We start from the raw sequence: 144,179 nt of genomic DNA, 5'->3' as shown, positions 1-144,179 counted from the left end.
TTTTATTCACAGCAAAAAATAATTAATTACACACATTTAATTAAATTAAATGGATTCTTTTAAAATATTATTTCCACAATAAGTGTGAAAAAAGATATTCCTTGATTGAGCTAAGTTATTATCTCTTAACTTGATAAAATATTTTTATTGGGTAGATTTTAGGTCTTATTCACTTACAATAATTTTATTGATGTTTGTTATTTACTTTTATGAATATTTTCTAATAAAATATTAGGTAAAGTTTATCTCTTTCAACTTATATGTGTTTATATGCACACGAAACGCATATCAAACTCATGATCTGGCCAGGAGCGCCAGGAACTCATATGAAGCGACATAAGTAATCTAATTTTAAAATTATATTTTTAAGCGCAGATCATTTTATCTCAGGTATTTGGAGAGTCATTGTGTATGTGAAATGTGTTTGAAGGCGGTAGTACCCTCTGTGGCTCGACTCCGGCAGCACTACCGTCACAGCTATTTCTGCCTTCAAAACAGAACTCAGCAACGTTGTGTGCTGAGTTCTGTTTTTGGTGTGGTAAGGAGGACATACTTTTCCGACGCGTTTCAAATTAGTCCTCAGGAGTAGCAGCGCATCTGTGGCCAATCTCAGGTTATATTTAATCCTTTATGGGGTAGGCAGTAGTCACTTACTATCAAGTGGACTGCATGCTCGTCTGCTACTCCTACATCATAAAAATGTGGTTTCTTTCAGTAAATCCTCGTATTACCCAGCCAAGTAAAGTGAAGAACTATTTACAAACCTGACATCCTTAATTATATGAATCATCTCCAGTCCCAAATCAACGCAGTTCTTCGCATGTTGCACTGTTGGCTTGGGCACGCCGCTGACGCAGTAGTAACAGTCGCCTAAGAACTTTATCCTTAGTACATCGTGTTCCTGATAAGAAAGTAATCGGGCCCTTTGTTAACAGGAAGTAAAGTCACTTGAAACTTTCAACTAGGTATTATTATATTTGCCTTCACATGTTTAGTTTTTTTTTCAGATCTCCGCATCGGTAATATTTTTAAGCGTATGTTTGTGAGGCGTCGGATTCGTCTTAAATGATCAAGTTTTTTCTTTATATTGAAAGGATAAAACTATTTCTTCGACCAATCTACCACTTTTATTATTCCCGCGCAAAATACAACTCAAACTTCAAAAGCTTTCTTTTTCTTTTTTATATTAATTCTTAAAATTGTACCAGCCAAACACTATGTAAATGAGAACTTATTATTATTAAAATAACACTTCACGAAAATAACACAAAATAATTAATTAAAATAATACTATCATAATATTATTTGAATAGATTTAACAATAACGAACACTAATGACTACTAATTACTGTTATAGAGAGAAAGTCAAAAAATAACCGTCTTGTTTTTTAAAATGCTGTTGTTCATGAATTCGTATAAATATTGCACAAAAGTAATTGAATTTTCTTGATTTCTAATCCCCTACGAAATGTTATTTTTGTTCTGCTAGTAATTAAAATATAATTATAACGTTGATTATTAATTTAATTTGAAAATCGAATAAGCTATTTATTGCTTCGCATCAAATTGTTTTTAGTATATTATTTTATTCAAAGAAATATACATTTAAAACAAACGCCATGTCATTATTGTCATAAATCATTAAAATTTACGAATAATTTAAAAATGCTAAATTATGATTTAGCTAATGTAGCTAATTATTCACTGGGTTATAATGCAGGTAGGGATCAAAGAATTCATTTTTATTAGTTTCCGTTAACTTGCTCTAATAAATCGGTTTCATCAAAGCATAACATAATGATAAGAACTCAATAATAATGATCACTTCACATTTTATGATTTCGGAATAACATGAATTCATAGTTCATATTAACTCATTCAGTGTATGTATGTCAAGTACATGTATAAGGTACTTGACATGATTCGTACGGTATTAAAAAACAAGGCAATTTTCCTACGTGCAGGAAAAACTTTTAGAAAATGCTTTTGGGATAAAATTTCGACGTAAACTCAAAATTGCTCGGATGGTTTTATTTTAAATACGATCTCGTTAAAAGACATTTTAACATTTAATTTCATTGTAAGTAAATGTCCATTAATTTTGCGATCGATTTAAGTAACAGTGTATGGTAATTCTTAACTCTGTATGCAAAAGAACGATGTTTTATTTTTTTTACACTTAGAACACTGTTTTTTCTGCAGTACTGTAATTAAGCGAATTTACCATGTTAAATGAATTCTTTAATTTCTATACACATATCTCTCTTTTTATTATGTAAAAATATCCGAGTTTAGTCGCGATTTCCATAAAAACATTGTTCATTAAAAATCGTAATTTATGATTATTTTCAAAAGTTTAGTTTAGTTTAAGTTTTGTAGTTGCCCTTAGCCCATGCTCTTAGAGTGAGAGCCATTTAGGCCTTAAATAGACCTTTACCTTTAAGAACACTTTTTAAAAGAAATTACAATTTATTTAAAATTTGTTTGTAAGACGAACATACCTATGCAACATCAGCGGTATATAGTCGGTGAAATTTGTAAAAACTTACTTCAGAGGCCTCGTCGAACCTGCCAAAAAGCTCATTGAGTAGCTCCACCATCCGCATGGGAGAAAGGGTCGTGGATATCTTCGTATAGTTCACCACATCAGCGTATAAGATGCTCACGTTTTCATGCTCCTCCACATACAGTTGACTGAAATAGAAATATTAATATAACATCTTTTATGAAACCTGAAGACTGTTAACGAAACACATATACAGAACTTAAGTGGTCATTGCTACCTACGAATATCTGTAATTGATCTCAAATAGGATTGAAGGACCTGAGACCGGTGGTGACTATGGCCGGCAGTAGATACCACTTATAATATTTTTTAAGTTCATTATTTTAAATTTTAATTCGTGATAGTTGGTCACTATGACAGATTTTATGAAAATAAGAGAAAATTATAAATAATTAAAGTTTACAAATTTTTAATCTATTACATATGTAAATTAAGAAATCATTAATAATATTTAATCTTGTATTATATCTAGAAATTGTTTCAATAATCACAGTTTATTGAGAAGTCCTGAGTCCGATAAATATAATCCGCGTATCAAGATTAATGACTTTAACTATATCATTATAATACATATACATAATATCTAATATCATTAACCTCTTTAATAGTAAAGTCAAAATTGCTCCTTATAATTAAAGCTTTTTTTACGGCTTATGCTGACTTCAATCTCAAATGCTACGAAGATTACTACAGCTAAGATTTGGCCCTCTCCTCCCCCTTGTCTACACTAATATTATAAAGAGTAAAACTTTGTTTGTTTGTTTGGTGGTAATGAATAGGCTCAAAAAGTACTGGACCGATTTTAAAAATTCTTTCACCATACGAAAGCTACATTATCTACGAGTAACATAGGCTATATTTTATATGAAATATATTTCATAAATGGATTGCGGTACAAAGTTTGCCGGGTCAGCTAGTCTTTAATAAAAATTGTGACTTTCCTCAAAATATAATAGTAAATCCAAGACACGATTTATATGTGAACAAAATTCTATGCAAATCAATTCAACCGTTTTCACGTAATGGAATGATATCTTTGAAATAGAGGAACTCAGGCACTTATAATATCAATAGGACTAATAGGAAATTATATGATACTAGCTGACACGGCAAACGTTGTGTTGCTATATAAATAAAAAAATGTTAAGGGTGAAAAACCCTTAAGACTTAGGGGTATGGGAAATAGAGAGTAACCAATTCTCATACCAACTGAATATGCATATAAAATTTGGTGAAAATCGGTAAAGCCGTTTCGGAGGAGTACGGTAACTAACATTGTGACGCGAGAATTTTATATATAAGATAATACACTCACTTGAAAGACTTGATATCGTGGCTGTGACTATGTGTTTGGATGTCTAGAAACATAGCTCGAATGTCTTGTCTGACCCTGGAGACGATGTGCTCGGGAAGTATACTCAACATAAGACGTTCCTAAAAATAATGATTATTACCTAAGTATTTAAACATATATGTTTTTTTAGGGTTCCGCCCCTCAAAAGGAAACTTTTTACGGTCATAATGTTGTTACAGTACCCTTAGCATGAGTTTTTACGTTTAGACAAATATGACTGTTTTGGTATTTGTTTACGTATTTGCCCATACAATTTCCAATCAACGTCCCTAGCGGACTGTATCAGAACTGTAGTGTCAGTAACGTAACATAAAATGGCTAAATTGACAAAATGGCGCTTTATGTTTTGTCTCTCTTTTTTGCGAACATATGAGGCAGACAGAAAGACTGCTCTACGTTTACTCAGTCTACTGAAGCTAACGGAACAGAATATTGGATTAAGTAAATGTAACGTAAAATTGTGGGATGTTTTGAAAACTCATGGTAAGGGTACAGATGTAGAGTGTGTTAGTCCAACTCGCCGTTTTGGCCAAAGCCCCTAAAGCATGTGATAATTAGTTTCTTATGTTAAGACTTCGAAATATTTGATATGCGCGATTCGAATCCGCAAATCTGATTAAGAAAGCTTAATAATATTATATTATATTCTAATAAATTCCACACCAATATATTATCACTGTATTAGCGTTTACTATCACGAATCATAAAAATAGCATTGTCATGATTACATTCTAAATTAATTGCTGAATTTTGAGCCGCTATATCTAATTCACGAATTTCATTGATAGTATGATTGTTTTATTATAATAATAATAACTTTATTAACACAAAAACTTACTCTACATTATTCTAAATGTCATTTAAAAAATAAATGTCAAATTAAGAATAATCGCCAAGTACGAGTCGAACTCGAACATGGAGGTTTCCGTACCACCATTCATTATTTTTTACTTTATGACACGTAAACAATGTATAACAAAATTAAAATAACTATTTTAACGCTAATTGGAATGTGTATGGGCAAATACGTAAACAAATACCAAAACAGTCATATTTGTCAAAACGTAAAAACTCATGGTAAGTGTACTGTTGCCACTCTTGAGAACTAATTAGTCATTATATTTTTTGTAACTCAGTCATAATAATGAACTAGAACTAGAAATGGTTATGGCGCGGGTATGTTATCTGTCGAAACATAATAGCTCTACCACCCTTCGGTTGCTTAAACATACACAACACTATTGCAATATCAATGACCGCGTTATAACAGAAGTATAAAACTGCACCGATCCATTTGGTTTAGAAAGACATATTCATTTTTTGAGGCTTTGCAACTTAGTTATTACCACCAACCGAGTTATCGACTTTGTGAACTACCGCACATAACTACATGAAATTGAAGTTATCGACTACATGTTTGTTAATATCGAATGCACGAGTGCAGACGCTCAAGAGCTCTAATTGCTGTTAAGCTACTCCTTTACTAGTTCAAGCTTTTATAAAAATACATCGTCTTACCTCTTGATCCTTCACAAACTTCAGCCTCAATGTACTTTCGACGCAAGCTCTTCTGTCCAGAAACGATCTCCGCGTAACTATTTCGTTCATCAGTCTAAAATATATGCCCATAAGATTTACGCCGATTAGGTAAATGACGTCAGACGCCACCTGCAATAATATTTTCTATTTTCTTTATTTATTAGGTAAATGATAAGTGATAAAGCTGTGTAGTAAGATTGTGAAAAGGGCGTAAGCGACGTATAATGGAGAGTATTGTAAAATGGAACAAATATATTTTTGAAAGATTGATGGAGCAAGCTGTCCAACTGATGTTAAGTAGTTCTTGCTGATGGCCATCTGTGACTAACAATATCTTATATATACAATTCTCGTGTCACAATGTTAGTTGTCGTACTCCTCCGAAACGCCTTCACCGATTTTCACCAAATTACGGCTACTATCTATTTTTCATACCCCTAAGTGATAAGGGTTGTTCATCCTTAACGTTTTTTTATTTATATGGCAACACAACGTTTGCCGGGTCAGCTTGTATACATATAGAACTAACTATTCATACAGAACAGAAGTTCTACTTGAAGCCGATTATAGATGGCACTTCTGAGTCCTAATACGGTCGCCCCTTACGTAAGTCGTTCAAATATACATTTCATGTCATATATAATAATATAATAATAATTAGCTGGTGAGAATAAAATATATAATAATATAGTTTTTTTCCAAAATATGATGTTTTATTTAAAGGCCAGCGAATCATAATCCATTATCAACATTTCGTCCTGAATGCTAACGGTCGTGGTAAAAGTTCAAACTTACTGCAGCATGCACGTAATATCAGGGGGTTATTACGATCTCTTAAAACAATATTATTTTAATCATACATTGAAATTTCGTAACACGACCTTGTTAAAGTAAGACTATTTTTGTAATATTACAGTAATCAGTTTTGTATTATGTCGGACGAAATTATTTTTTCTATTTTTGCAAGAAATTTTACATTTTAAGCAAAATATGACAATTTCAGTTGGTTTTTTCAGTTGGTTAGTTGGTTGGTTACAATGGATAAACGCAAAAAAATAATAAGGGTTTAAGTTTGTTCAACTGCGTATGACGGAATATTTAACTGTTTTGAGGAGCTCGTGCTACGAAAAAAAAAAATGTTGATGCAGTATTGAAATAAAATTTTCCTGAACTATGATGGTTTTTAAAAGATTTATGGTAAATGTTCTGATTGAAGTAAACTCTTTGTCTTTTCTTCTTTTATTATGATTGGTCACTGTGCTTTAGGTTTAGGTGATATGCTCGGGCAGTACCCGCACAGAATTATACAAAGAAAAGGTGCTATCATATAAGTGTGCTTTATTGCCTTATCTCATAATTACTTTCATTGTTTCCATATGTCATTTATGATTGATAGTAATCGGTTTAAACGATTTGGATTCTTGGATTAAACTTTGATTCTGATTAGCGTTGTATACAAATATAGCTATATTTATAATATCCGTATTTAGTTGATGTAATTAATGAGGATAATTATACATGGACGCGCGTATTTCTTGTTCGATGACACGTGTTTTTTATCGAAGTCATATACAGGGTGCATTTAAAGATTAAAAAATGCATAATATAAAATCAAAATAATTGCATCCATATATTTACAAATACTTAAATATTTCTACTTGACTTCAATCATGCACGCACAGATGCATCATGCAGTGACTATTTTAAATAAGGTGAACGCAAATTTGCTACTTAAGTGGCCATGTATATCTAAAGCCAACTTCCTATAGTAAATGAAGCTGATTACGTAAGAATATGACAGACTAGAGTAGACCTCGCATGAAAATTTACATCCATTCCCTTCACCGAAAGTTGAGAACTTCACGCTAAAAATAGATACGGTGGTGTTACCTCCGCGGTGTTACTCTTAGAACTGCCTAAGTGAATTATTTTCACTTACTTCACTTACCACTACTTCGATTTGGGGGTCGTCAATGTAAGTGACGAAGGCGAACACAAAAATATAAACCAAACTGACAATAACGCCCAGAATGATCGCCAGGAAGTTGTTTCTCATCGGCAGGAAAATGTACGTGGACAAGAGCGCCATCGTGGCGTAAGCTGGTCGCAGCGACATGCCCTCGGTTGAGCTGTAGATCGCTACTGCAATGTCTGAAAAGTAACAAGTTGTTATTCCAAGGTTTGACACGCAGAGGGTTCCAGGTCCCTGGAACCCTCTGCATCACCAGCAAGACGGATATCTAAATCATGACTTTATATTTCTGTTGTGGGTCTGGGTGTTCATGTATTCGTCCGTTATCTGTGTCCATGGCACCTACGACGCAGAGAATCCTGAACGTCAAGAAACGATTTTATTTAATCAGAACGGACCGACTGACGAAAATGTCAAACAAATGGTATCATATGTGTAGTATATTTATTAGTATTACCCATATCAAATAATTTTGTACTAGGTATGATATTTGTTTTACTCCAAATTGAATATTTTTAAATTTAAAGGAAAATAAAATAGAAAAAAATCTATATGAGACTTTGATAATTTTTTATCCGACTGTGTAGGGCAATGTTTTTAGATCGCATTATGTTTGACGTGTCATTCTTTAGCGGAATACAGCCATACAGCTAGACGGGTTTTATATATATTATGGGGGTGTTTTTACGTCTTAATTATGGAAGTGACATAGGTTATCTTTTTTAAACTTAAAGTTTTTAATTTACTTATGTTTTATATGTATAAAAGTATATTTTTTATACGACAATACGTTATATCATTAATCCTTCTACTTACCGTACAATAAACTTATATGATTAATACCTTTGAATCGGAATGACAAGATAATTTTATAGATAAATAATACTCTTATAATTATTATAATGTAATATCAGATATTAAAAGAAAAAAGAGTAAAATAAAAATTCCTAGCCACACTGGGTTAATTGTTTGTAATATAAACTAAAAACAGGCAGACATACAAAAGCGCGGAGTCGTAAACACGGAAAAAATAGCCCAAAAGAAGTTTCGAAAGTTTAAAAGTAAACTATATACATAAATGATGGCAATTTTATTTTCACATACCAGTTAGTACAAGGTCTGCAGTTATGATAAAGCTGGCTAGTATCGGTATCCAGAACCATCGTTTCTTCAAGGGTTCGTAGAAACATTTCCAGAGAGACAGGGCTGGGACAGCTATCCTCAGAACGTACATCCCCATTGACAAGTAGGTAGATGTCCATTGTATTTCCTGAAAACAAATCATTTTATATAGGTATATCATAGATATATCGTGGAATAAACTATTTCGTCATATAGTGTCCTGAAGTTGGTAACACTATTCCTTTATTTTTCATAAGCTGTAACTCATAAGCTTGCTTTCCATCTCAGTAGAGATTGCCTGACGTAGTGTCAGTGCTGCCGAGATATATTTTACCTTCATATCTGAGTAAGATTAATGTCCTATCTGAGGTCGGTTAAAAATAGCACATACTTAATATAATATGCGTTGTTGTTTCTGACTAAGTTGGGCTATCTGTCATAGGAGACGACGAAAAATCCAGGAGATGTGCAGAATTTTTCCTGAGAAGCTACTTATACAATTGGCTACCAACACGCACAGCCGTGTGCGACAAGTACACACATGTGCGTTATTTTTGTTTAGATAATAATTATATGTGTGTTACGAATTACACATACAATAACGAAAATCGAATTGTTTCAATTTGTTGTACCTCCTTCTGAATTAATTAATTTCCTGCTAAATAGAAACTATAAATTCCAAACATACCAAGTAGGTTCCTTAATTACAAAGTCACGTGGATTTCATTATTATTAACTGATAAAGTTATTTACGCTTATTATTAAGAGTTATTAAAATCCGTTATTTTATCAATACTTCGTTATTATTTTGTTTCTCATCAACGCATTACTTTCCCATTGCTGGGCACGGGTTTCCTCTCATAATGAGAAGGATTAGGCCATAGTCCACCGCTGTGGCCAAGTGCGTATTGGTAGACTTCACATACCTTTGAGATTTTTATTATATAAATCTCCCAGGTATGCAGGTTTCCTCACGATGCTTTCCTTCACCGTTTAGCAAGTGATAATTAATTTCTAATACGCACATAATTTTGAAAAATCAGAGGTGCGTGCCTGGGATTTGAACCTCGGACCTCTCGATCGAGAGGCCGAGTTTACCACTAGGCTATTACTGCTTTATTTTGTTCACGAAATAATAAACAGTAGTAACACATTTCAAAATAATTGTAATGAATAATGTCGCTAACATCAAAGAAAATACATTATTACATTTGATAACATGAATTTAGAACATAACTCGTTTCCTACATCCGACCGCATACTTCTTACTTACTGATATCAAATTTCTATTTAATTCCTTTCGTTTAAAGAAGTGTTTATCAATTCCAGTGATAATTAGTGTAGATGATTCATAAAAATGCTGTTATCAACATATTCCTTAAGGCCCGGCCAAACAGAACACGTATTTTAGCGCCGCGCTAGGCGTCAGCGCTAGAACAAAATCCTTACGCCGCGCTCTAGCGCCGAGTTGTGTTGTATTGTCAGTCAGTCAGTCAGCTGGGACGTCATACCCTCCGGGTCTCTCATATGTTAAGGCAATGTTAACATAAGGGCGGTGGGCATGGAATTTCGGGTCTCGAGGATACCCCCTTTGCTCGGGCAGATTCTCAGGTGGTAAATACCACCCGGATTTTTTATATTTATTCATGATAATATAATGTTATTTAAAACATAATAGAATAATGAAAAAATATATAAATATAAAAGATATATCATCCCACTGTTGAGTGGGTGATTCGGTACTTATGCGTCGTTACCGAACGGATGGTCGGAGGTCGCCAGTCCAGGGAGTTCCCGCGGGAGCGGGTGCCCCCAGGTGGTCGATCGTGTAGGGGCGCGAACCCCTTTAAATGGGAGTATGGTCCGGCCTCCGCCCGCTTATACAATGAGCGTGCGAGGCGGACCACAAACTCCTCGACCGTCTTGTGTTGTACTGAGTTACTACTGAGCGGTCACACAGAGCGCGTACGCGTACGCTTGTCGCGGCGCTCGGCGTTCTTGTCGCCGGGTGGTGTATTTTTTACAGATTTGCGTACAAGCGTCATTGTAAAAGCGGAAAAATTACGCGCGGGCGTACGAGTACGCGCGTACGCGTACGCCCTCTGTGTGACCACTTACTAATAACTCAGTACAATACAACTCAGCGGCGTCAGGATTTACTATTACGTTAACGCCCTAGCGCCATACGCGCTCTGTGTGGCCAAGCCTTTATTGTCAAGTGGCTTCCATACTCGCTTCTATTTCTTCTACTAGCTTCCATGCTCTCTATTACTTACTTTTTATTAAGTTGTAGAAGCAAACGAGAATGCAGTCAACCTGATGCAAAATAGGTATGAACATTTGTAATCAACTCCTTATAGAACAAGGGTTTTACTTGAAGCCGATTACCGGCATGTTTGCCTCTCCTGTGGACTTTCTTGAGAATTGTTCGCCTCATATGTAAGTCAGCCGTTACTATAACATAATTATAGGGTATATGACCCTACCATAATGCACGTAAATATAACTTGGTCACTGAACTTCACTTATAGTGATATTCTCAAATCACTCGTATATTCAATAATATTGATTTTACTGTGTTTGTTAGTACTCCTCAACCAGCTGAAATACAATCCAGCCTTTTCAATGCCTTAAAGAGCGATATCAGTTGCTATTTACCTATCTTACTAGTAATCCTTTCACGTTCGGAAGCGCTTAAGATTATTATAATCAGCAAAGCAAGAAAATATTGTATAAATCTCACCTCATGGTAAGTGCTGGCTATAACAATAGTGATGTGAATTGTTGAGAACGCGATCAGAAGGGAAACATAAATATAAATGAGAGTTTCCCTCAGCTTGTCGTCGTATTTCCGATACAGGCCTTCCAGATCTTTTTGATAGAACTGATCCTGTAAATGTATTTAATCAATTAGATTACATTATAGATGTAAAAGATAAGGTCGTGGGTATTTCGGTTGAAATGTAAGCACTTTTTAATAACGATAAGCTTATCTTACATGAATCATGAATTAATTTAGAAATAACTCATTTTATTCGGAGCTCTTAAAATACATATAAATTGCAAGTAAATATCTGTAACGTTTGTCACACGGCTGCCATGTAGTCTTGTGGCTTTTTCGTACCATTGAAATAATACATAAGAAAAATATACATTCATAACAAACAAAATCTATGTTTGGACTTTTAGTATAAAGAGTTTAGTAAAAAAATTGACAAAAGGCATATCGGATCACGGATCATCGTTATCGGAAGGTACCTATATTATTGTATCATTCGCAAGATTCAATAGAAAAATCTAAAACCGACTGTAAGACAATTTCATATCCGATGAGTGATAATTTAATTCACATCAAGGCTGGTCGTTTTCTAGCAAAATCTTTGTCTTTAATTATAACAGATATTACGTTCATTCATTGAAATCAAAACGGCATATCTTTGCCGCAATGCGACTGCATCATCATTGTATAAAATATATCTATCATAAGTAGGTACCATAATGACGCGATTTTATATTACTTCGCAAAATATTATAGGGCATAAAAACGTATATATGAACAATCCCAGCAGAAATACATAATTTATCAGCGTCATTCTAATCTAACCAGCTACAACCCAATTACAAGTGTTGAAACGCACAGAACGGATTCCAAAATATATTCTTCCATAGTCGTCATCAACAATAATAATAAAAAAAAACTCAAAGACATAACATAACTCAAAGAAAGACTGAATATTCCAAAAATATAAAATGGAATCAGTATTCTAAACTTACATAAATTATTAATAACCACCAAATTTGTGACCTATACAAGAATCAATGTGATGTGACTATAACACTAATTAGAACTACAAACCCTCAAATACTTCCAGTTCCACTGCTTCCCACCAGCTTGCTCGACCTCCGCGCTCCTGAACTCGTGCAACGAAGACAGCATGCTGGTCGCTCGGTTGGAGTTCATGGAGTACCGTGCAAGCAGCTCCAAGGCCCCAACTTGCAGCACCACGGAACCAGTTGTACGCGATAGAGCGCGTTCGTCCTGTGAATTAAGATAAACATAATTTTGACCATGTGGCCTAGAGGTAATGTTGACTTGCAGAAGATTCTAGATAAAGCTTAAAGGCAAATAACTAAATTATTGCTATATTCGGTTCTATAATAAGTTTTGGAGTTACTGGACTTGTCATTGTGTCCATGACACAGTCTGGGGCTATTCGTGTATAGAAAGTATATTAATGGCAATCAACCCTATATCCAGCAGTCGAATATAAAACGAATTGTAAGAAATTCTAATTTGGTATCCACTCTATTAACCTGAAACATACATGTCGGCGAATTATCCATAATCTTTTAACTCTTCTTTCCGTGAAGGCACCTGCACTCACAAGTGGGACAAGAATTTGTTGATGATGTTTGAGAATGAGCTAAGGTACCCTCATAGAGAATAAAAATCTGGTCAAATATATCACAATGTATGAAGAAAGTAACTTTCCTCACCTCGATTGTTGTCATTTAGAAAAGTTTGCAGGAATTACAATAATAAATGGATAGATTCTGTAAGCTTTACATTTTAACTCTGTTCCTGTCAAAAATGCCAAAAATTACAGTCATGATAGCATAATGTCAATTTTCATACGATTCTGTAAAGAAATCGTTTAGAATTAGAAAGAGGATGTATGTAAAATAACTATCTTTATTATTATACGTTTTTTTGTAACATTTTTTTATATCAAAATTTCCATCACGCATGGATTGGTTTATTCCTTCTTATATTCTGAAATAAAAATATACAATGTAATGATATTTTATCCTAGTGTGGTCATCGGTTTTGATAAGGCTCTTCGAACGAATATTTTCTGACTGATCGACATTTCGATATTCCTTATAATTTTGGATTTAGCCATTCGGGCTTCCTTAAAACTTCGACGGTTAATATAGATCATAAAGTTATTCATTAATATCAAACCTTTTTCACACAGTTATAGATATGTTTGTGATAAATAAGTGAGTGGGTATATTAAGTGTAAATTTGACATGCCCCATATGATTAATTGCTTATGTAGTAAGCTTCACCAGATCTTAATCATTTCGTTAAAAATATCGTCTACGATCATGCGATTGGATCTTATCTGCACAAAATGTATGTCATTTATAGAATCATCAGCATGAAATTTATAAAGAACACTCGAAAGCAGTTATAATAAATACGAGTATTGTTTTTGTTATGACTAGCTCCTTATAATTGAGTCATCGTTATAAAATCCGTTTATCATAGGGACTTTCCCTGACAGTTTGTTATTTCGATTCTTCGACTTTCAGCAAATGGATGCAACTGTAAGTTAAGTTCTTTTTTTCTTTTTTTTATAATATAGGAGTAGCAGACGAGTATGCAGTCTATCTGATGGTAATTAGCTACTGCCGCCCATAGACATCTGTAATTAACCCCAGATAGAATTAGATATTCCTACCTGAGATCTTTAAAGGATCTTTAATTTTTTTTCCCCAAAAATACCTGGAAAATACTCTCTATACAGCAAAGGAGATTAAACGGTCAAAATACTAAAATCAAAATGCCATTTTATAAGAGAAATTGAGAAAAATAATGTTTAGTTATACAAATATTCTATTTGGATAGCTGAACATATTTTTGTCATCGTTACACATCATATTTCCATTGTTATTAAAAAACTCAAACATTTAAATTCCAAAGATAATAAAGGAATGTATTATCCGGTATGAATCAAATTCTATTTGTTATCAAATTCCATGGAATACATTGATTAATTTTATATGTACAAAATTTTATATGTAACAGTCAAAACCGCCTGTTAAAAAATCATTGTTTGTTTATATTTGTTAATCTTACACAAATACTCGGTTTGCTGGCTTACATAAATATTATTCTAAATAGAATTCGTATGCAGGTAAAGTCGTATCGAGAGCTTAGGAAAATATTAGGCGCCAAATGAGGCGCCTGCGATAACATTTTAATTAATATAATCGGACTAGCAAATAGATTTGCATCGTTATAAAAATGCGGAATGATAATTATAATAACAATACTTACAAATTCGTTTGCAACATCGATAAAATAATGTCCTGTTTGGGGCCTTACGTGTTGATTTCGACATTTCTGTTTCTGCCCTACCTACCATCAAATTACATACAACAGCGGCTGATATAAGTCGAAAATCACTATTTGATAATCATATCAAAACAATAATATTTTGCAAGTTTTCAAACTACTTAAGGAAAATAACAATAAATACATTATCATCATTGTATATCTATTTCAAATGCTTTATCGGGGACTAACTACGTTATAAGTTTTCTTTCAAATACACTTTCATTTAAGAGAAAAATCACTTGTTCAATATTCATTGTATCATTCTCAGTACAGGACAGTACAGTTGATACTTTTGACTAAAACATACTATTGTAAAGCATAAACACACGTATAAATAATTAATAATAACACGGAAGTGTACAGTGTACACAGTAAATTTCCGGGGAAACTCAATCTCGGAATCAGAAGCCGATAAATATTACGAAATGTTATCAGGAAACACGATCAATGTTATGAAATCGATTAGGCACTTACCATCACTATCAGATGTACATAATTCAGGGGTAAGGTACAAAACACAACACTATCGTAGGTACGAGTTGTAGCGAGTGTGGTGGCTGACTGAGGTAGCCTGGTTGTTTTGTCCTTTCGATAATGTACCGATAAGCGGCAATCGTCGGACGTAGGTATTAGTAGATTGTGATAACGATTACCGAATTCAGGAACGATCAATCAGTGGCTTTGATGAATTACTGAATTAGCAATGAAGCATTTAATGTTAACGAGATAAAATTGATACAACGGACGTGATAGTTACGCAAATTTATTTTCTGTTTCTTTCGAAATTTTCATCGATGATGTTGTATCATATTTCTAAAGGTTTACTTAGGGTTATTGACACGAAAATATACTTAACCAAGTACTAACTACTTACAATTATTACAACTTTGAAAAACCATCTATTTCAAGATAAATGAACATTGTCAATACATTAGAATGTGAAATTATTTGAAATATAATTCTGTTGAAAATGTAATGATATAGTTTTGTCATTAAGATAATTTTTCATTATATTTAATTTATAACGTCAAAAAGGTGTAGGTGGTATTTGGTATCATTTTTATCCATACTTAAGTTACGTTTTGAATCGTAGTTGTTTCTAACCAACTGTGCCACTTCTTGTGGTTCGATTCGAGTGTGGATGCTGGCTAATTTGCATATAAGGTGACCATGGAACAGAACTTGCTTTTCTCTTCTAGGAGGTCACCATCTAATTCGTAGCATTTTTTTATTTGGCTCATATAGAGCGTCTGTTATATATGGAGTATAAGAAAAGTTACCATATTATTTTTACTCGGAACATACATTTACTACATTTACTCGAAACTGAATTTTGTGTTAAACAATTTTATTACATTGTACAAGTAAAGTTATTTTAATATATTTATACCATGATGTACATGGGATTAAATGTCGATTAACCGATTACATTCACGTGCATATTTTATGCACATCATAATCTTTTCATAAAGATATACAAGCGATAAAAACAAATTATGTGTATAAATTTATTACTTATACGGCAATATATTATGTGTGTCTACGTCATCGTACATCATAATGTCATTTTCTACCAGTTTCTAAATTTGATATAGGAAATAATTGTTACAAAAATTTAAAACCCGACTAAAATACGAGTACCTACAGCATATATCACTCACACGATTTAGACGAATACAATCACATCTCATATGTTAAAATCATACATACGGAAATACATTACGCTCCGCAGAGGGGTAAAAAGATACAAAGACATTAAAATTTATATCATACTACCGAACAAATTCGTACCAAAACCATATATTAGTAAAGATTACTCACCCCTAACAAGAAAATGTAACCAGTTGTAACAATTGAAATTGTCACTATCATCTATTTTCGTGTTTGAAAAATATTAAAAAATATACCTTTTAGATGATTTACGAATGAAACAATATTTCTCCGCACTTTTTCTTCGATTTCGTGTCTTAACTGCGCATGTCGGCATTGTTCCGCGTTAATTATATCATGACAGTCATTAAATGGCTGACAGAATTGTCAGCCGTTTAAGCCATTTAATAGCTTCCTTCAATTACAAGGCGGTGAGATATCTATACTTACTATGACCAAAACTGAGAAGTTGCAAAATATTCTCATACATTTTAACTTCTTTTGTTTACACTTAATTTATGTGCGTGTGAACTGGTTACTTACAAATTATACCGTTCATCCTAATTTGTTTTGCGATTCATTTACCGTCTACCATTTAGGAGAAGGCGGTCACAGTACGTATATGGAAATGGCTCATTAAACGTAAAGTTACTCGTTGGTAGTTGTTCATAAATAATTCGTGTGGTGAAATTGCATCTGTGAAAATGAAGTTATGTATTTGTATGGCTAACTCACGGTTATTTTGTCTGTTTGGAAGTAATAGGTACTATGTCTGGTCGGTAAGAATTATGAAGTATTTATTGGTGGGTGTAGATGACAAACAATATAGATAATTATGTTTTTTACCTTATAACAAATAAATATAGAGCCCGAGTTACATACAATAAATATATTAGAGGCAAACAACCGTGCATTAGATAACTAAAAATGTCAAACCTTGGTACCTTCTGCCCATAATAGCGATGTAATAAAAGATTATTAGAAATTTTCTTGCATAATGAAGCTCTGCACGTTTCGAACAAATCATAGCACATTCATACCTATTTAATTTTCTGCTAACCTAAATATTTCAAGTAAGTCTTCGAGATTATCAATAAAATTGTCCTAAATAAATTTATAAACGTCATGCTTATGTACTTAAAAATTTATTCTTCTTGAAACCTACAAAATATTACTAAAATGTATATGCTAAGTAATAGGCCCTCTGTTGAAAATTAAGAGAACTAGTACAAATATCTTTCCAGTGGATGATGAGATAGTTCCCATAATAGTCTATAGATGGCGTAAGTTTGTGACGTAATGTTAATAGATGGCGATAGGCGTAGTGAACAAGTACTTGCAACAGATAAATGAAGTGGGTACGACTGAAGTGATTTCATTATAAATTATAATATAGAAGTAGAAAATGAGCATGCAATACACCTAAGCTGCTACTATCGACTACAAATAGGTGTGGCGGTGGTGCCTCCAAATCGAACATGGTTCTATCTCGTTCAAAGAAATAGAATAAATAAATGCAAGCTTTTGTTTTCAAACAAATAAAAAAGCGTACTATATACCATTTTCATTAACATTTATCTTACACTTGCAATGAAGCCATCATTCATTAGATCAAAGTTTGTCGAACTTATTTCATCTACCGCCCTCTTTCGACAAATTCAATCAATTATTTAAGCCCCGAAAAAATTTCAAATATTTTAGACCAGGGATAGGAAGAAGAACAATATAACCGTTGTATTAGGTAGATAGGGTTTAATAAAAAGTACAGGACTCCGGGGGCATTGTTGCCTACTTTGAGAGAACCTGCGTTAGACAATACGTAATAATATTTTATAGAGAAACAATGGTACAGCATTATTTAAAATTCCTTCACTTCAAGTATGATGCATTGGTGGCGGCAACGTGGCGCGCCAACTTTTTATTCGCTAGTTCCTATGGTCGCGCTATGAATGACAATATGTCCGCAGATTAAACTTAAATGGCAGAATATGAATACACTTACAATAATATAAACAGTGATGGCAAGAATGTGTTAAAATAATGTATGCAGGAGCTGGTGGCAAAGAAAAAGGTAATATACTTACGTCCTAATTGATATAAATTAAGAACGTTGATATTAACTCTATGTTTTATTGCATTGTAATCAGAGTTACTCATATTTTTTAAATACCTATATCAGCATTTTTCTGCTGTAGTGTTCCACTTTACAGATGTGATTAAAATATACTTATTTACTTATCATATGCTTGTAAGTACAAGTAAAGTGAAACATTTTTTTTTTCAATACCTTTGATAGATTTGAGTGGATGACTTCCTAGAGGCCGCCTAAACGGTCAATTATTTGATATATTGCGAATTGTGCAATATTATTGAGTTGTAGTTGTATTTAGGGTTAACAATTAGAAAATTGCGCAAGTGAACGAAAGTTTAGCGAGTTTAATTTTATTGCACCATATTTTTATTGCATCGTGTAGGATCAATATTGCACAATATTTTTATTCAAATTAAATCAAATCATTTTTTTTTACAAAAAATTGGTTCTTTACAGAGTATTTTTTGAATGTCAATACATCTACGGCCATTTCACAAGGTGTTTTGTTATGGAGAGAAATATTCTCCATCAATTTGTACCATTCTCCGACTGAACACGAAAACATTGTGCAGTTTGGAGTCAGAGCGCCTTTCAATCTTATTGTACATTAAAAATTATTGTACAATGTTATTGTAGGTCTAGAAGCAGGTGAAAACTTACATGTGACACACCACCACTCGAAAACAAAAGAATGAAGTTACTTGGTAAATATCGTACGTAATTGTAGGTATACCTATTTGATTTGAATTTTTCCGTAATATGCAGAAAATACATTTTTGTTATATCCCTTTTTTTGGTTTAATGGAATTATAAGTTTCCATTAAGGGCATTTATGCCACTTTTTGTTTTAACATAAAAATATTTAACGAATAATTATGTACCCATCATTACAATAGTAATACTTATACTCATTTTATTTCGATAGGTATAAGAGTTACAAAATCGGTTTGTATGTCGAAATAAAACGAAATAATTGTTCTTTATCAAAGTTTTAGGGGTTTGATTCCAATCTAACTTTGTGATAGTTTTCTGCTATCCAGTTTTGCTGACTTTTATATAAAATGCGACGCTTCGCAAATTACGCCGCACGGTTCCAGTTATTGGATAGAAACTTCTTATATTAAAAACAAATTGACAACAAGGCTATTTACTGCCATTTTCCATGGGTTCAAGTAAAATAAAATCAACGGAACTTGAGTAGAATTCGCGCACTGAAGATTACAGAATCCTCAGTGCGCAGTAATACAGAATTAATTATAAACTTATTTATTGCCTATTTTTTTGCTTTGTCAGTTCGTATGTATGTACCCATGTGAGTGCCAAATTTTATAATAAAACTAGCTGACCCGGCAAACTGTGTTGCCATATAAATAAAAAAATGTTAAGGGTGAATAATCTTATCACTTAGGAGTAAGAAAAATAGATAGAAGCCGATTCTCAGACCTATTGAATATGCATATAAAATTTGGTGAAAATCGGTAAAGTCGTTTCGGAGGAGTACCTACGGTAACTAACATTGTGACACGAGAATTTTGTATATAAGATTATAGAACTTAATTTTAACCTATCGAGGTGAAATATATCTACAAACGATGGATTTTATGTCAATCAAGGATTAGTTTAGAGACGGCCTTCCAAATTAAATATTACGGACGCATTTAATTCTTTGTGCACCCTTTTTTAAAAAGAAGAGCACAAAATATAAAATGACGTTACTAAAAACTTTATGTTTAATTTTATTAATGTATACATTTATGTGGGACAGACAATGTTTTTATATTACAAGAAAAATATTTACTCATAAATTACGCATTATAGTTTTGCAGTGATTTCCCTAGTCTGCGAGCACCACTTTTTTTAATTTGGAAAAAAACTGCTAGCAGTTACAAAAATAAAACGGTAGTTTTTCATTGTTATAATGACAGTTGGAAAAACAAAAAAATGTGTTAAGACGTAATGGGCCTGGTATAGCTGCGGTCTGTCTGGACTAAACAAATAGTTATCTAGAACTTTCCCGCCACTATTTTCGTTATCTAAACGCTCAGTCGGACAACCTTCAGTACACATTATTAGTTGGCTCATTGCGTTTGTCCCTATATTAATCATTGTCCAAAGAAATTGTTTTCGAAAAATAAATATTAATACAGAATTATTGAAAATAGTACATGCTAAGTAATTGTTAAGTAATTATATATATTGTTTCGAAAAGTGTCGTAAATTATCGTAAAATGACTGTTTTTGCATTTGTGTACGTATTTGCCCATTCATTTCCAATCAGCGCCCTTAACGGACTGTATCAGAACTGATTGAAAATTTATGGGAATACGTAAACAAATAAAAATAAACAGTCATTTTTGTACAAACTTAAAAACTCATACTGTTACGGTTCCAGAGATAGAGCCATGTGACAGTCGGACAGCTGGTATCGTTATAGGGTTCCGTATTAACCCTTTGGGTGTGGAACCCTAAATAATAAAGATTTTAAATATTAATTCGGTCATTGTAAAATCTTAGCTGTCAGCTTATTAATTACGAAAAAAAAATATAACTTTGATGGATAGATGCTCATCGGAGGTAGTTAGGTACTAAATAACCAACCAAATCGTTTTATATGCATATATCTTGCTAATGTTTATGTTCTAGACTGAGGCCTTTTGATAGTTTTGTTTTACGGGATCTAGAACTTTCCCGCCACTACTTTAGATTAGGCAGATAACCTTCAGTAGACATTATTTTTTGGCTGTCCGGGTAATTAATAATTGTCCAAAGAAATTGTTTTTGAAAATGCCTATAAGATTAGTCTGTGCTCAATAAAATAATAAATGTTACTAGATATTTATTATAACTTAATTTATTTATTTTTATTGCGACGATAAATTGACCCCTCCTACGTATAATATCGTAACTGCAAATGACAACTTTACAGATGAGCGTTTCAAAGTTTCGAACATAAAATGCGAATAAAATCTGCATTTCTGCAGGTATCTCTATTACATTTACTATATATATATTTTATTTTACACGCTTTATAACGTTACTTGTGTCGATAAAACACATTAAAATAAGGCAATTTATGCAATAAAAACGAAAAGGTACTTTTGTGGATTACGATATTTTACGTAGGAGGAATCGAAATCTGCTGGGCATGGGTCTATCTAAGAGTGATAAGGCCATGGTGTATCGCGCTTGTCAAATACGGATTAGTAAGGTATGTTTTAAGGTAATAGTTGTGGGGATAGACAAGGTGAGACATAGAAAGGATAGCGTATATTCCCTTTAACATTAATACAAGGATAGCGAGTGGAAAAAAAATAATAAATTGAAATGATAATAGAACTATGTAGCGATCCCATTTGGACATTGTATACACTGCTTCTTATTGCTACGACGCGAAATATACTTGTCGCTTTCCGCTCCTCAATAAAGAAACCTACGTTATATAGGTTTCTGGAATCCAATAGGGTTAACTTAACTTTCTAGATTTTTACCGCATGTAGCACGACGTGTATTTTTTGCTGTTAAAACGCTCAGAAGGGATACCAAAAATCAACGTTTCATAATAACCAACATTTATAATAATTTATACATATTTATCCACTAATTTATCACACTTCCATTACAAACTGTGGTAGAACCCTTTGTGGTTTGACTCCGGTCCGGCGGCACCACCGCCACACCTATTTCTACTAATAACTGTAGTGTTAAGCGCTGCAGTGTTCTGATTTGAAGGGTGTGGTAAGGGAGACATACTGTTCCGAGTCGTTCCGCTCAGTCCTAGGGGTAGCTGTAGGTACATCAGGAAGCATCTGTAGACATACTCGGGTAGGAATATCTAATCCTATCTGCTGGACTGGTAGCCTATCTGGTGGGTTGCATGTTCTTCTGCTACTCCTGTATTATAAAGAGGTGTTATACTAATTAAAATAATCTTAAAACGAATACGCATGCGTTGCCTCTCCTGTGGGGATATGTACGTAGGCCTGTCAGCTATCCACCGAAATGTAAGAATTGCTTCGACTTAGAAATAAGTAGATACATTTCAGAGATAAATTCTACAACCTTTAACACGCATAAAAACTTTTATAGCGTAAAATATTTGAATTACAACTAATAATATAATATAATTCTAATTTACAACTTTATTTTTACAGCAAATAAATAGAGCTTTACGTATGTCCAGCTTTCGAGCTTCCGTAAAGCACTAAGCGTGCTAGTGTTCGACGGCGTGTAAACAGTACTTCTGCTTTTGTGCTTTGTGTAATGAAATGGTTGGGACGTGTGTAAACACTGTCTTTGTAGTGTCGCCATATTTAGTGTGGGTAGCAGGAATCTATTTATTCGTATGTGTTTTTTTTTTACTTGAGCAAATGAGCTTATCCAGCTGATGGTAAGTTTTTCATGATTTAATGAGTATTTAATTGAATTAATAATTTTTTTTATTTTTAAAAGTGCAAAAATTAAATTAATTATTACTGTAAAATGTTGAAGTTGTATTTTATTTTTATTATTTATTTTTTTATATACTTTGTGTGTTTCGGTCTCTTTATAAATATAAAGCATTTTCTTGGAAGCACTTAAAATGATTAAATTGTACTGTTCAATCATACAGGGATTAACAAGAATAGTACATGTGTAATTGTGTACACTGAACATACACCGTTTATATTAAACTTGTGTTCTCTTTTTAAAGTTGCATAGAGTTATAGTACAACTCTTCAGAGACAGGAATATCCCAAGTAATGCATGAAACGTGGACATACTATTTCTAAGCTAGAGATTAAGCGCTCGTTAGTCTGTCAAACAATTTATTGCACTCGCAAGATTAATGAGGAATTCAGCTCATAATTTGGTACAAAAGACACACAAGATAAACAAATGTAATGTAAAAGTAGAACAGGGTAATTATAATGCAATAGCAATTAATTATCGGTAATACAACAAACAACCAATATTAAAATTTTGGGCAGAGACAAATTACACTGCTTAAATATTATTAACCGAATAAAATACATAGGATATGTCAATTCCAAAGTTTAGGCAAATCCTAAGATACCTCATGTTAAAATCAGTCACGTCATTTGGGCTGTAGGGAATGTTAAGGAATGAGACATACATACGTACAATGTACATATGCTTGAACACCATTACCCTCCGCTGACGGGTAAAAATATGTAAGAAGGCATTGAAAGCATGATCAAAAATATAATAAACTAGCTGTGCCCCGCGTTAAAAAGAAACAGGGGCACAGCTAAAATATAAATAGCCTAAGTTACTCCTTATTACATCAGCTACCTGCCAATAAAAGTCCTTACCTATATTCATATGAATGTAGTAAAAAGCGATTATTTCAATATTAAAAACAGACACTCCAATTTTATTTATATGTATAGATGTAAAGAAAACAGTACTTACATATTTATTAAAACGAAACTCGCTTGAATTCGGATGCACATTTCTAAAACTCCGTATTTTAACCGACTTACCTACGGGAGGTTTTTACCTAAACTATTATGCAGACGGTGTTTCAGAGCTTATTTGCAGGTTAATCCTTTTCTCTGCTTTGCTCTTGTTTGTATAAACATTCTGGTGAGATGATTTCAAAATGTTTACCTTGTTTTTGGCTTTTAGCTTTTTATGGTTAAGGTTTGAAAGGTAGAACTGTATACCAGTCGACATCACACCGATATCTAACGTGAAATAGTTCTTGCGTTTTGGTGGAAAGGTTTCACCTTCACTTGCATGTGATTTATTTATGATTTGAAGGTGGCAGACCCCTTTGTGGATCGACTCCGGCGGCACCACCGCCACACCTATTTCTGCCTAATAACAGCAGTGTTAGGCGCTGCTGTGTTCCGTTTTGAAGGGTGTGGTAAGGGAGACAGATTTTTCGGAGGTGTTCCAGCTTAGTCCTCAGGGGTAACGGCGCATCTGTGGCCGACCTCAGGTAGGAATATCTGGGTGGTTGGTTATTACAGATGTCCATGTGCGGCAGTAGCCATTTACCATCAAGTGGACTGCATGCTCGTCTGCTACTCCTATATTGTATAAAAAAAACAAAGATTATATCTATCTCAGTCTTCAGGAGTAACAACGGATCAGCTTCAGGTAGAACCCCTGTTCCATTTGATTACAGATGTCTATCATGATGTAGTCACTTTTCATCAGACGCTCTTTCTCTACTTCAATCTTCTAGGAAAGGTTTGTGAAGGTGTTACTGATTTTCTCAAGTGCTTATTGCACGACTCATGATGCGAAGCATCAGAGAGTGCTTTACGATCGAAAAATTATTTTCGCTTCATTTTGGCGGCTATTTTTATTATTATAGCCTTGATAGTTCACGGAATCAAGATATTTTGCATACTATTGTCGAGGTAATTTAATGGAGATTAATTCCATACTTTTTAAAAATTGATTTACTGCAATAGAATTGGAAAAAAACACCAAAATAGGTCAAAAAATTTTCCTGTCCGTCATGTGTGAAACCTGAAAACACTGTAACTTGTGAAAAAATCCATCATTTGAGTTAATTTTTTTTTTTAAAAATTCTAATCGACGATTGTAGGTCACTGAATGCGAATGATTAATTAATTCAGTGTCGTTTAATTGCAATTAATAAAAAACGAAAACTACAAGACTGTATATCTATAGATATTATGTACATTTATTCCACCAGGGGCGCTTGTGCAGTACCTTCTTCCTACTACAGCTGTTTTTTCGGCAATTAATTTTGAACGACTTAATTTTTTTTTTTATATATTTCATAATTAAATGAGCATTATGAGTCGTGCACTTTTGGATTTTCCAAACTTTTTAGAAATTCGTTATCACTTACTTCAAAAGTTGAAGAAAAGCTCTCAAACTCTACTTTTCTATTCAACTATTTGTTGGTTGATAAAACATTCCATTTATACATACATATTTATTTATTTAAAATTTATTGTATCTCCTCTAAAAATAAATGTACAAAAGGACCATAATGCGTAATGCCTGATGGCATTATCTACCAATCAACCCTGGGTGGATGTAGAGAATTTGCAGCAGGTGTTACAAAGCAACAAAAGACAAATATATATCATATATAAGAAACATATATAAAAAAACTAAAGGTCATGTTAAAACTTCCATGTAATGTTTAACTACTTGTAAAGATTCCAAAAAGTCATAAAAAGTATAAATATTTTAAGGTTTTCTTATTTACAATAGCAATAATTAAAATATATTTGAAAACTGCTGTAAGGATTAGGTCTTATGCTATAGTTTTATACTGATTTCAATAGAAACTAAGCACTTAAACTAAAACTAAAGTAACATTGTTAAAAGCTCAAAAGTATTTCTTATACAAAAACATTGTCAAAAGCTCTAAAGTTTCGAAAACAATTTCAATACTTAAGCGGTCTAAGTTAAACATCGCTCAGAAGTTGCAAATACATTTGAAAATCATTTCATATTTGGAATTAGGGGCAGGTAATTCAATTATAGCAAACGCACCCGTCCCACGGCTGAGCTCCAACAAAAACAGCTTTTGACAGCGTGGCTTTGGAGCTTATGCGAAAATTTATAGAAAATTGCATGGAACACGCGTTGCGCTCGTAGGGTGCGCGGGAAATGACGGGGGGTGTATATTTAGAAAAGCTCAAGCCGCACATCGTCAGTCTACGCTAAGCTCGCGAAGAGAGTGCGTGTCTGTCGTCTCGCTCACGCTGCCGCGATCTCGTAATTTTTGAGTTAAAAATTAAAAACTTAAAATTTATTTTTATTGTGTTGTGCGACAAGACCTGGATTTATCCGTGCCTGTGCTTCGCTTGGACGTCGTCTGAACTGTTCAGTGACCGTTTAATGATAATTTAATAACGACTACCGGCTCTTCTCTGAATGGACTCTTATTGAAAATTGACGCTACTTATATATGAATAACAGGTACGTACTAGCGTAAATAAATGCTACTAATTTTGTTATTAGAAACTAGTAAGTTTATGATTTTGTTATAGTTTGTTTTGGTACTAATGTAGTACGTACCTTTATTTATAGGGGCATTAATCAAATTAACGTCTGTAACGGGGGTCAATGTATAATGTTATCAACCCATCCCACAACATTATCACGTGGTGTGGTTGATAAATTTTAACGAAACAAGCGCCTTTTGATTATCAATTATGAATAATAGAAGTTCGATAAAAGCCACTTCAAGTTTTGTTTGACTTATCAAATCTCCACTTACTCGCGTCTCGCTAAGTACTGTTATTGTTTGACTTGGCTCTTTGTTTTGAGTTGAAGTAAAAGCATGGTTCAACTTTTAACAATGACTGACCGCTGGACGACCGCGTACATAAATTAGTGGTGCGACAGACGCGTCATACGATACGTGGAAATAAACCCATTATTAGTCAAATAAAATACTCCAAGAGAATTCTACTTTACGAGCATTTCGTCATTTACTAACATTGCCCTGTAGTGAATTGGAACGTAGAAAATACAGAAGGCACGTTCAATTAATTTTACTCTGATCGTCTATTACGCCTATAGCGAGTTTGAAATTATATGAAACGGAGGTAAGATAATAATAATTTTTATTTCTTACTGCTGACACAGATCTCACAGAATAAGATATCTGCTATATTGATTACATTTAATTAAACGAATATCCGTCCGATCAGTCATAGCTCCTTAAATTTTAAAACTTAAAAACACCGACTCGACATCCAAAAACCAACATATCCTATGCGTGCTGCATTTTATTCCACGCGCGTAGGTTCGTATCGCAAATGTGACGGATGAAATATTTATCGGTGTATCTTTTTCATGTTGAAACATTAGATTCCCGGTCAGTGAGCGCGTTCGCTGGAGCGGAGCATGCGAGGAATTTCCACTTTACGGACATCGTCGGACGGAAAAATCTTGAGATACCTATATAACTGGGGTGACGAGGGTTAACAGTGGAACTGGTTAAACAAACGCATGAAAGGCAAAAGTCGGGACGGATTGACAGTTATATTCAATCTTGTAGCCGAGTCGGCATATATTTTCGTGCATAAACATCTGTATTTTAAGGTGTCTGTGTTTTTATCGTGTTTTCCATGGTATTGCAAATTTAAAAAGTTTCATTACCATATAAATTAGTTAATACCTACTATAACTACAGTGCTACGTTCACACGTCCACGTTAGTAGTACGACTAATTTACATAGTAGTAATTTATAGACGTACATACAGAGGGCTAGCTAACATGTCAAACGATAGTATCACTGAATACTTGAGAGATTAGGGCGACTGTTTAATTAAGTAAGTATCCATTGACTTACGTATCTACTTGAATCTAAATGATAAAGGCGATATGTAGAGCCACGTGATGAAATTCTAATTTCTTAGAAGTGTTAGGGATGTTCTAGGCTACGATATAATTTTCATCGACAATCTTTTGTAGTCCCATTGCTGGGAACGGGGCAAGCTATAGTTCACCATGATGGCTAATTGAGGTTTTATAGACTTCACGCTTTTGACATTTTTTGTGATTTAAATGTTTCTTTGGAAGGTCTCACTATTCAAGTAAATAGTTAATTTGTAATACACACATAATTTCCAAAAATCAGTCTAGTAGTTAAACTCCGGTCTCTTCAACCCGAAATTCATACGACCAGGCAATCAGTCTTACGAACGCCACTTACCATTGGCTCTTATTGGTGCTCAGTTCATGCCACTATTGTTCGACCGGATGCCAACCATCTTCCTTGTATGCAGACAATGTTGCTCGTGTCGCACCAATTTCTGTGATTGATCAATCACAGCGTGTATAGTGCCTACCTTATAATGCTATGATACTCCTTGCTCTATATTTTTCACTCACCAATTTTAATGTATGTTACCGCTAAGAATTTCCTCTTATATTCATTCACTCATTATTATTTACTTTAGTATTTTAATTTTTGATCATATATAATTAATTATATCATTTTAATACTACTGTGGTGCTTGTGTAAGTAGTATGTATAAACCTATATATGATTTACTACTAAAATATTTTTTATCCCGTAAATTACATTTTTGATATTTTACTAATAAATTTTACTTAATATAGTAATACGAGGATCATTAATAGAAGTACCCTTAACATAATACCCATAACCATATATTAATAGCTTTTATATTAATTGTTATCATGAAAAAATTGTCATTTCCTGGTTTTCGTTTATGGAGTTAATGTAACAAAATTCGTAATATGTGCCCATCTGTTGATGACATGCTTGTATTAAATTTTTACAAGCAATTTCACAATTTTAATACGTAACAATATTATTAAATTTAATGCTCGCATGACTTATTTTTCGTCATATTACCTGTTAAGTATATGAAGAGTCGGTACGTTATAAAGATAAAAAAGAGTCCATATATAATTTTCTGAATAATGTATTAACATTAATTTTGGATCCTTATTTCGTTAAATTACATTAATAACGTACAGTGTTCTGACAAAGTATTATTTTCGCGAAGAGTTTTACAGCAGCATAATAATTATATTTTAAATATAATAGCTCCGTAATAAATGAATGAAATTTAAAAGTGGTACACCAATCAATATGAAATGATGACCAATAAAATGAAGTTATTTCATTATACTTTCGATAGACGCACAGAGGTCGGTCTGCTATTACCACCAATTAGTCCAAGTCGGTTTCTTTGATGGCCGGCGGTTGTAAACAGTAAATTGATACCAGACCGCCCCGAAGACTCGCCACTCACCGCACACAGTTTGTGAACGACAAAACTATATTGTTTCAATGTTCGGCTCATTGGTAAGAACCCATTTAAAAATAATTAAATTTAATTATTCTACTTCACTATTGACTGCGATGTTATTTGTTGATTGGCAAACAAATAAAAAACAATTCTTTGAAAGGTGACATAAATTGTGTATAACTGTGTACATTAATGAAAATATTATTTTAAGTTTGTAAGATACTTCGATCTTTCAGTTACTGGTTTTCAGAATAAAAAAATATAATAGTCTTTCTTTAAATAATTTATATCACGTTAAATATACATAATAAAATGCAAGCACAATTACATTACACTTCTAAAATAAACCTCATTTAAAATTGTAAAATATTCATAATATTTTTAATAAAAAACTCGATAGACAAAACAGTTTGTACCACACGTTGTAGACAATCTGACCGCAACCTTATTGTATAAGGAATGTACCTTATATGAATAGACATGATTGAATCCGTAATTTAGTCGCGCATAATCGACTGCACCTTAATATTAGATGAACCAATTAGACGACCCAAGCTGAATGTAAAGGGCGTATTATATAACGGCAGAATCCGCCTGCGGCTCGTTTCTCAATTTCTGAACTAACACAGAATTTTTATTAAAATTCTAAATTAAATTTTATATTACAGACTCACAATAGTTTTAATAGTCTTCATAAAGATCTAACAATGGCTGCCTGATGCTTAAGCTTAACTAGAGGGTGTGCAATCTTTCCTTATATAACTTTAATGAGCCATTTTATTATGTAACGGGTACTCACGATATGCGTTTTTATTGCCGATATTTTGCATTAAAATGGGTTTAAGAAACTTCAATCTCAGGGGTTACATATGGCATGAAAGCTTGTAATTTTTTTATAAGATTGAAGTAAGCAAACACTCCCGCACATGGACATCTGTAACCAACTCAATATAGGACCAAGTTTCTAACTGAAGCCAATCATAGACTCCTGAAGATTAAAATGTCGGCTTACTTAGAAATTTAAGTCAGCGGGCATTCATAACTTTCCACTGAAACTTAAGAGCTGTTCCAGTACGTACTTTGAAGTTCCAGCCAGTCATACTGATTGAAGGTAACCTTTCAATGAAGGGGCGACTATAGGTACAATAGTTCTCCTTTTGAGAGGAAGGTTGTGCGCAGCTGTGTAATGTTTAAATTCCACTATGCCCAGAGTTCTTAGAAAAAAATGTTTAGCTATTTAAAAGCTCCCTACAAAAATATTCTTTACTATAGCTATACTTATATAATACGTATTTATTTATCACTGTTAAATTAACCAACAGATAAAAAGTAAACAGACCAAAGCTCGAATGGAGCTTTTGTTTTAGCACTTTATTTGTACGAAACTATTTTCATTAAATGTTTGCAAGAACTTTTTGCTGTTTCTTTTTTTCTTGAATCAAGAGGTATTGGAACTAAAAAGATACTTTGCTTGTTGGTTTAAAAGTGCCGCAAAGTATTACGAGACGAACCCATGTGGCACAGTGGGTACATTCCAGCTTGTTGTGTAGAGGGTCCCAGGTTCACGCAAGTTTCAAGGTGATAGAACCCTTTGTTGTTCGACTCCGGCGGCACCACCGGCATACCTATTTCTGCCTAATAACAGCAGTGTTAGGCGCTGCTGTGTTTTGTTTTGAAGGGTGTGGTAAGAGAGACATACTTTTCCGAGTCGTTCCAGCTTAGTCCTCAGGGGTAGTGGCGCATCTGTAGCCGACCTCAGGTAGGAACATCTAATCCTATCTGGGGTTGATTACAGATGTCCATGGGCGGCAGTAGCCACTTACCATCAGGCGGACTGCATGCTCGTCTACTACTCCTATATTATAAAAAAGTGACACATTAAAATTATGATTTTAGTTATTCTCAATTAATGTTTTAAATTATGTACGTATTATATTTTTACACAAATGTGAAGGGTATCATTTTTTGAGCACATCTACATCATGTATGTCTCATTATTTCGTACACTCTATAGCCCGAACGGCTTGACGAGCTGTCATAGGATCCGCGTAATATGTGGAAGTGTTACATCGGCCATATTTTAAGTAATTGAGTTATTTTGTTAAAATAATAATTCTCTAGTTATTTAATATATAAACAGTAAAAGAGTATGCAGTCCACCTGTTGTAGTGTAATAGTAACCATAAAAAATCGTTTTAAATGTTACTCGTAACTATTCGAAGTACATATACAACAAATAATTGGTTTATTTGCATATTTGGTGAAAACAACAAACAAACATAAACCACCTGTTGTAAGTATTAATCGATTTTTGTAGAGCCATTCCTAGATGGACGATAAATTCAAATAGGAAATTAGTATTAACGTTTCACCGAAAGCAATTCATAACGAACGCTGCGACTAATCGTATACTTAAAAAGCAAACTCTATAATTCCCATATCGAAAGAACGTGAAAGAATCACAATTTTATTCCATTATCGGCAGCGCGGTTGACCTAACGCAGTTCCCGTGTAATCCTCATTCCACGAAAAGACGTTAAAAGTTTTTCGAACTCCCAACTTTCTTCTTACATTCATAAACATTTTCTTGCGAACTTCGAATGCCGCGCACTTAATATTTCACACTTAAACATTGTCGGTGCTTCTTCGATGTTTTATTTATGAATCCCAATGTTATTATTTGAGTTAAAGTTTCAAAGCCCGTTTTATGACCTGATATCACTTATTGACTAATTTTACAACCACTTAACTCGTGTAAGTTGAGGTGGCCATAAAATAGATGTTTCCGGAATATTTCAAATGTTTGCGTTTATGATTCGTTTCTCTTTTTAATGTGTGTTATTTTTGAATAATGACCTGAATATAACAAATATTTTATTACATTTTGGTAACAAATTAGTATGCATTCCTTTTGATGGTAAGTCACTACCGACGGACATCTGCAACTAACTTAATATGAAACTAGGGTTATACTTGAAGCCGATCGCGAATGTCTTACAATTACTTAGGACTAAGATTATTATATTTTATGTAAGTCGTTGCCTCATAATTATGTCGCCAGCATCCATAGCCTTGCACTTATCCAACCTACATTTAATTAAATAAATTTCCATTCAAAACGAAATCTAGTTTTCTGTGCGTTACGTAATAATATTTGCAATAAAAGAAATTGCAGTTTTAATAAAACTTTATGCTAATGAAAATCGAATTGAACGATTGAACTGCTACAACTATAAAATGTTATGAAAATGAAGATACATTTCATTTGGCCTATAATGAACTATCCATGAATAAATAAAGCAATATCGTACGCTCTACAATTCCCGGCTATTATGTTGTGAAGGCAATAAAATCGTTTGATTTCACGCTTATGTAGGCTATGTAGGTCCGAGGCGTCGTTGAAATTGTATTTTCCAGCAATTTTCTTTCCAAGTGACAGGTAGACGTTAAAGGCTTTATGCAATTGGTTGCTTCGATTCTTGGAAATTATATTTAAATAGGTTGTAACTATTAAACAATTGCCTAGTTTAATATCATATCGATTTTTTGTAGTTTGATATATTTCTTTGTCTTTTTGTCTAAAAACAGCAGATAAGCTGCTGCTGCTATGTGATTTGAAGAGTGTGGTACGGGTGATAGATTTATAAAAATCGTTTCAATTTATTCCTCATGAGTAGCATCTGTGATTGCCCTCAAGTAGGATTATAATCCTATCTCGATGGACACCTATGTATATCCATGGGCAACAATTGCCATTCGAGCCTGAAATCCGCTGCGTGACATACTAGTTTGGTAACTGCGCTACGCCGGTAAAATTTATATTTTCTTCAATAAATGTTCAAAATCACTTAAATTTCCCATTATATTTTAATCTGTTGGCCGTCGCCTTTTGCTCCGCCAGTAATAATGTACATTCCAGCTTGTAACTGGTGTACAAAGGGCAAAGCTTTCAAGGCGTGTGTAGCCGTGGGCTACGTCTTTCATATTAGTGTCTAATACAAGTCAGACGTTTAGCACTAAAGGGATTATTGTTATGAACTTTTAGGTTCATGCAATGTGGTTTTATATAAATGTGTAGGTAATGAAATTTTCCTACTAAACTATTAAGCGTTATGAGTATGAATCAAGAGGTAAGTCTTGGGTTCAAAACCCATGCAAGCATCTCCGATTATAATTATGATGTTTGTTTAACTTTCATCTTAAGTGTAAGCCTCTGTGTCTTTTATTGAAGAATTGTTAAGGCGATATACTAATATAACATATTCTAGTTTATTTCTCTGGACTAGCAGTCATTAAAAAAATGTTAAAACCATTGTCGTTTGATCTGAAAGGAACTATTGCTGTACCTACTTTTAGCATAAAGCAGTGCTTGGGTTTTTGTTGAAGGGTGTGGGTTCTGGCAGATACATGAGATGACCATCATTATCTTCAGGAGGCAATGCGGCAACGTCTCTATGATGTACCTTATGTAGAACTATTTTCCTATCTTGGGATTACAAATCTCCATGGCCCATTCTCGGTTACTTCGGTTACATAAAAAAAGCATTGCCCTACATTAGCTAATATTAAGTACCCCACTGCCCTAAATTACTTCAAGCTAACGAATCGTCTAATCCCTTATTTTCACCACAACAATGTTTTTCCTAAACACAATTGAATAATCGCCGAGTATCCCTTTATCGTCAGTAGAGGGCCGGTAACGACGGCGATACATCAGGGTTAAGGGTGTGCGATCAATATTCAATATCCGGCTAGAATTCGCCTCTTCCGATCTCCGGGTTTGCCGGATATACTAACTTCTTTACCCGGTTATCTGTATTGTTCCTTCTGCTTATTTTCGTTGTTCAACTTAATTTAGATTCTGGTGTATGTAACTACTAATGTTGTGTTTTAATTTTCAAATTCTGCACTGCTTCACGGCGTAGCACAGTCCTTCTGACTGAATGAAAAAATGAGTTCTACACTTATACTAGTATCTCTAGGATGCCTTGTATAGTAGATGCAATACACGTAGATGTCACACAATCAGAACAGATATCAAATTAATTATTAAGATATTTGCTGGAGTATCAGTAATCAGAGTCGTTAAAATGAGAAAGATTGAAGCCACAATAATCTCAAAGGTTGGAACCAATTCAATACCAATCTGCGTTTTAGCCATCAACCTAGACTCGTCCCTAAATATAAATCACAAGTCAATAACAATATTAAAAACCGCAAGCAATTATGTATTTTACGGTTACAGAAAATAGTAATTTCAGATAAACCCGACAATAATAAAATGATCACTTGTATGAGGTGCCGAACCTGACCTCCCACTTAGCTTACGTATCATTTACTTGGCCTATTTCATATATCAGACAACGTTTCGCAAATAAGTTTCGGGTTAACGAGTAACCTTATCAGCACTATTTGATTAAAACAAAATTGACTGGCATTTACGGCCGCGGGTAGACCGTATTCTAAACACTTTAGATGAAAATTTCCGAAGCGCATAACACGAAACCTAAATAAATTACGGTCTGATGGAGTATCTGTGTATTTACATATGCTCGGATTAAGGGAATGGTTTATGTTTGAACTATGTAACAGACACGTTTTGACTTGGAAATGAAATTTTATTGCCTGAAAATGTTTAACTGTTTCAAAGGGAGCGCACATTTATGAATTCACATACTATGTTTTTTTCATGGGTTTTTTTAATTATTGTGCAGGCTACGATCTAAATGATCAGGTTAGATATCTGATCCTAATTGTGTCCGTGGCAACCACAACCTCCTGATATGGGCCAATTAGTTTTAAAACGTTTTTTACCCCTGTATTGCTGGGGATCGAACTCGTAATCTTGCTTGTTAGGCCGATATAGTGACTGCTACGCCATCAACAAAATAGAACAAATACTGCGTTTAATAATTTGTTATAATAAATCACTAAGTTATACCAACAACCCACAAAAATAATTAAAAATAATCCGTAACATAAACTCGTATGAAGTCGCGGGCAGATTAGACTAGTTAAATATGCGCTCCGCATATTTAACTAGTTGCTTATGTTTGTTAAACCATAATTAAAATTATCTTTCTGGTATATGAAGAGACATGATAGTAATATTTAAATAACTAAATCACAGCTTATTCTTACGCATATTTGCTTCACATCTCAATGTATTTGTAGTTAACTTAGCTTTTAGATTGCTTTAACTTTGACACCTTATCAAACTAAGCTAATCTTAAAAGCTTCGCGATATTATCATTTGAAAAGTAAATATTCATAGTTTTAGTGCAGGATAAACCAATGGTATTATGAGTTGTTTGAACTAAATAACGATGAATACTAAATTGACAACAGACAGTATATTTAATTGTTTAAACAGTGAAATCGAGACGAAATTTTTGAAGACACCTTTGCATATAGTTCTCGAAAATCTCTGAAGTTTACTAACCAACTACATATACCAATTCCTTAAAATCAGAACACAGTAGCTCTTGAAACCATTGTTATACGGTAGAATATTTGGTCTACGGTCGCCCCGGGGTGACTGGCAGAGAATGCCATTGGGCATTAAGTCTTGTTTGTTAAGGTAAGGGTTAGTTTAAGGTGTTTCAAAATAAATAAATATTATGATGATGAACTCACAGGGATAAATGATAAAATACGCAAATGAAGTAAACATTTAAAATACGTAAGAATTATAAAAATAATCCCCATAGTAGCAAAGTAGAAAATAATCCTTTCAAAATTAATGTTGAACTTTCGGGTTGACATTAAGTAGGTACACAGTACACACGCTCCGAAGTTCACGAACACTATTTTCAGGAAATTTTCATCGCGTTGTCTATTAAACAATGTTACAAGTTCAAGAACAAAAGAAACTTTATTTGTTCAGACAAAGGTTGGAGGTGAAACTCAATTACGAAACTTATTACGCTACAGTTAAGTTGATACTTTGGTAAATGTGAAGAAAATTTTAATTAATTTTAGTGACACTTACCTAGATTAATTTAGAAGGTAAACATTAAGTATATGAGTAGAAAATGCCAGCAGATTCTGTGAAAAAATTAAGTAACTAAGTCTGAGAAATTTCAAAAAAGTTTTTAAAGGTTTGTGAAGTGGTATCTAATCTATCACACTAGACTAACTGACTAGCATTATGGACTATGGCCATTCTAAAAGCCGACTAGTGCCTAGCAGCGGGATAATGGGTTAATAATGGTAAATGCTCTACATAAACAGGTGTATATTCATAGCAATTGTTCGTATAAAGTTGTTACATATTGCATAAAGCCATTTTCTCGGAACAGCAACTGTCCTACAAACATTTCCTATTGAATACAACTAGCCATTTGTATCATATTTTTTCATTGGATGGTATTATCCATTAGTCATTAATCTCCCCTTTATAAGTAACCGCATATCATTAGAGCGAGCAACGATCTAGAATACGTTGTTTGTATCTTACGGCTCTTATGTTCATGTTTCGCATATCATTAACTAATTTATGTTGCGTTTGCTCCAGAATTGCGAACGTGTGTGTTATCTATTCGCGGAAACTCGTTAGTACGCTTCGCCGCTGAATCTCAATCGAATTCTGAGTTCGATTCCTACACCGATTCGACCGATTGAGACCGATTGAGACCGAGAAACGTTGACTAGGCCTTAATTACTTCAAATGTGGTTTCCTTTACAGACTCTTAGGCGAGAGTTATAATGTATTTAATGTTTAGTTTAGATATAAATATTTGTCTGTCCATAATTTGTAAATAAAAAAACATCAATATTTTAAGTCAAATCTTTAAATTTTACATTAAAATAAATTTTAAAATTATGTTCCTCATTCGTCTGAGTACATTATCTTGTTTTGGATATATTTCAAATGATATAACGAAAATAGTCATAGGCGTAATTAAAGCCTAATAATATTTTCAACCATGCAGATTAAAAAACCGCGTTATTGCGTCGCCACGCGTGTAAGCACATAAATGCTTTAATAATTTCATATTACATCTCGTACCCGACTGTCGGGTTTATGATACATCGGTGACGAGTTCGTTGTCCTTCGATCGCATCTCGCAGCTCGTCCGACCGCGTCGCAGGTGCACCGCGTACACCTGCCGATGCGGGCCCGCCAACTTACCATAAAATGCGATACGAACTACCCTGACTGAAACAATATCCCTCTTGCTCGTTTCCCCGCAATAGACAGAGATGCAACCACAATCACGACCGACATTAACTCAATATACGGACGGAACGCGGCCGATGGAATATCAGTTTTTACCGGCGCAAAAACTATCGGAATTCCAAGTCTGGGTTAGCTGCCGTAATCACCCGCCCGGGACTTACTTTTAAAACAATATCTCCGCTTTATTTCATCGAGGCAGGTGTAATTTATGGCGTGTTCCCATCTCTTTCGCCGTGGATTTTGATTTTTCGCTCGCCTGCCGTGCCGGTCGCATTAATCGTGTTCCCGCTTTTGTTTTTCTTCCGTCTAGGCTTGTCTTAAGCGTCTGTGGAGGTGTTTACTTAGCGTTTCGGATTGGATTTTGCTGGCGTGTTTCGTTTTTTTTTCGAACATAGAAGATGTAATCGAATGCTTCCCAGCTAATCGTGTTCTAGCAAAAAGTTTGTTTACAACAATACAGAATGTGATGGGAATACGCGCTATTTCGCATTGCTATTGTTGTATGGTATTAACGAGTCGAACGGATCGCGATATCAAAACATCAAATCAATATAAAAGCGTATCTGACTTTTCCATTCACGGTTAACGGTTTTGATCGATTGTAGATTATTTTGTTGGATGTCTATGTATAATGGAATATTTATTATTATTGTACTGCTAAAGCTTTTTTCTGGGAAAATAAACATTACATTAACTATGTATATACTCTAATATTAACACAAGATTCATCAACTCTTCCGCTTATGGATGAGAATGCGGAAGTCAAGACGCGTATTAAATGAAAGGATTTCAAACGCGCTGAGACGAACTTTTTAAAAGTCACGCCCCGTTCCGTTGAACAATACGTCTTAATTAAAACCTTTGCCGTCAGTCATGTACGTGTACCTACCGGCGTGTATGACGTATATAATTATTTAATTATAAGCTGCCCTGCAAAGCATTAAATCAATATCGAACGGTTGGGTTTGCTTCGATGAAGATACTGGAATGGAACTTTGCAGGTGCAAATAAATAAATAAGGATTAAAGCCCAGTTTGCCGACTTTATGTCTCCGTAAAGAGAGCGTGTAGATTAAAATAAATGTCACCAAAGGGACAACCTCAGAGCCTGTCGCAACGTTAACGTTCCGGCCACAAAAACTATTTTACCCATTTTTGCTTCATAGCAGTAGTTTTAAGCGCATGTGTTTTGATTTGGTGGGTGTGGTGAGGAAGAAACACTTATAAAAGGCTATTTCAGTGGTAGCAACGCATCTATTGAAACCTTAGGTATCCATGAGTGGTACCGTCGTAAACACCAGACGGTGTGGCGAGTCCTGGAGCTTACCTGGGTGGAGCCCGAAGGGGCGACGCGTTCAGAGGACTCCGGTTGCGTTCCGTAGGAGATCCCGGAGTCCTCTTGGCAACGTAGAGGAAGGCCACCGGGGGGGTTTTAGTGCGGTAAAAATCCCACATAACCCTGTGTCGCTCCCACGGCACCGGGTACCTTTTGAAGGTTTCCCCCTCGTAAACAAAAAAAAAAAAAAAGGTATCCATGAGTGGTAGAGGGTATCAGGTGGATTGTAGGCTTATTTGCTCCTTCAATTTATAAAATAATACCTGTACGTCACGAAGGTGTAGTCACGAGCGTGGCAGTTGCAATTTTGAGCATCGATAAACTGATACGGGGCGATAAAGACCCCTTACTACAGTGTCCCTACACGTAAACTCGATAACGACCGGTCAGAAATCACAATTAGTTCTGGTGGCATTATTTCATTCGATTGTGAAGGTTCGCAGATATTTATAGGATAATTATATCTGGTAATTATAGAGATAAATGAGCCGGTAGTTTGGAGTGAATTTACACAGGCATATCACGCTAACAATAGGCCGGCCGGAGCGTTGCATTGCGAAGATCTCGGACGACGCTCGTTTTGCTCCCACCACGTTCTTGTCGGTCTAGACGTAATATTTCCATGAGAACAATAATAGTCACAAATGTATCACACAATTTCGAGTTCCTACTTCGTGATTCGATTTATTGCCATGTGGCAAGATTCATATTTCTGGCTGGAGGACATGATTTCGAAGTGATTGCAGACTGCCGGTTGTTTATGATCCCACACGAGTCACGGTAAGCTCTCAGGGCATCGAAAGCGACTCTCGATTGACTTATCTCGTGACTGGTATCCCAGATCTCTGCACGCTTTCCGACATTTATGGTTTCGATTAAAATTATCTTTGACGACAAATAGTAAAGCAGGACACGAAACGTATTAAGGTGCCTTTTAAGCCAGAGTTTAAACGCACTGATTTCGCTTTAAGCTACCATGTAACAAAGTTACGACCCTGATAGGCGGTTAGCTGGAACTCGGAAACCTCGCGAACAAATCAAATAAAAGCCTTTTACTTTGAAGGCAAATATGTGAGTTTATTAAAACAAAACATCAACCGCGCTCATTTCCAATTCCAGAGAGAAGAGGGAGTGCAGCGCTTCTTAACATTCAAGGGGCGGTTGCGCGCGGTAGGTGTATTTAATTTGAATTATACCGAACTGACTGACAGAATGTCTAAGCGACACTCCGAAAAAAAAAACAATACGTACGTACCGAAAGGGAAAAGTTTCGAATAAAAAGGAACGCTTTGTTTCGCGAGGAATATTAAAATGATTTCGCGTTTGTACGCAGCGGCACCGCGAATGTAGACTCCTTGAGTCACTTTTGATTAAAAGAAGCGATTTGGACAGGATGACTGATGCGCACGTGATATTGTGGAATAATGTTGTTTATTAATACGAACGGATATTGTAAATTCGTGATGGGAAGGGTCCGCGTACTTGACGCATACAAATTAGGTTGATCATTTAAAATCAAATAAAATATCTATTTAATCGAGAATGTGTACTAGCGGGTGATTTATACTGGCATAATGAATGTAATCGCCTACACTTTGTAGCTTTGAGTAAGAACAAGAACGGAACAAATATCTCGGTTGGGTTTAGTCGAGGCGCGTTCACGTCTCGATAAATTTCCCTGGCCCACGTTTGCGTTTGCTGGGAGCGTAATTATCTCGAATTAAGCGAGTCATTACAGCAGTAGCTAACGAAGTAGCTTAGCCTGACGAGCCTCATAACTGGAAGGTTCAGTTTCGCCGAAAACGGCTCAGAACATCGCCATCATTAACGCTACACTGTCGTTAACAGAAGACGATTTGGTGGCTACATTTAATTACGACCTCTTCGGTAACGAACACTTCAGACGTAGTCCGCTAATCGTCCGTAAATTTTCCGAGTACCCAACGATCCTTCCTCGAAGTAGTAATTTGTGTACATTGAAATGGATCTGACTATGGTTCGTATGAGCTTAATGCATTGTCACCGGCGCGTGTCGCTACTCTACTGACAATCTGCACCTTGCACCGTCACTAATCCAGTCCGGAGCGCTCATCTAAATATAGCACGGCATCTAGTGAGATGATTGTACTGCAAACGAGTTTGCGGTCTGTTTGGAGTTTGTGCGGTTACTACTTTTTTGGATCGCACCTGCGGTTAGCACCAGTTATCGGGCCCGCATCGCCTCAGACTTCCATAAATTATTTTGTTTGTTTTTGCTCCACTTCTTGTTGTACTAGCCTGATCCGCCTCCTAGCTGCGATGATAACATCGTGTCATCTATTGTGGCGCGGACAACTAATGAAAACGTTATTTCTTTTCGCTCGAAAAAGGAATCTCGGAACATTTATCTTTCTTAACATTAACGCGCTAAAATCGCGTCGTTATTCTGTCGCCATAAATCATTATCATCAAACGGCTCCTCCTGGCGACGTCGGCTTTCATCGGACGCTTTCAATCTGGCAGCCTTTATTTCATTACAATAATTCACTCACCTACCATTCACTCACTTTTCGGTAAACAGTATGAGAAATTGGCAATAAATTTCGTTTGAAATGTATCGAGGAATTCAACGCAACAATGGAAAACTGAGATGTCATTTTATGAAGATGTTCACTTGGATGTTTTGTTAGGCACAACAATACTTTTATTTAGCTACGAGCCCACGCTGCCCACACGCCCCGGCTAATGGTCAGGATTGTATAAAGATGTACAAAAATGAATGGCTCACTTTATAAAGGGCCAATAATAAGTTCTCATGCGGCTGCGTACGGGCCATTGTTAGATTTTTTTCATGTTATAGTATATTATGGGGTAGGTGTCAATCGCGGTGGGCCGGCAGGTGTACGGTCCGGCCTTCGAGCGAGAAATAAAAATGCTCATAATTTTATTCTGCAGCTGCCCGTCAAGCAACGGATTCGAACCGATCGGACCGCGTCGTCCTTTTGTGGTGCTGGATTCCAGAAAAGTTTTAACCGACCGTCATTATTTTTAATTCGTGCCCGGCTACGCTCCACGTGAGTTGTAATTAGATGGTATTTCTGACGCAACGTCGTATTAGCTCACTTGTATCTATGATGCGTCTGAAGACGCAAGATGATGAGCATACACAATGGATAATAATGTGGCTTGTAACGTGGTTGCTTTCAACGGCCTAACATTATGTTGAAATGTGCCTATTGACACGATACTTAATGAAATAAGAGAAATGATGCCGATAATATATAATTATACCTACTTCTAAATATTCATACAAAATACAGGTACACGTCGTAAGGGAATCTAATATCGTAGTGACAACCGACGAGCGGTCCCGTAATCAATTCCACGTACAATTAATCAAAAGCAGACACTCCGATAATATTAATTTCAACGCGGTACCGAAAGCTAACGGCACTAAGCGCCCGCTGTGCTTAATTCGAGTCGATTTTCATATTGAAATCGTTGCGTTCAATATTAACATTAAGAAAAATCCTTAGAGGCACGTTCGACGCCCATCGCTAATCTCCTTTGAATAAAACATAAGATGCTCGATAGCGTACTATTAGGGTTAAGGCACATAATACAGCTTTCTATTATGGAACAATACGGATTGAGTTTCGCTAAGTCGTGCCGGTTACGTTGTAATCTCCCCGCACGCGCGCCTAATGTTCGGAGCTTCCGCCGCGCACTTAATTAAATCCTAATAAAAAGATTCCGTGCACGACAGTGTGTACTCACGTCTAGGGGAATGGATAATGTAGCTTTTTGTTGTATCAAGAAGTGTACGAACACCCAGTACGCTTAAAGTATGCGGATATCGCAACCCATCCATGTCTGAATGACGCTGAATTGAATTCTTCGAAGGTTTAACAACAGTTAAATAGCTGTAATGTTTTAATGAGGTCTCGTTTGTAGCATGTACATTGCAATCGCAAAATAATGAAATTATTAAAGAAATTTATTTAAATCTAGCACACAAAAAGAAACATCAAATGTTCAATTGGGTAGATATTGTCCTACTTTAATTTATGAAGATCTTATCAAAGTGGGAAACAGAAATATACCTCATTATTAATGTGTACAAAACTCATAGAGTCTTAATACTATAATTGGTTTAGAGTCTTATATAAATCCTGTTATAGGTGTTGCTATCCCTAAGGACTTAGTAAAAACTTCACTCATGATGACAATCCGTCCCTCCACATCTATAGCATCTATCTATAAGTGTGAGTACCTACGTAGCTAACCCCTGTCAAATTTAACGTTTTTAAACTACTTATTTCTGTAATAAAACTGTAACATAATGACTAAAGGCTTTTGTACAAGTAGATCGTTAAATGTGTGTAGTCGTTACATAACCGGCTATAGCTGAGTAATATGAAGGAAAATAGGGTGAAATTACGTTCAATCCCTCCTAGTCTCGTGATTATATTGATCTTGCAGCTTTACGCTTCTATTACACGTTTAAAACAATATTGGATACATAATGTTGTTTGTTCGGGCGTATCCCGAATTAATGGAATACGCCAAGACGCATATTAAACAGAATAATTTGAAAAGAATGTTTTTACATTTTATTGTATGAGAACAAAATGTTGTGAGTTACATTTAAATGATGAACTGTTTATTTGTTCTAGGTAAACAAGACCACGATACAACGAATACATCTAGCTACCAGAGTGACACATTAAGAACGTAGACATAAGTAAGTGTATATTATAAAATTCGTAGAAATAAATGTAAGGTTTAAATATGAATCATTCTAGAATTACACATGTGTGATTTGTTACAAGCAACAATTAATTTACAACAATATATTATTTAAGTTACTTACTAAAGATTCGATTTGTTGCGGATAAAGCTATCGTTTCAACACAAATGAAACGATTGCTTTATATAAAACTTTATACAGTACGACATTTTGGTCGTTAACTCATTTATAAGTCGCCTTGGTCGTGACCGTGTCATATAAACAAAACCTCAACGCAGAGACCCCAGCTCTGGCCTACAACGATCAATTTGCTTTATCTTCCAATGGCTCTTATCACGGAATAAAATATTTACAGCACAATAAAACTCTTCCCCCAAAATAATAACCCTATAAGTTGATAATGAAAGTGGGGACATCGGTGCGATAAGATTGATACTTTTAGCCTTACAAAATTAGTAATTTAATTTGGTTGTGATATCAGGTAATTCTAAAACACAGGTTTGCTATTAGAGCTAGTGGCCTTTTGATTTTATTGCCTAGTTTTTATCTTTGTTGCTTTTTGTATCTAATACAATAACTAAATCATGATTTAGAGAAGAAAATGGTGTAATTTAATGTGACTTTTTAATTAGTGACTTTTTAATTAGTTGTTATCATTTTCGTGATTTCTCATTCTTTAGTCTTATTGCTACATTATTTCATTGTATATCAGAATAGCGTTACTAAACAAGGCGTAGTACATGGCGCCTCAAACTAGTCTATGCAGGTAAAATTATTTACAAAAGTTTTCTGAACACAAAAAATCATACATTCGATGTTGTATTAAGAACTAAGAGTATTTTTTGAAAAAAAAAACATAACTATTCAAAACCATTCGTATAATAACAAATGCATGAGCTTCATTGCAAATAAAAATATGAAGTTAATTTTACGGAAGTTTTCTTCACAAGAATCGTTCCAATAGTCATTAAACACGCCATATCGTCTCTTATTTATATTCTCGGAGCATCGAGCGAGGCATCAGCGGTATAAAATACAGAAACTGAAGCCTCTGCTATAGTGACGATAATTTAATAAGAGTTCATACAAGCGTGCTTGCTGCTACACTTTAAAGTTTTTGTGCAGTTTTTGAGAACAAAATATAGTCCGGAGATATTCGTTTGAAATAATATAGCTAATAGTGTTGTAAATAAGTAAATATTATAATCTTAATTTAAGTAGAAAATAATAGTAATCTAGATTATCGAAAAAGTATGGTCATAGAATACTAAACTCTTTGGTAATGTTTTCTGAGTTATTACTTCTTGTCAAATATTTAGTGAAATAAAGATGTGCCTGAGCTAAGAAAATAAGATTTTATTATTTAAAGTATTTCACGATCCAATATTTTAACAAATAGTAATCATATATTATCGGTTAGAACCCTTAAGTGTGCGGAGGGACATTAAGGTCACCTCTGTGTGTTCTATCAGGTTGGGGCTCTTCATAAGGCGCGCAAAAAGAGCTCATCTTTAAAGCCGGCAATGCATTGGACCTCTGGTGTTTCAAATATCCACGGTGTATGCTCTCCACCAGGTAGTCCTTACCGTTAGGTATATTTATAAAACGTTTTTTTTATAACCAAAGTAGGGATTTACAGTATTAAGTATTAAATAAATCTAGTATTTATTAAAGTGCAAAATGAAAGAACATACGTATCGTAAAAATAACAGATTCCACAAAAAACGTACATCAAATAACTAACCGTACAACAGTAGTAAGCTGTAATTGGTTTCCATTCAAAGCTAATACAAAGAATAACAACCAAATATCAAATAAAGGGACCCATGAAATCTTATGTGACATTAACCGGTCCCAGTATACACAAACAAAAACCATATAATGTTATTGCAATACCTGCTATTGTTTGCTTTCGTCTGTTTTTGCTTCCATTGAATTTCACGAATAACTGTTTAACCCGTCTACTACCTGAGTAATTGATGAATAGTTACTAGTCATATTTTTGTATCGCGTACTACCCTTAACAAAAAGAAAATTGGAGCCATTCATAGTTTATATGAATATCATTAATCTGCACTAATGGATTTGCGACGGCTTACAGAAATATATTTTTAGCTTACATATAAAAATATACATACTCACTTACAAATTTAGTTTCCAAGATATTACTTAGATTTTCGCCGTGACCTGATCTGATTGAAAAAAAAAATAATAAAAAACGTATTATGAGTAGGTATCTGTTCCAAATTAAAATATTCATGAAGATTTATTAAGAGTTATTATTATTGTAACACGACTTTATTTACTCAAATCTCGTTCTACATTCATTTTACACATTTCCTTAAATATCTCCCATGTAAATAAATTCTAACAAATTTTCGCACTTTAAAAAAGTAGTTACTTTGGGTACAATATCGGTTAACCGTTTGTTTAATAATCCGCTCTCGCTTATCACTCTGTCCCTGCAGTAGGCAGGCCTCGTCACGACTGCTTGTGGGCGCGGCTCGGCTGAGGGTGGCCTGCAATACACTAATGCGCTTTGTTTGCCCAACATTTCCTGTTCCACGAACCTCGCTACGAAACTGTAAATATGAATTTCGAAATCTGTGTTATCTGCGAACTGCGAAATTGTACTAAGAAGCTTGTATTCGCTAGAGAGACTTTAGAACTTCTTATGAAAATAACATTTGTGATCTTGAAATCGCACACACTTAGAAAGCGTTTGAAATTTCGAAATTGGCTGAAGCGACTTCTGTATTACTAAGTAATTATTGTGGTATACATGTATTGTGAATGTATGTATGTATGTAAGAAGTTACCCTGTCACGAAAATCGAATAAGACAAAAATAAGCCTATTTATTCCTGTATTATAATACTTAGGAACTACGTTTTTCTCGTTGGTAACCGGGAATAATTTAAGTAGAATATAATTTGTTTTACAAAGTACGATAATTTTACCACGGCTGTATTGATACTGGATTTAATATGATAATGAAAATAATAAGCCGACCCAGCCTTAGTAAATTAAGAAATAATATTTTTATAACGCCTTGGATATACAATATTGGGTCCAAGTTTTTTATTTCATTCGTTTCAAACTGACGAATTGTTACGCCTTGTGGTATATTTTACCTAGAATTATCCAAAATGTAAATGAAATATTTTAATCCGACAATACCTATTCTTACCTTATAATTAATTTATTTTGGTCTTATTTTGTGTATATTGTATTACGTATTCATCAAATCAGAAAGTTTCCTTCAGAAAAAATCGTATCACAGCGTATCGTTTCAAGAATATTTAAATATCCTTGGTAACTGTTTTCGTTGAGTAAAATATAATTAAGTTTGAAAACAAATAAGAGAAAAGACAGTAACTGTGTAGGACAAAGCTTTAATTCGAGCCAATTTAAGAAGTTTCGAGAAAACTGCGAGAAAGAAAATATTTATCTTACAAACCGGCCATTATTCCGTAACATAAAATTGTAAGTATTATATTCAATGAAAGCGGTCTTCGGAACCAATAGCAGAAGATAATGTATTCTAATGTTGAGAAAAATATTAGGAATAAATTTTATTCAAGGGCCTTTGTGAGACTTGAATAGCATTTTCGGTAAATTTGGATACAATACGTGATATTTGCAATGGATTTCACTTGATTTATCTTTTATAGAGTTACTGAAACCATCATCCTCATCCCACTATAGAATTAATGAGAAATCATCGTAAGTCCTAATTAATTTATATTTTCTTGTGATCGACTCAATCGTTTAATAAATTCGTCGTTTTAATTACTTTAAAGCAACATTGAATTATACTATATTTAATTATTGTAATAATAATTCCAATGTAAAATGCATACAACTTCATACTTACACGTGAAAATATTTTAAACGAACGTTGCTTACAGAATTATGTAGTATTAATACGTAAGACATGTTCAGATGCACTAAATTAAATTCGAAACAAACTCGACGAAATATAAACGCCGTTCCCAATCTTCATAATACATTTAAATCGTATACAGATTAATTCACGACATTCATAGTTAAACGTTCAGTCGAATGCTCATTGGAATGATGTTCACGTATAATCCTCGGTGCTGGACTGGCTGTGGCTCCGCATTATGAAACCGATCACACCGGATCTCGTGCTAAAGAGGGAGTTATCGTATGTATGTCTTTGAAATTGTATGTAAATACGTGGACACCTGCTGAATATATTTGGTCTACGCGTTTGTCTACGGTAGTGTTACCATCTCACAGAGTTGCTTGGGATATTCCAGTTTTGATGTTTTTTTTTTTGTCATGAGAAATTATATTTTAAATTATAAGGGAGTTGAAGACTGGTGTTTCATATAAGTACATAATCTTTCCAATATCTAAACTAAATCCGTAGGATACTAGTAAATTGTTCCCCAGAACAATTTACTAGTATTCTACGGATAGTTAGTAGGTACTTAGGATGCCAATTCTAAGTACCTACTAACTTGTCTTGTAAACTGCAACTACCCAAAACCATCAAAATTTAATTAAAATCAGTTGAGTGATTTGCAAGCTTAGGTTCAAACATAATAACACGTGATTTACCTGTATATATTAAGATAATATGACATTAGCATTTACGAAATGTATATGGAAGAAAATTAATAATGTTTAGTTGAGGTTAGAACTGAAATAACGAGGCTTCACAGGTATACCACCAGTATTACATTATCTCGTTATTTCCTTTCTCCCAGGCTCAAGTTTGCAAATTCATGTTTTTGAATGTAGCCTTTGGGTGTGCTTTGTCGTTTCAAGTTAAAGTTCCGTCTTTAGTTTTAAAATTTAACTTTTACAATACAGTGCATTTTTGTGCTCGTAAGGACGGTTTTATATACTTTACTATACTATACTTTTCACTTCATAAGACATTTTAAGGGAATATAAAGTTGTAGTGTTAAATAATTATTGTCTTCTGGTGTGAAAAGTTTTTACAGATGTTCTCTTTAAACATATTCCATGTTAAAGGAGTAACAACGCATGATAATCAATTTCTAGTCTTTATTTGATTAGTTACAGATATTCATAGACTGTTAGTGACATCAGTTTATATTCTACAAAGCAATAAAATTGTTTTTAACAGTAACAACGCACATATGATCACTTTCAGATCTATATACAATGAGTTACAGATGTTTATAGTCCTAACAACAAATAGGTTCAATTCTATGAACAAAAAATAATTTTTAGTCACAATTTTAATTTGCTATACAAATTCAGGACATGTTCTGCATATATCAGGATAGTTGTACCCACTAAAGTGCAGGGCAGGCTGGAGAATGTCCAAGAGAGTGCTTCGCTATGTAAACCTATTATGGACATACCGTTGACGAGGTGTTATGTAAATCTCGAAGATGGACGTGTGACAACTTGGAGATTTTCGGATTATACGTTATTAGTTTTGACTTAAAAGGAAACTGGACATTGTATTAAGGTTTGTGTCTACAAATATTTATGAAACTTACTTATTAACCCTAATTTTGGACAAGTCAAGTTTGTATGAAGTAGCGCACTAGGTAAACGTGCTTATAAATTTAATGCATTGATTTTTATATACTTTTTCAGTAATACACTTTTTGCTTTATATGGAAGGTCTATCTATAATCTATATGTACAAATTACTTGCATTATTTGTGTTTTTATTTATATTCATAACTGTTTATCATGCCCGGTAGAATTTTCTCTGTGGACAATATACCTATTTATAAAAAAACAACGAATAATAGATATCTCATCAAAAAAGCAATCTATAAATCACGTCTCCCGTATTACAGTAAAATAGTCTATAATAGAGTCTATAAAAATTTGAAAGTCACGTTGCTCTAGTAGACAGCAAATCAAAATATGAGGTTGCAGTTTCTTCAACCGATGAAAAGATACAGGAGACAATGGAAACAACGGAGAGGCTATTTGGCAAAAATAGATACATCTGAGGGGTTTATTTCTGCTCCATTATGGTACAAGGGCCTTTTATTGCAAGACCCTAAACTATAAACGTACAATAGGAAGTAATGACTTAACAGAATAATGAGGTTTTTGATCATACGTATTGTCGTAAAATTCAATTTATTTTCAATGATATTTTGAACTTTCATTTCCATTAAATCATTATGGGAGCATATAAATGTAAATTGTCTTTGTCGTGTTATCTTGTAGCATATAATAATTTTATGCATGTGTAATGTAATTTAAGAATCTCGTCATAATTTTAATTCACTTATACTCACTTTACTTACAACTTCACACGAACATCAAATCAACACAAATGCGTTTGTACTACAAACCGGGGCCGTTAACAAGTAAAAAATACAAACTATCCATGTCAGATATTCGTAATAAAGTACCTACCTGTACAATCATTATCTCAGTATGAACCTACAATCTTGTTAAGTACGTATGCCGGGTTGGTACAACTTTAATGATATTGACAAGGCTTTTTTATCACAGGCTTTCATCTCTCACTCTATTCGTTGTCGATTATCTGTGTACAAGAAAAAAGTTTTTAAGTTATCGTTTGTGTCAGTGCGTAATCTTCCATCTCACCGAATGCTTGACGTTTTGAAATCGTCATTGGACGAATTATTACCCGTTAATGCATTTGAGTCCGCTTATATGGGCACTTATTTTCAACGCAGTATGTGGTACTAAGATACTATATCGATATAGCAGATAGGTCCATATAGCAAACCATATCGACTTGTTCTGTTGCACACTTGGAGAGTTCACGAGGGTAGTCTTCCATGTAATTGAAAATTATTAATTATTTTACTTGTATATTATATTATGTATATTGTATATTTTATGTAATTTGGACGTTAATTATTGTTATTTTTAAGCTACACTAACGCATTAGGATTTTTTTTCTGTAATGTTAGATGTAAGTTGTGAATAAATAAATAAATAATTAAAGATTAAATTGTACTATGCTACGCTCACTTGCTAAGCCTATAATTTAAAATGTTGATGCTACATGAATGTGATTAACATATGGCAAAAGCTTTAATATGTCTTGAAATTATATTTAAAGTTTAAGAGCTAATTTAGCAATTAAATCACTGTAAATAGAATACCGGTGTCGAAAACCTAAATATCTATAATTGGACCTTCGTATTTGTTATTTTAAAACCAGCTATACTCAGGGGCAAAGCTCAGGTTACTAAGTTCATCCTTTCGTACATAAAATTTAGTTTACGATATGTTTCATAATGTTTTATATCAACACGCTCGAAAGTTCCTAATGAGAGTTGTTTTGTAATTTATATTTGGGCTCGTTTCCGAACATTAAAAACTTGTTTATGTTTCAAATATACTAATAGCCGAAGATTTAATTAAACATATCAAATGTGAGTCTCAATTACACGGATTCGGTTTCGTCAATTCGATAACGGATCAGAATTCAATTTTATGTAAAACGACGTCTTACCGTTTGATTTAAAATTATGTTAGTTACACAGGTATGGTTAACTTATGTTAAATAATCCCCGTATCTATTAGATTATAAATTGAAGTACGTAAGAAATTCACCCCTCTATAGGTATGTCTTTCTATTTTATATCGTTTATTTTATTTATAGTAATGATTGTTTTTTTTTTCTTTTTTTTTTCTCCATTATTATTTAGTTTTAATAGTGACTTCTTAAAATTATTTACTATTTTAGCTCAAAAATATACCAATTATTGAATTAAGAAAAGAACCACAGAAAAAAGTTATTGACCTTTCAGTAATTAAAATTAATAACCTACTTGTAAAGTCCTAAGCTAAGGTTGTAATTATTAAGTGCCCAGAACAGTCCAGTAACAACTGCAAATTAATTACTAAACTCGACGAGTCATTATTGGAAAGCCATTTCGCCGAACCTTAGACGTTCCCATTTCTTTTGTCTAATTAGTTCGTGTTAATTAAAATGAACGAGAGTGAAATAGATATTTACTTGGTATTTATGGTTTAACAAGTGTTTGAGAAATAATTAGGACATTTACGAATGTATGTAAGTTTAAAGACCCCTTTTATTCGTCATTAAACTTGTTACTGTCAGATTTAGGAAACGCAAGGATTTTAGAAAGATGTGTATGAGAAAAAAAAAGTGCATGCGCGGGAATGCACTTTTCTACTCAAAGCAGAAATCATTTTTATCTTATATTTTGCAAATTGAGCTTTAAGCGGTGGTTTCAAAAGTCAATCCTAATATTTGAGTAGATTAATGCTACTTTGCTAAATTTTATTTTTAGTGAAATATTTAAAAAAAGAAAGCCACAACATAAACTAAAGTAGGTACAAAATAAAATATTACACTGTGTAAATTGTAGATATTACACATACTTATTACCCAAAAAATAGCGTATAGAAGCTTTATTGCTTTTATTCCATTTACATCCGTAATTTGCCGTATACTCTTATTAGCCACACTCTTACTCAAAGGTAGCGTATGCAGTAGGTAGTTGTTATCGAGGCATGTAATTTGTCCTTACCAATAGCCCGACAAAATGACCGAGATTACCGTTACCGGAATCACTTGATGACCAGATAGAAATCTATTAATAATATTCGGCCAGCGCCGACGGATAGATCTATAAATGATGGGTTTCATTTCAGATAAGATCATATCCTATAGCAACAGTGATTGATGGGTCTCACTCGATATTACTTCGGAATTCTATTACCGACGTATTGTTTCTGCCTCTATTATACTCGCATTAACATCTGAACAATACATACGGGTTACAATTAAACATATTAATTCGTTTTGTACCGTTGTATATGAGAATGTACTCTACATAATTGCTTTATGAAAATGATTTAAGTGCTTTGATTGGCTATTAAGTCACGTTAAAATAGATGTTTTTGACAGATGAAAAACCTAGATAGGTATGAAAAATAGGTTATAAAATATTTCCAAAATTGCAAAACATCACCTAAGTATAATGATAGTTATTTAATGTGTGAAATACATTGGTGTAAAGCAGTTTCCAAAACTACAGCTGTGTTTAAGACTAAATCTGTGGTAAGGCATACGAGTATATGTAACATAAGTGAGGCGTTTGAATTTGGTCTTCAAGGGGAACGATGTATTTGTGATTGAAGGCACTGACCTATTAACATTACGTGGCATGCCCATTTCACAATTACGTGTAAAAGATCTGTCATTATTTACGTTGAATAAATACAATTTGAATTTAAATTTACTGATTATGATTAACCCCTGTGGTTAGACTACCGTGTCACCACTTTCATACTTAGTTCTGCTTTATAAGAGCAATGTTAATCGCTATTGTGTTCCGCTTTGAAGGGTGTGGTAAGGGACATATAATTAGCACTGACGTTCCAACTTAGTCCTCAGGCGTAGTAACGCATCTGTGGTTAACCTCAGATAGGAGTTTAGTCATTACAAATGTGCATGGGCGGCAGAGCCACTTACCATCAGATGGACTGCACGTGGACTGCATTAGCCTAGTGGTTAAGAAACTCGGCCTCGCGATCGAGGGGTCTGAGCTTCAAATCCCAGGCACGCAGCTCTGATTTTTCAAAATACGCACATAGCGTATTAGAAATTAATTATCACTTGCTTAAATGGTGAAGGAAAACATCGTGAGGAAACCTGCATACTTGAGTGATTTATAAAAAAAAAATCTCAAAGATATGTAAAGTTCACCAATACGTACTTGGCCAGCGCGGTGGACTATGGCCTAATCCTTCTCATTCTGGGAGGAGACCCGTGCCCAGCAGTGGGACAGTAATGGGTTGATGATGACGGACTGCATACTACATTGCTACTTCAATATTATAAAAAAAAACCACATAAATACTGTTTGTATTTCAAAACGCCGTGAGAAAACATCGTCCGTAAATGACACGTGTTCTCAACTATGAGGAAGTATCGTATATCATTATATCTGGATAAACAGGAAATAGACTATTCGTTTGAGGATTGCAAAAAATAGGAGGAGTAATAGGATATTTCGGAAAGATGTTATTAAAGATACGAGTATAAGTTTCGCAGCTTTTAATGTAAGTTACTAAGTTATATTGTAAAATTTGGTAGATAAGTAAAGTGTAAATTGTAAACTTGTAAACTGACTTGGATAGAAACTAAACACTTAACTCAAGTTGAACCCTTTGTGGTTCAACTCCGGCGGCACCACCGCCACACCTATTTCTACCTAATAACAGCAGTGTTAGGCGCTGCTGTGTTCCGGTTTGAAGGGTGTGGTAAGGGAGACAGACTTTTCCGAGGCGTTCCAGCTTAGTCCTCAGGGGTAGCGGCGCATCTGTGGCCGACCTCAGGTAGGAATATCTGATCCTATCTGGGGTTGATTACAGATGTCCATGGGCGGCAGTAGCCACATCAGGTGGACTGCATGCTCGTCTGCTATTCTTGTATTATAAAAAAAAAACTCAAGTTGCCAATAAGTAGTTACTTTGTTTCATAACTTCTTTAGATATTAAAGCATAGGTATGTTACCATATTATTTCGTATTAATATGCATAGAGGTTGGAATGAATAAACAATAGACTGTATCTTGGAAAGTTGTTCTACGATGATACGTTGTTCTGTCGAGTCATACCACCGTGATGTATGATTCAAGGACAATTGTTGGTAATACATTGTCTATTACCATTCTGTATTTGTTGCTTCTGTAGTTGAAATTGACGCGGGGACCTATAGTGGAATGAATTGAAAAATGAGTAAGAATTATTTGTGAGACCTGGTTTATCTCATAGCCGATTTTAAGAGAATTAATTCCACACGGAACCCTAAAATATGTCAGAATCCTAGGTGATTCGTCTTCAGAGGCACCATCACTGCGCCTGTTTCTGCTTAATAACAGCAGTATCAAGCAAAATATGTTTATGCAAGGTTCCTTTTGGTCCTCAGGGGTACCAGCGCATCTGTAGCCGACCTCAGGTAGGTCTAGAATCTTATTTGGGGTCGATTATAAATGTCCATGGACGGCAGTAGCCACTTAGATCAGGTGGTCAACTTCAATATTATAAAGAAAAAAATGGCTTCACAATAACAATTTTCATGAGATCGCAATCCTTTTTTATTAATATTTCTATATTATTTTTCTTAGTGTTTCGCAACTTTAATCACGCACTCTAGAGTAAGAAAAAATATATCAAGAAAATTCTCATCAAATTCTCGTAGCTGCCAAGGTCGACGTAGTTACGAAGCCTAGTGTAGAAATAATAGAGCTATGTAGAGCATTTATCTTTCGCAGTATTATTACATTCTACTCTATCAAATCGATTGTATGAGTTAATAAAAATGAAAAACTAATTTAACTTTACGTCTAATTGGAGCGAGTTCATTGAAAAATGGAGTCAAATATTTGAATTTTGGCAACACATTCGTTTTGCACAGTTCATTTCGTAGAAGTGTCTAACATTTTTTCTAGTTTAGCATTAAATAACAAAATACTCCGTTTGAGAAATAGGCACCGTATTCAAATTGCGGCCCGAGGCTAGAATCAAAATAATAACTATCATTAGGCTTGATAGCCATTAATTAATTACGGGCTCCACACCAAATTTTGGTACTCCCGCTAATGATCGGAATGACTTAAATGGCTCACTAGTAACTTGTGGGCTATTAATTGTGAATAAAAAAAGGCTTGGAATAAAAGAAATATGCTTTGAATAAAACGGGACCACACACTCGCTCGCCCGCGCATCGCACGGCGCTCTTGTTAGTCTAATGATATGCACATTTATTTAAAACTTTATGTATCGAATCCAACTATAAGGCAGGAGTGTTTATTATTTTGGTTTTTGTCACACAATAGACCCGACGCTGCCGGATGTAAACGACTTTATTTGTTTCGGATCGAGTTTTGTGAATTAATTTATTATAACAAAGTGAAAGTTTACCATGATACTTTTTGTCATGATTTATTTAAAGATAAATATATAGTTTATATTTGAAATGTTTCTACAGTTATAAGAAGCAACGGATATGTGGTAAATTGTCGTCTTTTAAATTATATATATGAATTTGTCATATTTTATCGATATCTATAAATTATTAAAATACAAATAAAATAAATCTGGGTATGTACGCACGCATATTAAAGAAGAGTGTCATAATATCCAAAATTATATAGATATGTATGTACGAGTATATTTATGTGTTATCTTTGTAATATATCACAATGAAAATCTTAATCTGCTTAAAACAAAAAGCAGTAGGTAAATTAAGACTAAAATACGCAAACATTCACTTAACAAATTACATCGCTTCGTATTTATTACGTAGTCCGATACAGTCCGTAACTACACCAAATAATTGTTGACCTGGCAGCTTGCCCGCCCGAAAATCTTGTTTTACTCTATTATAGTATCACAATGTCGTCGTTTTTCATAAAACTTCGCGATATATGCTCAGAGGCGTCCATTATGTCCGCTTGAATACTTCTGGTGCTTTCAGCCAAGTTGTTACTTATCCTAATTTTTTATATATTATACATACCCCTCCCCTATTCATAGGAAATAACAGTGATTTCGCCTAGTAGGCTAAGCATTTAGGGTTTCAATCTAAGGTACCTATGATTTTTCTAAGTTATGTGCGTATTAGAAAACTATTATTATCTGCTATAACGGTTAAAAAATTCTATACCATGTTCCATAAAAAATTAAGGTCTCCAGTATAAAAAAATTTATTATTCTGAGCTAAGTTAGCGTAGTAGACTATGTCCAGCATTGGGACAAAATTGGATTGATAATGATATCCTGGTGATAATATCCTATTCAAAAGTTTTTGCGCGTTCATAACAAGAGCTTGTTCAAAGTAGAATTTTTACATCAATTTTGTTAACAGGCATCAAATAAGGTCCTTTCGTCACGGACTTCTTCTGAACTATTGTTGTTATGGCAGAGTTTTTTGTCTATAAAAATGCTCTGGTTAGTTCAGGGTTGTTTGAAGAAGTGATAGGTATAATGGAAACTTAATTTGGTATAGTAATGTTTGAAATTAAAAAAAAAAGTTATTTCTTTAGTTTTAAAAGCTCGAATATTTTCAATATTTCGAATATTTTCTATATACGGACATTTACAAGAAAATATTTTTTTAAAATACATAATAATGTTTTTACAGAAATTACGTTCATAATTTTTGTAAAACTTTGGTGAAAATAATTCAATTAATCCTTACAACTCGGGTGAATTAGTTAAACAAGGATAACTTCTATCCCACGTGTGTACACGGAATCCTAGCGTTGGGCGGTATCCATTCACTAATCTCCATATTGGATGTTAGAGAGACCCTACAAGCTCGTATCAAACGATACGGGATTATGCTCACTAAGTTCAAGACAATACGACTTAATACGACTTAAGTAATTACTCCCATAAGTCATTTTACAAAAACAACGTTCTTAGCTCGCATGTCCCGCTTTTCATTACCCAACGAGTTAAGTTTATGCATAAACATTAAATGTTTTGTTGAATTATATTACGGACATTATTTTTTCTACGCTCCCTACTCTCATTGTGTGCGAGATATATAAGCCCGAATTATACTTTATGAGTGCCATTAATAAAACCGTTGTTCTGTACACAATGTTTGCAAATAAAGACGTCAGCCCTATATTTCGTGGAAGGGCAATGAAAACGGATGATATTCTAGTTATGACGCGTGATGGATGGTTTTGATGCAGGTAAGCGGGTGCTTATTGTGTTTTGTGTGGCAAAAAATCAACCCAAACATAAATATTTCGTTCTAAAGGGCTGCCGATTCGAATACACATCGGTCACGGCAGTTTAACACGCGTAATAGACGTTTTTTGGATCAATAGTCGTTAATAACAATTTGGGCTCATTAATAATCAGTGGAGCGGCAGAGGAAGCTTTCATACGCTAAAAGCTGCCTCCGTTTTTTATTTCCAACTGTAATGTTCGCATTAATAACGCTTAATGTTTTCATTTCAGTCACAATAATGTGTCGTGACAAAAAAGGGGTCTTAATTGTCGTGACGCGAGTGCAATTAATATCTATCCCCTTTGATATAATGTTAGGTATGAGCTTCAATTCAGACGATGCAAAAAATATTCTAGATAGTTATGAATTTTGAAAAATACAACATTCTTCGATTCTACTACAGAAATAGCACGCTTCGCTTACCTTTTTTAATTTTCGACTAATTAGAGTTCCTACTATTTTTATTATGTTCCGGTTAGAAGAATATTTCCACATAATTAGAAATTATTATGTTAACATTATTATTAATTATGAAGTGTTCATATTTAACGTGATCATGATGTGTGACGCCCTCTAAGGCGGAAGGAGCTCCATACCGGTCTTAAATGCAAAGCGTTCCGGGTACGAATCCTGGGCAAGTAGATATTTAAATGTAGAATTTATTTCTAGTGTTTGGCAATGAGTGTTAGAGAGCATCGGTTTTAATCCCCAAAGATACGAACCCTTTGATCATCCTTAAATGTATTCTTAAGTATTTCGAATTGAAATTAAATGTCTCCGAGTAGTAATTAACGTCTGACAGTACTGGGAATTAACTGTAAGTTCAATGTAAGCTGGATTATTTCTTTGAAATATTACTTATAGAGTCAAAGGTTTTTTTCAATTATTGTTTTTGTTTTATTATGTTTCATTTAGTTTCCATATTGCCCTCGATAATTCCGGCGCTGTCTGAGAGACTTTTAGACTTTTACCACTTTTTACATATAAAAGGTTTTTATGTATAAAAAGTTATATAAATAAAGTTTAAATAAATAAATAAAAGATTGTATCTTTTAATTTAATATATACTAATCATAATTATATGTTTACAAAAAGTTGTGTTAGTTTTCTGGCACGTGACATACACATGATTAATGTTTAAAATAATTAGAACGGACCCTTTTGTCTCGTCCGAGGTTTGTTGTCGGCTAGTAAAAACTACTTGACACAAAACATGAGAGTAACCTGATTATATCAATCTATATAAAACCATGTTGGAGTAGAAACAGGTATTTCCGGAATGATATGACATGGGGCTTTTCGAAAAAGGAATAAAGAGTCACCCTCAAGGAAGTTCTTAAAGGTAAATAATCCTGCACATCGGTCATATGCTTGAGTTGGTAAACTTCCTGTCACGATTCCATTAAAGATTTTAGTTCATCATTAAATCACTTGAATATTAATTGAATTGCATTTATAATTAGATTATAAGGGTGGTCGAACTATTCGGGCGGCTTCGTTACCGCGCTTATTTCTATTTCATTAGCAATAATATGGAGCGCTTTTTCGTTCCGTTATGAAGGATGTAGTAAGGTAGATAGAGATACCCATGTCGAGAGTAACAATCCTAAGCTTTCAGTTTTTTATGTTCATTGTTTAAAAATGCGCATGTAACTTTTAAAAAACCTGATTTATCTTTAATACCCTATATTATAACACATACCACGTGCTATTGCCGTTCACTGCAAGATTACACATGAACAAATAGTAAAAACTTTTCAGTTTCATAAAACGTAATTGAAGAGAACTTAGAGTTCATAGCTATTATATTTCCCCTATAAATAAAAAAGCCTGACCTTTCAAAAGCCAGGAGCAGGCGAGGCCGGTCCTCGAATACTCCCTCTTGTATCGCTAATTCATTCGGACGTCTGCATTACCGAAGGATTGTATTCAGCGTGGAAAAATTAAGTAATTCATTCGACTTGAAAGGGTGGGCCGTTTGTATCTGACGTAAAAATTCCGGGCGCCGTCACTTGGAGTACGCTCCGCTGACTCCCCACGGGCGTCCGCATCGCCAACCCGACATACCCATTCCGATGTTTAGATAAACATATTAATATGTCCCTATTATATTATTCTATACGCTCCACATAAAATAAAATGCTCGTCGCTTCGAATTGTTTCCGGCTTTATTTATAGATACCCAAGTAAAATGTTAATTCAATTAATTAATGTGCGTACGCGCTCTATGTTAAGATTGTATCAATTTGATGTGCATGTGTTTTGCATAATGAACCGCCCTAAATGGCTTTGTTTTGTTGTTAGCTGTCCGCTATCGTAGTGCATACATGCATTCTATTCGAGATAGTTTGGTAGATACGGCTTATTTATAGATAGGAAACTACGACGATAAAATGGGACGTTAAATTGGCAGTGAAATAAGTTTTTCAGGCGTATATTTTACTGCCATATATGAAACTGTTTCAACGGCATGACGTGAGGAGGAAAACGCAATTCGAGGCTTTTATGAGATAGAGGGAAAATTGCAACGGCCAGTAGAAATGAAGGATATGTGTCAAGCGTTTCCAGGCGGCCTGCCTTCGTTGTTCGGAGCGGCCACACGAGTGCTGAGTAAGCAAGCGGAGCTGTGAGCCTCGGACGGGTACGGTGGCTAATGAAGATATGCGAGTGCACTCGACCGTGTAAACAAGTACGCCCCGAGGCTCTGCTTCTGTTTACTCCCGCGGGATTAGTAATTTAAAAGTCAATGCGGACACTCGAAAGGGTCAATCGCATCGCGCCCTGTATTGAAAACGGATACCCTTTTCTGTATTCCGGTGGTGGCCCATGAAAGTTATAAGGGCTGAGTTGTTGAACTATGTAATTGACTCGGTTGTGCGGTCGCAGGCTTTGTTCTCCCGAGGGCGGATAATCGAAAACGCCTCTGGTTAGTCCCGAATGATGGGAGAGAAACAATACGAAGTTGATATGTGGACTCGCCAGACGGTCCCTTGTTTGATTTGCAAAGAGCTATTTGCTCGACGAAGACTGCGGCCAGGGCAGGAAATTAGAGCCCGCTGACGGTTTCGACTACGCTAACACTTGTTCAATTACTTCCCTTTCGACAGTTTAACTGTTAAACAAGTTAAAGCGGCAATCGTTTTAATAGCGGACGACAGCAAATGTGGTCTTTTGTGATGGAGCAATTTCCGTCCGACTCTCGTAGCAAAAACTAATATGTTACACGAAAATGAAAACAAAAGGAAGGGGAACGGAGCGGAGACATGACGCCAGTTATAAAATAGACAAAAGCGTTTAGCTTGAACACGAATAGCGAGCTATTTAAGTCTGGAACGGTCCCTGGGCCATCAATTTTATTTTCTCGCACAAAACATGTCGGCTGTCGCAACGCATTATGCCGGGAGCGCCACACGCAACATTCGAACAGTGTTTTATTTCGGGCAAACGTGGACGTGTCCAATGATTGACTTATCCGGGGGTAATTTGAGAGGCACTCGCGATGTCGTGCCGGTGGTGCCGGCGCTGCCTCCCGAGGGTAACCCTACACCGCCGCTCTCACCGCCAGTGACAGGTATTAAAATAAAAGGCTCTTTAAACGCTATCTCCACATATCAACTATTTCATAACTGCCGGAAACAATAACACGGACTGTCTCCTGGGGTTTATATATGGATATATTATTTATATTGGGATGCGTGTAACTTTGATGTATAAATTAAGTTGAGTTGCTCTTGAATATGCGATTAAGATTTATGTTACTAGGAATGCTGTCTGATAAGGTGATACTGATTATGGCATATCTTATTCCGCGTAATAAATTAAACTTTTATGTGTTTATTAACTAGTTGTGTGTGAACAGAGATTGAAATTAGGATGCCAAACTGTAAATTTTATGATATGTTAAGATATTTCAATGGGAACCACATACCAATATTTTTAAAACCACTAATCTTCAAATTAATTTTAGTATCATGATCAATAGAAAAGTTGCAAAATGGAATAATCGACGGATTTATTTTTGTTTCTTCATTAATGTAATGTCAAATGTTACATAGGAATGCCCTTACTATAAATATTTTAAGTAAACAAGGGTTCAGTGAACAGAATAGGGCCCTGACTGCACGCAAAGACGCCGTGTCCTGCCCAAGTCCCTCAGAGACCGGTACTAATCTATCTTAGTTTAGAACGAAGCAGATACATTCCTTTGTCTCAGTCGGAAAGGAAATATCGACGGTCCCACGTGATTTAAAACTCCAGTGTTTTAAGAGAAAACCAATACGGACGTACTGAATGTTGTCTTTTTCAAATGGCCGGCAGCTTGTAACACGATACGACGGATGTATGGGATAAGAAATAGCATTGTACTGAATCTTAATACAAACGTGACTTAGAAACGAGTCAAAATGATACATGCAAAGAGCTTAGTGCGAAATGAAAAGGAAATAAAAACGCTGGATCCTGCGGCGTTAGCCGGCTTAACGCATCACCATAATTCAATCGTAGATGGCCCGCTTTACCAAAAAGAGCATCGAATTTATTACAAAGCGCGCATGGTTCGGAACCCCTACCTATTATTTATGGCACTCGGTTGGTCTGTCACAAAAAACGGACGGGTGCTTCGAATGTCTCAGCAGGCAACATCGAAATAAGCTGCAATAACACGCACTTCCTTTACGCTTTGGAAGAACAATATTGAGATACGAATTCCATTTGCATTATACACCTTGTGGCTTAGAAATGTGAAACTGTTTTAAAATGCGCGTATAATACGCTAGTTTTGCTTGTATTCATTTATCAGTGAGAAGTATTCCGGATTTATTGAATACGCCGCTGTATTGGAGATGTTTTAATGCGAGCCATGTGGTAGCAAATGTGGGAACCCCGCCAAGACATTGCCCTATTAAATGACTTTGTTACTCCATTGTTGTGTGGTTACATTGAATGAAGGTACACATAAAGTGCTTTTATTTATAAAAGTGACGTAGTAACTGGAAATGAACTGTGAATAATGGTATTTTATTTATATAGCGCGGATATATTAATCCTTTCTGCTTTATACACAAAAGTACTTTGATACCTAGTTCATAATAATGATAATGGAATACAAATGATTTAAGCCTATTTTAAACCAGGTGCATATTGTAAACCCACTCCAAAATCCGAAAGGACTTAAATTACCGGATATGCGTAAAAACTTGGTCCCGTTGCATTTGCTTGAGTGATGTCATTGATTCGTCTTTAGAATCGAAGCGAGATCGTTTCTATAGGGAGCTGGCAATAAGTCCTCTTTTGTCACTCAAGGGCCCTCGAAATCTGGAGCTATTTCGAACCGGGTCTAATTATTGTAAGACGTTCAAAAGATTCTTAAACCGAGGCTATTTACAGTAAATACTCATTCGACAAACAAGAATGCCGTAGAGTTTGAATTTAATCCCCGAAATGAGGCAAATATCACGAATCGGGTCAACGGCTATCTTCTCACGTTTGTTGACGTCTTAAAGTGTGATAATATTTATTAAACGGTTCACTCGGAACGACGAATGACGATAAATAAGCCCGTAAGACCATTACGCGTCACGGAAGATTTAGTATGTATGTATGGTAACGACATTTTTTGTATGAGCAAGCCTTTTTTTATTGCGTTTGCTTTTGGTATTTTAACCGCGATGTTATCGTTATGATTTTACTCGTAATTAGTATTTATTACTGCCTGCAGCCTCTAACGAAGCTTAGATACACTGTGAAAGCGGCTTGAAGGTAAATTATGTGGTCGGGAAGGTTCGAGTTAAGCAATTAAAACTGTTTTGTATGTGAACACGCCGGCTTCTGAGATGTGGTACGAGATAATGATAGAATTGATCGGTTTCAAAAGTATTCATGTTTGAATACAACCGGCAACCTTTCGGTTCTTTAATGTTGTAACAAATTTATTGTAGCACGAAAATAATGTTGCTCTCAAATGATCTTTACAAAAACTTTGATATATTTAAATAAAGCAAACCTTAATGATTATTGATAATTATTTATGTTGATACACATGCAGTTCATTTTGAATTAAAAACGTAAATTATTTTTGTTTGAACTTTTACGAATGTAGCCAAATACCTAATTCGCAAAACGGGCAATGATTTGTCGTTAATCATTGTTAATTAACCAAACCGGGAATCGATTAACTTTCGATGTCATACTTCCATTAATAAAAAAAGAATATCCAATGTTAAAGACCTGGAGGTCTTCGGCCACACAAATCGGTAGCGTGTTAACGAGACAAGATAACGAAAAAAACGTCGTCCCTGTGAGAATTTGCCTGCCATCTGCCTGGAACGCGATCCGTCCAAATTAATGCTTTAGTTAACGCTCAAATAAACTGGCGAACCCCCTACTTCGCTTATAAATCATATGATAATTGAATCATATGCTGCGTGTCAAAAGTAATTAACTGGCTGCGATACGCATCGCGCCACATGTGCTTTTTTAATAATCGCGTCTCAGTTTCCTCTCCGGCACGCACGAGATACGATCTACATAGAATTTCTTTAACCCGTAATGAAAATTATTATGGAGCCAGCAGCCCGCGATGACTTTATTATATTAGCTTCATTGTGAGTAAATTGAACTATGGTCGGCGTGCGGGCGACAATTGCCTCGCAGATGGAGTTGTGACGATTTTATCCTATTTTACGCCCTAATGACTTTGTGATGTCATGTCACGTGTCAATTGGCTTAGCGATGTTCATTCGTAGAAATGTCAAAAATAAAACTACCAAAAATATTTTTCGCTTGTTTTCCTAATAGCTGTGCTTTTAATTAAGTAATATTTTATTTCGATGGTTTGTACTAACGAACTGTACTACGCTTTATCTGGGTATAACACGCCACAGCCGTACGTAATTCACTCGTAACATACGCGTGGGAACTAGATTATTTCAATATACGCAGATTGTTATTCTACGGCTTTTACAAATCCGTGACAAGGTATCGTTAACGCCGCTCTCGTAATTTAAATACATACATTTGGCGGTTTGTTGTTCTATAAATCTTGAGAGCCAATTTATCCGTGGGGTACTTAAATTCGTTCCATTAACATCCTATCCCGTATAAGTTCGAACGGCGTCGTAGACTGACAACGATTGGCCCGGCGCAGCCAAAAACGAGCGCCGCGATGGGCTATAAAAATGTTTCGCAGCCGTACACCAATTACCTTAATGTAACTACCATCAAAACAACCTTTTTAGCGAATCGCTCCTCAGCTCTTTCGGTGAGAACGTTTGCTTCTAATGAAATTAAGAGGATCCTTCCTTTGGACCAAAATGCTGAAAGCAAAACTGAAAAAATGCCCGTAAATTCGTAGATTATTTTTTAAATAGCCGTGTTCTCTCCAATTTTTCGGGTTCCTAACTAACGATGAAATATTTGGTATCGCGTGCGCCCCCAGCGTAATGAGACCCTTAGGAATACGTAGCAATATCTTAATACCCACCTTGGCCCGGGGTGACAAATACACGGCATTCGCGTGGAAACTGTAAATAATTTATAACCGCTCGCTCACCGTCGTTTTCAACGCGGTGACAAGCCGGGCGAGGACGATATTACAGTGCAAAGTGTTTTGGCCTTAAGTAGAATTATTGCTGACTTCGCCTCTTACTACTGCGGGTTTGGTAATTTCGCATCGTAAGCACTTCAAAGGTATTTCGGTAACGTTCCGTCGCCAAGATTATAAACGCTTCCACCGGCGTGACAGTTAGAGAATTTAGGAAAATTTACTAAGGATCAGTAGACATCAAACGTGACGAAGAATAGCGCTTCCGGGCGCTTCGAAGAGTAATCGAGGATATCGCAGGACACGGCGTAAATAAACACGTTTACGAGTGACTTGTATTCATTTATTTTGTCGTTGAGACAATCGGGCCGCCTGTTTCACTGTCGGAACTGAAAGTTGAATATGAAAGTGGCCATAAAACGGTCATAAAGGCTAGTGAAGAGCGGTGAGCCCGGAGTGCTCGGGAAGGCCACTTTGATTTGTGTAAAGCAGCTGTTTGAAGCGTTAATAACTTAATTCGTCAGAGTCGGCGGAAGAGCTTCTAAACGACTCTACATGTGCGCGGGCGCCGGCGACGTACCGCTAATGCTCGCGAGCGTTAGAATGACTTACTCTACGTAGAGCTTATAACGATTTGTGGTAATCGATGTCTCGCCGTCTCCGTTATAAATATAGCCACAAAATACAACTTTATTTACGTCACATGAATAAATAACGTGTTAAGAGATGTTTAAAAACTTCGATGGGGAATAGTGTTTTTTGTTTTAAGTCGTTAAAAGAGAATAGATAGCAGAAAGTTCGATTATGTCGGCATCTTTGCACCTGTGTATATTATGTTATATCTGTAAGGGTATTTTAGTATTTTAGGAAAAAAATCTACTTATTAGTGATGATGAAAGTAAGTAATGATAGCCTAATTTTAAGATTCCCTTGCCTGGGGTTCCCATGTTCAAATCCCGGGCATAGACATCCGGTGTTTATGTACAAAATCATCAACTTACACATTAAACCACTAATTGTTAAGACTTACTTTATATAAACATTTGAGATAAACAAACAATGCTCTATAAGTACTCTACAAACAAATATTCGTATGCAATTAAAGTGAAATTCCATTGCCTCTCGAACAGGTAGACACTTGAGCATCGTTCCTATGAGAACTGTCATCTTAATCGTATTATTTGTACATTCATAAGCATGCGGTGAGACAGTGGTTCTGAAACTTCGAAGTACAAAATGTACAAAAGGTCCGATTCGATTCAGACAATGCTACTAAAGGTTTTACGTGTACAGAGAATGAAATGGTATAAAAACCGTAAGAAATCGAGTTGATTGATTTTTTTAATAATGATTGGATTGCGTACGAATAGATGTAGAATGGAAATCAATATTTTTTATCAGATTCTTTATTATTTTTTTATTTATGTTACATCATATTGAAGTAATGTCTTTAAATGGTTTAACATGAAGAATTCTAGATAACTCTGCAATTTACACTGTATTTTTAATCTATCCAAGTTTATCTGGAATATCAATAACAAAGTATCAGATATTTTGTTTCCCTAAAATTAAATATCAATCACATAAAAAATCTTATGTTTATTTCTAAATTAAAAGGTATGAGATTTCTAGCTTTTGGTATTATCATAACTTACTTGCAGTTAACAAATATTATGTTACTTAAGTTAGCACTAAATTAATAAGTGGTAACAACATTAGATGATAAACAATTTGAGCACCGCTACATTGACGCGACGACGGTTCATCAAAACATAACGTGAAGAGATATTTGGTCTCCCATAATAATATTTCATCGAACGCCTCGGAAGCCACTCCACGCCTTGTTAAGTCACTGGTGTTCACCTTAACATTATTTTTATAACGCGACTATAAATAAATGAAACACCTCTCATTTCGGGACGATGGTCTCGTAAGTAATGCTGGCAAGTCAACTGAAGCTTCAATATTTTTAAGGATTTTTATTCACGGCCTATAGAAGATTTTTATAAATTTCTTGATGATGAAATTTTATTGTAAGTGCTTTAACGTTGTAGTAAAACGCTGACGCAGAAAACGCTATAAGGCTTTCCACTTTAGTCTTCAATGTAAGAGATGCTATGACTAATTTCAGATATAAAGTTTCTTATACTCGTATCATCATTTGGATTTCTCTTATATTGAATTTACTAATTAACTTCTCTTATATTTTTATATCGTTTTTTTAACTGTTTGTCTTAAGCAAAAAAAAAACGAATAAACCAATAAATATAATTCTGCAAACTTTCATGCCAAGCTAACAAAATGCCGAACTTATTCAAAGCTCAAAGGTAAAGCTACTAAAAGCTGGTATGTCCTCAGGGGATATAGTTTGAGCGCTTTTATGGCATCAAAGAAGAATGCATGTAGTACAGCTGTTAAAAGCTAGATACGAAATAAGATTGTGTACAAGCTTTTAAATGTTATTTTTCTGAAAATGTTTCACTTCGAATATATTTTATTAATGGGTCTACTTTTAAAGCTCTTTTACTGCACTACTAATTTACTTCTGGTTTGGATGAGTTTAAGTAACGATTAAAAATATAAAAACATACCATTTATCCATTAACTTATAAGCTTTTGGAGACTTACTTGGATATAGAACTCCCAGTTCGATATATTTGTGCCATTTGCATTCAGAAGTTATGTGTTCTCTTCTTCAGACCAGCTTCGTTTCGGCCTAGTTGGTGTACGTTTTAATTTCTTTTTCCCAAAGTAAGTCAATACACAAATATTCTTCCCCATTATGAGTCCTTTTACTAAGTAATAAATACAGGAAAATATAATTAAAAAGAAGAAAAGAAGAAGTGAATAATATCAAATGTGTTTATGTACAGTCAATGTTTCTAAAAGTTTAGCATAAACTTATTTTGCACAGTTAATTGTATCAGGCGTTACTTCGCGGAAATCCATGCTATTAAGTTAAGATTAAAACTACTTCGCAACAATCCGCTACAAATATGTATGGTGGTATATATTTTAAACCATGCAGTATGTACCACCCTCCCTCCCTCAAAGGATGCATGCAGATGCAAAAATTAAAAATATACACCACCATACATACCACCACCAACACGTATTTCGCTCCAAACCGGAGCATCATCAGGGTAAGTTGACTCTACGACGGTTAATCGCTAAGTTATTTTGCACAGCTTATCAATTCAGTGTAACTTATTAACGACTACATGTACTTTACAATTGAACTGTCATATACCTTTGAACAAACTATACTAGATCGGACCCAGGTTTTTCAGCTGTCGCGTTGTTATTTATTTCGAATGGTCTCTCGTGCCATCGCTCGATTGGCACTACGGTACGCTCATAGTCTGTTAATTGACTGACTTTATTGTTTTTGTCGTTCCGTTTTACTATTTCAACTCGATTTAATCAAAGGGTATCAATTGTTTTTTTACATATACATTTACATTCGTTTATTAATTAATCTGGCCTTTCAGATTTAATTACGCATACGTGCGATTGTATTACTTCATTTAAATCTTCAGTAATTCATACATGATTCTCACAGAATTTTGTCTTTATTAAGAAAGATAAAGTTACCTAAAAATAAAATATTTAACCTAACCTAACCTAGCCAATATAATTATGATGTCGCATAAAAGAAATATACATCGTGACTTATTATTATAGCATTAATTTTACCTTCTTATTTGGAAATGTTGCGATTAAACCCGTTATTACGAACAAATATCAACCACTCGCCATTCGAAGATAAAAGAAAAGAATAACATTTCGACGTTCAAATTACACTTGGTACGCGTCACCTCGTTAAGCAAAGTGTTTGCTTATAATAATTGGAATCATTGTGTCGGATCATGAGAGCGCTACAGATTGCTCGTTTTCAGTCTACATTTCGTAATTCCATTAAAACTTCTGTTGTCATGGCAAACACGGCGCCTTGTCAAAGGATCTTAAAAATTAATGGACACTTCCTGATTACAGAGTGCGGAGTACAACACTTGTTCTATTTTGAGAGTTGTACGGTAGGCGATGACAGATTTGTCGCTACTCTTAGTGATATTTAAATCTGAAAAACCGCTAAACTGATTATTCTTATGCAATTTTAATTATCATAGCAGTAAGTATATCCTAAAGAGCAATTCTATTCGTCGTAAATACTAAATAAATTTGAAAAATATTCGAGAAAAAAGAGAGAAATACATCAGCTTCGATTAACAATCTATCATTGGATCTATATTTATTTGAGATTTATTATTTTTAAGGAAGTAACCATTTTCAGTCTTGCATCAATCGTCTTATGAAGACGAAATATCTATTAGTATTTTCGCTTACAACTTCCTACTGAGACAATGGGTAGTAAAGAAATTTAGTTAAGTATTATGTTAAAGTAAGAATTAAAAATATCTTTAAAGTAGCAGAACGAGTGCTCTTATTATTACAACTGTGTTTTTTACACTACATAATAATTCTATTTTTCTGTTTTGCTAATAATAGCTACCTTCAACGTATGTCATGACAGTGAAACACGTGCCTCACGTCAAGAGCAACATGTTTTTATTGAGCCATCGTACTAAATCTATTTTAATACAAAAAAGTATGTTCACGGTTTAATCTTCATAACTTTGAGTCACATGACGTGGAGCTTCGCGTGGATGCGTGGGTGGAACGCCTCCAATAAGTTCGCTTTTTTACACCCGCATAAACATCAGTTTTTTGGTGTTTGCTTATTTTTTATATATTTTTGCGAAGTGGCCTTTATTTTTCATGAAAAAAAAACAGGAATTGCCAACTGTAATAAAGGAATTTGGTATACTTAAATGAAAAGGGAATGAAATGAATAAATATTTATTTTTATTTAATTAACTTATTGTATTAAAGCATGTTTTAGTGAAGCTTGGTAATAGTTTCATGACCTGCAGTGTCATAAAAAATCACGATGTTTTTATTGGCAGTATATAGGTCAATGTTTGAAAGGCTAAGCATTCCAAGAAAATGATTCATAAACTAGATTGCCAAGTACTAAAACTTAGTTTATGAAGCACTAAAGTGTAACTTTTGGGGCTGTGTGGATTGTATATTATTACCGCTTGCAATTCCTAGTACTGCGCGCCAATAACTTTAAGCCAGTGACAGATTATTTTCCAGAGATATATGAGAGGCAATATTATAGCAGATATATTTTCTCCCACAAAGGGAGACAAATGTTACCACGTTCGAGGATCTTAGATTATTTAGAATGCATAAATTCTGATTTCTACGTACAGTTAATCCCTGTACGTACGGAGAGGAAGCGACAGCGAATAAAGATGTGGATAAAGAACGCATGTGGGTAATATTGTGACTGTCACCGCCATTGTGGAGTTAATATCTGAATCCAACAAAGGGGAACGAAGTCCCGATTCGAAAAACGAATAAAACTACGGTATACGCGCGCCTGCGTCAGATTATAGGCATAAATTATTAGACACTTTTGTTCAAGGCGAAGCCGGTTGGCCCATTCAATTACAGGGATCATCCGTACAAGGAGTGCCGAGTCTTTTTCAGATGTTTGTGTAAGGGATTAGTTCGGGATATCTGTGTCGGTATCTCGGAAGATAAGTACGAATATACGTCAACGTCGGACGACTAAGCCGATTATTTTAAATGTATTCACTTCCTTAATGGAGGTCGTTTTTCACGTCGAACCATGACTTGGCATTGACTTACTGAAGATTTTCGGTTATGATCCGGCCAATGACTGGCCGGCTTAATGCGTTTATCCGATTTATTAAATAATCGAACCACCGTGTTTATGGAAATTGACATTTTCAAGTTTGAATAAAAATCAAACAACTGTATGTTTTAATCAAATTTTAGGAACATTTGTGTGATGGTACATAATTTTCTAAAACTTAATGTTTTGGACCTATACTTGTAGAACCTTAAAGAAATTATTTTTGCTGTTATAAATCAATATGTTTTGATTACTTTATTGAATAAAAAATAATAATCGGTATACACCAGATGCGTTTTATAATATACATTGTTATAGAAAAATAAACATGACAAATAAGTAATCTGACTCATAAATAAAGTTCTAAAAGTTATCCCAACGATTAATGAGACCACACAGCACCGAAAGGAGCAGCGATACAATTCCACTGCTTTACCCAACAAAACATTATTGAAATGAACCAAAAATAGAGTAATAATGCGTAGAGCTGCGCCCACCTGCGGCATTGACAAATGCTCCCGTAGGGCACTGGGTATAAGCCCTTAATCATACATATCATTATTTTACCTCGTGCACTCATAAATATTGCTTACAAAAAGCAGTTTGGCAATTTTAAGGAGCTCGTCTCGTCGAGGTCTTGACAAGCAAAAAATATAAGAAAGTTTTGAACAAAAGAACCGACTTCAGTAGTAAAAACTCGCTGGAACAATTCGAAGAGTACGAAAAACAATGTTTTGAGACGCTATCATCAGATCTTTGTTATAAATATAATACGAGATCTGTGATTACCCTTTCAAATATTATAACCGCTGGAAATATTCTACCTATAGTTTGTGCATAAAAAATACACGTCCAAAGTTCTTTTTTACTAATGGCGATATAAGCTACATCTGCAGATTTGTGAACAAAGGGATGGCAAAAACATATTAGTATTTCCGTCGCAATCATTTAAATATAAAGCTGGAGTTTAGCGATTTTAAAAACATACAGGCAAGATAATCTAATTAAAAAAACTTATCATTGTTTCACTTAACGATTTTACGAGAATATAATATGAGGAGAACGTAACTATTATTTATTTCATGTAAATTCCTGTTCTACTTACAGTTCCACATAATATTAGATAGACTATGCCCATTTACCTTCATAACATAAGAGGATAATATGACTATAATTAATTATCTAAATATATTATATAAAATGCTAATGTTTTTTTTTATTTAATTTTTTTGTGATTTTTTGCGATTTTTATACCATTAAACATGCAATGTATTTTAACCCGAGCAACGTCGGGTTTTGCTGCTAGTAATAATATATTCTAATTGAAGTAGTGATATTTACGATTCCTTAAATACGGAAAATATTTTTTAATTTTTGTCGTCCGTGAACGGTTCCCATTGGTAGAAAGTTCAAGTTTATTTTGTCAGCAAGTGTCTGCCAGGTGTCGGAAACCTTTTATTATTGTAGTATTTACAAGCAGATGTACGATTGCGGTATGGAGAACGTTTCCTATATTGCTTTTTTTATAAGAATGTCACGATTTAACAAGTTAATTCCGCTGTGGTTTAAACGTTTATAAAGATACTTACGTTATGCAGATGTCTCATAACAGGATACTGAAACCTGTAATTATTCAACAGAGATATACCACAAAACTTTTTACCGATAATAAATAACAGTAATATAATGATTAATGTACGAATAATTACATTTTTTTACAAAATACATTTTTAATATGTATTTTGATAGTTATGTTTTTTTTTAATTCCAAGTTATTGACCTCAGACAAAATATAAAAAAAATCAGTCACGCGAGCCTACAATTTTAGTTTCGTAATTCCGTGACACATAATTATAATTAACGATTGTGGTAAAATATTTTTATTTTAGTTGTGGGTGCACTAAACCGTATTATAGCAGGTGGTGTCTAATTAATTAATACGGGGTGCCTATTCACCCTCAACCCTGTTACAGGGGTAGAATAAAATGTGTATTGCATTTTTACATGCCGCCACTTGCGGGTGCAATTAATCATTATTATTACATATCTCAATTATTATAATATCACGTTTTCCGCTAGAATGATCATATTTTTACGTTACAAAAATATGCATCGTGGACTAGTTTTTAATTAGCATGTAAATGTATTGCTCTAATGGCGGACTTGACATGAGTTTAAATTTCTATTTTGGATTAAATGTTTGCGAATCTGTCTTTATGGCACTTACGATCAAATAATCCTTGTATGGGTCCATGACTGTAATAAACCGTGTTCCGCGGTCTTTTTCAGGTCGTTATGTCAAATGATTTAAGCTCAGATTGTATTTCTTTTATCTAGGTATGATTGTCAGTCAATTATCTTACCTCCTTAAATTGAAACGTCATCTGAAAAAACAAAATTACACTTAATATATTATGGTGTACAGTGATATTAAACGATTATAACTTGTGTACTCGGCGGTACGTCATCCTTCGCGTGCGAGGCGAGGTTGCACGTTATATTACTTGTCTACATCACATTACATCGTTATTACCCGCTCACCATGGGCTACACATCGCTCACGGAAAGATGAATGTTCCTGACTGTACTTACTACGAGTATATAGATTTCTGTATAGGAACGAATAAAACTTATGCTGTTCTTATAAGCGCCGACTTTATGACAGTATAATAAAGTTTATCGTTTTAAATTGCGAATCTAATATGAATTTACGCGGTTATTTCTTTTCATGGTGGTACACGGTTGTTATAGAGGCGATATTAAACTTGATGGTTTGTTCATATTGATTTACAATTTTTGAAAATAGTTCATGTAGCAATAGGGCGGTTTAATTATTCGATTGGAGGTTACATAGGAGTATATGGGATGGATAGTGAATGAATTTCATGCGGATTTATCTGCTTCGGGATTAAGTCGAGTTAAGTCGTCTATTAGTGCAATTGTATAGTAGTTATTTAATATTGTCGTAGGCCTTATGAATGGTTTGAAAACATCCGTAATTTTCTAATTCGTATTCGAGCAGTCCTCCTCTAGTTGTAAAAACAGATACATGCCAAATAATAGGGCATAAAAAGGGTTGCAGCCAAAGAGTACCTAAACTGAAAGTATTCAAATATATGTTTACAAACAGCAGTAAAGATGAAAAGTAATACTCTTTATTCAACTTTGTGTACGAACATTTTATTGAAATATTTTATAGCCGGGATTTTATCGAAATTCGCTAATAATATTCAGAGCGCAGAAAAAAGCCGTAAAAGTTAAAATTGCAAAGATGGAGTTCGACCAATTCTTCAGAACTTTCTCAAACTAGTCGCTTAGTAATTAACTATTCAGCTCCATAAATACCTAGTTGGGATTCCAAATTACAACATTCTTTGGATAACATGCTATCTTTAATCGGCAACAAAGAAATTTGATTTTCGTTTTCATGAAAGTACACGTAGGAACTCAGAAATCTGTTTTTGAACTTTCAGATTCTTCAATTACTATTAGATTTTTATAAATATCGATGGGATAGTATCTGTTTAGCATAAAAATACCTATCAAAAAATACTTTTTAGCTTGTTTAACAACTAAATATATAATTATAATAATGAATACTCCTGCTAAGTGCACTTTGTGATCGTCAAAACAAAATTAATGTCGAAATAAATGCACACGTTCAGAACCACAATTACATTTACACCTGACAGTTCCTGCAGCCACGTCAAGCTGGATGTAACGTCAGAATAAAATATATGCTTCAGAATGGTTGATTTGTTCGGGGTCTCCCTATATATAGATGCCGACCGAACGACCGAAAGGATCCGATGCGATGCGATGCGAATGATGTCTTGTGCCGTCTTATTTGTCTCTTATCTTATATTAATATTTTTATCTTACTTAGAGACTACTTTATGCAAATATGTACAGATTAAACGATGTAAAATAATCAGCGCTATACAAATATTTTTATTTACCGATTACTATGTGCACACATGCCGACTAAATAACCGAAAAAACGAAGACGCTTCTTACACTCATAGCCCCATATTAAGATTGCCTGTATTGTGGGTTAAATGGACATATACAAATATTAATACCAAACACCCAGCCCCAGAACGGAAATCAAAATTCCTCACCCTCTATACATCAGACCGCTATGTTGGCTGCTCCACCATGCGGGTCGTTAAAAAAACCGACTTGATCCGACTTGATGTCATCGGCGACCGTCTTGTAACGTAAGACTTTTTCTATTCATTCAAAGCACAGAACAAGAAAAACTTCAAGCCTATTCCGTTGACAAGTATGAAGAGACCCTTCCATAGAATAAATACAGGTGCATAATTACGGTAGGAGTTCCATGAGTGGGTTATTAAGACGGCACGCGCCGTGTTCTCAGAAATGGCTACATGGTTTGTTTTCTTGGAAGAATCTCTTGTTTTGACGTTTAACTTTGTTAACTGAGTCGGCGCGGTAATCTCGTGAAGTTCTTGTCCTGAACCGGTTGTTGGCGGCTTAGTTCTTTTTATAGAAGTACGGGTTTAAGCTTAAAATATTGCTTAAATTTCCATGAAATTAATTTGCGACACAAAGTGTTAATTTTAAATATAGAAATAGCTCACTGTCGCGTATGTACAGACATTTCTGATAAATTAGGATAATCCCATAGATTAGTAAAGATACTTCGCTGCCTTGAAATTGAATGAAGCCACAAACGGCTTATTAGTAAGTTCTTTTTTTGAATTCTTGACAAATAAAAACATTTTTAGAGAAAATTTACGAATAAATGACTAATATTGCGTAATTTACATAATAAATAAATAATTATTTCAAATATTTTAGGGACATTTTAGCACGGAGACGTGGCAAAACTTTTTTACGCAACTATTTCAATTCTCAAAACTGGGTACATTTTCTTGTTAGAATCTTTACTAATCGATGCATAATCCCGACAAATTTGAAATGCGATGTATAAATTTACCTATCTTACCCCATGACCAAACCAATAGACAGCAGCACCTAACCTTATTAAACATTATTTATACGATTAAGCTGTTTATGTAGTAACTTTATTAATACAGAACCATTAATGATGAATATTAAGGAATAATCCGTCAATTGTTTTGCCTAACAATTGAAAAGTTCTTCATACACTCAAATTTCAAATAGTAAAAGACGGATAGATTGATTATTAGCAACGGCCGCTAAACCTAACTTAACTAAGGACCCAATAAATAGCAACCCTTTAACGAACAGCGTTAAACACCCACTGGAATAGTTACAACTCACGTCGCATTTAGATCCGATACAATAAATGACAGGCGTAACCAGTTTCTTTTCAAATGTAGAGGCGTCCCTAAATAAACAACCCACCCACGCCAACTTAACGCCGACCCACGCTTACAAAATAGATAATAACCCGCGGAGGGATAAATCTGTAAAAATACAACCCAATAAAAAGATTAACGCGACCGATACAAGCCAATAAGTGACTATAAACTACACAGTATCGCTCTTTCGTACTGACTTTTCACGTCTTGTACTTTACATTCTTGCGGTATTTGGTAGCTACTGTATTCGGTTAATTGCATATTAATCTATAATTTCGAAGATTTTAAGGTTCGAAGCTTCGAAGATTTGAAGTTGGATCACACTTTGTGGTTCGACTCCGGAGACACCACCGCCAAAATTAATTCTACCTAATAACAGCAGGGTTAAGCGCTGCTGTGTTCTGGTTTGAAGGGAGATATCTGGGGTTGATTATAAAAGTCCATGGGCGGTATTAGCCACTTCCCATCAAGTGGACTGCATGCTCGTCTGCTACTCCTATATTATTAAAAAAATATTAACTTGCAATTTATTACAGTTTAATTGTTTTATGTGATAATAATAGAAGTCATGCAGTGGACTTAGTCATTATCGTCAACTCAATTAACGTCGCTCAAAGGGGATTAGGAATGCGTTCTTCATCCGACTTCAGAGGATTAAGTAGTATAAGTAGTTACGACTATACGTATCGGTACAGCTGTGACGATCACCTCTGATGCGCAGACGGTTTCGGGTTCGATTTCTGTACAGCCAACCTTAATGATAAAATAAAGTTTGCTGAATGTAAATTTAGATTTTAGTTTCGGATTTGACGTCTTTATGTCCGCCAAATTTATACATGACCAGCGTAGTATATGGCCTAACCACCTCTCACTTTGAGAGTAGACACGCGCCCAGCAGTGGGACATTAATGAGTTGACGAAGGGTCTATGGCACATAGATATGTATAGATATCTCACCGCCTTGTAATTGAAGGAAGCCATTTAATGGCTTAAGCGGCTGATAATTATGTCAGCCATTTAATGGCTGTCAGTCTGGCTTAATGGCTAATGGCTTAATTTACGCGGACCAATGCCGACATGCGCAGTTAAGTGGTGCAAAAACACGAAATCGAATAAAACGTGCGGAGAAATATCGTTTCATTCGTAAATGATCTAAAAACTACATTTTTTAAATATTTTTCTAACACGAAAATAGATGACATTGACAATTTTCAACCTGGTTACATTTTCTTGTTAGGAGTGAGTACTCCTTACTAATCTATGGGCATCCATGATATAAAGTTTTCCATGATATACATAAATCAGTTACTAATCTGAGAAAGCAGAAATCTGTACTTAAGTATATTGATTGAGTACAGCCTTTAAATACATGTGTTATATGGATAGTGATAGGTCGCGATAGTGATTAGTGAGCCAAGATATTGCCTATACAGTCTTATCGTCCACAACAGCTACCTAGCAACCATAATTATCAAAGCAAAACCTACGGTAGCAGCGCCATAATTTCTCACGGTGGAGCGTCGGAAATCTTAAAAGCGATGGAAAATTTCAAAAACTTTCAAAAGAAAATTAAGGAGCGTGAGGACGTTGAAAGCGTGCCGGCCAAGTCGTTGCATCCGGTAACTTTGTTACGTACATACAGCAAGTTACCTCGTTAACGCTGCAAGAAAAATTATGGCAACGAAACTCGAATTAATCTCGGGTTTTAGAGATCCTTGTAATGTGACTGCAATTTTTTTTATCACTTGGATCTTTCCGTAGAACTGAAATAAGTTGCACAATTACGCAAGATAATTAGTGTGAATGTTTTCAAAGTCATAAAGTCTCTGACAAAGTCTGGCTATGATCTGATGACTAACTAGATGACTATGTCTGAACGAGCCTTCTGAAGTACGTAAGCATACATAAAATCAAGGCACTAAGGTCACCCATCCATTTCCAACCACGCTCTACGTTCTTTAACTTTGTAAGTTACGATTTACACACGCTGCGACAGAAGAAAGATTTACATAGCATAGTCATGAAGTTCACTTATCTGACATGAAAGGTAATTAAAACGTCTGTACGGAACACTGACAACGCGAGCCTGTCTCGCACTTGGCTAGCTTCCTTTTCCCAGTTATGCAAAGAAAACTCTGTACTAATGAGCCGGATTGTTAACTCTCGCTGATGCCTTTGTGGCAGGTGCTCATGTTTAGCTGTGCAAACGTCATTAACAGGACCCTTTCACAATGCGATGCCGTTTAGCAGATTCGTATTTTTCAAAACTCCTCTTAATTGAAACGCTCAAACTTGTTCAGACACTATTTGAAACATGCTAACGACACTATGAAATGACATTTATGAAGCAGGCAAACTTGAAGATTCAGTATTGTGTGGGTTTTCTTTAAAACGTAACGTTTTTATGTTACTTGTATAGTATTCATTAATCTCCCTTTCATCAGCTTCTCATTATAAATTTTAGTGATCTCTCAATTTGCGTGAAGTTTAAAATTTAATAAATAAAGCACCTGCCTTTTATCGAACAAATGTCTGAATATTCATCTATGCATATTTTTCAGCCTAGACTTTCACTAACGATTTCTATTATAAGGTAAATTAAAACTGCTAAATAATTAATCTTTTTATTAATTACGAAACTGATCAGTGATGTGATGTGGCTGATTTAAAAAGCTGCGTTTATTTAAAGCTATATGAGAACTCATTAGCAAGTCACTAAATTTTAATAGATTATTGAAACATTTATCACTGTCTTTTGTCTATATATGGGTTTACTCTTGCAAGCAGGGATCAATGAATTTAAACGGAATATTGACAGGAAGATAACTTCCAGAAAGAAAGACTTTTCTATTGTTACTGAAAGATATTTAGTTGAACGCACTATAAAAATGGTATATTATCTATTTTGGAAACTCTGTTACGTGTACTCTAAGATATTTGCAACAAAATGTAAACGAGTAAAGAGTTAAGTATAAGAGGTAAAGCGAGTGGAGCTGCCAGCGCAAGATCGTTAATAATATAGTAACATCCATCGTTTAACGTTACGTTTGCGACTCACTTCTCATTAATCAACTAAAAACGTTTCGTGATGAAATATGTGTATGTAGTAACCGTCCGCTTTTTAGTTTTCGTACATCTATTCAATTCCAGCTATAAAAGCGCTTGCATTAAAATAGATACCCGACGGCCGCTTCGCAACGATACACAGTTCAGATAAATTCCCTTCATTTTTCTCCCGCTCACGAGCCGTCACCGTATAAATGTTCCGAGTGTATTTTTTGTGAGCATCACAAGGAATTACAACATTAATCAGCCGAAATGAACCCTTTAGCGAAATGTCAAAAGGTTCTCTTGAATCTTCGGGTTAACGAGTCGCTTATCCCACGAAACAAAAGAATGCTCGCTTAGCGAAGCGATCCACCGTCGCGTTTTGCACCTCCGACGCACGCAACGCTGATAAGCAGCATTATTTAACCAGCATTAATGCCAGTGATGTAACCTCAGAGATAGTTAAATTGAATACATTCACTCTTTGTCTTGTTTTTTTGTTAAAAGACAAACGCGCTGCGGCTCTCGTGGTTGATAACGAGAATGAATGTCGAAAATTTGGGTATTTTGCTCTAGGAATGGGATTGGAGATTCCAATTTTATTGAATCGAGGGTTGCGGCCTTCAGGTGAGGTTGGAATTGGAACGGACGGAGCCGTTCCGTTTCGGTACCGCCGGTCGTCCAAGCAAACATTTCCACTTGATTAGAGAACCAGAGCTGGACACCTGCGCTTTTCTGTTTCCTTTTGTACGCGCTTTGTTTTGCAATTCGAAATGTAGGGAAAGTTTTATCGCCGAACGTTGCGGGCGTTTGACTTTTGCATGACGGAAACTGTATTGCCGTTTCGTTTTCCAAATTGTATTCAAGTTTGGCTTTGAAGCGCTCGCATCGGTTTTCTTGTGATGCAAAGTAAAATAGGAAATATTCAAGAATTTTTGTTTATGCGGATTGCGAAGAATCTTCAACTCAGTGTTGATCCACTTCATGGGTCTCCTCTCAGAATGATAAGTGTGTAGGCGATAATCCATTTCATACACCTTTTTACTGAATTACCCAATCATTAATTAATCAAAGGTATTTGCGTCTGGGAATTGAACCTCCAGCTCTCAGAAAAGGCTAAAACTGATACCACTAAGCGAACACAGCAGCGTACAGAAACGCCCCGGGTTTTACAATTCTTCCGTCCTGATAGTTAAAAGAATATCTGAACGTAAACTAGATTTTCAGATTTTCGTCGTTCCTTCTTTACTGTACCGACATTTTTTGTTTCAGATTATGCTTGGAGCGCTCTGATTGCAAATTGGGCTCATGAGTTCGCAAAACACAACGTTATAACATTAAGCTGCTGCCTGCACTTAGGTGAGTGTCGTTTTTGGCAACATTTCGGTAACTAGCTTAAAATTGTCTCGTTTTTAACCCGTTACCAATATAAAGTGAAGTTAACGACAATTTTTTTCTGTTTCAAGGACATTCCACGACTCTTTTCGAAGAGTAACATTAATTCTTATCAATCATTTTATTCTCATATTTGTTTCTTTTTACTTTGATTAACAATAAAAGCGTAGTTTTTATAATCATAATTTATTTCTTGTCACATTTGAAAACAGTTCTATACCTACTTATATATTTTTCACGGAAGCAATAAAATTTTAATTCATGTAATGTAAATTTACGCATGTAAACAATGTTACGAAAACTGGAAAATATGATATCATCAACGTATATATTTAATGAAATTCGATATCATGTAGATACATACATATTTACATTACATTCTAATCTGTTCCGATTGTACCAAAATTCGAACAAGAAGCCTACAAAGGAATCTTAATATCCGCCCGCCATCAATCCGACATCAAATCTCCGCGAAAGGGTAATTTGTATCTTTTTTCAATAAAACACCACCTGCGAACCGTTTGCGATGCTAAGCTTTGTAAATGTTGTACCATTTGTAGCGAGATTGAAAAACTGTTCCCGGTTCCCGTAAAGTTCCCGTAAAGTTACATTTAGTGCACTTGGATTAAATGTACAGGATATCTACAAACTTTTAAATCGAATAAAAGATGTCTCGGTACGATTATTCGTTGCTTTGTTTGAAAATAATAAGCTAATTACACACAATGCAGGTACACTATGAAAATAACAGGTACTTCAAGTAAATAACAGGTAAAAAATGTTGCAATGAAAAAATATATATATTTTACGTCGTCGTCTTCATATTTTATGTACCTATATGTTATCTAAGTGTAATAACTTAACGCTATTATAATTTTATCTTAATACTCGTACTAATGAGTAATTTTCTTTTAAATTTACTCAATTTTGCTCTACATGCCTAAGCCCGCCAATATTAAGAACGCATTCATTTCTGAGTATTTATTACGTGAACAGTCTTGAGAATTGAGTACATATAATACGTATGCTGGTACATCTGGTATGCTGATATAATATGACATTGTACGAATATACTATGCCGCTGTTTTATCAAGTTTGTTAGTGGCCTAGTATATTTAAACGTACGAGCATTACGCTTGACACATATTGCTCGCCCGGAGATAAAACTGTGACGTGACTTCAGTACGAACATCCCATAACGCAGTCTAAATACGGTGTACACGCTACTTTCAATTTGGTTGTTATGTTAGGCTGATGACGTGACTTTGCTACAAACTTCGCTTAATGAATGGAGTCATGTCATGTAGGTGTAGTTGTTTGGCGGATTTAGGCTTCTGTTATGACATAAATAAATAGGTGTAGCTTTCGAATAGTATTGTCTAAAAATTCAAGTTTATTATCGTTTCTGTTCAGCATAACACCAACAATCTGAAGTATTCCCCACCAAGTATTCCGAAAACGTTCTAAAAATGCAATTTAAAGTCATTTTGTTTTTCGAATTTTTCTCAAGAAATGTATATTATGAAATATAAGTGGTCTCCGGTATTGATACAATGAAGTTCCTAAGCAAATCACGCATTTTTTGGGTTGCAAAATTCAGTTGCAAGATGAGTCCTCTTTAACAAAAACAAGTTAAAAAATAGCTTCTAACGTAGAAAACAAAATACCTACAAGAAAATTATAGCATAACTTAGCATTTCAAATAAATAAAAAGTAACTATTAATTACCCTTTATTGCAATTTTACTCATATAATATGGAATCAAATGATATAATATATATAGTGCTATCAGTAACAACCAGGATAATATAATAACCTAATTAAACACAATTATTTCCTCTTGTAGCGGCCATTTTATTTTCCACTGAAAAAATTTAATTACAATATTACAAACATTTTCATTTCGCGTTTTAATTACAGGAACATGCGATGTGAGCGTGTCAAAGTTACACATGACGTAACCTTCACGACACGACTACGACTTCATAACGCTAATTATGGAATAGTTCGCATTTCTTAATTAGTATCGATGTTATTAATAGCTGGAGAAATAAGACTCTTGAATCAAGAGAGTTACGTTTCTTAAGGAATACTACATATTACTGGGAGGCTGAGATTCAATCGACGTCTAAAGTGATTAAATATATATGCGATACTACTGTTAGTATGTTAACCATGTCAACAAAGCTAGAAATATCATGAATATGTGGGATTTTTATCCACTAAACAGCCAAGGTGCCATCCTCAGCTCGCGGTGCCCTGATCGGGCTCGACTCTGGCGATTAGGTCGATAAGCCACATGTAACGTCGTCCTGGCGACGTCGTCTTGGCAACATATACCTGGGCGAAAAATTAAATGTTAGTCGTCATCACCTGACCCACAACTGGGTACGGGTCTACTTTTAATGAGGGTTTAAGCCATAGTCCACCGCGCTGGTCTCGGTGGACTTCGCTCACCTTTGAGAACGTTTTTTAAAATTTCTCAGACGTGTAAGTTTCCTAATTAGGTTGCTTTGCACGAATATAACTTTGAAAACTCTGAGACACATTTCTGAGAATGTACCCTGAAACCTAATTGAGACGCCATGTTTCACCCACTAGGCTATCTGAGAAAAAACTCATTGTAGGCAAAACATCCGCATGCAAATGTACCCCGTAATTCCCGTACCCGTCCAATCATACAACCTATAGTATACATATACATGCCCATTTGAGTATGCACGTATTTTCTGACATGTCAATCACACGTTTCACTGCCTCCAAATGACCAAACGGGCGGGTGACAGGGCGCGTTTTGTAAACCACTACTGAAATCCAGTAACCTAATTGTGGGCGTACAAAACAACACCTCTGTTGTTAAGTGGATTCCCTAATCAATTTAAATCCCGTTTTCCGGGACGTGTTTTTTATTTACGTTCCTTTTGAACGCTCTTTTCGTTTGGACTTTTAGAGGTTTAGATTTTTTGCTTTTTTGGCATAAAAATGAATACTTATTACATCGTTGTCAATTCAAATGTGATTGAAAATTGAAATATATTGAAAATTGATATCATGCAGTTTTTAATTCGTCAATATTTTCAACCATTGAGAATAGATCTCTCTTTCAGAATTAGAAGGTTAGGTTAGGTTAGGTTAGGCAATCAAGCTGGTCCAGTGCGAACTGGTTCTGGTGTGGTACTTCTCCAAGGCGTTCCAACTTAGACGTAAGAGGTAGCCGCGCATCTGTGGGCCACGTTAGGTAGAAATTTAATCGTATAAATTATTACAGATGTTCATGAGCGGCCGTACCTACTTATCATCAGATGGACTGAATACTCCGCTACAGTTCCTTTATAAAAAAAAAATAACATAAAAACGTTCAATTTTTATATCATACAAATTCTTGTCGCGGATCTATTACTAGCAATTTTCCTGATTAAGGGTATCGTATCGGTACCTATGGGCGGTGGCGACAGCGGTAAATAGGTCGCTCGTGCGCTCCGCAATGAATATTTATGTGTTAAGCGAACTTAATATTTGGATATCGTATACTCATATTCCGTTCTCCTGCCAGCGATATTCCCGAAAATATATTGGCAATTACAAAGGCTACGTGTTTGTCTATACTGATGGAAAGATAACTAGTTTCGCTCCATATACACACGAAATAAATTGCCATCTTATGTGAGACATTATTAGTTATTTTCATAGACACTGAACCGAAATGCACGGTACGAATTTCTAGTGCAAGAATATTCACAAAAATTTCCTCCCCTGTAAAAGCTAATGTAGACACGGTATGTACAAATGCAGAGCGGAATTTTACAGATTTCCGCGAATTATTATTCTCCTAGTTTAGTCTGTTTGAAATGTTCGAGATTTATTTTTAAAGCAAAATTGCATCAGATTAAGTAACAGAAACGGCTGCTAGAATATGTTTCATAAGAGCGTTGTATATACGAGTACCTACCTAACATGTATTTTGAACTGGTAAACATAAAATAATTGTATATGTATATCAGTAAAATGATATGCCCAATATATATAAGTACATGATATGAAACCGAATTGAAACTTTCGCAGTATGTAATTACTTATAGCGTATGTTGTAAGATACAAGTACCTATGTAGAACGAGTGAGTTTGTCCTGAGCGGATCTCGGAACTCATGCGGGCTTCAAATTGAGGCATCGAAGGCCGGTCAGACATTATATTCGTGCATCGACATGCTTTTGTCAGAGCGATTCAAAGGTGGTTACCCGTAAGTGGGTCAGCGCTGGTTCCTGAAAGGCATATTCCATTATACACGTACGTATCTTCAGTTCGTATCGTCCGCTTTGTTTCTCTGCAAGCTTTGCGACAACTATTTTAGGTGGCGGAGTATGTGCGCTTTGAGTGAATACAATCCATGGTATTCGATGTTTGCGGAGGCTGCAATCTAAAACGATAGTGGCTGGCGTAACTGAACGTCTATAGAGAAAACGTGACCGGCCTTACAGAATAATTCCCTCCCTACATCGACATTAATAATCGATGTAATTTAGCCTTCACGTTTATAGAGGCATTAGGTTTCCTGTACCGTCTTTATCTTCGTTGTGTGGTTGTAATGTGACAGTATGGGAATGTAGTGTTCCCTGCGTTCACTGGAACGTTCGCGCTGAATGAACATACTAACGACGCTATAGAAATTTAGGAAAGCTGTCTCAGGTCTTTAGTTCACTACTCACATTAATATAGATGGAGATGGTAAATGTAGATAGTTACTTAAAGCGTGGTTGATGCAAAATGGAACACGTTATGCAAGGCTGTCTCGCAGTTTACCATAAACTTTTATAGTAATGAGCCTTAATGATCACACTTTACAGGGTTGTTCTTTTTTTAGAAATTTTTAAAAGCATTTTTGCATGGATTGTGTCGTCTTTGATATAATTAAATCGTGAATATTTCATTATTTACACAAAGAAACATATGTTAAAAAAAAAAACTTTAAAAGTATATCTGCCTTATAGCAGTACTTTTCAAGCAATGCCGTGTTATGCTATTACAATTTTGTAGAAAAAACTAGCGGGACATTTGGTTCCTTATAACTAAAAGTGGGAGTAAATGAAAAACACCAAAAACGCACCTTAACATTCCACATAATAGTACATTCCGGGCAACCGTAAACACTTAATCGCGACACGAATTGCCGGCACAATGCAAATTGAATGCCTGTAAAACATTTTGGCGAAAACAATCACGCTACGATGGCCGTCAAAGCAAATGGCGGGTGAAAAATTCAGCGAAATATAAACAAAAGCTTGTTTTAGCTTGTCGCGGGGGAGGTGAGGCTCATTTCGACAGGCGGATAAGTGCGGGCGTAATCTCTGCTTGGCTCGTGTAAATGCAAATTGTCCCATAAAGCCCTCGGTCCTCGGGACCCCTCTCCCCGACGCCCCTTCTCTTAATGAAGGAGCTCCTCGGACGTTGACGTTCGTCATCTCAAGCGCGGTTAGCTGCACAAAATTAGAGTTCCCCCGAAATTGGTTTACCTGTAACCGCTTCCCCTAACGCTTGTTCGATGGTACGGCGCTATAAATTACGTATTGTGTCTTCAGTGCTGTTATTTAACATCATTACTTGAGATCGTTTATTGGGTTATATTAATTCGTTGCGAGACTAGAAGCAATATTTGGATCCGTCGGTTTATGATGTTGATGATTTAACGTAGCTTAATCTATCTGTTAATAAATTTGAATATAGTTTTTTTCTACATCGGTATTTCTATATTTTTCGTACGTGAGTTCAAATACTATTTCAATCATCAATTTAATATAAAAGTTTGTTGAAGAAAACCTTTATGTTTACTAATAAAATTAATCATTACATTCTTACACAGATGAATTTTTAGTAATAACTAAGCTTGAGAAGTTTAAATCTTTTGTTTTGCAAAGAAAATTAAATACTATTTTTAAACTGCTGTCCGTAAGTAATTGAGTGAATTTTTAATATCAAACTTTTTATTTTCAATTCAGACGAATTTGTAATACCTAAGGCTGCAGACAGATCTGTCAGGACCGATAATGATTGGATACTATTTTAGTTTAATAAACCTCCAATTTATTTCACATGGCGTAAGTAATAAGCGTAATCTTCGCCAAATAAAAATAAATTCCTTTTATCCCGAGCAAAATGACCTCCATAAAAATATTTCGTAGAAGTGTAATACTGAACAAAATAAAATTAGATTTCTCTTTTGTGGTGGAACGTACCAATCAAGTACTAATACAACCGAGATAGAAATTGCTTGGCTATAAATAAATATCGCAGAGAATGATAAATCGTGGATAATAATAGTTTCCTTCGTTGATTGTGATTAATAGGCCGTACGCTAATAGGGGATAAATACACTTCATATTTATTCCGTCCGTAATAATTAAGCTAACACTTGACGTTAGTTATAGTCTAAGATCTGATTGTATGATTTCTGTGTTAATCTTTTTTTAATGAAAATATTTTTATTATTTTGAAGGTAGAACCCTTTGTGGTTCGACTCCAGCGGCACCACCACAACATCTATTTCTACCTAATAACAGCAGTGTTAGGCGCTGCTGTGTTTCGTTTTGAAGGGTGTGGTAAGGGAGACAGACTTTTACGAGGCGTTTCAGCTTAGTCCTCAGGGGTAGCGGCGCATCTGTGGCCGACCTCAGGTAGGAATATGTAATCCTATCTGGGGTTGATTACAGATGTCCATGGGTGGCAGTAGCCACTTACCATCAGGTGGACTGCATGCTCGTCTGCTACTCCATGTTATAACAAAATATATATAGATTTACATAAGGTGCACCAGTAGGTAACCGTATTTGTTAGGAATTCGGGTTCGGGCGTTATAGAAATCTAGATTTCGGTTCTAGATCTGGGAATTGTGTTGGTTGGTTTGGTCGATGTTTAGTTTTATTTAAAAGTTAGTTAATAACCTACGTTACCTTTTTTACGTTTGTTTTTTGAATATCTACCTTTATGGCGACATCGACAGTTTTATTACATTTATGTAACTCGCATAATATCGTTGTATGCCGTTGTATGCTTCTTTACCAATCGTACAAATAACCACTATCGGTTTACAAATTGGCAGTTATTTCGAAATATAGGTACCTAGTAGACACTCTAGTTTATACACGTTACTAACTTACATTGGTTTATATATCGATGTATGAATCGTGAACGTTCAATAGTTCAAAGCTACTTCTGCTCGAGCTTTGTTTACATAACCAAAGTTAGGATCAGCTATTTTGATGTAACAGTTATTCACAGTAACGGTTAATATTAATAACGGATTTAATTTATACAAAGAGCTTTAATCTGGGTAAAATATTTGTTTTACGTGTCGTTTAAATTTTGCGAAATGTACGTGTATTGTTCCAACATGTATGAAGGTTAGTAGAATAAATCTTCGCTCAGAAATTATAATTTAAACGTTCGTAAGCTTGCATGAGAGATTCACGTAGCGTTAAGTATACACAAATTACGTGTATAATGTGGGAAATGTTATTACGCAACTTATGTTATTGTAAATATGAATATTTGGGGACACAGTGGTGTCCTGGCAAAGTATATATAATAGTAGTAGAATCTAGGAAGTATTAGGTATTTTACCACATTCCTTAAACCTAAAACAGCAGTTCTATTGTAACTATGTCCGTTTATGTGTGAACAATTGTGTTTTTGTGAGAGAACAATTTTCAAACCTACGACGCTGTCTTGGAACTATATATAGGATTTTTATATGGGATCTATGTCTTACCTACTGTTGAAATAGGTATGTTGAAATATTATTTTCCTATGAAGGGGGACTGGCAGACTTAAATCAGTTCAACCACGTTGCTGTAACTACGTCTATGGGGAGTAAAAAGAAGCAGTGATAGCCTAGTGGTTAAGAAACTCGGTCTCTCCATCGAGGGGTCCGAGATTCAAATCCCAGGCACGTACCTCGGATTTGTCATAGTTATGTGCGTATTAGAAATTAATTATCACTTGCTAAACGGCGATGGAAAACATCGTAAGGAAACCTGCATACCTGAGAGATTTATAAAAATAAAAAATCTCAAATGTATGTGAAGTCTACCAAAACGCACTTGGCCAGCGCGGTGTACTATGGCCTAATCCTTCTCATTATGAGAGGAGACCCGTGCCCAGCAGTGGGACAATAATGGGTTGATGATGATGATGGGGAGTAGGAGTAGAACTATAAAATAGTGACCAATCCTTGTTGCATGTTTTCAAACCGTACATAAGGCCTGCGACAAGATTTAACAACTGTTATCCGATATTACAACTGACAGCTGACTGGAAAAACTGCTATTCAATAGAAACAGTTATCGTGTAGAATTCAAACCACACGCACATTTAAATTGCTTTAGTACCGGCGTATTTTAAATAATTAAGCGCAATAGTACTTAAATTAGAAGGGTTATTTCTTTAACTTTAAAGTCAAGGCCAATGTATAACGGCGGTCTACGCTTTTGAAATAAAAATTCTTTAGCGCGATGGGTGTAAAAATTCAGGGTCGAATTTGAATGTGGCGTTTTATGCGATAACACTCATAGACTTATAGATTTAGCATTTGGCTTACGTTATGTTCTACAAGTCATATTTCTTATCTGGTTTTAAGTTGTTATACTGTAGCTATTTACTAAATGAGTTATTAAGTCGTCGTCAACGTAACCTGAAGTATGTAGGTTTCCTGAATCGTATGGATCATGAAATGCATAACTTAAGGCGTATGAGTCACCCGAAGCAATTGTATTGTGTTACTTTGTTCATATGGATGATCTCAGGCATATGGGTCATCTGAGGCATCGTATTGCGTTACTTTGATCGTACGAGTAATTTCAGACATATGGGTCTTTTGAGGCGTATGGATCATTTGAGGCATACTTGTAATCTTTCTGTGGTTGGTCACTTATGATATTTGCGGCACTACAGTCGCCAACGCGTCACCTTTGATAGAGCTTGTCTTACAGTGATGAAACTTGCCCCAATTCAGAATCCAGGGCGTGACTCATTAACGAATCGCGACTAATAAATGTTTTATGAAAAAAGAGCTTCCCCTTTAGCGGTTAGGTGAAACAATACGCCGCGGGACCCCGTGTTGAATTACAAATACGGCGACGACGTGAATTCGAATGGGCCGACTATTTGTACCTCAGTCGCGCACGGGATATAGTTTCTTTGTTATATTGTTATATCTTAATGTAGGTACGACAAGTTGCGAACGTTTTGCGCCGCTGAACTGTGTCTGAACGTACGTGAACGTGAACTGAAAACGTTGAGGAAATACACATATTTTATTCATACGCGCATTATTCTTGTACGGCTTTGTATAATGTTTCGTTTGTAAAATAAGAAAAATAAAATGCAAGACAAAAGTTTGTTGAATGTTTATGATAAACCTTAACAATTGGAATCTGTTAGAATTAAGGTTAGGCAGAGGTGAGGATCTTACTTTACCAGTCCACGCTGTCTCAATCAAATTGTTACTTTATTTACCTCCATACTTATAACTTTATTAAACTGAATCAAATAATGATATAACGTTTTTTACACTCATTGGCCTACTCTATAATACCCTATGTTAACTATATGTTCACACACACAGCCAAAATTCTTATCGCACACATTAAAAAACAAATGAAGTTACCAAGCACGCTCTTGTTGCTTAGCGAGAATAAATCCTTCCATTAGAGGCATAGAAGTTTCAAAGTGATAATGAATATTTTCCACTAGTGATTCCATCCAAATCCCGATAGCGCTTCATATTAAATGGTATTACTTAACTTGGCCTTGTATGCGATACGCCGGCGACAGAGCTGCGACATTTAAATAATGCAATGTATTTTACGTTATCTGTCACTAGCATTGACAACGACTTCGTTTTCGGTTTTTGTCGACAAACGTTAGCCCAATTGTGCACGAAAATATTTCATATGAAAAGTATTAATATTAAGGGAACCGGCGATTTTACATGGACGTATAAAAATTCATTCAACACGACCTACAACAGCTGCCTGGACAGATGTAAAATATTCATAGGGATGGAATTGGAAAAGTCCTCCTTTTAGGAAGTTGATTAATAAATAACATTTTCATCTATACAAACATATCATACAGAAGTTTGGAATTCGGTTTGTTATTTATTACAATTCATAGCTTATAGGTTTATTTGTACGGTGCTATGATATCAAAAACATTTTAAACAGTAGGGTAAGGGGTGCACAATAACATGTTACTTACAAAATAAATCTGTAAATAGATCTACGGTTAAATAATAATTCTTAAATTTTACATGACACTTTTAACTCCGAAAATGTCAATACTAAACCTATTTACAAAACATATCCGCAAAAATAAAAATAAACGGTAAGTTTATGGGTACCGTAGGGTACTTTATATCCCAAATTATAGATAGATTCTTGTTAGTAATAAAACTGTATCGACTGATCCGTTACCTTACAATCTGATTGTTTTCACTACGTTGTTTCCTCGTGGATGTGAATCGAATCAGTAAGAGGCTGCTCAATTAAGTAGTATTCCCAGTAGTTTTTACCGTCGAAATCGGTGTAGATCGTGACGAATGTTATAATTGTTGTATTGGTTCACTAGGAAAATAATTATGAGTTGAATGTTACATTTATGGGCGGTCGAGCGAAACGGTGGGAACATTTTGGTTTAATCTACATTTGATACGAACGGACCTGTAGTGGTTTTTTGACCACAATACCTATTACAATTTAGTTTTTGCTCATTTCAATATCTATTACAGTTTGGATTGCGTGTTACGTGTTTTAATGTCATATTATTAAATGGAATACGATAACTATTTACGCTCCTATTTTGCTACAGTCAAATAATGCGTTCGCTCATTTGGTATTCGTAATATGAAATTTTAACACGGTATAACGAAATAATTGCGTGAGTAATTCAAAGTATGTACCGAAAATATTTTAGTGATATATTTAAATCGCTCGTTGTGATAATTAATTGTAAACCAGTTTTGTTATTGTTATATGCATCTATATCATAACTGTTTTTGTTTACGTTAGGTGATAAAATATAATTCATTAAGTTATATTTCTGTTATACACGCTGCGCTGGGCATTGGTACAAGTTTTTATATTTCGTCTAGATTTTTACTTCAACGCGGTAAAGATATAAATTAGTGGCCAGACTTTTAGACGTTTCAAACTATCGTTACAGCCAGTAAAGGTTATTAAAAAAATCTAATTAACGCTGACATACACGTGGGCGTGGGTTAGCACACAACAAAAGAAACGAAACGGGATCTTTCAAGTATATAACCGTAGATAAAGCAGCGTTACGAAACCTAACGAACTATTTATTCGTATTAACAGTAGGCGGATTTGACGAAGCGCGGAGACGTACTGACGTGGGATAAATGTTGAACTTATGATATTCGATATGCACTGAACACAACCGTAACAAGATCGTCGATGCCGCTGCCACCGCGGTAGGCGGCGTGGGAGAAAATTATCAACGCTTATGGACTCCGTTTTTGACGTTAACTGGACTTTGGGAGCTTCGGTTTCAAATCATTCCTCTTTCAACGATTCTAGCGATAAATATACGAATCACACGTAAATCTTTAACGCAATTGAACGCGTCGCTGTTTGACATATATGTCGTCTGCTCTCTTATTTATTACTCATTAGCTTTGATTAACGAACGAAGATCGAGTGTTTATGAAACGCATGATCTATTGATGCGTTAATTATTTAGATATGTCGCTAGCGAGTGTGGAAGTGCCTAGTTATGTAACTCAACTAACTTTAGTAGTTTGTATTGCATACGAAGTTATGTAATGTAACTCGCGGTAGTTTTTACGGTTTTATCAAATCAAATCATTTTTTTTATTCAAAATAGGTTCTTTACAGAGCACTTTTTACTGTCAATATATATGAGTTCATTATAGTTATTTTGGCTACGGATAAAATAACGAGTTACTTAATAATCTTACTTTGATGAAAGTTTAACGTAATACAGTAACAGCTGATCCCACTTACATTGATTTTTTCACAAATTTATAAGAAAAAAATAGGTACTTATCATTGCCTTCTTTCTTCTTCTTGGTTCTTGGATAAAAAGTTAAATATCATGTAGGTACGACACACATACACGAAGTACATAGCGCTGGGAATCCAGTTGTCAATAACTTAATGAGTTTGCTAACTGAGTCCTGATTTCCGATTCGCATCCAATAAATCACATTCACATGCATAAATCATTCCTGCATACGAAGTGCATTTCTTGCATACTGGGAATCAGAGCAGAACTGCATGAAGATCTATGATCTAATACCGCGAACGGTATAATTGTTAGGCCAGTGACCCCATAGCGGAAACAGCTGACGACTGATAAGACTTGTCGATTGCATGCAACGTCATTGGTGCTCAAAGTTTTTATATATACAGATTAGCCCCCTGTAAAATTAATCTAGACGTTGTTAAAATGTTCATAAAAAAGTTTCAGCCCGCTTCACACTGATATCAGATTGTTTGATGTTTGACATATATTTAACAAAAGATTACTAATAGGTCGTGGATGTCCATTTTCCTATTACTAATCTGGTACTACTATACTAAGTTGGATTTCATTATTTGCACGTGAGCTTCTAACGTAGTTACATTTTCCTTTTTTTACGCCGTATCTCTAATATTTATTTAGTGAAAAGTTACCTAACTTAGTCTTTGAAAGTTTGCTGTTGCAATAAGACGCGTTGTGGAACGACATGCAAAATCATTGGTACTCAAAGTTTTTAGTATCTGTCTCGTATGAATAATTAAAAATTTACTTAGGTTTGTTTCTCAAAAGTTCTGTTTTTTAATACAAATCTGTTTTTTTTTAACTCTAACATGCCTGTTCTTACTACATATAGAATTAAAAAAGATTCTTTATGTTTTAACTTTAAAACTATCACAATGTTAAACATTTATGTGTCCTAAATCACATCGTGACAATAATATACACATTTTAACTCATCGTGGTCTCCAGACGACGCTATTTGTTATCTAAACGGTCATGCCATCAAACTGAATGTTAATGTAATTAAGATTATTATGCTCGTTTGTTAGTAATTTATATACCGGTGAGCATTTAATTAAGATTACGGTATACATCTACTTTAGTTTGTTCTTCACGTTTAAAGATTGAGTACCTTTGCTTAATAAGCATCTTTTATCAAACATTTCATACTGTAGACATTCTCTATATGTGTAGTAGGTCAAGTTATCTGAATAAATTCCTCTGTATATTAAAATATTTACTTCATGCATTATCTATTAGGTATTTATTTTATTACTTCAACAAGTCCAAAGATTGAGAATCCTAGTGCATAAGGAAGTCTTCAAAACAAATGCCTATCTACACTACCTATACACAACATGGCAGTGTACCCGTCTTTACGGTACTCACATTCGCGTTTTTGCTCTATAGGCAGGATGTAGGCCCGCTATGAATTTCAAAGACTCGATACGACTCCGATTCACCGATACAGTTTCCTTTTTGTGCCGTTCGATGCTCGTGCCTCGAGAACGTGTTTAAGAGAACACGCCTCTTAGAATTGCTCTTTCAAAAGTTTGAACCAAATTTCAAGCCGAAACTCTTTGTGATTCATGCAGCATTTCTTTCACTGAAACCGCTGGCAATATATCTTTCTTTAAAATTTTACGTCACTAAAAACCGTTTTAAAAATCATTTTTACGAAAATTCGCATTCAAATCAAATTGAACTTGCGTAATTTTCCAGCACGTAAAAATGCTTTCAATTTGAAGACCAGTCTGCGCTAAGAAATAGATCCTTTAATCATTCGATTTCGTAGCTGACTGATTTCTTTTACTTTCCCAGATTTATCTGAAGCGTAATCGTAAAATGATAGGAATGAAAACAACTTCAGTCTAGCTGCAATCGCAATCAGTGTCCAAAGGGAAAATCGAATTAATCAACTCGATATGGCCTTTGAACGCTAAGCACTAGACACATCTGTGATCTACAAAGTCTGTGATTGGAATTTTTTATATTCAGTTAATGTATTACTTCTCTCTTTGAATATCGCATTTAAAAGTTTTCTAATTAATTCGATTTCACAAAAAAATGTTTTCAAAAAAATAATTTTCATCAATAATATTACGAGAAATAATCAAAATAATATTTTTCAAGTTAATTACTTAACGGCTGTGGTAACTAAGCGTTTGGAGGAACCAGTACAATATTAATTTTCATTACATGACCTTGCAATATCGTATTTGACTTTAATATCTGACGAATTTTTTTAAACTCCAAATCTTACCACTAATCTATAAAATAATATACATATAAAAGATTACAACCTTTAAAACTACGATTTATAATTGCGAGTTTTAGTTAACGCTATAAAACCAAGCGTATTTAAGTGGCAGTTCGTAGGACCGTCCCATAAATAGCATTACATAAATACTTTACCTTTTTATGATCTGCATCGAGAACCGTAAATTTATTCAGCTCAGCTCTTAACTTTATGTATCGTAAAACTGCAGCGTACTAGGGCGACAAGCTGTATGAAATTGAGGCAATATCTTTATTACAGTAAAACGCGTATTGTTTATCAAATTTAGTCGAACTACCCGGCAAGTTTATCGCTCCCACCGAACGTGACAGGGGCGATATTAACCGTTGGATAAAAATCTTAACGCGCTGGCTGCAGCCGGTCGCTTTTCACAAACCAATGGTTAGTTGGAAGTGAAATCCTCCCATTCATTCGTTCATTCATTCATAAAACGCATTACCGTCGTCGCTGCGCCCTAACCCCGTCGTCTCGGCTGTAAACGCAAAATACGTTACGTGGAATCCGCCGTCTGTTGCAATAGGGGGTGGAAACTGAAACGCGGGATTTTGTTGCAAGTTACGCTTACGGAGTCGCGAGCCAGCTTATCCCCGTATGGGTGTGCACCGGCTTTGTGCAGCCGTCGGGTATCAGGCCTCTGCGTTTTGTATTCGCCTTTAATAAAACCGGGAAAAGGCATACGCGTCACTTCGGTTCCATACCAAGATCGGATTTCCATACCTAAAACAATGCAACTTTATCCTTATTTCTCAGATGCATTTCAATTTTGTTTTGTTTAGAATCCAAATTTCCTTTCAAATTATGTCAGTTGGAGAATAAATTCTATTTTCCTTGACTGCAAAATATTTCTACGAATTTGGAATACGAAGAATTCTCTTTTATCAAATTTAAAATACGGTGTAAAGAAACGCGATATGAAATTATGTAGTCTGGAGTAAAGAGTGTGATTTTTAGCGCTACATTAGGGTACGACCTAATTACAAAGCGGCTGGGTTCTCTTAATGAATGGATTGCTATTTGTCATTACCGGCGTGGGTGACGAACAGAAGGCAAACATTATTACTGAACCATATTAGATGAGCAATTTAGCACTTTGAGTTCCCATTAGCTATGCAGATTATGATCTTCTATGCTCTGTGATTTCTGAAACATAAAGTGCATTATCATACACGCACAGCGTAATTATTTACGCACTATATTTGCCCTAATAGTGTAAAGTTTGATTATAAACAATTGGAGGTTGTACATTCACAGATTCATATTCACAAACATAGATTAGCAATCCATTCCCATTTTATCTTATTGCCAATTCGCCATAAGAGGATACAGATTTTTATCTTAAAGGCACTCCGAAGGGAGCGGCATGAAGACAAAGTATGGGGCCAATTCATTTCACCGAGTAGGTACTTATTTATCGAAAACACGTATTTTTACACCGTAGTAAAGAAGATATATTTCTCAAGTCATTTCCTTAAAACCCACTCCGTTTAATAACCCTAAAGGAGCCGCTAGATATCTCATACGGAATCCGTGGGATTTTCGCCAGGGCTATGTCGGCGGGATGGCGTTCCAATGGCCTCCGAGTGACGATAGCGACGATCCGCCGCCTCAACGAGCTATTTCATTATTCAGCCTCACCGACTCCACTCAAGATGCGCCGTCGATAGCATTGACTAATTTTCCTGAATTCCCTAAGACGAGCGCCGCGTCTTCATTTGGGTCGAGACCATTTTGTGGGCTTAAGCGCGATATCACTGACGTAAGCGCGTCATTTGCAGTTCCGCCGAACCACCTCTACAGCAACGCCTTATCCCCACACTTACTTATGGAAATACGAACGATAACTCCCGAACTTATTACACGAGCCATTTCCGAACAAAAAGTTTGATTAACAAGCAAATAATCTATAACGTTTTTTACAAAGTCGAAGGCGGAGTTCTGAAACGTCTACCGCAAACCGTAGACGTGCGGCGTAGACCGTCGGTACCTACTACGAACTTTCTATTGCTGAAAGCCCTTGAGACTGAATAGAGCTATAGGTACTTCATAAAACAAAGTTTCGTTTCACGGCGGTACGGGGCAAAGACTAGAAAAACTCGAAGGATTTAATGCGATTCCGAGCGAAACATCGTAAAGTAAACGAAAACATTCAGGTTCAATCAGTTTTTAATCGAGTTAGTTGCATACAAGCATGCTTTTAATCTGGCCCGTTTCGCACTGGCCTAAATTCGTAGATTGACTATTCATCCGTCCCGCGTTCAATCGAGACGAGCCTAATCCTGGCGATGAAAGTCAAAGCGAGAGTTGGTGTTCGCTAAAAAGCCCTCTGGCGATTAAGCGAGCTGCGGAGTGGTGGAGTCGCACCATTACGGAGGAGAGGCAAGTTTTGTGTTAGCCTCATGGACGATTCATCGACGGCCCTCGTTAACCCCACGGCTGAATGCCGCCTTAGCACTCCTCATTATTGCGTTTATAAAGGCGCCCATACAGCCGCCAGATTCACTAAGACTCGCTCCATCGCCATGAAAGAGAAAATGGGATTGTGTACACGTTTTGTTCGCTACAAACTTCTTTTTATATTTTTAAGCGTGGCGTGTTGCCGTAAGTATCTGGGAGGAGATATTATTGTGCTGCACTTTTGTGTTGTAAGCGGAAAGATCCCAACGATATGATATTTTTTAAAAGAAAAATAAAATGAAAGCAGATTGCGGCTTTATTTGTCTACTTTGAGATTGTCATATTTTACTTTAGTACTAAATACTAGCTTTTCCCACGGCTTCGTTGGTTTGTATTTTTTATATCCATTTTTTTCTTCGTTTGCCTAAGCTTGTGAAGTTGAGTTTATAATTGAGTACGTAACTACAGACTCTATATGTACCTGAAGACAATCACAAATCTGTGGTTCAGAAAAGCGGACTAAGACACAAATAAAATGCCATAATTTTATATTAGCCTTACAGACATACCACCCTGAAATTAAAATATAACATTAGTTCACCCATCTTAGATGGTAATAGCAGCGGTGGTACCGGTGCAGTGGAACCAATTAACTTTACCATCTTCAAAATACCCACAAATATATTGTATCTTCAATATTCATCTTGTTAGAAATAGTTAAACATTTACTTAACGTAAATAACCTAAATCTTCACCCTCATACATCATAAGCATCCCCAAAGACCTATAAATTAATAAATCTATTCGTAATAATTGGCGGAAAGCGCCCTAATCTGGCTTTCATTGCAAAATCAATAGGGTCGGTAACTATTGGCAGGTGTGCTCCCTAATATTAAAATTTGTTGCCCACCGAGGGTGTGGACACTTTATCATCGTTTATTTGGGTTAACTTTCATTCTCTAATTAAAAACGCCCCTAAAGGCCGACTAGATAATACGACGCTACAAAATGGTTTAGCGTGACTGAAAGTTTTGTAGAGCATGGTTACGTTTTATGACTGCCTCTTGTTATTATACACCTCGTTTTCGATACAATGTTTCTATCGTATATCTAGTATACCTAAGTCATGTCACAAGACATACACAATACTATGTGCTACGTAGTGCTCAAATGTATTCAACGTTCAGGTGCTATTCTGTTCATCATCAACTCATTAGTGTCCTTGCTGGGCACAAGGATTAGGCCATAGTACACTGCGCTGACCAAGTGCGAATTGATAGACGTAACACATCTTGAAGGACTTTTTTAGATCTCTCAAGTTTTTTATCGATGTTTTCGTTTATCGTTAAGGCAAGTAATGCTTAATGGGCACATAACTGAAAAATCATGGGTATGTGACTGGGATTCGAACCTCGGACCTCTCGCTTGAGGATCGCGTGTAAATCGCTAATTTATTAATATTTTTGTTCAATGTTAATTAATAGCTTGTTTAATTATTAACTTCATAACATTAACAATACCGTATAGTAAAACCTAACAGTATAAATATTGTAATGTAAAGCAGAACTTCTCGAGTAACAGAGTAATAATGCAAATAGATTTCTTACGAACTACTTCCACAAAATAAACTTGCTGGAACCACTCCGACAATATACTAAAGTGGCAGTCTGAATTCGCGGTTTCGGTTTGTTTAAAGTCGAATGCAAATTTCTGCAAACTAATTCCATTTACACACCCTTTCTTAGTGGTGGGAAGAAGAATGTCGTCATTTGTTTTCGCGGGAGGCGAATTCTGAATTCGAAATCGGCACGCTAGTCGCTCCGCTTGAGTTTTTGCTGGCACCCGAAGCGAACGAGGTACTCAGTCGGCCAAGTTTTCTCATTATGCCCCTCACTACCCGACACCATTCGACTATTACTTAACCGTCAAACCATGAAGCACGTACGCACTTTGACGAGCCACCGACTAGCTCGGAAACCCACCAAGCAAGAACTCCGTTTAAACTAAACCATATTCCATTTCAATACGTTGAGCATAAAAGATTTCGTCTAAAATCCTGGACTATTTTAAAAACGGCAGCGCACGACTTAAGCGACTCATAAAAGAGAGAGGGCTGGATATTTTCTCGGGGAGAGAGAGAAGCGGTTAGCCGACTTTTACACTGGTTTTATTGTCTCGCCGCCCCTCGTAAACCGTCCTTTGTGTTAGTAATGTCTCAAGTTGTATTAACACCGTGATAACTTTAGTGGGAACCGTTCGGCGCCTCGCTGATTACCCTGCGGTCCACAATTAGACCGATCTAAACGGATAGTTTTGACAATAATTTAAACGGGCCGATGGTGTTGCCTGTTATTAATAGGTAAGGAGGCCTTTGATATTGAATTTGGTGTGGAAACTGTATTTAGTAAATTAGGGATGGGTCTAGCATAAACGTTGTAATAAAAACATCTCATTCGGGTCGGATATTGCGTATTTAGCAGGATCATTTTGTAAGGGGATTTCTGCTCGGGTAAATAATTTATAATAGGTGGGTAATATTGTATAGATTTTATAACAGGTATATGCGCAGATCATAGGTGGTTTAAATTATTTACAAAATCGTTATAACGTTTAAAAAGTGATAGCGAAAATAATTTATCAAAAAAAAAAATACAAACGATACAGAAAAGCACTAAAACTTTCCCGTCATACATCACTTATCGAAATCCCGTTTAAAAGTGTCAATGCGAATATTTTTAAGTTCTCACTTTGAGTGGCGAAACCCAAACACAGTTCCGAGCACATTTTATTTTATGGACGGTGAATTAAAACGAGCTCGTGCTCATTTCGGCAGAAGGTAGGTTGCGACACGAATTTTCCGTCGTATTTAGCGGTTTCAATCGATGACGTTCGTAATGAAAAAGTTCAATAGGCAACAACAAAGGCCGATACAAGTTAACGAAGCTCACGAAAGCGAAATTCACGATGGCAGCGCGCTCTGGCGGACAGGAAATTAAAAGACAAAAGATTGCCGGCCGGAGCAGTTTAGCTTCGGAAATGGAGGGCGTGCCCTCGGAGTATGAATAAGAGAATCTATAGAGCGCCATTGTAATAGGTGTTACCTGAAGCCAAATTTGTTTTCTGTGGAGAACTTTTTATCAGGAAGAAGTACAGGTGCCCGCAAAAAAATATTTACTGTAGTCCATCGATATTTATTTTATAATCACGAAGGTGGTAGAACCGTTTGTGGTTCGACTCCGGCGGCACCACCGCCACACCTATTTCTACCTAATAACAGCAGTGTTAAGCGCTGCTGTGTTCCGGTTTGAAGGGTGTGGTAAGGGAGACAGACTTTTCCGAGGCGTTCCAGCTTAGTCCTCAGGGGTAGCGGCGCATCTGTGGCCGACCTCAGGTAGGAATATCTAATCCTATCTGGGGTTGATTACAGATGTCCATGGGCGGCAGTAGCCACTTACCATCAGGTGGACTGCATGCTCGTCTGCTACTCTTATATTATAAAAAAAAAAAAAAAAAAAAAAAAATTAATCTTCCATTCAATTAACAGTCTCTCCTCCGTAACTCATCTGTTGGATATGTGTCGATGTTGTACGGAAAGGTTATTTTGCCGGATTAATCTTGCTTGGATTAATCAGATACACAATACTACAAGAAGATGTCGCTTGCCATTACTGTATTTCACTATAGAATGTCTAAGCACTCTTGCATTATAAGTTGATGTTTCACCCTTTGTTTCTCTAAAACCCTCTATTTCGTTTGTCTGCGGTCATCCACCAAGGCTCCGTAGCAACTTCTAACATAATATTAAAACTCTTAACTGTGTTAATCGGCACCCTAAAAGCGCCTGAACTTCGAAGTACATCATTAATGTGCCTTTTATCTTTGCGATACATTGCAAATTGAGAATAAGTATCGCTTCGTTTACGTTCCATTTGCAAAATTATACCTACATGCGAAAGTTCTGTAAACGACTTCAAAAATGAGAATTCTCAATGCGGGTGTTTTTATTTATATTGCGAGTTTATAGGACGTAACAACTTCGGGAAATTTTTGATATTTCTGTTCTTATTTAAAAGTTGATCGGAGATTTTTTGTAATATAGAAGTAGCGAACGTCCTGATGGTAAGAGGCTATTGACGTCCGCGATAATAATATCCAAAATCAATATCAGATAACTAGATAAAATTGGAGTATAGTCTTAATTTAGCCACTGATGCATTGTTATCCCTGAGGAGTAAGTTGGAATCCTTTGGATGACAATGTCTCCCTCACCGTACTTTTCAATCAACAATATTTTATTATGTTTTAGTTACCTATATTTTTGGGTATCGTTCACGCTCTTATTCGCAATTATACGTGTAGATTCTATACACCTTCAGCAAAATTAAATCTCATACGAAGCCAAAAGAAAATGTAATATACCTACTTACTTTTATCAAACTTTTTCGTAAAATAAATTTGAGAGTAATCTTGATACCCTGCAAGGCTAATATTAACATCTAAAGGCTGAAACGAGATTAAAGCCTACAGCTAAAAACGTTATCAATGCAACCTTTTCAGCCGTGACGCAGAATACATTTGGAAGGCGAGGAATTAATCCCGTAATACGTGGATTACTGTATCAAGTGCGCGTATACGTATGGTTTCAGTAATTCAAGTAATCCGTAGCGGGGTATGGATATCGGGTTGCAGGGGAAGGTCGACTTCCCGCGTCTTGCTCGTTTCTTAGGGCTACCTTTGAACTAAATGTGATTCTGTACGGAATTTTAAAGGGGATATTAAGTATCCCTTACTGTTAAAGCCAAAGTAAATATTGACCTTCCAAGCTATATATTACAGGTCCTATCCCAGACACTTCCATGTTTTCGAAACCGTGTATCTGAACAGAAAATACTTGTTACTTTCTTAAATGACGAAAAACGTCAGCGTTAAGAAAATTATGTCACGTATTTTAATATCGCTATCCTAATTCAAACTGCGAAGTAATATAAAAGAGGGTTTAACATTCCATCTTTCTTATTAGGTATCCATGAGCTGGTTAGCATAAATGGCTTGTTAAACATCTGACGCTAAGTCAACAATAAGTGACAAAGCGTCGAAACAAGCTCAGGATTCTCGACTTTGTTTCCTTATTTAATTTGCATCCGGAATCAAAAACTTTCCGTGACACTGTTTTGCATTATTAATACTTTGGCATGGCGTGATCCCGGGAGGCGCACTAGAAGCTATAAATTGAATTCCAACCTTCGCAATTAGTTATTCCCGCGCGTGAAAACTTTTGAGATCGTTCGCCTTCGTTAACAGATGTTACGGTGCTATTCATTATACATTCCGTCGAATTGTAAAGCCGAACATTTAATTTAAAGTACCAAACGTTCCTTTGTTAACAGCCGAGCATTTTGGTGGCGCCTTAAAGAACCGTTTGGTGATAGCCTAGTGGTTAAGAAACGCGGAGTCTCGATCGAGGGGTCCGAGGTTCAAATCCCAGGCACGCACCTCTGATTTTCAAATTTATGTGCGTATTAAAAAATTAATTATCACTTGCTTAAACGGTGAAGGAAAACATCGTGAGGAAACCTGCATACCTGAGAGATTTATAAAAAAAAAAAAATCTTAAAGGTATGTGAAGTCTACCAAATCGCACTTGGCCAGCGCGGTGGACTATGGCCTAATCCTTCTCATTCTGAGAGGAGACCCGTGCCCAGCAGTGGGACAGTAATGGGTTGATGATGATGATGGTTGCTTTCCGTTTTCTGGAAGCCGCTTTGTTTATATTTACTAAAAGCTAAAGGTATAGTATACAGCGCCATCTATAATCTGAGGAAAAATATGATAAGTGAGACGAAGATGGTGTATGTAACAAATGATATAAAACCTATTAAGTAAATTATAAATTTTATGGGAGCAAAATACTAAATTCGTGATAATACTTAATATCTTCATACTTAAATAACCGCTTATATGAGATGAAAGGTTAAACATTTTAAATATTGTGTAAGCGTAGTGTATGGACGGAGAGGAGTTAGTGAGAACTAGTAGGTGTCTGAAAATCTCTACCAAGTTGTACAGTACCGAATACATGGAAAGGGAACGCAGTACATAAGTTAGTGCCAGGTACACCCATGTTGGCGCAGCTTTAGCTGAAAATGATGACCTATAGGACAACACCATATTGAACAGAAAATCATGAAACACAACGGCTGAGGTTCATGTAAACAAAAACAGAATTCACATCGATGTATGTATGCTACGTAACAAAAAAAAGTTGTGATGAAACCACCATTCGTCGACGCGGCACGTTCCTTATCGGTCTAATTTGGATCAAACAATTCCATTCCCCTCATACAAATTGCGGCGAGGCACATTTGTTATCTGCAGTATTCGGCAGAAATTATATTAAGATCTTGTCGTGCGATAATGTTGTATATTTTTGCGTTCCTCCCGCGCGGTCTAGGGCGTTGTACTCGCAGGGCGCGTCCGCTTTTTATGACAACAATAAATTACAAAGAAAACGAACTAGATTCCATCTCCAGTGATGAGATTTTCTTTTAGGGGGCATAAAGAGTTCGTATAATAGGGGTTTAGTTTTACCATTTACTCTAACTTGGTCGTTGACTTCATCAAATATTGGTATTAAAATTGTAGATTCTGTAGATTAGTTGTACATTAAAATTTTGTACTGATGATTAATTTGATTTATTTCTCTATTTCAGATCCAAGGTTGCGCATACCTGAGATGTTATGGGCTCACGTAGCGTAGCAAAGTGGCGTTGGTGGGTGATCGTGGTGGCATGGGCGTATGGCGCGGCCGCGCGTACGCTCTGCCCCGCGCGCTGTGCCTGCGACGATGCCCTACGCGCCGCCTCATGCGCCAACGCCGGGCTAGAAATCGTTCCCATCCAACTAAACCCAGAGGCCACCCACATAAACCTTACTCACAACAGCATCGACAACCTTCTCTACACGTTCGGCTTCTATACGCAGCTTACCATTTTGGACATCTCATACAACAAGGTTCAAGATTTAGGTAGTAAAAATTTTGACAACAACAAGGAGATGACCCATCTGAATGTGAGCCATAATGCTCTAAGAAAACTAGATAAGGATACTTTTGTTGGCCTGAAGAGGCTAGTCGATCTGGACCTATCCAATAACGAGATAGCAACTATTAACGCACAAACATTTAAAGACTTAACAGTTTTGGAAAGGCTCGATTTATCAAGTAATAAACTTGTCACCTTTGAGTCAGATACTTTTGAGCCCCTAGCATCGTTAAGGATTTTATCAATCCGAAATAACTCTATATTAGAAATTCCATCAGCAAATATTTTGTTCATTATCCACTTGGAGTATTTAGATCTATCGGAGAACTTAATACAACAAATACCTAAACATGGAATACCATATTTGAAGGAATTGAAAAATTTAGATATGAATAACAATATAATTGATAGTATTGATCCATTGGGTCTCCACAATTTGCCTTCACTGCGCCATTTGGATTTAAGCGATAATAATATGACATCAGTACCCACATCAGCTCTTTCTAAACTATCAAACTTATCGCATTTGTATCTAAGTGGAAACTTTTTTCATAATATTACGGCACTTTCCTTCCAGAGTCTTTTCCATTTAAAACACTTGCACTTGAGCAGACTTTATGATCTAGACAAAATTGATTCTAGAGCATTCGTTGACAATATTAATCTGCAGAAAATATGGATGAACGAAAACGTAAAAGTGAAGGAGGTTCCTCCGAGACTTTTCCATGGTAATCCGAAGCTTACGCATATTTATATAAGAAATAATGCATTAGAAACATTAGAAGCTTCCCACTTCCCTATTGACAGACTGCAAGAACTTGAGATTTCCGGCAATCCCTTTGTTTGTAATTGTTCTTTGCTGTGGCTGTGGAAACTTGGACGGGAATGTGAAATAAACAACAGAAAATCGGATAATTCAAGTGCCATACTGAAGATAGACTATGAAGAAGTGAAGTGTGTAGCACCGGAACATTTGAAAGGGGGGCTATTTGTTCAAATTCCGGAATCAGAGTTTGGGTGTTCAAACGGTTGGGTGGTTGTGGCTGTTGTTGTCCTTACTGTGAGTATTATTATAAGTGTTGTCGGTGGTGTCTTGTATTTCATGGGACCTCTGAAGAAGTGTAAAGGTGATAAATCAAAACAAGTTATGACAAGTGTTATGCTGAATGGTGATGTGTCTAAATTAAGTAATGGTTTAGGATATTCTACGAGAGGAAGGGAACAAGAGAATAAGAGAGACGTAGACCGATATTTAATGATTGGTTCATCGGTGACCAATAATTTTCATTCTTTGAATCCTCCATGGCATAGTGTTGATAAGAATCCTTACTATCAGGAAGATAGTGAGGAGCATATTTATCAACAATTCGCGTACGAAACCATTCCTCATCACAGGACGCCTGAAAAGCCACACATAGTGTATGTTTAACGAACATTTTGGGAAATGGACTCTGTGAAAGACGTGAATTGTTTAATACGTCGTTTCAAGTACTGATGAGGGAAAAATTAAATTATGCAATAATGTATATAGTGATATGAGTAAAATTGTAATATGTGATAGCTTTGTATATAAACGTGTAAATATTATTAATTTTTACGATTAACACATTTTCGATTTTGTACTTAACCTGATTAGTTATACATCTATCGATAGAAGGGTCATCTATTATTATACTGTCAAGAGAGGTATCTAAGCTCAATTTCAAAGAACTTTTGTCCTGAAAGTTGTAAATCTAAGCTTTTCTTGACTGTTATTAATTTTAAATGACATGCACGTCGACTTAAGTTTTGTTTACTAGTTCCTCGGCTATTATGGGTATTCCATTATTGTAAAGTATTGTAAAATCGGTAAAGTCATTTCATATTTAATGTATATTATCCATGTGTAATTGCATAGTAGTTACATTTATACATATATTTTCTGAATAAGAACACCAATACTTAATGAAAACTTTGTACAAAAATGAGCAATATAGAATAATAATCTGAAATACTATAATGTGTTAATTTTATTCGAGATATTGTTATAGCATGTTTAATTGTATTGAGAAAGAAACCAGATTAGTAATTGTCTAATATTTCAAACCGTACTATATTTATAACTGTAACAAGCTATAAGTAGGTAGGTAAATATAACCTCACGATATAAGTAATATTATATTTGCATTCTAATGGAGACCTCATGAATTTCAAATTATAAGTTAGAAGTTTATGACGTAAAAGCCACTTTATATGCTTACCAAATTTTAGGGACGTAATAATGAAAGGACTCTAATGGAATCTAAAACACTAGTAGGGACTAATAAGTAATTTATGAAAGAAAACATTTAAAAAGTAGCATGAAAAAACGTGAATATCAAAAATAATCAAAGTTGCACATTTAAAAATTAAATTATTTCTAATTTATCTGTGATAATGGATAAGAGTAGTTTTCTAATGTGTTTCGGGTATTTGAATATCAAATCTTTATGTAACGTACAACTAATTTTTTTGTGCTATACAGTACGTTGTACGTGGCAATGTGTTAAAATACCATTATATAGATAACTGCTAGGTATACTGTCACTATTATACTCGTAATCTGCCACAAAGAGGATTTTAGGTTCGAGGCAGCCTATCACAAATCTAAAGTCCTGCTCTCGGTTGAGATCCAAATTAACAAATTGGTGTTATGTAGAACGTCATATTACGTTATACCTTAAAATATACATACAAAATACAACAGAAACTGCAAGGAAATTATATACAACTTATACCAAATACGCACCGAACGTCGGTTGTTACGGTTTGTTCACACAGTTACGATTCTAGTACGGTCCGGAATATTAGGCGAACATGGTAGACCATGTTTACATGGCCATCGACATGTAATAAAACTAGATACGAAAATGCCAGTTGCTCTGATGGAAAGGGGTACAAATGAAATAAGTACATTTAATTAACGGCTATTTTTGTAAATTGATTTCAAAGATTGTTTGGAGCGTTTCATTGAAAATATATTCTGAAATTAATATTTTTATACTTAGTGAATAATATATAGAGAAAACTCAAAGTTTCTAGCCTAGTTCAGTCGCTAGATAAATAAATTAAATTTAAAAACGAAATTAAGATAAGTGATAGTAAATTAGTTAGATAATGTTCTAAAAGAGTTTCATGTAGTTATTCAGCTTCACTAAAATCATGTAACGGCAATATTTAGAATTACTACTTGCTTATTTCGTTGAACTACTCTTATAGGAATAATAAAACGTATTTAATCTTGTTACTTTCCAAATAACGTACGCTTCGGAACGCTAAAAATAATTAATTTCATATGAACAGGCTAGCAAACTTTGAGAAAACCACATGATATTCTAGCTAAAGTAAATAACCTGCCCTTACAATATACTAATTTCATTATATTACAACTTTTATCTTACTTATATAGGTTTCATAAAAAAATACTACGCCTACATCATAACCAACAAATTAACCCTTTCGGACATAGTACCTACAGTCATATGATAGTTTAAGGCTATTTATACATACTTACTACTTTAAAACTTTTGTTATGAAACTTATTTAAATATATAATGCATTGAAACAAATGACAAATAAACAATTTAAAAATTACACCGACTTTTATTTTTTCTGTGTTATTTTATTTTTCTTTATGATAGTATTATACTATACGAGTTATATATACTTGCAAGGCACAGCAGTTACAATACCAGATTGACACGTAGATGAGTCCAGGTTCGATCCCTGGCAAGACAATTTCGCAAATGCATCAATTATTCCTTGACAGTGTCCCTTTAAAATATAATCACAGATGAAATTATTATTAACGTTGTTTTTTTTTACTTATTGATTTTTTATCCAAAAAATGGCCTCGGCCTCCATACCTGTCTGTGGTTCGAATCCCAGACCTTTGCTTTTTTAAGTTATATGCGTATTAGAAATTAATTACCACTTTCTTAACCGGTGAATAAAAACATCGTAAGGAATAGTTTAAAAAAAAACTATATAATGTTTTCAAACTCTGCATATGTACAATATTATGTATTTATAGCGTAGTGAATAAATTTAAAAAAAGTTTGGAAAATCCAAAAGTGCACGACTCATAATGCTCATTTAATTATGAAATATAAAAAAAAAACTTAAGTCGTTCAAAATTAATTGCCGAAAAAACAGCTGTAGTAGGAAGAAGGTACTGCACAAGCGCCCCTGGTGGAATAAATGTACATAATATCTATAGATATACAGTCTTATAGTTTTCGTTTTTTATTAATTGAAATTAAACGACACTGAATTAATTAATCATTCGCATTCAGTGACCTACAATCGTCGATTAGAATTTTTTAAAAAAAATTTAACTCAAATGATGGATTTTTTCACAAGTTACAGTGTTTTCAGGTTTCACACATGACGGACAGGAAAATTTTTTGACCTATTTTGGTGTTTTTTTCCAATTCTATTGCAGTAAATCAATTTTTAAAAAGTATGGAATTAATCTCCATTAAATTATCTCGACAATAGTATGCAAAATATCTTGATTCCGTGAACTATCAAGGCTATAATAATAAAAATAGCCGCCAAAATGAAGCGAAAAAAATTTTTCGATCGTAAAGCACTCTCTGATGCTTCGCATCATGAGTCGTGCAACAAAGAACTGAACAAAATAGCATACAATATACCTTTGGAGCAAGAAAAAGGCAAATATATTATTTAAAACAAAACATGCTTATCATACGAAATCCTGGTAATTGCGTGGTATACACAATTACGCATACGTATAATGCAAATAATGGTGATTCTATTCAACACAAAATGAAATATAGTACATTACGATACGCGTGGCCAAAGTAGCCTATTTTTGCACGGCGTGAACGCCGTGCAGATAATAAAGGTATCTGAATGATGAATTTAGTTATCTGTTCTAGTGTTTGTGTATTCGTCTTTGTATGTGTCCAAGTCAGCCACGATACAAGGAATCCTAGTAACCCACACTAGGATTCCTAGGATGTGAGTATAGAAAGCGGTTACTTATAAGTTGGATTCACTCACACAAGTGTACGTTTCATTTTAATGCAAATTTTTCGATAGGCATATTCTTCCTTTTTTGGCGTGAGGTTACACCAAAGACTTAAAACAATCTTAGACTTATTTAAAAGTAAAAGTCGAGCCGTGAGCTCATAATCAGAAGCAACATTCTTTTAGTCTTTTGTATACGACACTTGCCTTGTGCAATGCGTTACATGAAACAATGGCAGCGAATACAATGCAATGAGCTTCTTAAGGATTCACTGTCCTGCGAGTATTCCTAATGAGGCTGTTGAAAGGACACTTAGGGATGTGAGACGTAGACACGTTATTTTACATAGGTCATACAAGGGTTAATAAACTTAATAATATATTAATTTAATTGTCTTAATTTTAGTGAATTATCATAGCTAAGACAAATTATTTCAGAAAACATTTATGGCCAACAATTTGAAAAAAAAACATGTTTTCTAAAATATTGACCAACAATTACTGGGCAAACTTCATTATAAATAGTTAAATATCTTTTTCTTTTCCAAATATCGAATACTAGGCGAAAAGTAGTAAGATAAAAAATATTAGCATACACTAATTCTTTTATTAAAAGATTGACTAAGCCTCTCAAATAACAATTATGGAAGCACAATGATATTTATGAAAAGTTCCAACTTAATTATTAGAAGTGAAAAGCATCTTAATAAAAACAGGACGGTCTCCTGTTGTAGTAGATGCAGACTTCAGCGGTAAACTGTATTTACATTAAACAAAAATAGTTCCCAACTAACCTGTGTAGCCAAAACTTGTACCGGCTTTATTTTCAAAGCAATAGCTTAGTACGTGCACAGACCTTTGACCGAACGATACGATACCGACAGCTTAACATGCTCGGAGCGAAATTGAATTTTCTCAGTAAAGCTTTTTCTGTGCCGGGATTCGAACCAACGAACCGCAACTTGGCCAGCCTGTGCTCTTTGACACCGTGCCAATGTGTCGCCGGTCTTGAATTAACGGCACGGTTATATTTATTTATTATCGAAACTGCATTATTTACTGAAATGTTGTTAGTACATTATGTGATTAATCTTGCAATAACAATTTATAGTGATTGTCCTCGTTCTAGTCCGATTGCTGAGTACGGGTCACAAAGTGAGGTTTAGGCCATGGTCCACCAAGCTGGTCAAGTGCTTATATGCGTTGATCTCACTCAAATTGGAGATGTTTTTCATAAAACACTCAGGCGTTAGGGTTTTTCAAGGTAATTAATTTTTGGTTTGAATGTTTAGACTAGTAGTCTTTACAGGTCTTTATTTCTACCTAATAACAGCAGTGTTAGGCGCTGCTGTGTTCCGTTTTGAAGGGTGTGGTAAGGGAGACGGACTTTTCAGAAGCGTTCCAGCTTAGTCCTCAGGGCTAGGGGCGCATCTGTAGCCGACCCCAGGTAGGAATATCTAATACTATCTGGGGTTGATTACAGATGTCCATGGGCGGCAGTAGCCACTTACCATCCGGCGGACTGCATGCTCGTCTGCTACTCCTATATTATAAAAAAGGTAAATACAGCGATGAGCAAAATATGGTACTCGTTTATAAGCTCGTTGTTTATCCGAGTAAAAAAATGTTAAGTGGATGTTTTTTTTTATTTCCGCGTGTTAAACACACTTAGCAATTCGACTGTATTGTATCTCTACAATATTAACAACAATGTATTTATTAGGTACTCTTTTCGGCCAATCTTTATAATACGTGAAATTAATTGTAACTGATAATGAGTTTACTTTTATGGCTTATTACGTAATTTAAGTAACTTCAATCAGCGAACCGAAAGGTAATCAATGTTTTAATTAGAACACTGGAAATGACAGAGTTCACGCCAATTAAACGACCATAATTGCTTATTATTTCGTAAAACGACTCGTTTGATAGTCCAAGAGCCGATGGAAAAGTTGTTTTGATCAAATAGTTGCAAACTAAACCACATTTTACTAATGAAGTTTGAAAAAAAGAAATGGTTCGTGTAATGATATAGGCTACTGTGTACGATTTGCACTGCTAGAAGGCTCAAGTTTGGCCGACGCGTTTAACCGTGCTTCCAGATTATTCTGTAGCTGAACTATTTTTTTAACCAATAACTATAAAATACACATAAATCCATTAAAATACCTTGAAGAAAGAAATGTTGTAAAACATTAGAATTTGACATCTTAAATTAACTTATTACTATTAATACTCATTCCCGGAATCTAAACTAATGAAATTGTAACAATGTATTACACTGCTAGTTAATTTAAGTTATCTATCGACAAGGAAAATATCTCTCCCATAATTTTACTTGACCACATAAAAATACTTTGCAAACACCGCAGACGCTCGTACTATAAATAAGTGCATTAATTAATTTCAGTTCAGGCAACAAGTAGATTATGGTAAAGTCATTTGCGAAGCCGAAATCAAGCGCTGACAGTCATTGACGTTCGTTGATTGCCGAAAATGTACTGCCTTTTGAAGGATTAAGCTCTCATTAATTCGCTTTAAAAATTAATTCTTGTAATGAACCTTAATTAAGGATTCAGAAGACAAATATGACACTTGAATGACATAAAATTCTACTACGTTTAAATATATAGGTAAACATTAGTAGAACAAGTTTTTAAATAAACGCTTATAAACATTTTAATAACTATGATATATCTACTTTAAAACTCTCCATTTAGGAAATAAATAGTCGCATTTGTAAATTTTAAACAACATTCAAATATAATATCATAATATTCATAAACTCGCAAGTTAACCCATTCCATCTGAGCTCTAATTACTTCCGCCGTAGATCGGAACAAACGCGAATAAAGGAGTTTAAAACAATGCCTAATTGCTAAATAAATGCTCTACACGTTTACTCCATTACACGAGAGCAGCCTTAATTTTACTTTTGGGGTTACAATGTGTATGGCAATTTGAGTACTTTGACATTCATTTATCTCCATTATAGATCTGGAGGTAGCGGTCTGGCCGTAGTTACGGACCCTTCGTGCCTCCCTCATCATGCAAAATGACCGCCACAACCAAACATTACTCGGTAAAAGTTTAGGGAAGATTGTGGTGGAATGTATGAACGCTGGGAATGGGTGCGCACGAAATTACTTATGAACCCTTGCGTTTAGGGTTAATGCAAAAATGGTTATTTAAATTACTTTTTCGGTATTGCACGTTATTTATGGATGTTCTTTCGGTAAACACTGCATGTTTGCTGTGTGCTTTAAATTAAAATTTACATTTCATTACTTATAATATGACAGAAAATATTAAATTGTTAAATAACGTTTGTTTCTTAAAATAAGCAGTCTTTCATAAAAATACAAGCCTTAGTTTCGGCTTTGTATTCCAGAATAAGCATTCGATTTCATTCAAATAAAATAATATCAGCTTTTGGTAACAAATACGAAGTCTCGCTATAGTTTAGGGCAGGGCCTTTTTAGGAGGGCCCCTGACATTTTGTTTGTCGTGACCAATTGTTACGTCACTGGGAAATAAGCGAAGCACGCTTCTTGCCCTCGGCCATGGGCGGAAAATCGAGAGTGACAAAACGATTTTTTTAACAATCGTGACCGTCGACCGTTTGGTTTAAATCTGCAAACGGATGGACGGACAGTTTTAATGGTCTCAGTAAAGGAGTGAAACTGTAGCATAAATTTTGGAAACCGTTCCAATTTTTTTCGAAATTCGCTTCCTATCCGAAGCCGTGTCTATTGGCTTTTAATTTATTTGTCTGCGCCAAATTCGTATGTTGGATCGGTTTGTTTGAATTTCTGTCGCTTTTTCAATGAAATGCACTTTTTTCTGTCAGCTTTTACATTTGTATACATTTTTTTGGAAACTCGTTGAAAATTTTACACATACCGACGACAAGCTTTTTCCATTTCTGTGTATTTTTTAAATTATATATTGTAGTCACGTTTCTTGTTTACTTTAGTTGTGTATTGTTTGAAAATAACTAAAATATAAAATGGTAACGAACGCAAATAAAATAACAACACAACAATAATAACATTTCTTCAACACGAAATTTCGAGATTTCGAAATTTAAATAATAATATTACAACAACAACAGACTTAACTAACCGTTGAAATACGTAATCGGGGTACAAAGAGTCATCAAACTGCATCGCATAAGGAGCCTAACGCGAAAAAATAAAGAGCGTTTATCCTCATCCTGAAAGGAGGCTGAAACGACATCGTTTCAGTTGGGGTGGCAAGATTTATTTCACGACAGCACTCGTTATGGCACCGAAGGGACGATTCCCAGGAATGCAGCCAGAAAAGCCTTAAGGGTGATATATCCAGTGATCACCAGATCGGGATGATATTTGCGGGATTGTATGTGGGAATTGGGATTAATTTGGTCCCGCTGTAAATAACAATGCGTAAACATGTGTTTATCTATATGTTGAATGGGGTTCGCTATTAGATTAATGTGGCGATGCGCGTGAAGAATACAATCACGTGAAGTAAGGGGTAGTGACTTATATGTTATTAAATGTATAGTATAGGTAGATGTTTATTGTTTACAATTACTTTAGCAAATTAGCTATACTAATATTCGGTAGTTAACAATTCTTACGTCCATAATATACCTAATATGTTTAAGCTTTCTTTTTAAAAAGTAATTTGTAATTTACAAGTTTAAATAATCACAATATGAGTCGAAGAACATGCCATTGATATTGTCAACCATATGTATTGAGCGTAAAATAATATATATTTTTTTTATTTTAAAAACTTTTTAATGCTAATAGTAGCCTAATCGCAGAACTACACTGTAGCTACGAGGCAGCCATATTTAGATATTCCTGCATATATTCCCAAATAAAAACTTAATAACAACCAAGGATTTACAAGAGAAATGTCGCCCTAACAACTTTACCTGGTCACAAGTAACATAAAAGTGGAAAAAATATGTAAAATTCAGCGGCAAAGCAAGTAGTTCGTATGAGTTTCATAATAATGTTTGCTCGTCGCCCATTTGCGTAGCGACTACAGTTCTGTGCAGTTAGGAAAAGTACTCGGGAACGACGTTTAAAATTTAATTTTCAATTTATATATGGTTTTCCTTTACGATCTTTATTTACGTGAAGTAAATAGTTTAGAAGGACATATGTAATATAAAAGTAGAGATATTCGTATTTGATTCTCTCAGAACAGTTTTGTAAAAAGTAATTATCAAGAAGTCCCAATCATTGAATATCCATTTACTTTTTACAGATAGAGATGGTCCGGATCATATTCCACCACACTTCTTTTTTTCGCGGAAAAATTCTCATGGATCTTCCTGTCCAGGGGAGCGAAAGGAGACGTCGGACTCTCAAGGACTAAAACCGCGCCATTCCTCTGGATTATCGATGTTGCTTCACGAAGAGCATTAGCATTATATTCGCGACCAGGCAACGTATGCCGCTGGAGTTACCATCAGCCACGTCCGGAGAAACAGGGGCCACTCTCAGAAATTTCCAAATATGACCCCAAACATGACATCTCAGGCCTTAATCCTAGGATTTGGATAATCCCATGGGCCCTAGCAACATATAATCAGAAGGTATTGTGAGCAATACCTAAGCAGATGGAAATAACCTATAGTAGGGTATTTAATTGAATATCTGCCATAAAATGTAGTTGTATTCAGCTATGACATTAAGGATGTTCGGGGGCGCATTACGAAATGAGGTTCCGATAATGTACTAGCAGAAGTGTAAATAAATTTTATAGGCCAAGATAAAACCCATTACGACTGGTTTACGAGTACCACTCCCCTAATGATGCGAATGTATGCAGGGGAGACTGGTTATATTAGGAAGTTGGTTATATTAGGGACTGCTTGAACTTATCAGCTCCGAATTGTCTGATATCGGATGTGTTTTAAATACAAAATACTTATTTCATTATTTTCTATTATTGAACAAAAGTTTGTACTTACTTTAAACTTTGGCGTATTTAAATTATACAATGCCAATTTAATACTTATTAAATGTTTCAATCTTTGTTTGAATGCTGAATAAGGGAGATTTGAAAGAGTTGAATAATGCATAATACGCTCTAATTCCTCAGTTATGTGAAGAAACAAGTGCATATCAATTGGACATAAAAAAATGTTATAGCTAGCGGCTAGCCAATAGTCAAAATATGCCTTTAATTATAAAGTGTATAAATATATCTATTTTATATTAAAATGTTTATTGAAATGTTTCGTTCGATAAATGTCAAGACTCCCCGCTGCCTTTCATCTATATGACTCTATACAATAAATAGACCACCCTCCTTACATTAAGCTGGCTTTTGCTTGACGGCCCATTGTCTAGTTTATTAGTTTTGTTCAGCTGCTTAATGCCAAGTGTCATAGCATAATAGCCTTTGTTGGTTATGATAAACTTGGAGTGTGATTAACTCTATTATAAGTTTCCTTTTCCAGCTGCGAATGAATGTATTATGGATAAACAAAAGTCATTAAGACGTGTTACTCGTATTACTCAATTTTGAATAGTTTATGTGGTAATATAAACGGGCCTATTTGATATTCGATATTTTCAATTATTAAATAAAATTAAAATACCTGTCCATAATAATAGAATACCTGTAATATTAAGTAAGATACAAGAACAAGAAAAATGTTGCCATTGTTTTACATGAGCCTCCAGAATGGGAGTTTTCCCATTGTCGACGCGCTTGGATTTGCGTGATCGTGACCACAGTTCATAGGATGACGTATAAGTCCATACGTTGTTATTTATGACCTTTTTGGCGCCTCTAAGACGTTCATTGATTGAGAAAGGGCTATTCCAGGCATTAGGTCCTTTATTGTAAAAAAACGCCAAAAATATTTCCTTCAAATCTAACGCATGCACTAGCGACATCAATGAACAATTAGATTTTTTCAATATAATCCTAATATCCTTTTTACTCAAAGGATCAGATGTCCAAAAATACTCAATGTCAATATATCAGCTATGAAACTTAAAAAGGAATCTAACATAACATCTTTTTGAAATAATTTGTAATATACTCGTACATATATTTTGCATATTAATTAGCAGATTTGAAATTCATGGCCATAATCACTTAAAACGTTATTGTGTAAACTGACTATTGGTATAAAATGTTTTTAATAAAAAAATATCCATACTGTACCTAACCTGAACAGATACCATTTGGGACCTACAATGGGAATGCGTACCCAATGAAATGCCATTAGCGATTAATAAAAGCGGCATTATTTTTCTTTCGTAGATTCTTTGATCCAATTCCTAATCCATTAGTGGTCTAATTTACGCTTTTGCTTATTCGCCACTAAACAGAGTGCGAACTGCGAAACTTCAGATAAATGAGTGGATCTAGAAAATACCTGCTTCCATTATTGTTAGAGTATAATGATAATCCGGTTAGAAAGCTTTTAAAATTGGCGCACTCGACTTCTGTAAATTGGTTATAATAGTACCAAGAGGATTGAGTGTTTAGTGAAAGCTTTCAAGTTTAGGTAATGAGTTTTTACTTATTTTTCGTTTTCAGATTATTTATACTTACTAGTATATAACGATACGATTAACTATGTAATGAGCATTGTTTGAAGAAGGAGTAAGTTTAAAGAAATCTTTTAACATGTGCCTACGGAATAAATATATTTTATTTAAAATATAATCTCTATAATCGATTCTGGGAGCATAGGTGTAACTAATACGAGTATGTTTTACTACGTACATAATTTATATAACTTAAAACATTTTATATTTATGAACTATTTTCTTTGTTTAAAAAAATGCGATCAAAATTACTTAAAGTAACGCAAATGCATTATTTAAAAAGAGAATGAAAAATAGCGTTACAAAATTTATTATGTTCACCGATTTTGGATCCGAAAACACGTTTTACGTTGTAATTTTTTCGTAACTTTAAGTGGATTACAATGTTAATTTTATTGATGCGGCCACCCTGGAGGATAGACGCGGCCCAACATTAGTATGCTGATGGTGGAAAAAGATAAATTCGTTGGTGGAGCATTTAAATTTATGCGATTTTTCGAGAAGAGGAAACCGAAACAGTGTATCTTTCTTATCTTACGTTTCTCTGTCGTTGGTGTAAATATCTTCCTATATTAATGGTATAAATAATTTTACGTGCAGTTATTACTCAAGTTGATACGAAATTCATGTATTTTAAATGCGTAAAAACATTCCTTCGTAGCAAAGTTCGTATGTAAATATGTGCGAGTCAAATCTTGCAACCTCAAACCGACTGAGCTGAAATTTTTCATACACGCTTGATTTAGATAACAATGTGTGCTTAGTAACGTCATTCTAAAAGCAATAGGCGGACGACCCAAGATGGTGGATGAATTATTATTTTTCATGCACCGCCACGATATGGATATCAAATGAAAGAGATTGCTTAGAAGAATAGCGTAAGTTGCTCCCCCAGGGCAGAGCCCGATAGAAGGGCATCGCGTTAGGAGGACTCCGGTTGTGTTCCGTTGGAGATCCCGGAGTTCTCCACCAAACGCTGAGGACGGCCACCGGGGGGGTTTTAGTGCGGTAAAAATCCCACATGACACGGCGTCACTCCCATGGCGTCGGGTACCTTTTGAAGGTTTCCCCCTCGTCACCAAAAAAAAAAAAAAAAAGAAGAATAGGAATAACGCTAGTTAAAAGCTCATTATACAAAACTTGTTTACTTATATTAACTTGTATAATATTGTAAAACTAGAAGTAGCTAAGTTTTAAAATCATGTGGTAGGAATTTTATCAACCACAGAGGTATTGTCACCTTGTTATGTCTATGTATGCTTTATTTACATAACTTTGCTGATAGACTTCAACCACTAAATACCACTCCACATAACGCATAGATATAGTGGGTATATAAAAGTGTATTATACTTTAATTTATGAGGGTACAAAACCAGCAGAAGCTCATAAAGACTAATTGTGTTACTGAAAACCTAACTGACTTCAACGAAGGCGCGCGGTTGTGCCAACATTTAAATGTAGCTATAAATATGCATGACTTTAATTAGAAGAGACGATTGCGAGTCGAACACTTCTCGAAGTTTCCAATTATTTATGTAACAGCTTCTTAAAATCTTTTTAATGTTTGAGGACTGTTTTGCTGAAATAAGCTTCAGTGCTTTTCGTCGTATAATTTGTTTGCGGAAAAGGCGGATGTTTTTTGTTGTATTTATTTGAAAAGACATTAAGAAAAACTACCTATTAAAATGTGTATTGTTTAGTTCGTGTAGTTAAGTCATCGTCGTCCTCAACCCATTTCTGTCCCACCGCTGGGCAGGGTTGCATTTCAGAGCGAATGGGAGCTTAAACCATCGTTCTGCCATGTGTAAATGAGTACATTTCATACCACTCTGAGAACTTTTCACAGGGCTCTCATGTACTTAGAAGTTATGTATTCATTTCTATTTATTCAAAAAATACTAGGTAACAGTCTTCATGTAAAATAGACAACTTAGGTTTTATTTATAAGTAGCAAACAGGCATCGTTTTCTTTGATTAGCGAGACTCTATACGTAGAGATATAGATTTCTACGTTGGCATAGGCCAATAGGATTCTATATGTAAATAAAGAAACTTATGTTAATGAATATTATGTGATTTGTATTTATTTATTTATTACATGCTTAATACGTATTTATTATATGTATACTGTATACTGGTAAGTTTTGTCTATTTTTCTCTTACTGATAAAATATTCTGTATTTTTAAATATATTTAAAATAAATCATTTCATAATATTAGCGATGACGTTATTTATACCGGCACTTATTCAATTCAATTTTGATAGTCCTGACAGTAATATGATGCACAACAAAATCTTATTAGATGCTACCCCAAGAGAATTAAGACTGAGTGACGGCTGGAGATATAAAATGCATTTTACCGTCTAAATTAGACGGGTAACAGGGCTAATGTCAGTGCGGTAATGCATAAAGTTCTTAATGAGTTCTACGGTGGTCTCAACCCGCAAATTGGATTAATATTTTTATGCTAATGAAGTAAATGGGAAGTTCGTAGGATTGCAGTGATCGCTGCGTCAAGAACTGTTCGTAAATATTAGCATACACAACTGACGTCAGACTGTTTTGGGGTCGAATACAGATGTGCTTATGTTGGATTGACCATTTAACATATGCGGAAAGCGGTACGCTCACAACACTGTTGTTTGAATTAAAATAAATATAATAGTTATTTCATTGAAGTTGAACAACGTAAACCTAAACGACGTAGATATGAAAATCTATTAATAACCTAATACTATGTTTTACCCTTAAATATTTATAAGATTTTAAATTTAAAATTAAGTGCTCCTTCACTTTGTTATTGCATTTTGTTATTATATTAACGCATAACTTGTAGTTAAAATTCCCATCTGTGCATTAAACGAAAAATATAACGCTGAAAAATATTATCATTACGAATTCCGAACGTGTAACAATAACGATATTAACACAACCCGCGGTCAAATCTTTCAACGTACAAAAAGAACGCCCCAAAACGTTCATTAAAATCTCTGATAATACGCACCGTCAAATTAAGCTTTGTTGAATTTTGGCCGTAATGAAAAACGTAATAAGAAATCGTAATTTATTTCTTATTGAAACGAGAATAATAGATGTTCAGCGGCGATATTGTTAGCCGCCACGAGCGAAATATATGGGATTGTGTTATTAGCGTTATAATCAAATCTGATACATTAGACTCCGTTACGCTGCTTATAGTAACGAAATAACAATCGTTTAGGAGTGCCTCTTTTTGTTTAAAATGAGGTTACTCCATCTTAACACCCTTTTTTCTCGAGGGGGAAACCTACAAAAGGTACACGGTGTCGTGGGAATGACACGGGGTTATGTGGGACTTTTACCGCACTAAAACCCACCCCGTGGCCGTCCTCGGCGCTGCGTAGAGGACTCCGGGATCTCCAAAGGAACGCGAACGGAGTCCTCTCAGCGCACTGCCCCGTCGGGCTCCGCCCAGGTGAGTTTATATCACCACACCGTCTGGTGTGTAAGACGGAATGTGGTCGCATTCCGTCTTACATACCGCCGTCCTTCCCGGGGTCCCGGGCGGTTCGAGGTCCCGCCGCCCGCAACCCCGAAAACCCCTTTTAGTCGCCTCTTACGACAGACAGGCGATACCGTAGCCCTATTCTGGTCCAGGAACTACAGGGACCCATCTTAACTCCTATCTCTGCCTTATAGCAGCATAGCGTAGCGGTATTATGTTATGGATTTATTTACAATTAAAGCTGCTATAATAGACTCCGTTACGTTAGTTTTAAAAATAGATTTTAAGTATCTTTTTCTTTAAAATGAGGTTTCTCCATCTCTACGCCTAACTCTGCGTTATAGCAGCACAGCTTATTAGTATTATGTTATCAATTTATTACACCGTTAAGTCCGTCTAAGACGAAGAATAGATATTTGTACCTACTTTGTAGTCAGGAGAAACAATGTATCAGCAATCAACTTGAAGTTTATGTACTGTATCGATTTGGTGACAGGCGTCCATGAACTGATGTATAACCCTCTACCTTTTTTCACTTCGAAACAATAGTACCTAATTGAGTGAAACTCGTATTGAATTAGACTCACCTGGTTTATTATTATTGGTTTTTAATTTTAATTAAATAGATAGACATTTTTTATCTCGTAATATTTACTTTAACTAGACTAAAAATTCTAATTTATTTTAGTGTTACTAATGAATTATTATAGTAGTATTGGTAAAAGTAGATATTAAATGTATATAAAAATCAATAACTTTAGTCTTTTTACACTTGTTTAACTAAGTTCTTATACAATATTATTTAAGACAAAACTTTATAAATGTACTCAAGTAATTTAAAACAATTAAACTAAACCAAGCAAACTGTTAAGTAAACCCATTACTCTATAAGCCCAAATTCACAGTGAAGTTAAGCGGACATCGAGGGCAGTAGAGGGGCAGCGGGAGATTTATAATCTGTAGTTGCCAACAATGAGATACAATTTAACTCACAACACAAGCAAATGGTCTATGTATTTGTGGTATTATTCAATTTTCACAAATTTTCTTATTGAGTCGTTAATTGTTTTGTATCGATTTTAATTCAATAAAATTGTATCAAAACATCTAAAGGAAGTGTTGAGGTAACAATAGCACAATAACAAATGGACCGAGTGCCCGCAAGCCAGACAGTGCAAAGTGCGCCGCGGGACTGCAGCTGCCCTCATTTTGTACAAAATTTAGATTTCTGTTATGGTTCTAGGAGTTTGTATGGCTTTTCTATATGTGTAGAATCCGCAACAGTCCATGGACCTTTCATGGACTTCTATTAAGCTTAATAAGTGTAATCCAGAATTTGAAGAAGATAAGGTAGAATGACGTGTCGGGCGAAAGGGCACTTTTGTTGTTTGCATGAAACGTGAATGAAGCATGAACATTACCGTATTTTTTCTTTATAAATACATTTTATAGGTAAACCTTTTTACCTTTAAATTCCTAAAACTAGAGATTAATTCTCTTTTCCGACTAATTTATAATGTCACAGATACATATCGTATCTTCAATGATATAAATTCCACACACCACGTTTAGGAGAACATATGTATGTTCGGTTCCAGAACACTTTCAAATGTCTGGCCGCGGACACTCGTGTCTTGTGTCTTGATATTGCGAGATTGTAACCGCAACAGTATACGTGATTCCTATCTTGGTTACTGCCTTTCTCCATTTAGTGCTTCGTATTGTATACAGTTGTGTTGTTTAGTCCTATTTTGTGTTACTAAAATTGTATTTATGTTCACTATACCGAATTCAATGAACGTTGTAGCATTACAACAATATTACATGGTCGGAATATACACGGAAAATCATACAAAAGACACGTTACGACCGAGCTGCTCATATCATACATGTTACATTACATATCATATCTGCAATGATACAAAGCCCGCCACACTACGTTTAGGAGAACATCTGTTCAGTTCCGGAACACTTTCAAATGTCTGGCCGCGGGCACTCGTGTCTTGTGTCTTGATATTGCGAGATTGCAACCGCAACAGTATACGTGATTCCTATCTTGGTTACTGCCTTTCTCTATTTAGTGCTTCATATTGTATACAGTTGTGTTGTTTAGTCCTATATTGTTTTCCTAAAATTGTATTTTATGTTCACTTAAGCGAATTCAATGAACATTGTAGCATTACAATAATAATAAACGGTCGGAATATACACGGAAAGTTATACTAAAGACACGTTACGACCGAGCTGCTCATATCATACAAATTACGTTACATATCATATCTGCAATGATACAAAGCCCGCCACACTACGTTTAGGAGAACATCTGTTCAGTTCCGGAACACTTTCAAATGTCTGGCCGCGGGCACTCGTGTCTTGTGTCTTGATATTGCGAGATTGCAACCGCAACAGTATACGTGATTCGTGTCGTGGTTGCCTTTCTCGATTTGGTGCCTCGTATGTATTAGTTCTTTGTATTCCGGACTGTACTGTAGAATTCAAATTACATTTTTCATGTATTTATTTTATGTTATTTTGCATGTGGTTTAAAGTGGTTGTCACAGTGGTATATGATTACGGCATAATTTACAGTTAGGACACAATATAAATATAATTGTTAGTACGTGAATTATTAAATCACAAGCAGTGTTATGTATAAGTAAATGAAATATTAAAAAGAGAACTATTTAAAATATTATACTTGCTTTTATTCCTTTAATGTTACCGAGATTTTATAGAAGTGCTTTCATTGAAAATATGTAGCGAGTTAAAATTTTATTTAGGTCGAATAAAAATCACAAATTTAATTCAATCGACTTTCGCCGAGAACCCTTTCCGTTCTCTAGAGGGACAAGTTCGAATTATTCAGGTAAATTAATTTTTATTAGCCTCAACGACCTCAACTATTTCGGAGTCGGGGGAATCGGATAGGCATTGGCGGTATGAAAATATTTTTGGTCCAAATGCTTTTTGTTTTTATTTTGTCAAATGTTCACTTGAAAACTGCGACAGTAGATAAGCACTTTTGTCAAGTGGAGCGCGGATATAGCACTGTCGGGTTTTCAGTGTATTTTCAAATAAAAAATAGCGAATGCAAATGTTTTGTTGTTTCGTCAAAACGTTGGATACGTAGTATACGTACATATGTGTTAGGGAAAATGTGCAATAATATGCAAGGTATAAAAAATGTTATAGGCTAGTAATATGAATTTAGGTTTCTTACATTGTAACCCCAGACAGTTGTCTTTTATTTTAATGTTGTGTGCATGTTTGAAATATCTATTATCTTATGACCTAAATTTTCAAAAAAACGTACCAATACACTTGCGAGATCTGTAAAAAAGCGATCAAATGTATCTGAAGTTTGAGAATCTACACTTAGTTTAACGTGGTAGAGCCGCAGCTCTTCTAAAAAGAGGCCTGAGTTCAACAGGGTTTGTTGTTAATGGTAAAAGAATAAATAAAATGAGTTACCCTTAAATAGTAATAATTGACTTGCAATATACAACAACGTCAATATAATAGTACCAACAACCAAATGATAGAAAACCAACAAATGCTCCACAGACCTGATTAACTGGAACTTGCGATACAAACGAAGTTTGTTCCGTAACAAATGTAAACGAAAATGTGGGCTCGGAAATGCAGTCGGTTTTCAGAGCCAAATGCCTAAGATCACGTACGTTTTCGGTTACAATCGAAACTTTCAACGTGTACACGCCAATACACGGTAGTTACAAGTTTGAATAAGCGCTCGTATTTTACATCGTACGAACTTCTTGGCAAAATGTTTTTACAACACTCAAATTCGCTTTACAGAATTTTGTTAGTCACTACAATCAACCACCTATTACTGTCCCACTGCTGGGCACGGGTTTCCTCTCATAATGAGAAGGATTAGGCCATAATCCACCGCGCTGGCCAAGTGTGTAATGGTAGACTTCACATACCTTTGAGATTTTTTTTCTAAATTTCTTAGGTATGCAGGTTTCCTCACGATGTTTTCCTTCACCGTTTAAGCAAGTGATAATAAATTTCTAATACGCACATAACTTTGAAAAAATCAGAGGTGCGTGCCTGGGATTTGAACCTCGGACCCTTCGATCAAGAGGCCGAGTTTCTTAACCACTAGGCTATCACTGCATGATCATATCGTTATCGTATTGCAAGAAGTGAATTTTGAGAACTTTTTGTCCAAGACGTGTAAGTTACTTCACGATATTTTTATTTTTACTGTCGAATAAGAAATTTTATTTTCATTAATTAAGTTATAGTGAGGATATGTGGCATACGAGTATATATTCAACAAATCAGTGTTGGGTTCTTCGGATTCATTACGGACAGAAAGGATTAATCTTCGGATTCCCAATGTAAAATGATTTTTATCAAATAGCTACGTTTCCACTAATACTTATCATGTCAATCGAAACTATTAATAATTTACGTGGTAGCTGTACCGTTTATAATACAAAAAAATCTAAGAAACTGTTGTTAATAAAAGTACAATAAAGTTGCGCAATCTGTTTGCCCTAAAGAAATATATTTATTTGCACCAGACAAATTTGACATGTTAATAGGTATATAAAAGTTAAGCGATACTTATATAGGTACAATTTAGTTAATAATAAGAAAACGCATATTCATCACAATTCGCATTAAAAGCCAATTATTGTAACTTCAAGCTGTAGTGATATGCCCTACGTGCTCTATTGTGGGATATACGGCTTTAATTAGAGCTTAAAGCTAAGAAATCCGCTGTTAAATATTACTGTGACCTCGAATGGCGCGACCCTTGAAGCCTGGTGCCAAGTTTCTGGTAAATCGTTTTAATTAACGCAACATATTGGACTGTGTATGTTTGTAATTTTTAAGCCTAATTTTTCATGTGTACGTGAGCCAGTACCTTATAAATGAACAGTAAATTTGAAACAAAATTTGTTAATTCGAAACGGTATACGTATTAGGCAGAAATTATTTGACGTATGTTAATCGTGGTAGAACCCTTTGACGACTTGTGGCGGAGAGGTCACCATACCGGTCCGACGCGCAGAGGGTTCCGGGTTCGATCCCTGGCCAGACAGATATGTAAATGATGAATTTAGATTCCCATTATGGATCTGGGTGTTATCTATTCGTCTATGTGTGTGTCCATAGTACCCACGAGGCAGGGAATCCTAGTGTGGAGCTGTGAGTGCAGAAGCGTTTTAATGGTATGTTTTTTATTTCTGTTTTATAAAAGCCACAGCAGTTCTGATTTAAAGGCAGATCTTGCATGTAGGAGACTTATAGACTTATACTAGGTCTTCCAACCTAGCGCTAAGTGACAGCAACGTGTCGGTATCTGACCTGAGAAGGACTAATTTTGGGTAGATTACATATGTGCAGTAGTGACCATCGTAAGATAATATTTTAGATTTAACCTTAGTAAAACATCTAGTTATAACATAACCTAATTTTCAATATAATCGTGGCATTATAATCCTAATTTTAGTTTAGAACCATTAATTTAGTATGTAAATTTCAAGTCCACATATTGGTGTACACTGTGACAACAAAACGCCATCAACATTATGCTGTAATGAGCCAACGCGGGCATCGCCATTATACTAAGAGCAGGTTTTCATTAAAAGCTAATTGTTTTCACCCTTGAAATATATATTTCTCGAGTTAGAATAATGCTGACATAATAATGCAAAATAATTTTGAAACAGTACCCTTTGTGGTTTGTTTCGGGAGGTAGCACCGCCACACCTAATAAAAGCAGTATTAAGCGTTGCTGTGTTCCGTTTGAAGTATGTGGTACTCTTACCACATACTTCAAACTTGTCCAAGGCGTTCCAACTTAGTCTTCAGGGGTGGTAATGCAGTTGTGGCTAACCTCGGATAGAAATCTTATCTTGTCTCAGGTTGATTGTTTATCGGCAGTATAGGCAACTTACAATCAGGTGGACTACATGCTCGTTTGTACATATCATACATAAAATATATTACGCTTTGGTGCTCATAGAGCGTTAATATTCCGTGTATCGTGAATATAAATACAGAAATGTGAATATGAAAAGCTTAAGGCACGAACTAGATAGAAATTTAAATTCACATGTCCCCGACCGGGAATTGAACCCAAAACTTTTGCGTGTCAGATCGTTATCCTTATCGCTCCGCCACGCAGGTCTGCTTAGAATCGTATAGGTCGTCTACTTAATTTTTTTAAATTTTAAAATACGATAATTATTATATATCTAAGATTTAATACAAGTAACTTGCAGAAATGATGTCACTTGTTGGATCGATTCTATTCAAAGGGTAGATAGATATCAAAGGGTAATTAAAATCCTACTGAACAATCAAAACATATGAAAGAAACCTACATATTTCTCTATTACAATGACATTAAATGACGAAAGTCTCCCGTTTGTGTAGTATTTATTTCAATCATGTATGTATTTATTTCAAAGGACGTGGAAATATGACGTCACTGCAATACAAATTCAGATAATTTTGGTTTACTGTTTACGAACGTTGCCTAAGCTGAAATTAATAAGCCATGTCTGAATTATTTGCAATTCCACATTACAGTAGGCAACATGGATGATTAGCGGTCACGTTCAAAACGATATGCCATCAATAATAGAGATATTTGCGTTATTCGATTTTAGCGTTTAACAACATACATAATACTTGGCTACGTTTGGTTAAGTACTTATATATGAATCCATACAATGATTCCTAAGCACTTGATATGTCCTGAACGTATATCTATAGTTATTTATTTATGTTATCAGTATTATCGACCCATTACTGTCCCACTGCGCCCAGGTATGTTACATTGAGAAGGATTATATGTAGCATACCGCGCTGGTCCAGTGCGGATTGGTAGACTTCACATATCTTAAAGAAATATATTAAATTTTTTTCATGATGTATTTGTTCACCGTTTAATAATAATAATATTCATTTATTTCAGACAATATAAACAAAGATACAAAAGTATAATTGAATACAGAGGTCCATATCATATATACCTTACAGACTAACATACATATTGATATACACTTATAACTAAATCACGTATTTGCCGCGACGTGAGGCGCGGGTCTGGTGACTGCCGGGGGTCCTCTCCGTCCACGGAATTTCCGGAACACAACTCCCTTCGGCCACAGCTCCTCCTTCAGGAAGGTCGATAATTGATCGGTTGGGACGCGTACAACAAAGTAACTAAAGTTCAATGCGTTACGCGCCACCAACTTCTCGACCACCAGTCGGTTATTGGTGTTAATCGCCAAATACTCCACTACGTCAGACGGCTTCGTATTGTAGTGAAGCCGCGAGACATACACGTGCGTTACGGGAACAGCAGGACGCAGTACATGATCCGCTCCTGTCGGTGCTGTGCCACATTGGTTACGAAAATGAGGCTTTTCCGCTTCCACTCGACTTTAATAAAGCCATCCTTGTCTGCCACATGGTTGGACACCGCACTGCAAGGGAGTTCGATGCGGGGTGCCCGCTTTCCCTCTCTGGCCTCGTAGTCTTCCGCTTTCCGGGTAGCTGGCAGGAGGCAGCTGCAGCGTAATCACGTTGAGGCGTGGACATGACGACGCACGGTTTAAGCAAGTGATAAATAACTTATAATATCTACTCGCATAACAATTTAAAAAATCAGAGGTCTTGGATGTGAACCTCGGACCACTCGATTAGATGCCACGTTTCAAGCACTGGCTATGTAATTGTGTGTATATATTAATTATAATAGACCGAAGGTCAATCCAGGATCGCTGCACACGCGAAAGTTAGTAAACTCCGATTTCAAAGAAACGTTAATTTATCGTCTGACCAACGCTCCGATTATTGACATAAAGTTGGACCTCAGTGAGCTCTCCACTACTCTCGACTTTGTCGCGATAGTCGAGTGGCATCAATTTGCATGCACTCAGCTCGATAGCGTTCCGAGTGTTGTCCCTTTAGCCTCTACATTGTTTAATTTGAAAGGGTCATGCAAATAATTATATACATAAAACTTTTGAGAACTTATTTTAAAAATCTGAACCTTGGATCCGTCGATTGAAAGGTTGCGTTTCAACCACTACACTATAACTGCTTAAATATTTGATTGTGGGTATAAATTACTTCTTTTATCGACCGGGGATCGAACCTGGACCGCTACGTCATGCCCGATGTTTGGTCAATGCTATAGATTATACACCTTGATTTTACAAAACTCCGATTTCAAAGAAACGTTAATTTATCGTCTGACCAACGCTCCGATTATTGGCATAAAGTTGGACCTCAGTGAGCTCTCCACTACTCTCGACTTTGTCGCGATGGTCGAGTGGCATCAATTTGCATGCACTCAGCTCGAGAGCGTTCCGAGTGTTGTCCCTTTGAAACAATCGTTTTTGCCTCTTAGCTTACATTGTTTTATGTCAAATGGACATGCAGATATAAATAAGGTTTTGAATATTGTGGCTATTATTTTTTGGTTTTCTATTAAATATACCCAATGAGGGTTTTCAACTTTCAGTGAATTTTCTGAAGTCATTTTTTAAGTAAGTATAGCTATAAAAATCACTCACTGAAGTCATTTTTTAAGTAAGTATAGCTATAAAAATCACTCAATAGCTATTTATATTCAAAATAACTTTTTAACAGCATCTAATTTAATTTGATCAATGTTTCGTTTTGTATAATGAACTTGAAGATTACTTGATATCAGTGTTACTCTTAAGGATTGGAGGAGTAAACTAAGAAATATTTTAGAATAAGCCGTTTAAATGGTAGAGCTGCTGTATCGATTAACTGGAGATACCGCCACCGCATATTTCTAACCCAAAGCAGCGTTTTGGTGCAAGACGTTGACTAACATAGGTACGTTAGAGGTGACTATCATAGTCTGTAAGAATTGTAATGCATCTGCTAATTAAAACGCTTGTTTTATATGGACTTGGTTACATACATTGGACTGCAAGCTTATTTACAACTAGAACCTTATAAAAACATATACGAACGAGTAACATAACCGAAACCATCACAATTATATTTTGCCTAAGATAATATAACGCAACAACACTATTTCAAGCTAAGAGTAGTACAACGAGTATGTCTATCACTCTCATTAACTCAATTCTGTGACACGGAGTTATTGTGACGCGCTCATAATGCCACATAAGCGGTATTGCGTAAACTGTATTTCGTCGAATTTAGCACATTCACGTCGAGATTTCACTCAAAGCGGTCACGGAGCGTGAATATTTTACGTCAAAATATGCAGTTTGGATATCCGATATGCGTTTGGAGCGAATGTGTAACAAGTCATAACTAAATCATACAGTTGTCAGCGGGCTTTGATAGACACGACGAAAAACTGGCAACGTTTTTGAGTTGCTTTTTGTAGTGTATCTAGGTAGAAATGTAGTAGGATCGGTATGATTCGACCGGGGAATCACTACCGTCATCTGAAGCAGTTTTTGCGCTTTGAAAGAAGAATGTGGATACCTGCCGACTTACATATTATTAGGATACTATTTTAGTCCTCAAGAGTATCTGTATTCGGTTACTGGTAGAACCCTTATATGAGGTTGGTTACAGATTTTCATCGATCGCCCAAAACTAATTTTCTAACGTACAAATTTGTCAGAAAAGCCGCTTTGCATGTATTTTGTAATTCAAAATATGCCAATACTATTTCCACTAAATTGTTGTTGCATTCATAGAGCACATATGGTACTTGGAATTAATGTTTCAACGGTAATGACGGTTCCGTAATAAAATCATAGTTTTAAATTTACTATTCAAATAGCATTTAATAGTAACTCCACTCCGTGTTAAAATAAGTGGAGAATAACAATAAAATAACACTTAATAAGAGTTTTACTTTATATTATTTTCGCTCAAGATTTTACTTAAAATGGCGCACAGTTTTCTTTACCGTAATATCCAAAAATTATATTATTATGTTAAGTTTCTAGCCGATATTAAGATAAAACGGATCACATCTTTTTTAAATCTTTTCACTCTGACAAATACCTAGAAATGAATTTAAAAGTATTATTTTATTTGTATTGTAAAATATACTCGTGTTAATGTTATTTCAAAGTAAAAAAGGAATGATATTTTACTTTTATTGGACAGTATAAATAGTATTGCGTTGTTTTGGTATACGTAAACATTTAAGCTTCCATCAGGGGGTGTCAAGCAGTCAGTCTGCGCAAAGGAATGCAATCTGTGGCGGAATGCGCCATGCTTGAATTAAATTTTAGTCATCAGACGCACCGCAGTGCGCCAGCCAAGTTCCATCAAACCGTGCTGTACAGACTAATAGGAGTTATGCAATTAAATTCCAAACAGGTGACTGAGACACTGGTTTATTTATTTTATGAAATTCACCAAGGGAGCATGAAGGCCTCTGGTATGTCCATGTTGCGATATGGATAATTATTATTAAATTTAATAATTATTTGGAGACTTACCTACTAGAGTTAGGTACTGACGCCACAAATGCATTATGATATTAGGACTAGGTTGAAATGTTTAGGGCGTTAAAAGCAGAATGTAGTAGTAAAATTGTCATTTTGACTAATAGCCTACAACTTGATAATAAAAAATACAATAAATATTTGTAGATCCTTATATATTTAAAAGACCGAAATAATGTAGAGATATATACGAGTAGACTAAGAAACATTTAAACCCGTACATAATCTGAGGCTAGTTTTTATTTTTTAAATAATAAACCGTTAAAACTTTTATTCTTTTAAAACATTTTAGCAAGATACCATTTGAATTAACATAACAAAGAACTTAATGTTGAATTATTTGGAAAGTTTTTACGAAGCCTAATCATTTAAATGGGATTAAATGAACCGCATGCATCTTCATAATTAAATCCCTACACGCTATCTTGGTCTCTGTTTATAGCCGCCTTAATGGAACCTCGTGGTTTATAATATTCATTTTAGGAATAAATATATTACGGTTTAAGTAAAAAACTAATTTAGATAAATGAGAATGTGTGAACTTAGAAACATGTACTTTTTGGAGCTAGATATTTTAAAAAGTTGCTGTCATTGTTAAAGTTACTTATGCGCCTACGGCGTAGCCAGTACCCTTAGTATAAGTTTATAAGATTTTACAAAAATGTCTGTTTTTGTATTTGTTTACGTATTTGCCCATACATTTCCAATCAGCGCCCCTAGCGGACTGTATCAGAACTGATTGGAAAGGAAATGTATGGGAAATACGTAAACAAATACAAAAACAGTAATTTTTGTGAAAACGTAAAAACTCATACTAATGGTACAGAATGCATGTTATGATTTTAATCGGTATGTAGATCATTGTAGGTATGTAAATGTATCATTGTAACTCACAAATAGGACAGCTGTGCAATCGGTTCCAGGTACTATTTCCGCGGTCCCTAAATACAACGGCTTACGTGGTTTGTGAACTTATTGTTATGTATTTCTATGAAACCAAATTGGAACTGAAATACTAATTAACATTTTATTTCAAGAACAGCTTCATAGACAGATTTATTAAGAGACAAAATTGAATAAAACATACATAAATTTGATTTAGTTGCTAGGTATAGTATTTTTCGAAAGATAGTTATTTTTATATATTTCAAATAAAAATCTCTTTTCAGCAATTTTTTGACGTTTTCATAGTAAAAGCCTAAAAAAGCAAGACCATTTTTCACTCGGTCAATTTTCAGATTCAGTTACAGAACGCCAGTGCATGTATCGACGTCAACTGCAACTCTATTAGTTGCGTTCGCCGTCCGTCTATCTGTTTGCATATCTTTATAACTCAGAAACTGTAAATACCAAAATGGGTTGCCGGTTTTTTTTTTGCTATTGGACGTGGTGCTCTACTGGCCTGGACTACACAACGCATTTTATGCGGACTGGTGAAGGGGTTATGAATTAGTACCCAACCCTGTTCGGAGTTGTTTTAATAACTTTAATCTAATGATTACAAGAAGTTTAATATGCTGTTCGAAGAATGAATCTACGCATGAAATTCAACCACCAAAAGCCACTTGCGATCACCCATCTAATAACTTGACCGCTGCTTAACTTTGTAAGTAAGAAAAACTATGTTTCGTTGAAAATAAATTATTTTTTTAATCTAATACAAGAACATATTTTATACTAAAATGTAAAACTTATAATGTTTGCCGCATTTGTATTGATCATTAAAACCTTATAATTTACTTCAGCAACGATATCCCTGTAATTCAGAACACAATAAATTCTGAAAGTCCGATATTAGCAATCAAGAAGCAGTTAATTATCGTTCAATAGCTTCAACTTATCGTAGACTTGTTTAAGTTATCACTAACTTTGACTTATTATCTCTGAAGACGTTTACAAAGTACACAAGCAACTTAAAAGCAAAGAACGAAGACAAATGACAAAGTAAGTTATTCTTTCCCCTAACTCTATTATCGCCTCCGTTTTAACGTAAGAACAGAGAGAACAAAACTTATAATCTAGAACCAATGTACACATTTTCAACTTTCCTCAAGTTAGCTCCTTGCTTTGATCACAACATAAATTCATTAAAGCACTCCCGTGTTATTAAGGATGATTATAACGCCGGAAGAGGTCGGGCGGGCGGGGACGGCCAAGGCGGCGGCAGTTTCATTTCCCCTATTTGCAATTCAAAAATCTACTCCACAGTGTACTTCATTCGTCTGCCTTACTACGACCTCTCTTTCGCAACTCAATATGCCACATAAGTCCATTCCACTCACCCACTATCACTTTTTGCTGCTAACATTTTGCCAGACGCTTTCTTGTAACGGCCATGCGTAGAAATTCAGACGGACACCGTTTCGAGCAGTTTATTTCAAAAGGATTAGCCATAAATAGTTCTTCCTCATTACAATTTCATGAAGGTGCCCTCTTGTCGTGGATTTATGCCGAGAAAAGTTTGAGTTTACTGAATAAAAGATATCTATTTGGCAGTAATACTGGCGGCGCGCCAACGACACTTCGCGCCTCAGTGGAACATGCTAATGTCCCAAAGTGTGGATGTTGTCAAGATCTTTTACGCTATGAATTTATGAAACTTGATATTTATCTTTATTGCTATAACTTGACGTTACTCCACCCTCTTCTTAACAATGTGCATTAATTTTAACTGAATTTGTTGTTCGTTTAACAAATACTGCTTGGGACACTATTAAGAGCTAGTAGGTACTCCTGATTGTTCATCGATACTGGAGTTGGCCAAAAACGTTGGAACCGAAGTTTCTTTTTATCATTTTATGTACTCGTAAGTGTAGGTTCGTGCATTACCGTCGCCCGCCAAGTTTAATATCAGAAAACAATAGTGATACATAGAAATAAGTGTAGCGGTAGTTATACGCTCTTAACTAAGAAAAACCTTTCAAATGTAGCCATGGTTGCACCCCAGTCGAACAACAAAGGGTTGCCATATAAAAATAAACTTCCCCTTAAAAATAAAATTGTTACTAAACTGTTACCATTTAGATTATGTTTCTGTTTTATTTACCCTTACGGATAATCTCAAGTTGAAATATACAAGTACTACTATGATAAAAAATGTTCCCCCTCCCACTCCTGGAGTATTGTTACTTATTCACAACTTCAGCCAATCTTAGGGCAAGGATTGTATCCATTTTTTAAAAGGTAGGATTGAAAGGGTTTTCGAATGAGTGATTTATAAAAAATTAGCAACGAGATGACACTATTTGCAGATTAATTTATGGACAAAATAATTTTTGTACTATATTGTACAACTTCAACATAGATTTTGTATATTTAACAAGAACAGACATATTTAACTTTAAACATACGCCTGTGCGGATGAGTAAGGAGGATCTACTGGTATTAAAAGACTTAATGTCACAAATCAAAATTTTAATACTACAGTACAGCAATTAGACACTGCCTAATTATCATTTTGTTACTTCATAATAAACATAAATAGAAAGTAGCCAATTATTTTTTCGGGTCGTTACGTCTTTTTGTCGAAAACATAGAGTAACAAGTAAACATTATTTTTTCATTACATCAGTAAAATATTTAACCCTAACTCTCCCCGAGGTGTTGCTAATGTGAGCGAGCGGACACCTCAGGGGTTTTGTCCCCACGAGTTTATTCCATAAATAGGGAAGCTTATCTTATTTACGATAACATTTGTTAGGAATTTGCGTCGACCTAATTGTCCTTTTGTGTTTATTTTTTATGATATATGTAACTGCTATAACCATTTTTATGTCCCAATGCTGGGTATGGGTATTCCCCACAAGTGGAAAAGACCTAAAATGTATTCGGCCGCGCTCCACTGATTTGTTTTTATAGGGTGGTTATGAATCAGTGGCCAACCTGTGTTGAAAGAGAGAAATACAGAAAAAAGAAAAAAATATTCGGATAATTGCAACAAATGAAATAACAGAAAAAGACAAAAAAATAACATAAAATAACAATTTTTGAACCAACCCGAGTTCAACTTTACTTGGTTTAACGTATCTTCGTGAGTTTGGAAGCGCACACAAAATTTGCCACTAGCGGTCACTCATCCAGCTTGCGACCGCGATTGGCGCTACTTAACTTTGTATATTATTACTTTAGCTATTGAATTAATAGTTGATACTATTACTAATTTACGGCCAGAAGATACTTAACCCACCAGGGCAGTTTTAGATCTTATTGGCGATCGTCTTAGTTGAGCTGTACTTGAGAAACAATTTGGAACTATTTTTTTTTATAATATAGGAGTAGCAGACGAGCATGCAATCCATCTGATGGTAAGTGGCTACTGCCGCCCATGGGCATCTGTAATCAACCCCAGATAGGATTAGATATTCCTACCTGAGGTCGGTCACAGATGCGCCGCTACCCCTGAGGACTAAGCTGGAACGCCTCGGAAAAGTCGTAGGTGTGGCCGTTATGCCACCGGAGTCGAATCACAAAGGGTTCTACCACCTTCAAAAACTTACTTATATTCTTACAACTGCTTTAACCCTTAAAACAACTGCATCCGTAATTTATACATTATAATATAAATAATTTCATATCATTTTTAATTTACAGCTTCTGATAATTTGTAAATAAAGTGTCATTAAAATCATTAATTTACTCTTTAATTAAATTCGATGCTACAGAGTAAAATTATATCTTAGTTTTATTTTTAAATTAAAAATGTCATCAGCCGTAATTTACTCTTAAAATATCAGTTTTGAGTAAAACTGATATTTTAAGAGTAATTATATTTTAATTGATAAAAGGAATCCTGGTTTATCCTCAAGCGACTTTGAGATAAAAAAGGACAGATAACTTTATTCGATCTTAATTTGATTAATTGTTCCCTCTTCTGACGTTTCCAACAACATGGTGTAATTACGGAGCTATTATTTATTAACGATGATCGTTGTTATCTCACTGATGTCTGTTATAAATAAATTATTGTTTTTAGTGGAAGTACAAAAATTACGATGTTTTTTCTTCTTCTTTTTCATTATTATTTTTTAATCAATTTTACGATCTATTGAATGATGTCCTCATTGAATTATTTAGTGCCTTATAATGCTTTCTGTATTCATAGCCCCACACTTTTTTCTTGTGTCGTGGATGTATTGGACGCATACAAAGATAGATATACTAACACCCACACCCAGGAACGAAATCTAAATACACTTTTATATCTATCTGGCCGGGGATAGAACCTGGTTTCACTGCGTGTCCGACCGGTATGCCAATTATTTGCTAGTGTTTACACAATATTAATATATTAGTTATTAGCTAGTGATTACAAAGTTCCCCTGTTCAATGTGTTCAATTACTTTTTAGTACTAATATTTAAAATACTTACGTAATTTAATATGCCCGATTCATAATCCACTTCATATTAAAAGCAAAAAAAAGGAAGTTAGAAAAAAAATTGAAGAGAAAATCTCATAAATTTATATGGACTGAAAAGAGTATTATTTCATTTCACAGATTTTTTGTAATGAATGAGAAAATCAATTTTCTTTCCAACTGTAATATCCATTAAAATTACTTATTTTTTTAGGGAAAGAGAGGGTTGTTATTGAAAAGACCCTTAATGGTTAAAATACCGAGGAAATCGGGTGTTCCGTTCTAAAATATAAAAATAACCATGGGGTTGCTTAAAAAAGCATTCGACAAAGCTTTTCCGGTTTAGACTATTTCAATGCTTGCTATAAACGTTTCATAATAGACAATGAGTGAGTTTGAAGGTTGTAAAACTGTCTAATAAAAGTTGGTTGAAATTCCTGCATAGGCACTTTCGTCCACACCGTCATTATTAACTCCTTATAATATATATATATATTTTCTTATAATATAGGGGTAGCAGACGAGCATGCAGTCCACCTGATGGTAAGTGGCTACTGCCGCCCATGGTCATCTGTAATCAACTCAAGATAGGATTAGATATTCCTACCTGAGGTCGGTCACAGATGCGCCGCTACCCCTGAGGACTAAGCTGGAACGCCTCGGAAAAGTCTGTCTCGCTTACCACACCCTTTAAAACGAAACACAGCAACGCCTAACACTGCTAATATTAGGTAGAAATAGGTGTGGCGGTGATGCCGCCGGAGTCGAACCACAAAGGGTTCTACCACCTTCAAAAACTTAGACTTTTCCACTATTGAGTGAGTTCATTAGAGTATAAAGGGACTTTGGTAGACCTTATCTAGGCCTCAGGTCTCATTGTATATAACAATCTATAATTCGAGATTGATTACACATGTCCATGGATAGTAGGGATTATTAATTATCAGGTGGCTAGTGGACATTATGGTCATATCCTACTTGCAATTTTATAATGGGAACACACAGTTTGATATAAATTAAATTCCTATATATTTATATGTTAGGACTACTAGTCAGGAAATTATTTAAAAAGAACGTTTATAAACCGAGAACATTTTTACTTTACAAAGTTAACAAAATAACAAGTAAGCATACAAATTATAGATTCGACAACGAAAGTGGCAGAGTAACGTTCTTTACAATAATCGGAAAATAACTGCCCAGAAGGCGATCTACAGTGCCTTTTTATACGCCCCTTTTTAGTTAATACCCTCATTTGACAATTAAATTTTCATCTTCTATTGACGTTCCTAACATATATTGATTATTGTTAAAATATTATCGTTTCCACATAACTTACTATGTAGTATGTATATGTAAAATTTGAAACGGAAGTTGCTTTTAGGAAATACATAGTTTAAAACTTTACGCCCTGACAGTGATTTATTATCTGGTTTAGTGGAAGTGTGAAATGGAGAACATTCTGGATAATGGATAACTGAAATACTCTTGTTTATCTAGTATTAGATACCTTCTGTGTTTATCTTATATATAAAATTCTCGTGTCACAATGTTATTTACCGCACTCCTCCGAAACGGCTTTACCGATTTTTATCAAATTTTATATGCATATTCAGTAGGTCTGAGAATCGGCTACCATCTATTTTTCATACCCCTAAGTTATAAGGGTCGTTCACCCTTAACATTTAAAACGATTAAAAGTATATGTAAAATGTATATAAAGACGTCAAAATTATCTTTTTTTATATTAATACAAGGTGCAAGGTATAAGGAAGCAGTGATATAATAGTAGTTAAGAAACTCGGCCTCTTGATCGAGGGGTCCAAGGTTCAAATCTTGGGCACACCTCTAATTTTGCAATATTATTTGCTTATTAGAAATTATTTATTACTTGTTTAAACGGTGAAGGAAAACATCGTAAGGAAACCTGCATATCTGAGAAATTAAAAAAAATAGTTTTCAAGGATATGTGAAGTCCACCAATTCGCATTTCGCCTGCGCGGTGGACTATGGCCTAATCCTTCCCATCCTGAGAGGAGGGGCGTGCTCAGCAGCGGGACAGTAATGAGTTTCATGATGATATGTACACAAGAACCTTATAACGAATGAAGAGACAAAAGTGTCAGACATGCCTAAGTTACTTTACACGAAAAAATAGTAGCAAAAAAGCATGCAGTCCATCTGTTAATGAGTGGCCACCTCCACTCATGGACATCTGTAATAAACATCAGATGGGATTACTATCCTAATAGAGTTCGGAATCATATACCTTCCTCTAAGGATTAAAATTAAATAGCTCGTGTAATTGTACTTAGCACGACGATTCGTCGTTCGAATTGAATCACGGGTTTCTCTGCCTTCGTGGTTGCGATCTTAAACAATACAACGGCAAATTGGTAAATGTAGGCAATTGATCAAGCAGTAAAACATATTATGTCGTTCATTAAACATTACTTACAATAATTATTTTTTTTTTTATTATTTTTTTATTTTATTTATTAACATCACCAACGATTATTACATTTGCATGCGCCACCATAACTTAAGAACTAGGAATACAGTTAACAATAAATGCATAATCACTTATAGGTGAGTATCAAAGACTCCTTGTAAGCATACAAAAAAGTAAGACGTCATTATAACAACAAACAAAAGTACAGTTTGTATTTATACTCATTAATTAATCTAAGAATTGACTAATATATATTTTTAATCTACGAATGACTAATCTACAGTCTTAAGCATTTTTTTAAATTTATCCATTATTTATTTATTTATGTACAAATTTTGTATATGTATAGAATGACTCGAGTTAACCCTTTATTGTGTCACTGCTGCGCATAGAGTTTTGTCTAAGAGCGAAGATTTAGGCCATTGTTCACCATAATGTCCAAGTGCAGTTTATACATTTTCAAGGTCCTTTTTGGGAATACACGGGCTTGTCTTCCTTCACCATTAAAACAAGAGATAATAAATTGCACGACTCATGATGCGAAGCATCAGAGAGTGCTTTACGATCGAAAAATTGTTTTCGCTTCATTTTGGCGGCTATTTTTATTATTATAGCCTTGATAGTTCACGGAATCAAGATATTTTGCATACTATTGTCGAGATAATTTAATGGATATTAATTCCATACTTTTTAAAAATTGATTTACTGCAATAGAATTGGAAAAAAACACCGAAATAGGTCAAAAAATTTTCCTGTCCGTCATGTGTGAAACCTGAAAACACTGTAACTTGTGAAAAAATCCATCATTTGAGTTAATTTTTTTTTTAATTCTAATCGACGATTGTAGGTCACTGAATGAGAATGATTAATTAATTCAGTGTCGTTTAATTGCAATTAATAAAAAACGAAAACTACAAGACTGTATATCTATAGATATTATGTACATTTATTCCACCAGGGGCGCTTGTGCAGTACCTTCTTCCTACTACAGCTGTTTTTTCGGCAATTAATTTTGAACGACTTAAGTTTTTTTTTTTTTATATTTCATAATTAAATGAGCATTATGAGTCGTGCACTTTTGGATTTTCCAAACTTTTTTTGTAATATATACATGAGGTAATGTACATTGTGCTTATTACAAATTAATAATGATAACATAAAAACCAAAGGTTTGGGATTGGAATTCGAACTTAGGACCTCTGTTTTAAGGGCGAATTTTAAAGCGATACTAACTGTTAACTATTGTCAAACCAATAATAGAACAGCTATACAAATACAATCGCTGGTCCTTGAATAATGTACCCATTAACTATCTGCAGGTTCGATGGTCCCGTAAATGGATAGATGTTCAAATTAATATACTAATATATATATGTACATACAGGTTATATTGTAATATAGTATAGAAACACAGAGTTAACTAGAATGGATAGATACCAAAGTTTAAGAACAGGGTGCACGGTAGTAAAGTTCCAACTTCTTATGAATATGTAAATAGTTTCTTTAAGTCATAAAATTAAAAAAACAGATATAGAAAAAAGTACAGTAACGTAATCATAGTTTTAGAAGTTTAATTCCTATGTTGATAATACACATAAAATGAGATCTAAAGCTCATAAGAAATATAATCCTACATCACCACAAAACCGCTCCGAAACCGATAACAGCGTAACACATCTACAAACACAATCATAACGTCGTTCGCCGAATAATGCGCCCATTAGCATCCACACGTGGGAAGTTCATCAAGCGCTCCCGAATTAAGGCTGTCTTAAGTGCCACCACACCTACCAAGCTGTTTTATATCGCGCTTTAATTAAATTACATTGCGTGCCTTGAAAGCCGCAAGACGCTTACCTGATGTATGAGTGTGCTATTTATATTTTACTGCCGCTAAAACTCCGGATTATGAGCGCCCCGTTTTACGCTCCAAGAACTTTACTATTACATCGCATGAGACGCAACTTAAAAACATTTCTATAGCTGAAACAAAGGAATACCGCCTCGTAGCAGAGAAAAAAAATATTATGAAGTGCCACTTCACAAGGAAGCAAGTTTTGACGCGAATGTCTAAATTGAGTTTCCCAATAAAGTGTTTTCACTTCCTCAAAAAAGAAAAAAGAAAAAAAGAAAGAAAACTGTGAAACGGGGTTGTAACGAGTTTGTCGGTGCGGTGACCGAGCAGAAACGACCCTTGCTTTCACCCTCGACCCAAATCATGAAATAATGGACACCATGGTTGGCGATCACGCCGCAAATAACTCTACGTACAATCGAATTAATTAATCATAAGAATTGAGTTTCATTCGAGTTAAAAAACTTGTTGTCGAAGTCTCGGGCGAAGTTTTAAGGAGAAGCTAACGAGGAAGGAGCGGTGGATGGGAGATGAAAGTTCAGTTGGAGTGCGAACCGACGCAGCAGATAAGAATGACTGCAATTTAAAACTCGATTAGAATTCGAATATTGGACAGACGACGTTATTAAAAATCTTTGCAACTTTGCCTTAATGTATTTTAATATGTTTGAATTCCATTACAGATAATGACGTACAGTAGACAGAAGTGTGAAACGTAATAATAAATATACGAGTGGGCCAAAGAGGAATACCAATCTAATCATAATAAGATGAACAAGTGGTACGTTAGATCAAAATACTTGCTAGATGTGTATTTTTTTTAATATTTAAATGCGTAATATCTGATTTTAAGTTGCTCCAAGCGGCCGCAGAAAACTATTTACATCGAAACAAAATATTTGCTGACATTTTTGGTACCTATAATTACACTGTACATATTGGTAAAAATGTTTGCTGAACTATATTTTTAGAATCGGACCGAAATTCCCAAAATACAGGCACGTTTTATTCACGAAAATTGGATAACATGCCTGTATTTGAGTAAAAACCGCAGATTGAAATGTACAATCGTAAATGATATAACTAAATTTAATAGAAACGAAATCCCGGAAGCGGAAAGTTTAAAACTATCCATTGTAGAACTGATCTATTAATATTACATGTGGTCCAACGCTTCATAAAGATCTCGTAACAAAAGATGAAATAGGAAACGTAGTCTATTTGCATTTAGAGAGTAGATGCCATAGAAAATGATGTTGCTATTGGGAACCACGTAACCGTTACCGTAAAATCTTATTTACCATAAACCGCCGAACGAGAGTGACAGAAGTTTACTGGGTTTGTTTACGAGCTATAAAATAAATCGAGTAACCTATATGCGGTGACCACCTTTACGAAACAAGGTGTGGTTGAAAAACACTAGTTGTATTTCTAACCCTTTCGTACATCAAATTCTTTAGTTACATATGTATCAATGTGCATTATTTTATACTATGACTATATATATATACTTTATATCATAAAGGTATTATTATTTTGAAGGTGGTAGAACCCTTTGTGGTTCGACTCCGGCGACATCACCGCCGCCCCTAAATTCTGCCTCATACGAGTAACAGCAGTATTAAGTGCTGCTGTGTTCTGGTTTGAAGTGTATGGTAAGACATATTTCCGAGGCGTTCCAGCATAGTCCTCAGGGGTAGCGGCGCATCTGTGGCCGACCTCAGGTAGGAATATCTAATCCTATCTGGGGTTGATTACAGATGCCTATGAGCGGCAGTAGCCACTTACCAAGTGGTGGACTACATGCTTGTCTGCTACTCCGATATTATAAGAAAAGAGATTTATCAGAAGAGGTTAACTAAAACACATAGTGTAGTAAGGGAGTCATATAGGTACTTATTCGAGGCGGTCTAACTTAGTCCTATGTGGCGATGTACTTGGCCAATCTTAGGTGAGATTCTAAGGTTAGCATTGATTACAAATGTTCTAGGGCGGTTGTAGCTTCTTACTATGAGGTGGACTGCATTCTATATAAACCGGTTAGCGCTTTCTTTTATTTTTTTTAATTCAACCCTGTTTATATACTCAAATTGTAAAGATTGAAAGTAATGTATAATAAATTGTTATTTGTAGCCATTGATGAGTAAATTAGGAAGATACTACACCGCCTTGAAATTGAATGAAGCCATAGAATTTATCATTTATTTTTTTTTAATTTTTGATAAATAAAAACATTTTTAGAGAAAAATTCCGTATAAATACTACGTAATGTACGTAATAAATAAATAAGCATTTCAAACACTTTTCGGACACTTTAGAACAGAGACGTGGCAAAACTTTATTTTCACAACAATTTCAATTCTCAAAACTGGTGACACTTTCTTGTTAGGAGTAATCAATCTATGTATTTTACTCATCTGATATGTAACTCAAATTGTAGAGTCGACAACAAAATAATTTATCTTCACGCTCGGTGATGCATTGACGACTGCCATAAAACATTCCCGAACACTTGCTATCACTTGACAATACAAAAAATTCAAAGTGTTCAATTATACCTCGTCGAAAAACATAATTAAGTGACGACTGCTCTTTACAAAGTGTAAAGCACCAATCAATGTGGAAAATTGTAACACACTTCGTTACTTGTTTGAAAAATATTTTTAATTTTAAGTAGTCGATATCTCGCTCTCGCTTGTAGTGTAATTGTGAGTAATTTTGAATAGGTAAATACACCTATTATAATATTATTATTATTAAGGTTTAATGGTTTAATGTATGCTCAGACTTTTCAACCTTTAAACTTTTATCATAACTTAGTCTATAGGTCGACCTTAGATTATAAAAGTCACAGCAAGGTGACTCAAAACATTAACAGTAACCTAAAATTCAATAAGCCTATGAAAAATAAATGGAATGGACTTTTACAGAAAATGTGATAAATGGAATTTAATGTTGTTTAAGGCTGTCACTTTTCATTAGTATGGCCTGTTGTCTTGCTATCGAAAATGAATATTATGATTCTTTGTTCTGATATAAAGTAAAAATACTACTTTTCTGTATTTATTGATTTTAGCCATTGGGGTTAAAATCGAATGGGTCTCTAGGATCTGGAAAAAGAAATTAATAATAATTTTGTATTTATGTGCATTTGAAAGATTACACTCAAATAGATAAGTATCAAATCTTGATGTGTTGTAAATAAATGTATGTCAAATAAAAAAATATGTAAAAGATTAATATAATTACAACATTACTATATACGAAGACTTAATTAAACTGTCTAATGTAATCATGACTATGATTATAACAAAACACTAAACCCATTTATATATGTAAAATATTTTTAAAGTAAAGGAGATGTTTCATTTTCGGCCATCTCATGTACACTATATCTAAAAAACACGAATAATTTGTATAATTGAAGAAAAATACACATATATTTTGATAACTTTAAGTATTCCTGTTTAAAAATATTTAAAATAAGCATTCCTCATTGAAATATTAAATATGGCGGAATACTGTCAATGTCAAGTTTTCAAAACTGTCGATGTCGGTCAGAGAACCTATGTGTACCCCACACATAGGTTACTATATTCTTTGGATGTCGGTAATTCTGTATTTCGCTGTTTTTGTCGTAAAGTTATTGTTACCTTAGTACTTTACAACCTGGCTTTTGTTTTGGGTATCCCGTCATTATTTCTGAATGTAATTAATTATTTATAATAATAATAATAACAAAACCACCTTTTAAATAGTATCTGGTTTTATAGATGTAAGTGACATGTCAAATTAAAAAAAAAGAAGATGTCAATTTGATATGTGTAAAAGTGGATATATACATATTATAATAGTGGACTCCAATGTAAACGTTGAATAAATATGTAGGTACTGATGAGAAGATTCCATTTTAATCCTGAATATGTTTCTGCTCTGTGCTGCTTACGATTATGGAGTGATTCTACCTTACTTGTTTACCCAGCTTATGTTTTATGGACTCTTGTGATTTTCGTGCGATCGCTGTGGATTGT

General features: G+C 35.1%; 2 protein-coding genes across 3 annotated transcripts in view; one reads left to right on the top strand and one right to left on the bottom strand.

Annotated features, from left to right (window-relative positions):
* LOC140754379 (adenylyl cyclase X E) overlaps nt 1–13,182 on the bottom strand; it is a 19,408-nt gene extending 6,226 nt beyond the window's left edge. Inside the window, exons 1-9 of the mRNA XM_073089389.1 lie at nt 13,051–13,182; nt 12,410–12,592; nt 11,297–11,443; nt 8,536–8,701; nt 7,408–7,610; nt 5,439–5,588; nt 3,882–4,000; nt 2,550–2,694; nt 765–901 (exon numbers count right to left, since the gene is read on the bottom strand). Of these exons, the coding sequence (XP_072945490.1) occupies nt 765–901; nt 2,550–2,694; nt 3,882–4,000; nt 5,439–5,588; nt 7,408–7,610; nt 8,536–8,701; nt 11,297–11,443; nt 12,410–12,592; nt 13,051–13,065 (1,265 nt within the window). The 5' untranslated portion in view covers nt 13,066–13,182. The remainder of the gene's footprint in view (nt 1–764; nt 902–2,549; nt 2,695–3,881; nt 4,001–5,438; nt 5,589–7,407; nt 7,611–8,535; nt 8,702–11,296; nt 11,444–12,409; nt 12,593–13,050) is intronic.
* Nucleotides 13,183–26,075: 12,893 nt separating this feature from the next.
* Nucleotides 26,076–107,557, top strand: LOC140754366 (uncharacterized). Of its 2 annotated transcripts, XM_073089379.1 has the most exons (4): nt 26,076–26,339; nt 43,326–43,393; nt 80,034–80,120; nt 103,616–107,557. In XM_073089379.1, the coding sequence occupies exon 4, from the start codon at nt 103,644–103,646 to the stop codon at nt 105,372–105,374; it is 1,731 nt and encodes a 576-aa protein (XP_072945480.1). In that variant the 5' UTR covers nt 26,076–26,339; nt 43,326–43,393; nt 80,034–80,120; nt 103,616–103,643; the 3' UTR covers nt 105,375–107,557. The 2 variants fall into 2 exon arrangements, with proteins under 2 accessions (XP_072945480.1, XP_072945472.1); XM_073089371.1 differs by lacking the exon at nt 43,326–43,393.
* The last annotated feature ends 36,622 nt before the right edge of the window (nt 107,558–144,179 follow it).

The sequence above is a fragment of the Epargyreus clarus genome, unplaced genomic scaffold (assembly GCF_041222505.1).
Source record: "Epargyreus clarus isolate Ecla_fem2 unplaced genomic scaffold, WU_Ecla_fem_2.2 ptg000003l, whole genome shotgun sequence".
Taxonomy (NCBI): Eukaryota; Metazoa; Arthropoda; class Insecta; order Lepidoptera; family Hesperiidae; genus Epargyreus; species Epargyreus clarus.
The sequence above is the reverse complement of the archived record's forward strand: the minus strand, read 5'-3'. Positions and strand labels throughout refer to the sequence as shown.

Coding starts and splice junctions, on each gene's coding strand:
- LOC140754366 (XM_073089371.1), top strand. CDS start 103,644: ATGGGCTCACGTAGCGTAGCAAAGTGGCGTTGGTGGGTGATCGTGGTG.